The following is a 109,933-nucleotide window of genomic DNA, read 5'->3' on the forward strand; positions in this document are numbered from 1 at the left end:
CTAGTGTCCTTCGTTTGGGAGAAAAATGCAAAGGTACAATACAGCTTTTCCTTGCCGATATCTCTCTTTTGCAAAGAGATAGGCATTGGAAAATTCAGTGCTATAACGTGTAGATGAAGCACTAATAGGAGGCTTTAAAATTTTCATTCTAGTGTCCTTCGTTTGGGAGAAAAATGCAAAGGTACAATAAAGCTTTTCCTTGCCGATATCTCTCTTTTGCAAAGAGATAGGCATTGGAAAATTCAGGGCTATAACGTGTAGATGAAGCACTAACAGGAGGCTTTAAAATTTTCATTCTAGTGTCTTTCGTTTGGGAGAAAAATGCAAAGGTACAATACAGCTTTTCCTTGCCGATATCTCTCTTTTGCAAAGAGCTAGGCATTGGAAAATTCAGGGCTATAACGTGTAGATGAAGCACTAACAGTAGGCTTTAAAATTTTCATTCTAGTGTCTTTAGTTTGGGAGAAAAATGCAAAGGTACAATACAGCTTTTCCTTGCCAATATCTCTCTTTTGCAAAGAGCTAGGCATTGGAAAATTCAGGGCTATAACGTGTAGATGAAGCACTAACAGGAGGCTTTAAAATTTTCATTCTAGTGTCTTTCGTTTGGGAGAAAAATGCAAAGGTACAATACAGTTTTTCCTTGCCGATATCTCTCTTTTGCAAAGAGATAGGCATTGGAAAATTCAGGGCTATAACGTGTAGATGAAGCACTAACAGGAGGCTTTAAAATTTTCATTCTAGTGTCTTTCGTTTGGGAGAAAAATGCAAAGGTACAATACAGTTTTTCCTTGCCGATATCTCTCTTTTGCAAAGAGATAGGCATTGGAAAATTCAGGGCTATAACGTGTAGATGAAGCACTAACAGGAGGCTTTAAAATTTTCATTCTAGTGTCTTTCGTTTGGGAGAAAAATGCAAAGGTACAATACAGCTTTTCCTTGCCAATATCTCTCTTTTGCAAAGAGCTAGGCATTGGAAAATTCAGGGCTATAACGTGTAGATGAAGCACTAACAGGAGGCTTTAAAATTTTCATTCTAGTGTCTTTCGTTTGGGAGAAAAATGCAAAAGTACAATGCAGCTTTTCCTTGCCGATATCTCTCTTTTGCAAAGAGATAGGCATTGGAAAATGCAGGGCTATAACGTGTAGATGAAGCACTAACAGTAGGCTTTAAAATTTTCATTCTAGTGTCTTTCGTTTGGGAGAAAAATGCAAAGGTACAATACAGCATTTCCTTGCCGATATCTCTCTTTTGCAAAGAGATAGGCATTGGAAAATTCAGGGCTATTACGTGTAGATGAAGCACTAAAAGGAGGCTTTAAAATTTTCATTCTAGTGTCTTTCGTTTGGGAGAAAAATGCAAAAGTACAATGCAGCTTTTCCTTGCCGATATCTCTCTTTTGCAAAGAGATAGGCATTGGAAAATGCAGGGCTATAACGTGTAGATGAAGCACTAACAGGAGGCTTTAAAATTTTCATTCTAGTGTCTTTCGTTTGGGAGAAAAATGCAAAGGTACAATACAGCTTTTCCTTGCCGATATCTCTCTTTTGCAAAGAGATAGGCATTGGAAAATTCAGGGCTATTACGTGTAGATGAAGCACTAAAAGGAGGCTTTAAAATTTTCATTCTAGTGTCTTTCGTTTGGGAGAAAAATGCAAAAGTACAATGCAGCATTTCCTTGCCGATATCTCTCTTTTGCAAAGAGATAGGCATTGGAAAATTCAGGGCTATAACGTGTAGATGAAGCACTAACAGTAGGCTTTAAAATTTTCATTCTAGTGTCTTTAGTTTGGGAGAAAAATGCAAAGGTACAATACAGCTTTTCCTTGCCAATATCTCTCTTTTGCAAAGAGCTAGGCATTGGAAAATTCAGGGCTATAACGTGTAGATGAAGCACTAACAGTAGGCTTTAAAATTTTCATTCTAGTGTCTTTCGTTTGGGAGAAAAATGCAAAGGTACATTGCAGTTTTTCCTTGCCGATATCTCTCTTTTGCAAAGAGATAGGCATTGGAAAATGCAGGGCTATAACGTGTAGATGAAGCACTAACAGTAGACTTTAAAATTTTCATTCTAGTGTCTTTCGTTTGGGAGAAAAATGCAAAGGTACAATACAGCTTTTCCTTGCCAATATCTCTCTTTTGCAAAGAGCTAAGCATTGGAAAATTCAGGGCTATAACGTGTAGATGAAGCACTAATAGGAGGCTTTAAAATTTTCATTCTAGTGTCCTTCGTTTGGGAGAAAAATGCAAAGGTACAATACAGCATTTCCTTGCCGATATCTCTCTTTTGCAAAGAGATAGGCATTGGAAAATTCAGGGCTATTACGTGTAGATGAAGCACTAAAAGGAGGCTTTAAAATTTTCATTCTAGTGTCTTTCGTTTGGGAGAAAAATGCAAAAGTACAATGCAGCTTTTCCTTGCCAATATCTCTCTTTTGCAAAGAGCTAAGAATTGGAAAATTCAGGGCTATAACGTGTAGATGAAGCACTAATAGGAGGCTTTAAAATTTTCATTCTAGTGTCTTTCGTTTGGGAGAAAAATGCAAAGGTACAATACAGCTTTTCCTTGACAATATCTCTCTTTTGCAAAGAGCTAGGCATTGGAAAATTCAGGGCTATAACGTGTAGATGAAGCACTAACAGGAGGCTTTAACATTTTCATTTTAGTGTCTTTCGTTTGGGAGAAAAATGCAAAGGTACAATACAGCTTTTCCTTGACAATATCTCTCTTTTGCAAAGAGCTAGGCATTGGAAAATTCAGGGCTATAACGTGTAGATGAAGCACTAACAGGAGGCTTTAAAATTTTCAGTCTAGTGTCTTTCGTTTGGGAGAAAAATGCAAAAGTACAATGCAGCTTTTCCTTGCCGATATCTCTCTTTTGCAAAGAGATAGGCATTAGAAAATGCAGGGCTATAACGTGTAGATGAAGCACTAACAGGAGGCTTTAAAATTTTCTTTCTAGTGTCCTTCGTTTGGGAGAAAAATGCAAAGGTACAAGACAGCTTTTCCTTGCCAATATCTCTCTTTTGCAAAGAGCTACGCATTGGAAAATTCAGGGCTATGTCGTGTAGATGATGGCCTAACAGGAGGCTTTAAAATTTTCTTTCTAGTGACCTTCGTTTGGGAGAAAAATGCAAAGGTACAAGACAGCTTTTCCTTGCCAATATCTCTCTTTTGCAAAGAGCTGCGCATTGGAAAATTCAGGGCTATGTCGTGTAGATGATGGCCTAACAGGAGGCTTTAAAATGTTCTTTCTAGTGTCCTTCGTTTGGGAGAAAAATGCAATGGTACAAGACAGCTTTTCCTTGCCAATATCTCTCTTTTGCAAAGAGCTGCGCATTGGAAAATTCAGGGCTATGTCGTGTAGATGATGGCCTAACAGGAGGCTTTAAAATTTTCTTTCTAGTGACCTTCGTTTGGGAGAAAAATGCAAAGGTACAAGACAGCTTTTCCTTGCCAATATCTCTCTTTTGCAAAGAGCTGCGCATTGGAAAATTCAGGGCTATGTCGTGTAGATGATGGCCTAACAGGAGGCTTTAAAATTTTCTTTCTAGTGTCCTTCGTTTGGGAGAAAAATGCAAAGGTACAAGACAGCTTTTCCTTGCCAATATCTCTCTTTTGCAAAGAGCTGCGCATTGGAAAATTCAGGGCTATGTCGTGTAGATGATGGCCTAACAGGAGGCTTTAAAATTTTCTTTCTAGTGTCCTTCGTTTGGGAGAAAAATGCAATGGTACAAGACAGCTTTTCCTTGCCAATATCTCTCTTTTGCAAAGAGCTGCGCATTGGAAAATTCAGGGCTATGTCGTGTAGATGATGGCCTAACAGGAGGCTTTAAAATTTTCTTTCTAGTGTCCTTCGTTTGGGAGAAAAATGCAATGGTACAAGACAGCTTTTCCTTGCCGATATCTCTCTTTTGCAAAGAGATAGGCATTGGAAAATTCAGGGCTATTACGTGTAGATGAAGCACTAAAAGGAGGCTTTAAAATTTTCATTCTAGTGTCTTTCGTTTGGGAGAAAAATGCAAAAGTACAATGCAGCTTTTCCTTGCCAATATCTCTCTTTTGCAAAGAGCTAAGAATTGGAAAATTCAGGGCTATAACGTGTAGATGAAGCACTAATAGGAGGCTTTAAAATTTTCATTCTAGTGTCCTTCGTTTGGGAGAAAAATGCAAAGGTACAATACAGCATTTCCTTGCCGATATCTCTCTTTTGCAAAGAGCTAGGCATTGGAAAATTCAGGGCTATAACGTGTAGATGAAGCACTAACAGGAGGCTTTAACATTTTCATTTTAGTGTCTTTCGTTTGGGAGAAAAATGCAAAGGTACAATACAGCTTTTCCTTGACAATATCTCTCTTTTGCAAAGAGCTAGGCATTGGAAAATTCAGGGCTATAACGTGTAGATGAAGCACTAACAGGAGGCTTTAAAATTTTCAGTCTAGTGTCTTTCGTTTGGGAGAAAAATGCAAAAGTACAATGCAGCTTTTCCTTGCCGATATCTCTCTTTTGCAAAGAGATAGGCATTAGAAAATGCAGGGCTATAACGTGTAGATGAAGCACTAACAGGAGGCTTTAAAATTTTCTTTCTAGTGTCCTTCGTTTGGGAGAAAAATGCAAAGGTACAAGACAGCTTTTCCTTGCCAATATCTCTCTTTTGCAAAGAGCTACGCATTGGAAAATTCAGGGCTATGTCGTGTAGATGATGGCCTAACAGGAGGCTTTAAAATTTTCTTTCTAGTGACCTTCGTTTGGGAGAAAAATGCAAAGGTACAAGACAGCTTTTCCTTGCCAATATCTCTCTTTTGCAAAGAGCTGCGCATTGGAAAATTCAGGGCTATGTCGTGTAGATGATGGCCTAACAGGAGGCTTTAAAATGTTCTTTCTAGTGTCCTTCGTTTGGGAGAAAAATGCAATGGTACAAGACAGCTTTTCCTTGCCAATATCTCTCTTTTGCAAAGAGCTGCGCATTGGAAAATTCAGGGCTATGTCGTGTAGATGATGGCCTAACAGGAGGCTTTAAAATTTTCTTTCTAGTGACCTTCGTTTGGGAGAAAAATGCAAAGGTACAAGACAGCTTTTCCTTGCCAATATCTCTCTTTTGCAAAGAGCTGCGCATTGGAAAATTCAGGGCTATGTCGTGTAGATGATGGCCTAACAGGAGGCTTTAAAATTTTCTTTCTAGTGTCCTTCGTTTGGGAGAAAAATGCAAAGGTACAAGACAGCTTTTCCTTGCCAATATCTCTCTTTTGCAAAGAGCTGCGCATTGGAAAATTCAGGGCTATGTCGTGTAGATGATGGCCTAACAGGAGGCTTTAAAATTTTCTTTCTAGTGTCCTTCGTTTGGGAGAAAAATGCAATGGTACAAGACAGCTTTTCCTTGCCAATATCTCTCTTTTGCAAAGAGCTGCGCATTGGAAAATTCAGGGCTATGTCGTGTAGATGATGGCCTAACAGGAGGCTTTAAAATTTTCTTTCTAGTGACCTTCGTTTGGGAGAAAAATGCAAAGGTACAAGACAGCTTTTCCTTGCCAATATCTCTCTTTTGCAAAGAGCTGCGCATTGGAAAATTCAGGGCTATGTCGTGTAGATGATGGCCTAACAGGAGGCTTTAAAATTTTCTTTCTAGTGACCTTCGTTTGGGAGAAAAATGCAAAGGTACAAGACAGCTTTTCCTTGCCAATATCTCTCTTTTGCAAAGAGCTGCGCATTGGAAAATTCAGGGCTATGTCGTGTAGATGATGGCCTAACAGGAGGCTTTAAAATTTTCTTTCTAGTGCCCTTCGTTTGGGAGAAAAATGCAATGGTACAAGACAGCTTTTCCTTGCCAATATCTCTCTTTTGCAAAGAGCTGCGCATTGGAAAATTCAGGGCTATGTCGTGTAGATGATGGCCTAACAGGAGGCTTTAAAATTTTCTTTCTAGTGTCCTTCGTTTGGGAGAAAAATGCAAAGGTACAAGACAGCTTTTCCTTTCCAATATCTCTCTTTTGCAAAGAGCTACGCATTGGAAAATTCAGGGCTATGTCGTGTAGATGATGGCCTAACAGGAGGCTTTAAAATTTTCTTTCTAGTGACCTTCGTTTGGTAGAAAAATGCAAAGGTACAAGACAGCTTTTCCTTGCCAATATCTCTCTTTTGCAAAGAGCTGCGCATTGGAAAATTCAGGGCTATGTCGTGTAGATGATGGCCTAACAGGAGGCTTTAAAATTTTCTTTCTAGTGTCCTTCGTTTGGGAGAAAAATGCAATGGAACAAGACAGCTTTTCCTTGCCAATATCTCTCTTTTGCAAAGAGCTGCGCATTGGAAAATTCAGGGTTATGTCGTGTAGATGATGGCCTAACAGGAGGCTTTAAAATTTTCTTTCTAGTGTCCTTCGTTTGGGAGAAAAATGCAATGGTACAAGACAGCTTTTCCTTGCCAATATCTCTCTTTTGCAAAGAGCTGCGCATTGGAAAATTCAGGGCTATGTCGTGTAGATGATGGTCTAACAGGAGGCTTTAAAATTTTCTTTCTAGTGTCCTTCGTTTGGGAGAAAAATGCAAAGGTACAAGACAGCTTTTCCTTGCCAATATCTCTCTTTTGCAAAGAGCTGCGCATTGGAAAATTCAGGGCTATGTCGTGTAGATGATGGCCTAACAGGAGGCTTTAAAATTTTCTTTCTAGTGTCCTTCGTTTGGGAGAAAAATGCAATGGTACAAGACAGCTTTTCCTTGCCAATATCTCTCTTTTGCAAAGAGCTGCGCATTGGAAAATTCAGGGCTATGTCGTGTAGATGATGGCCTAACAGGAGGCTTTAAAATTTTCTTTCTAGTGACCTTCGTTTGGGAGAAAAATGCAAAGGTACAAGACAGCTTTTCCTTGCCAATATCTCTCTTTTGCAAAGAGCTGCGCATTGGAAAATTCAGGGCTATGTCGTGTAGATGATGGCCTAACAGGAGGCTTTAAAATTTTCTTTCTAGTGCCCTTCGTTTGGGAGAAAAATGCAAAGGTACAAGACAGCTTTTCCTTGCCAATATCTCTCTTTTGCAAAGAGCTGCGCATTGGAAAATTCAGGGCTATGTCGTGTAGATGATGGCCTAACAGGAGGCTTTAAAATTTTCTTTCTAGTGCCCTTCGTTTGGGAAAAAAATGCAATGGTACAAGACAGCTTTTCCTTGCCAATATCTCTCTTTTGCAAAGAGCTGCGCATTGGAAAATTCAGGGCTATGTCGTGTAGATGATGGCCTAACAGGAGGCTTTAAAATTTTCTTTCTAGTGTCCTTCGTTTGGGAGAAAAATGCAAAGGTACAAGACAGCTTTTCCTTGCCAATATCTCTCTTTTGCAAAGAGCTACGCATTGGAAAATTCAGGGCTATGTCGTGTAGATGATGGCCTAACAGGAGGCTTTAAAATTTTCTTTCTAGTGACCTTCGTTTGGTAGAAAAATGCAAAGGTACAAGACAGCTTTTCCTTGCCAATATCTCTCTTTTGCAAAGAGCTGCGCATTGGAAAATTCAGGGCTATGTCGTGTAGATGATGGCCTAACAGGAGGCTTTAAAATATTCTTTCTAGTGTCCTTCGTTTGGGAGAAAAATGCAATGGTACAAGACAGCTTTTCCTTGCCAATATCTCTCTTTTGCAAAGAGCTGCGCATTGGAAAATTCAGGGCTATGTCGTGTAGATGATGGCCTAACAGGAGGCTTTAAAATTTTCTTTCTAGTGACCTTCGTTTGGGAGAAAAATGCAAAGGTACAAGACAGCTTTTCCTTGCCAATATCTCTCTTTTGCAAAGAGCTGCGCATTGGAAAATTCAGGGCTATGTCGTGTAGATGATGGCCTAACAGTAGGCTTTAAAATTTTCTTTCTAGTGTCCTTCGTTTGGGAGAAAAATGCAAAGGTACAAGACAGCTTTTCCTTGCCAATATCTCTCTTTTGCAAAGAGCTGCGCATTGGAAAATTCAGGGCTATGTCGTGTAGATGATGGCCTAACAGGAGGCTTTAAAATGTTCTTTCTAGTGTCCTTCGTTTGGGAGAAAAATGCAATGGTACAAGACAGCTTTTCCTTGCCAATATCTCTCTTTTGCAAAGAGCTGCGCATTGGAAAATTCAGGGCTATGTCGTGTAGATGATGGCCTAACAGGAGGCTTTAAAATTTTCTTTCTAGTGTCCTTCGTTTGGGAGAAAAATGCAATGGTACAAGACAGCTTTTCCTTGCCAATATCTCTCTTTTGCAAAGAGCTGCGCATTGGAAAATTCAGGGCTATGTCGTGTAGATGATGGCCTAAAAGGAGGCTTTAAAATTTTCTTTCTAGTGTCCTTCGTTTGGGAGAAAAATGCAATGGTACAAGACAGCTTTTCCTTGCCAATATCTCTCTTTTGCAAAGAGCTGCGCATTGGAAAATTCAGGGCTATGTCGTGTAGATGATGGCCTAACAGGAGGCTTTAAAATTTTCTTTCTAGTGTCCTTCGTTTGGGAGAAAAATGCAAAGGTACAAGACAGCTTTTCCTTGCCAATATCTCTCTTTTGCAAAGAGCTGCGCATTGGAAAATTCAGGGCTATGTCGTGTAGATGATGGCCTAACAGGAGGCTTTAAAATTTTCTTTCTAGTGTCCTTCGTTTGGGAGAAAAACGCAATGGTACAAGACAGCTTTTCCTTGCCAATATCTCTCTTTTGCAAAGAGCTGCGCATTGGAAAATTCAGGGCTATGTCGTGTAGATGATGACCTAACAGGAGGCTTTAAAATTTTCTTTCTAGTGACCTTCGTTTGGGAGAAAAATGCAAAGGTACAAGACAGCTTTTCCTTGCCAATATCTCTCTTTTGCAAAGAGCTGCGCATTGGAAAATTTAGGGCTATGTCGTGTAGATGATGGCCTAACAGGAGGCTTTAAAATTTTCTTTCTAGTGTCCTTCGTTTGGGAGAAAAATGCAATGGTACAAGACAGCTTTTCCTTGCCAATATTTCTCTTTTGCAAAGAGCTGCGCATTGGAAAATTCAGGGCTATGTCGTGTAGATGATGGCCTAACAGGAGGCTTTAAAATTTTCTTTCTAGTGACCTTCGTTTGGGAGAAAAATGCAAAGGTACAAGACAGCTTTTCCTTGCCAATATCTCTCTTTTGCAAAGAGCTGCGCATTGGAAAATTCAGGGCTATGTCGTGTAGATGATGGCCTAACAGGAGGCTTTAAAATTTTCTTTCTAGTGCCCTTCGTTTGGGAGAAAAATGCAATGGTACAAGACAGCTTTTCCTTGCCAATATCTCTCTTTTGCAAAGAGCTGCGCATTGGAAAATTCAGGGCTATGTCGTGTAGATGATGGCCTAACAGGAGGCTTTAAAATTTTCTTTCTAGTGTCCTTCGTTTGGGAGAAAAATGCAAAGGTACAAGACAGCTTTTCCTTGCCAATATCTCTCTTTTGCAAAGAGCTACGCATTGGAAAATTCAGGGCTATGTCGTGTAGATGATGGCCTAACAGGAGGCTTTAAAATTTTCTTTCTAGTGACCTTCGTTTGGTAGAAAAATGCAAAGGTACAAGACAGCTTTTCCTTGCCAATATCTCTCTTTTGCAAAGAGCTGCGCATTGGAAAATTCAGGGCTATGTCGTGTAGATGATGGCCTAACAGGAGGCTTTAAAATATTCTTTCTAGTGTCCTTCGTTTGGGAGAAAAATGCAATGGTACAAGACAGCTTTTCCTTGCCAATATCTCTCTTTTGCAAAGAGCTGCGCATTGGAAAATTCAGGGCTATGTCGTGTAGATGATGGCCTAACAGGAGGCTTTAAAATTTTCTTTCTAGTGACCTTCGTTTGGGAGAAAAATGCAAAGGTACAAGACAGCTTTTCCTTGCCAATATCTCTCTTTTGCAAAGAGCTGCGCATTGGAAAATTCAGGGCTATGTCGTGTAGATGATGGCCTAACAGTAGGCTTTAAAATTTTCTTTCTAGTGTCCTTCGTTTGGGAGAAAAATGCAAAGGTACAAGACAGCTTTTCCTTGCCAATATCTCTCTTTTGCAAAGAGCTGCGCATTGGAAAATTCAGGGCTATGTCGTGTAGATGATGGCCTAACAGGAGGCTTTAAAATGTTCTTTCTAGTGTCCTTCGTTTGGGAGAAAAATGCAATGGTACAAGACAGCTTTTCCTTGCCAATATCTCTCTTTTGCAAAGAGCTGCGCATTGGAAAATTCAGGGCTATGTCGTGTAGATGATGGCCTAACAGGAGGCTTTAAAATTTTCTTTCTAGTGTCCTTCGTTTGGGAGAAAAATGCAAAGGTACAAGACAGCTTTTCCTTGCCAATATCTCTCTTTTGCAAAGAGCTGCGCATTGGAAAATTCAGGGCTATGTCGTGTAGATGATGGCCTAACAGGAGGCTTTAAAATTTTCTTTCTAGTGTCCTTCGTTTGGGAGAAAAACGCAATGGTACAAGACAGCTTTTCCTTGCCAATATCTCTCTTTTGCAAAGAGCTGCGCATTGGAAAATTCAGGGCTATGTCGTGTAGATGATGACCTAACAGGAGGCTTTAAAATTTTCTTTCTAGTGACCTTCGTTTGGGAGAAAAATGCAAAGGTACAAGACAGCTTTTCCTTGCCAATATCTCTCTTTTGCAAAGAGCTGCGCATTGGAAAATTTAGGGCTATGTCGTGTAGATGATGGCCTAACAGGAGGCTTTAAAATTTTCTTTCTAGTGTCCTTCGTTTGGGAGAAAAATGCAATGGTACAAGACAGCTTTTCCTTGCCAATATTTCTCTTTTGCAAAGAGCTGCGCATTGGAAAATTCAGGGCTATGTCGTGTAGATGATGGCCTAACAGGAGGCTTTAAAATTTTCTTTCTAGTGACCTTCGTTTGGGAGAAAAATGCAAAGGTACAAGACAGCTTTTCCTTGCCAATATCTCTCTTTTGCAAAGAGCTGCGCATTGGAAAATTCAGGGCTATGTCGTGTAGATGATGGCCTAACAGGAGGCTTTAAAATTTTCTTTCTAGTGACCTTCGTTTGGGAGAAAAATGCAAAGGTACAAGACAGCTTTTCCTTGCCAATATCTCTCTTTTGCAAAGAGCTGCGCATTGGAAAATTCAGGGCTATGTCGTGTAGATGATGGCCTAACAGGAGGCTTTAAAATTTTCTTTCTAGTGCCCTTCGTTTGGGAGAAAAATGCAATGGTACAAGACAGCTTTTCCTTGCCAATATCTCTCTTTTGCAAAGAGCTGCGCATTGGAAAATTCAGGGCTATGTCGTGTAGATGATGGCCTAACAGGAGGCTTTAAAATTTTCTTTCTAGTGTCCTTCGTTTGGGAGAAAAATGCAATGGTACAAGACAGCTTTTCCTTGCCAATATCTCTCTTTTGCAAAGAGCTGCGCATTGGAAAATTCAGGGCTATGTCGTGTAGATGATGGCCTAACAGGAGGCTTTAAAATTTTCTTTCTAGTGTCCTTCGTTTGGGAGAAAAATGCAAAGGTACAAGACAGCTTTTCCTTGCCAATATCTCTCTTTTGCAAAGAGCTGCGCATTGGAAAATTCAGGGCTATGTCGTGTAGATGATGGCCTAACAGGAGGCTTTAAAATTTTCTTTCTAGTGTCCTTCGTTTGGGAGAAAAACGCAATGGTACAAGACAGCTTTTCCTTGCCAATATCTCTCTTTTGCAAAGAGCTGCGCATTGGAAAATTCAGGGCTATGTCGTGTAGATGATGGCCTAACAGGAGGCTTTAAAATTTTCTTTCTAGTGACCTTCGTTTGGGAGAAAAATGCAAAGGTACAAGACAGCTTTTCCTTGCCAATATCTCTCTTTTGCAAAGAGCTGCGCATTGGAAAATTTAGGGCTATGTCGTGTAGATGATGGCCTAACAGGAGGCTTTAAAATTTTCTTTCTAGTGTCCTTCGTTTGGGAGAAAAATGCAATGGTACAAGACAGCTTTTCCTTGCCAATATCTCTCTTTTGCAAAGAGCTGCGCATTGGAAAATTCAGGGCTATGTCGTGTAGATGATGGCCTAACAGGAGGCTTTAAAATTTTCTTTCTAGTGTCCTTCGTTTGGGAGAAAAATGCAAAGGTACAAGACAGCTTTTCCTTGCCAATATCTCTCTTTTGCAAAGAGCTACGCATTGGAAAATTCAGGGCTATGTCGTGTAGATGATGGCCTAACAGGAGGCTTTAAAATTTTCTTTCTAGTGACCTTCGTTTGGTAGAAAAATGCAAAGGTACAAGACAGCTTTTCCTTGCCAATATCTCTCTTTTGCAAAGAGCTGCGCATTGGAAAATTCAGGGCTATGTCGTGTAGATGATGGCCTAACAGGAGGCTTTAAAATATTCTTTCTAGTGTCCTTCGTTTGGGAGAAAAATGCAATGGTACAAGACAGCTTTTCCTTGCCAATATCTCTCTTTTGCAAAGAGCTGCGCATTGGAAAATTCAGGGCTATGTCGTGTAGATGATGGCCTAACAGGAGGCTTTAAAATTTTCTTTCTAGTGACCTTCGTTTGGGAGAAAAATGCAAAGGTACAAGACAGCTTTTCCTTGCCAATATCTCTCTTTTGCAAAGAGCTGCGCATTGGAAAATTCAGGGCTATGTCGTGTAGATGATGGCCTAACAGTAGGCTTTAAAATTTTCTTTCTAGTGTCCTTCGTTTGGGAGAAAAATGCAAAGGTACAAGACAGCTTTTCCTTGCCAATATCTCTCTTTTGCAAAGAGCTGCGCATTGGAAAATTCAGGGCTATGTCGTGTAGATGATGGCCTAACAGGAGGCTTTAAAATGTTCTTTCTAGTGTCCTTCGTTTGGGAGAAAAATGCAATGGTACAAGACAGCTTTTCCTTGCCAATATCTCTCTTTTGCAAAGAGCTGCGCATTGGAAAATTCAGGGCTATGTCGTGTAGATGATGGCCTAAAAGGAGGCTTTAAAATTTTCTTTCTAGTGTCCTTCGTTTGGGAGAAAAATGCAATGGTACAAGACAGCTTTTCCTTGCCAATATCTCTCTTTTGCAAAGAGCTGCGCATTGGAAAATTCAGGGCTATGTCGTGTAGATGATGGCCTAACAGGAGGCTTTAAAATTTTCTTTCTAGTGTCCTTCGTTTGGGAGAAAAATGCAAAGGTACAAGACAGCTTTTCCTTGCCAATATCTCTCTTTTGCAAAGAGCTGCGCATTGGAAAATTCAGGGCTATGTCGTGTAGATGATGGCCTAACAGGAGGCTTTAAAATTTTCTTTCTAGTGTCCTTCGTTTGGGAGAAAAACGCAATGGTACAAGACAGCTTTTCCTTGCCAATATCTCTCTTTTGCAAAGAGCTGCGCATTGGAAAATTCAGGGCTATGTCGTGTAGATGATGGCCTAACAGGAGGCTTTAAAATTTTCTTTCTAGTGTCCTTCGTTTGGGAGAAAAATGCAAAGGTACAAGACAGCTTTTCCTTTCCAATATCTCTCTTTTGCAAAGAGCTACGCATTGGAAAATTCAGGGCTATGTCGTGTAGATGATGGCCTAACAGGAGGCTTTAAAATTTTCTTTCTAGTGACCTTCGTTTGGTAGAAAAATGCAAAGGTACAAGACAGCTTTTCCTTGCCAATATCTCTCTTTTGCAAAGAGCTGCGCATTGGAAAATTCAGGGCTATGTCGTGTAGATGATGGCCTAACAGGAGGCTTTAAAATTTTCTTTCTAGTGTCCTTCGTTTGGGAGAAAAATGCAATGGAACAAGACAGCTTTTCCTTGCCAATATCTCTCTTTTGCAAAGAGCTGCGCATTGGAAAATTCAAGGTTATGTCGTGTAGATGATGGCCTAACAGGAGGCTTTAAAATTTTCTTTCTAGTGTACTTCGTTTGGGAGAAAAATGCAATGGTACAAGACAGCTTTTCCTTGCCAATATCTCTCTTTTGCAAAGAGCTGCGCATTGGAAAATTCAGGGCTATGTCGTGTAGATGATGGCCTAACAGGAGGCTTTAAAATTTTCTTTCTAGTGTCCTTCGTTTGGGAGAAAAATGCAAAGGTACAAGACAGCTTTTCCTTGCCAATATCTCTCTTTTGCAAAGAGCTGCGCATTGGAAAATTCAGGGCTATGTCGTGTAGATGATGGCCTAACAGGAGGCTTTAAAATTTTCTTTCTAGTGTCCTTCGTTTGGGAGAAAAACGCAATGGTACAAGACAGCTTTTCCTTGCCAATATCTCTCTTTTGCAAAGAGCTGCGCATTGGAAAATTCAGGGCTATGTCGTGTAGATGATGACCTAACAGGAGGCTTTAAAATTTTCTTTCTAGTGACCTTCGTTTGGGAGAAAAATGCAAAGGTACAAGACAGCTTTTCCTTGCCAATATCTCTCTTTTGCAAAGAGCTGCGCATTGGAAAATTTAGGGCTATGTCGTGTAGATGATGGCCTAACAGGAGGCTTTAAAATTTTCTTTCTAGTGTCCTTCGTTTGGGAGAAAAATGCAATGGTACAAGACAGCTTTTCCTTGCCAATATTTCTCTTTTGCAAAGAGCTGCGCATTGGAAAATTCAGGGCTATGTCGTGTAGATGATGGCCTAACAGGAGGCTTTAAAATTTTCTTTCTAGTGACCTTCGTTTGGGAGAAAAATGCAAAGGTACAAGACAGCTTTTCCTTGCCAATATCTCTCTTTTGCAAAGAGCTGCGCATTGGAAAATTCAGGGCTATGTCGTGTAGATGATGGCCTAACAGGAGGCTTTAAAATTTTCTTTCTAGTGACCTTCGTTTGGGAGAAAAATGCAAAGGTACAAGACAGCTTTTCCTTGCCAATATCTCTCTTTTGCAAAGAGCTGCGCATTGGAAAATTCAGGGCTATGTCGTGTAGATGATGGCCTAACAGGAGGCTTTAAAATTTTCTTTCTAGTGCCCTTCGTTTGGGAGAAAAATGCAATGGTACAAGACAGCTTTTCCTTGCCAATATCTCTCTTTTGCAAAGAGCTGCGCATTGGAAAATTCAGGGCTATGTCGTGTAGATGATGGCCTAACAGGAGGCTTTAAAATTTTCTTTCTAGTGTCCTTCGTTTGGGAGAAAAATGCAATGGTACAAGACAGCTTTTCCTTGCCAATATCTCTCTTTTGCAAAGAGCTGCGCATTGGAAAATTCAGGGCTATGTCGTGTAGATGATGGCCTAACAGGAGGCTTTAAAATTTTCTTTCTAGTGTCCTTCGTTTGGGAGAAAAATGCAAAGGTACAAGACAGCTTTTCCTTGCCAATATCTCTCTTTTGCAAAGAGCTGCGCATTGGAAAATTCAGGGCTATGTCGTGTAGATGATGGCCTAACAGGAGGCTTTAAAATTTTCTTTCTAGTGTCCTTCGTTTGGGAGAAAAACGCAATGGTACAAGACAGCTTTTCCTTGCCAATATCTCTCTTTTGCAAAGAGCTGCGCATTGGAAAATTCAGGGCTATGTCGTGTAGATGATGGCCTAACAGGAGGCTTTAAAATTTTCTTTCTAGTGACCTTCGTTTGGGAGAAAAATGCAAAGGTACAAGACAGCTTTTCCTTGCCAATATCTCTCTTTTGCAAAGAGCTGCGCATTGGAAAATTTAGGGCTATGTCGTGTAGATGATGGCCTAACAGGAGGCTTTAAAATTTTCTTTCTAGTGTCCTTCGTTTGGGAGAAAAATGCAATGGTACAAGACAGCTTTTCCTTGCCAATATCTCTCTTTTGCAAAGAGCTGCGCATTGGAAAATTCAGGGCTATGTCGTGTAGATGATGGCCTAACAGGAGGCTTTAAAATTTTCTTTCTAGTGTCCTTCGTTTGGGAGAAAAATGCAAAGGTACAAGACAGCTTTTCCTTGCCAATATCTCTCTTTTGCAAAGAGCTACGCATTGGAAAATTCAGGGCTATGTCGTGTAGATGATGGCCTAACAGGAGGCTTTAAAATTTTCTTTCTAGTGACCTTCGTTTGGTAGAAAAATGCAAAGGTACAAGACAGCTTTTCCTTGCCAATATCTCTCTTTTGCAAAGAGCTGCGCATTGGAAAATTCAGGGCTATGTCGTGTAGATGATGGCCTAACAGGAGGCTTTAAAATATTCTTTCTAGTGTCCTTCGTTTGGGAGAAAAATGCAATGGTACAAGACAGCTTTTCCTTGCCAATATCTCTCTTTTGCAAAGAGCTGCGCATTGGAAAATTCAGGGCTATGTCGTGTAGATGATGGCCTAACAGGAGGCTTTAAAATTTTCTTTCTAGTGACCTTCGTTTGGGAGAAAAATGCAAAGGTACAAGACAGCTTTTCCTTGCCAATATCTCTCTTTTGCAAAGAGCTGCGCATTGGAAAATTCAGGGCTATGTCGTGTAGATGATGGCCTAACAGTAGGCTTTAAAATTTTCTTTCTAGTGTCCTTCGTTTGGGAGAAAAATGCAAAGGTACAAGACAGCTTTTCCTTGCCAATATCTCTCTTTTGCAAAGAGCTGCGCATTGGAAAATTCAGGGCTATGTCGTGTAGATGATGGCCTAACAGGAGGCTTTAAAATGTTCTTTCTAGTGTCCTTCGTTTGGGAGAAAAATGCAATGGTACAAGACAGCTTTTCCTTGCCAATATCTCTCTTTTGCAAAGAGCTGCGCATTGGAAAATTCAGGGCTATGTCGTGTAGATGATGGCCTAAAAGGAGGCTTTAAAATTTTCTTTCTAGTGTCCTTCGTTTGGGAGAAAAATGCAATGGTACAAGACAGCTTTTCCTTGCCAATATCTCTCTTTTGCAAAGAGCTGCGCATTGGAAAATTCAGGGCTATGTCGTGTAGATGATGGCCTAACAGGAGGCTTTAAAATTTTCTTTCTAGTGTCCTTCGTTTGGGAGAAAAATGCAAAGGTACAAGACAGCTTTTCCTTGCCAATATCTCTCTTTTGCAAAGAGCTGCGCATTGGAAAATTCAGGGCTATGTCGTGTAGATGATGGCCTAACAGGAGGCTTTAAAATTTTCTTTCTAGTGTCCTTCGTTTGGGAGAAAAACGCAATGGTACAAGACAGCTTTTCCTTGCCAATATCTCTCTTTTGCAAAGAGCTGCGCATTGGAAAATTCAGGGCTATGTCGTGTAGATGATGGCCTAACAGGAGGCTTTAAAATTTTCTTTCTAGTGTCCTTCGTTTGGGAGAAAAATGCAAAGGTACAAGACAGCTTTTCCTTTCCAATATCTCTCTTTTGCAAAGAGCTACGCATTGGAAAATTCAGGGCTATGTCGTGTAGATGATGGCCTAACAGGAGGCTTTAAAATTTTCTTTCTAGTGACCTTCGTTTGGTAGAAAAATGCAAAGGTACAAGACAGCTTTTCCTTGCCAATATCTCTCTTTTGCAAAGAGCTGCGCATTGGAAAATTCAGGGCTATGTCGTGTAGATGATGGCCTAACAGGAGGCTTTAAAATTTTCTTTCTAGTGTCCTTCGTTTGGGAGAAAAATGCAATGGAACAAGACAGCTTTTCCTTGCCAATATCTCTCTTTTGCAAAGAGCTGCGCATTGGAAAATTCAAGGTTATGTCGTGTAGATGATGGCCTAACAGGAGGCTTTAAAATTTTCTTTCTAGTGTACTTCGTTTGGGAGAAAAATGCAATGGTACAAGACAGCTTTTCCTTGCCAATATCTCTCTTTTGCAAAGAGCTGCGCATTGGAAAATTCAGGGCTATGTCGTGTAGATGATGGCCTAACAGGAGGCTTTAAAATTTTCTTTCTAGTGTCCTTCGTTTGGGAGAAAAATGCAAAGGTACAAGACAGCTTTTCCTTGCCAATATCTCTCTTTTGCAAAGAGCTGCGCATTGGAAAATTCAGGGCTATGTCGTGTAGATGATGGCCTAACAGGAGGCTTTAAAATTTTCTTTCTAGTGTCCTTCGTTTGGGAGAAAAATGCAATGGTACAAGACAGCTTTTCCTTGCCAATATCTCTCTTTTGCAAAGAGCTGCGCATTGGAAAATTCAGGGCTATGTCGTGTAGATGATGGCCTAACAGGAGGCTTTAAAATTTTCTTTCTAGTGACCTTCGTTTGGGAGAAAAATGCAATGGTACAAGACAGCTTTTCCTTGCCAATATCTCTCTTTTGCAAAGAGCTGCGCATTGGAAAATTCAGGGCTATGTCGTGTAGATGATGGCCTAACAGGAGGCTTTAAAATTTTCTTTCTAGTGACCTTCGTTTGGGAGAAAAATGCAAAGGTACAAGACAGCTTTTCCTTGCCAATATCTCTCTTTTGCAAAGAGCTGCGCATTGGAAAATTCAGGGCTATGTCGTGTAGATGATGGCCTAACAGTAGGCTTTAAAATTTTCTTTCTAGTGTCCTTCGTTTGGGAGAAAAATGCAAAGGTACAAGACAGCTTTTCCTTGCCAATATCTCTCTTTTGCAAAGAGCTGCGCATTGGAAAATTCAGGGCTATGTCGTGTAGATGATGGCCTAACAGGAGGCTTTAAAATGTTCTTTCTAGTGTCCTTCGTTTGGGAGAAAAATGCAATGGTACAAGACAGCTTTTCCTTGCCAATATCTCTCTTTTGCAAAGAGCTGCGCATTGGAAAATTCAGGGCTATGTCGTGTAGATGATGGCCTAACAGGAGGCTTTAAAATTTTCTTTCTAGTGTCCTTCGTTTGGGAGAAAAATGCAATGGTACAAGACAGCTTTTCCTTGCCAATATCTCTCTTTTGCAAAGAGCTGCGCATTGGAAAATTCAGGGCTATGTCGTGTAGATGATGGCCTAAAAGGAGGCTTTAAAATTTTCTTTCTAGTGTCCTTCGTTTGGGAGAAAAATGCAATGGTACAAGACAGCTTTTCCTTGCCAATATCTCTCTTTTGCAAAGAGCTGCGCATTGGAAAATTCAGGGCTATGTCGTGTAGATGATGGCCTAACAGGAGGCTTTAAAATTTTCTTTCTAGTGTCCTTCGTTTGGGAGAAAAATGCAAAGGTACAAGACAGCTTTTCCTTGCCAATATCTCTCTTTTGCAAAGAGCTGCGCATTGGAAAATTCAGGGCTATGTCGTGTAGATGATGGCCTAACAGGAGGCTTTAAAATTTTCTTTCTAGTGTCCTTCGTTTGGGAGAAAAACGCAATGGTACAAGACAGCTTTTCCTTGCCAATATCTCTCTTTTGCAAAGAGCTGCGCATTGGAAAATTCAGGGCTATGTCGTGTAGATGATGGCCTAACAGGAGGCTTTAAAATTTTCTTTCTAGTGACCTTCGTTTGGGAGAAAAATGCAAAGGTACAAGACAGCTTTTCCTTGCCAATATCTCTCTTTTGCAAAGAGCTGCGCATTGGAAAATTTAGGGCTATGTCGTGTAGATGATGGCCTAACAGGAGGCTTTAAAATTTTCTTTCTAGTGTCCTTCGTTTGGGAGAAAAATGCAATGGTACAAGACAGCTTTTCCTTGCCAATATTTCTCTTTTGCAAAGAGCTGCGCATTGGAAAATTCAGGGCTATGTCGTGTAGATGATGGCCTAACAGGAGGCTTTAAAATTTTCTTTCTAGTGACCTTCGTTTGGGAGAAAAATGCAAAGGTACAAGACAGCTTTTCCTTGCCAATATCTCTCTTTTGCAAAGAGCTGCGCATTGGAAAATTCAGGGCTATGTCGTGTAGATGATGGCCTAACAGGAGGCTTTAAAATTTTCTTTCTAGTGACCTTCGTTTGGGAGAAAAATGCAAAGGTACAAGACAGCTTTTCCTTGCCAATATCTCTCTTTTGCAAAGAGCTGCGCATTGGAAAATTCAGGGCTATGTCGTGTAGATGATGGCCTAACAGGAGGCTTTAAAATTTTCTTTCTAGTGCCCTTCGTTTGGGAGAAAAATGCAATGGTACAAGACAGCTTTTCCTTGCCAATATCTCTCTTTTGCAAAGAGCTGCGCATTGGAAAATTCAGGGCTATGTCGTGTAGATGATGGCCTAACAGGAGGCTTTAAAATTTTATTTCTAGTGTCCTTCGTTTGGGAGAAAAATGCAAAGGTACAAGACAGCTTTTCCTTGCCAATATCTCTCTTTTGCAAAGAGCTACGCATTGGAAAATTCAGGGCTATGTCGTGTAGATGATGGCCTAACAGGAGGCTTTAAAATTTTCTTTCTAGTGACCTTCGTTTGGTAGAAAAATGCAAAGGTACAAGACAGCTTTTCCTTGCCAATATCTCTCTTTTGCAAAGAGCTGCGCATTGGAAAATTCAGGGCTATGTCGTGTAGATGATGGCCTAACAGGAGGCTTTAAAATATTCTTTCTAGTGTCCTTCGTTTGGGAGAAAAATGCAATGGTACAAGACAGCTTTTCCTTGCCAATATCTCTCTTTTGCAAAGAGCTGCGCATTGGAAAATTCAGGGCTATGTCGTGTAGATGATGGCCTAACAGGAGGCTTTAAAATTTTCTTTCTAGTGACCTTCGTTTGGGAGAAAAATGCAAAGGTACAAGACAGCTTTTCCTTGCCAATATCTCTCTTTTGCAAAGAGCTGCGCATTGGAAAATTCAGGGCTATGTCGTGTAGATGATGGCCTAACAGTAGGCTTTAAAATTTTCTTTCTAGTGTCCTTCGTTTGGGAGAAAAATGCAAAGGTACAAGACAGCTTTTCCTTGCCAATATCTCTCTTTTGCAAAGAGCTGCGCATTGGAAAATTCAGGGCTATGTCGTGTAGATGATGGCCTAACAGGAGGCTTTAAAATGTTCTTTCTAGTGTCCTTCGTTTGGGAGAAAAATGCAATGGTACAAGACAGCTTTTCCTTGCCAATATCTCTCTTTTGCAAAGAGCTGCGCATTGGAAAATTCAGGGCTATGTCGTGTAGATGATGGCCTAAAAGGAGGCTTTAAAATTTTCTTTCTAGTGTCCTTCGTTTGGGAGAAAAATGCAATGGTACAAGACAGCTTTTCCTTGCCAATATCTCTCTTTTGCAAAGAGCTGCGCATTGGAAAATTCAGGGCTATGTCGTGTAGATGATGGCCTAACAGGAGGCTTTAAAATTTTCTTTCTAGTGTCCTTCGTTTGGGAGAAAAATGCAAAGGTACAAGACAGCTTTTCCTTGCCAATATCTCTCTTTTGCAAAGAGCTGCGCATTGGAAAATTCAGGGCTATGTCGTGTAGATGATGGCCTAACAGGAGGCTTTAAAATTTTCTTTCTAGTGTCCTTCGTTTGGGAGAAAAACGCAATGGTACAAGACAGCTTTTCCTTGCCAATATCTCTCTTTTGCAAAGAGCTGCGCATTGGAAAATTCAGGGCTATGTCGTGTAGATGATGGCCTAACAGGAGGCTTTAAAATTTTCTTTCTAGTGACCTTCGTTTGGGAGAAAAATGCAAAGGTACAAGACAGCTTTTCCTTGCCAATATCTCTCTTTTGCAAAGAGCTGCGCATTGGAAAATTTAGGGCTATGTCGTGTAGATGATGGCCTAACAGGAGGCTTTAAAATTTTCTTTCTAGTGTCCTTCGTTTGGGAGAAAAATGCAATGGTACAAGACAGCTTTTCCTTGCCAATATTTCTCTTTTGCAAAGAGCTGCGCATTGGAAAATTCAGGGCTATGTCGTGTAGATGATGGCCTAACAGGAGGCTTTAAAATTTTCTTTCTAGTGACCTTCGTTTGGGAGAAAAATGCAAAGGTACAAGACAGCTTTTCCTTGCCAATATCTCTCTTTTGCAAAGAGCTGCGCATTGGAAAATTCAGGGCTATGTCGTGTAGATGATGGCCTAACAGGAGGCTTTAAAATTTTCTTTCTAGTGACCTTCGTTTGGGAGAAAAATGCAAAGGTACAAGACAGCTTTTCCTTGCCAATATCTCTCTTTTGCAAAGAGCTGCGCATTGGAAAATTCAGGGCTATGTCGTGTAGATGATGGCCTAACAGGAGGCTTTAAAATTTTCTTTCTAGTGTCCTTCGTTTGGGAGAAAAACGCAATGGTACAAGACAGCTTTTCCTTGCCAATATCTCTCTTTTGCAAAGAGCTGCGCATTGGAAAATTCAGGGCTATGTCGTGTAGATGATGGCCTAACAGGAGGCTTTAAAATTTTCTTTCTAGTGACCTTCGTTTGGGAGAAAAATGCAATGGTACAAGACAGCTTTTCCTTGCCAATATCTCTCTTTTGCAAAGAGCTGCGCATTGGAAAATTCAGGGCTATGTCGTGTAGATGATGGCCTAACAGGAGGCTTTAAAATTTTCTTTCTAGTGACCTTCGTTTGGGAGAAAAATGCAAAGGTACAAGACAGCTTTTCCTTGCCAATATCTCTCTTTTGCAAAGAGCTGCGCATTGGAAAATTCAGGGCTATGTCGTGTAGATGATGGCCTAACAGTAGGCTTTAAAATTTTCTTTCTAGTGTCCTTCGTTTGGGAGAAAAATGCAAAGGTACAAGACAGCTTTTCCTTGCCAATATCTCTCTTTTGCAAAGAGCTGCGCATTGGAAAATTCAGGGCTATGTCGTGTAGATGATGGCCTAACAGGAGGCTTTAAAATGTTCTTTCTAGTGTCCTTCGTTTGGGAGAAAAATGCAATGGTACAAGACAGCTTTTCCTTGCCAATATCTCTCTTTTGCAAAGAGCTGCGCATTGGAAAATTCAGGGCTATGTCGTGTAGATGATGGCCTAACAGGAGGCTTTAAAATTTTCTTTCTAGTGTCCTTCGTTTGGGAGAAAAATGCAATGGTACAAGACAGCTTTTCCTTGCCAATATCTCTCTTTTGCAAAGAGCTGCGCATTGGAAAATTCAGGGCTATGTCGTGTAGATGATGGCCTAAAAGGAGGCTTTAAAATTTTCTTTCTAGTGTCCTTCGTTTGGGAGAAAAATGCAATGGTACAAGACAGCTTTTCCTTGCCAATATCTCTCTTTTGCAAAGAGCTGCGCATTGGAAAATTCAGGGCTATGTCGTGTAGATGATGGCCTAACAGGAGGCTTTAAAATTTTCTTTCTAGTGTCCTTCGTTTGGGAGAAAAACGCAATGGTACAAGACAGCTTTTCCTTGCCAATATCTCTCTTTTGCAAAGAGCTGCGCATTGGAAAATTCAGGGCTATGTCGTGTAGATGATGGCCTAACAGGAGGCTTTAAAATTTTCTTTCTAGTGACCTTCGTTTGGGAGAAAAATGCAAAGGTACAAGACAGCTTTTCCTTGCCAATATCTCTCTTTTGCAAAGAGCTGCGCATTGGAAAATTTAGGGCTATGTCGTGTAGATGATGGCCTAACAGGAGGCTTTAAAATTTTCTTTCTAGTGTCCTTCGTTTGGGAGAAAAATGCAATGGTACAAGACAGCTTTTCCTTGCCAATATTTCTCTTTTGCAAAGAGCTGCGCATTGGAAAATTCAGGGCTATGTCGTGTAGATGATGGCCTAACAGGAGGCTTTAAAATTTTCTTTCTAGTGACCTTCGTTTGGGAGAAAAATGCAAAGGTACAAGACAGCTTTTCCTTGCCAATATCTCTCTTTTGCAAAGAGCTGCGCATTGGAAAATTCAGGGCTATGTCGTGTAGATGATGGCCTAACAGGAGGCTTTAAAATTTTCTTTCTAGTGACCTTCGTTTGGGAGAAAAATGCAAAGGTACAAGACAGCTTTTCCTTGCCAATATCTCTCTTTTGCAAAGAGCTGCGCATTGGAAAATTCAGGGCTATGTCGTGTAGATGATGGCCTAACAGGAGGCTTTAAAATTTTCTTTCTAGTGCCCTTCGTTTGGGAGAAAAATGCAATGGTACAAGACAGCTTTTCCTTGCCAATATCTCTCTTTTGCAAAGAGCTGCGCATTGGAAAATTCAGGGCTATGTCGTGTAGATGATGGCCTAAAAGGAGGCTTTAAAATTTTCTTTCTAGTGTCCTTCGTTTGGGAGAAAAATGCAAAGGTACAAGACAGCTTTTCCTTGCCAATATCTCTCTTTTGCAAAGAGCTACGCATTGGAAAATTCAGGGCTATGTCGTGTAGATGATGGCCTAACAGGAGGCTTTAAAATTTTCTTTCTAGTGACCTTCGTTTGGTAGAAAAATGCAAAGGTACAAGACAGCTTTTCCTTGCCAATATCTCTCTTTTGCAAAGAGCTGCGCATTGGAAAATTCAGGGCTATGTCGTGTAGATGATGGCCTAACAGGAGGCTTTAAAATATTCTTTCTAGTGTCCTTCGTTTGGGAGAAAAATGCAATGGTACAAGACAGCTTTTCCTTGCCAATATCTCTCTTTTGCAAAGAGCTGCGCATTGGAAAATTCAGGGCTATGTCGTGTAGATGATGGCCTAACAGGAGGCTTTAAAATTTTCTTTCTAGTGACCTTCGTTTGGGAGAAAAATGCAAAGGTACAAGACAGCTTTTCCTTGCCAATATCTCTCTTTTGCAAAGAGCTGCGCATTGGAAAATTCAGGGCTATGTCGTGTAGATGATGGCCTAACAGTAGGCTTTAAAATTTTCTTTCTAGTGTCCTTCGTTTGGGAGAAAAATGCAAAGGTACAAGACAGCTTTTCCTTGCCAATATCTCTCTTTTGCAAAGAGCTGCGCATTGGAAAATTCAGGGCTATGTCGTGTAGATGATGGCCTAACAGGAGGCTTTAAAATGTTCTTTCTAGTGTCCTTCGTTTGGGAGAAAAATGCAATGGTACAAGACAGCTTTTCCTTGCCAATATCTCTCTTTTGCAAAGAGCTGCGCATTGGAAAATTCAGGGCTATGTCGTGTAGATGATGGCCTAACAGTAGGCTTTAAAATTTTCTTTCTAGTGTCCTTCGTTTGGGAGAAAAATGCAAAGGTACAAGACAGCTTTTCCTTGCCAATATCTCTCTTTTGCAAAGAGCTACGCATTGGAAAATTCAGGGCTATGTCGTGTAGATGATGGCCTAACAGGAGGCTTTAAAATTTTCTTTCTAGTGACCTTCGTTTGGTAGAAAAATGCAAAGGTACAAGACAGCTTTTCCTTGCCAATATCTCTCTTTTGCAAAGAGCTGCGCATTGGAAAATTCAGGGCTATGTCGTGTAGATGATGGCCTAACAGGAGGCTTTAAAATATTCTTTCTAGTGTCCTTCGTTTGGGAGAAAAATGCAATGGTACAAGACAGCTTTTCCTTGCCAATATCTCTCTTTTGCAAAGAGCTGCGCATTGGAAAATTCAGGGCTATGTCGTGTAGATGATGGCCTAACAGGAGGCTTTAAAATTTTCTTTCTAGTGACCTTCGTTTGGGAGAAAAATGCAAAGGTACAAGACAGCTTTTCCTTGCCAATATCTCTCTTTTGCAAAGAGCTGCGCATTGGAAAATTCAGGGCTATGTCGTGTAGATGATGGCCTAACAGTAGGCTTTAAAATTTTCTTTCTAGTGTCCTTCGTTTGGGAGAAAAATGCAAAGGTACAAGACAGCTTTTCCTTGCCAATATCTCTCTTTTGCAAAGAGCTGCGCATTGGAAAATTCAGGGCTATGTCGTGTAGATGATGGCCTAACAGGAGGCTTTAAAATGTTCTTTCTAGTGTCCTTCGTTTGGGAGAAAAATGCAATGGTACAAGACAGCTTTTCCTTGCCAATATCTCTCTTTTGCAAAGAGCTGCGCATTGGAAAATTCAGGGCTATGTCGTGTAGATGATGGCCTAACAGGAGGCTTTAAAATTTTCTTTCTAGTGTCCTTCGTTTGGGAGAAAAATGCAATGGTACAAGACAGCTTTTCCTTGCCAATATCTCTCTTTTGCAAAGAGCTGCGCATTGGAAAATTCAGGGCTATGTCGTGTAGATGATGGCCTAACAGGAGGCTTTAAAATTTTCTTTCTAGTGACCTTCGTTTGGGAGAAAAATGCAAAGGTACAAGACAGCTTTTCCTTGCCAATATCTCTCTTTTGCAAAGAGCTGCGCATTGGAAAATTCAGGGCTATGTCGTGTAGATGATGGCCTAACAGGAGGCTTTAAAATGTTCTTTCTAGTGTCCTTCGTTTGGGAGAAAAATGCAATGGTACAAGACAGCTTTTCCTTGCCAATATCTCTCTTTTGCAAAGAGCTGCGCATTGGAAAATTCAGGGCTGTGTCGTGTAGATGATGGCCTAACAGGAGGCTTTAAAATTTTCTTTCTAGTGTCCTTCGTTTGGGAGAAAAATGCAATGGTACAAGACAGCTTTTCCTTGCCAATATCTCTCTTTTGCAAAGAGCTGCGCATTGGAAAATTCAGGGCTATGTCGTGTAGATGATGGCCTAACAGTAGGCTTTAAAATTTTCTTTCTAGTGTCCTTCGTTTGGGAGAAAAATGCAAAGGTACAAGACAGCTTTTCCTTGCCAATATCTCTCTTTTGCAAAGAGCTGCGCATTGGAAAATTCAGGGCTATGTCGTGTAGATGATGGCCTAACAGGAGGCTTTAAAATGTTCTTTCTAGTGTCCTTCGTTTGGGAGAAAAATGCAATGGTACAAGACAGCTTTTCCTTGCCAATATCTCTCTTTTGCAAAGAGCTGCGCATTGGAAAATTCAGGGCTATGTCGTGTAGATGATGGCCTAACAGTAGGCTTTAAAATTTTCTTTCTAGTGTCCTTCGTTTGGGAGAAAAATGCAAAGGTACAAGACAGCTTTTCCTTGCCAATATCTCTCTTTTGCAAAGAGCTACGCATTGGAAAATTCAGGGCTATGTCGTGTAGATGATGGCCTAACAGGAGGCTTTAAAATTTTCTTTCTAGTGACCTTCGTTTGGTAGAAAAATGCAAAGGTACAAGACAGCTTTTCCTTGCCAATATCTCTCTTTTGCAAAGAGCTGCGCATTGGAAAATTCAGGGCTATGTCGTGTAGATGATGGCCTAACAGGAGGCTTTAAAATATTCTTTCTAGTGTCCTTCGTTTGGGAGAAAAATGCAATGGTACAAGACAGCTTTTCCTTGCCAATATCTCTCTTTTGCAAAGAGCTGCGCATTGGAAAATTCAGGGCTATGTCGTGTAGATGATGGCCTAACAGGAGGCTTTAAAATTTTCTTTCTAGTGACCTTCGTTTGGGAGAAAAATGCAAAGGTACAAGACAGCTTTTCCTTGCCAATATCTCTCTTTTGCAAAGAGCTGCGCATTGGAAAATTCAGGGCTATGTCGTGTAGATGATGGCCTAACAGTAGGCTTTAAAATTTTCTTTCTAGTGTCCTTCGTTTGGGAGAAAAATGCAAAGGTACAAGACAGCTTTTCCTTGCCAATATCTCTCTTTTGCAAAGAGCTGCGCATTGGAAAATTCAGGGCTATGTCGTGTAGATGATGGCCTAACAGGAGGCTTTAAAATGTTCTTTCTAGTGTCCTTCGTTTGGGAGAAAAATGCAATGGTACAAGACAGCTTTTCCTTGCCAATATCTCTCTTTTGCAAAGAGCTGCGCATTGGAAAATTCAGGGCTATGTCGTGTAGATGATGGCCTAACAGGAGGCTTTAAAATTTTCTTTCTAGTGTCCTTCGTTTGGGAGAAAAATGCAATGGTACAAGACAGCTTTTCCTTGCCAATATCTCTCTTTTGCAAAGAGCTGCGCATTGGAAAATTCAGGGCTATGTCGTGTAGATGATGGCCTAACAGGAGGCTTTAAAATTTTCTTTCTAGTGACCTTCGTTTGGGAGAAAAATGCAAAGGTACAAGACAGCTTTTCCTTGCCAATATCTCTCTTTTGCAAAGAGCTGCGCATTGGAAAATTCAGGGCTATGTCGTGTAGATGATGGCCTAACAGGAGGCTTTAAAATGTTCTTTCTAGTGTCCTTCGTTTGGGAGAAAAATGCAATGGTACAAGACAGCTTTTCCTTGCCAATATCTCTCTTTTGCAAAGAGCTGCGCATTGGAAAATTCAGGGCTGTGTCGTGTAGATGATGGCCTAACAGGAGGCTTTAAAATTTTCTTTCTAGTGTCCTTCGTTTGGGAGAAAAATGCAATGGTACAAGACAGCTTTTCCTTGCCAATATCTCTCTTTTGCAAAGAGCTGCGCATTGGAAAATTCAGGGCTATGTCGTGTAGATGATGGCCTAACAGGAGGCTTTAAAATTTTCTTTCTAGTGACCTTCGTTTGGGAGAAAAATGCAAAGGTACAAGACAGCTTTTACTTGCCAATATCTCTCTTTTGCAAAGAGCTGCGCATTGGAAAATTCAGGGCTATGTCGTGTAGATGATGGCCTAACAGTAGGCTTTAAAATTTTCTTTCTAGTGACCTTCGTTTGGGAGAAAAATGCAAAGGTACAAGACAGCTTTTCCTTGCCAATATCTCTCTTTTGCAAAGAGCTGCGCATTGGAAAATTCAGGGCTATGTCGTGTAGATGATGGCCTAACAGGAGGCTTTAAAATGTTCTTTCTAGTGTCCTTCGTTTGGGAGAAAAATGCAATGGTACAAGACAGCTTTTCCTTGCCAATATCTCTCTTTTGCAAAGAGCTGCGCATTGGAAAATTCAGGGCTGTGTCGTGTAGATGATGGCCTAACAGGAGGCTTTAAAATTTTCTTTCTAGTGTCCTTCGTTTGGGAGAAAAATGCAATGGTACAAGACAGCTTTTCCTTGCCAATATCTCTCTTTTGCAAAGAGCTGCGCATTGGAAAATTCAGGGCTATGTCGTGTAGATGATGGCCTAACAGGAGGCTTTAAAATTTTCTTTCTAGTGACCTTCGTTTGGGAGAAAAATGCAAAGGTACAAGACAGCTTTTCCTTGCCAATATCTCTCTTTTGCAAAGAGCTGCGCATTGGAAAATTCAGGGCTATGTCGTGTAGATGATGGCCTAACAGGAGGCTTTAAAATTTTCTTTCTAGTGCCCTTCGTTTGGGAGAAAAATGCAATGGTACAAGACAGCTTTTCCTTGCCAATATCTCTCTTTTGCAAAGAGCTGCGCATTGGAAAATTCAGGGCTATGTCGTGTAGATGATGGCCTAACAGGAGGCTTTAAAATTTTCTTTCTAGTGACCTTCGTTTGGGAGAAAAATGCAAAGGTACAAGACAGCTTTTCCTAGCCAATATCTCTCTTTTGCAAAGAGCTGCGCATTGGAAAATTTAGGGCTATGTCGTGTAGATGATGGCCTAACAGGAGGCTTTAAAATTTTCTTTCTAGTGTCCTTCGTTTGGGAGAAAAATGCAATGGTACAAGACAGCTTTTCCTTGCCAATATCTCTCTTTTGCAAAGAGCTGCGCATTGGAAAATTCAGGGCTATGTCGTGTAGATGATGGCCTAACAGGAGGCTTTAAAATTTTCTTTCTAGTGACCTTCGTTTGGGAGAAAAATGCAAAGGTACAAGACAGCTTTTCCTTGCCAATATCTCTCTTTTGCAAAGAGCTGCGCATTGGAAAATTCAGGGCTATGTCGTGTAGATGATGGCCTAACAGGAGGCTTTAAAATTTTCTTTCTAGTGACCTTCGTTTGGGAGAAAAATGCAAAGGTACAAGACAGCTTTTCCTTGCCAATATCTCTCTTTTGCAAAGAGCTGCGCATTGGAAAATTCAGGGCTATGTCGTGTAGATGATGGCCTAACAGGAGGCTTTAAAATTTTCTTTCTAGTGCCCTTCGTTTGGGAGAAAAATGCAATGGTACAAGACAGCTTTTCCTTGCCAATATCTCTCTTTTGCAAAGAGCTGCGCATTGGAAAATTCAGGGCTATGTCGTGTAGATGATGGCCTAACAGGAGGCTTTAAAATTTTCTTTCTAGTGTCCTTCGTTTGGGAGAAAAATGCAAAGGTACAAGACAGCTTTTCCTTGCCAATATCTCTCTTTTGCAAAGAGCTACGCATTGGAAAATTCAGGGCTATGTCGTGTAGATGATGGCCTAACAGGAGGCTTTAAAATTTTCTTTCTAGTGACCTTCGTTTGGTAGAAAAATGCAAAGGTACAAGACAGCTTTTCCTTGCCAATATCTCTCTTTTGCAAAGAGCTGCGCATTGGAAAATTCAGGGCTATGTCGTGTAGATGATGGCCTAACAGGAGGCTTTAAAATATTCTTTCTAGTGTCCTTCGTTTGGGAGAAAAATGCAATGGTACAAGACAGCTTTTCCTTGCCAATATCTCTCTTTTGCAAAGAGCTGCGCATTGGAAAATTCAGGGCTATGTCGTGTAGATGATGGCCTAACAGGAGGCTTTAAAATTTTCTTTCTAGTGACCTTCGTTTGGGAGAAAAATGCAAAGGTACAAGACAGCTTTTCCTTGCCAATATCTCTCTTTTGCAAAGAGCTGCGCATTGGAAAATTCAGGGCTATGTCGTGTAGATGATGGCCTAACAGTAGGCTTTAAAATTTTCTTTCTAGTGTCCTTCGTTTGGGAGAAAAATGCAAAGGTACAAGACAGCTTTTCCTTGCCAATATCTCTCTTTTGCAAAGAGCTGCGCATTGGAAAATTCAGTGCTATGTCGTGTAGATGATGGCCTAACAGGAGGCTTTAAAATGTTCTTTCTAGTGTCCTTCGTTTGGGAGAAAAATGCAATGGTACAAGACAGCTTTTCCTTGCCAATATCTCTCTTTTGCAAAGAGCTGCGCATTGGAAAATTCAGGGCTATGTCGTGTAGATGATGGCCTAACAGGAGGCTTTAAAATTTTCTCTCTAGTGTCCTTCGTTTGGGAGAAAAATGCAATGGTACAAGACAGCTTTTCCTTGCCAATATCTCTCTTTTGCAAAGAGCTGCGCATTGGAAAATTCAGGGCTATGTCGTGTAGATGATGGCCTAAAAGGAGGCTTTAAAAATTTTTTTCTAGTGTCCTTCGTTTGGGAGAAAAATGCAATGGTACAAGACAGCTTTTCCTTGCCAATATCTCTCTTTTGCAAAGAGCTGCGCATTGGAAAATTCAGGGCTATGTCGTGTAGATGATGGCCTAACAGGAGGCTTTAAAATTTTCTTTCTAGTGTCCTTCGTTTGGGAGAAAAATGCAAAGGTACAAGACAGCTTTTCCTTGCCAATATCTCTCTTTTGCAAAGAGCTGCGCATTGGAAAATTCAGGGCTATGTCGTGTAGATGATGGCCTAACAGGAGGCTTTAAAATTTTCTTTCTAGTGTCCTTCGTTTGGGAGAAAAATGCAATGGTACAAGACAGCTTTTCCTTGCCAATATCTCTCTTTTGCAAAGAGCTGCGCATTGGAAAATTCAGGGCTATGTCGTGTAGATGATGGCCTAACAGGAGGCTTTAAAATTTTCTTTCTAGTGACCTTCGTTTGGGAGAAAAATGCAAAGGTACAAGACAGCTTTTCCTTGCCAATATCTCTCTTTTGCAAAGAGCTGCGCATTGGAAAATTCAGGGCTATGTCGTGTAGATGATGGCCTAACAGGAGGCTTTAAAATTCTCGTTCTAGTGCCCTTCGTTTGGGAGAAAAATGCAATGGTACAAGACAGCTTTTCCTTGCCAATATCTCTCTTTTGCAAAGAGCTGCGCATTGGAAAATTCAGGGCTATGTCGTGTAGATGATGGCCTAACAGGAGGCTTTAAAATTTTCTTTCTAGTGACCTTCGTTTGGGAGAAAAATGCAAAGGTACAAGACAGCTTTTCCTTGCCAATATCTCTCTTTTGCAAAGAGCTGCGCATTGGAAAATTCAGGGCTATGTCGTGTAGATGAGGCTAGAGCTGGGGAGGGTCTCTGCTCGGGCACCCCCCTGTCAAGTGAAGGAGATCCAACTGAGGCAACACAAGGGAACTCTCGAAAGAAGAACAAGGCTAGAGGAAGATCTGAAACAAAGAAATCTGACTTTTACCAGAGCTGACCAGAGGAAAACACAAACACAGTCCCCCACTACCACAAATAAAGCAGTCAAGTTTCCCACATTAAGGGAAATCACAGGGGTCAGCATACCCAGAATGCAATGAATGAACCTCACCCTGGGAGAATAATCTTCATGACCATGGTATCTCCTATGCAAAATAAGTATGATTTGGGATAGAGCTGGGGAGGGCCGCTGCTCAGGCATATCTCTGTCAAGTTAAGGAGATTCAACTGAGGCAGCACAAGGGAACTCTCATCTGGGGACAACAACTGCAGGGAGAACACATATTTTCAGATAAACATGGGAGGGCAGAAGGCTGCCTAATACTGAAGCACCCCCAAACAACAAACCAAATGCAACAACTAGTGCAAGCATTCCTGGGGGAAGGCCTGCCGCAGATGGATTTGCATATGGTGATGTCATCCAAGCAGTGGGTCAAAGTTGGCTTCAACCCTCGTCTGCATATGAAAACAGAAAAGGGGCGTGCAGGGCATGGTGGCCTTTTGCGGCGCTTGTCTGACCCCTAGTTTGCATTAAACACCTCCACCCTCCTTCGGTGTGGGGCTCATGTTGGCTATGCCCCAGCCCCTGAAGCATTCAAGCTGATTTCTTGCAGCAGCTGGGCACTGTAACAGCTCCAGAGCTGCTCTGTAAGGCAAGTAAAAGGGTGTGGGCCCTGCAGCACTACCTGTAGTTTGCATTGTGCATTGGAAGGCACAAAGTAAGCAGACGGGAGGAGAAGTCAGGATAGTGCACAAGGGTATAGAAGGGAGCGGCTGAAGAAAAGAGAAGTGGAAACAGACAGCAAACTAGGCTGGAGAGAGACCTGAGACAAAGAGATCTGAATTATACGAGAGCCGACCAGGGGAAACACAAATTATGCAGTCAAGTTTCCCACATTTGGGGAAATCGCAGGAGCAGCACACCCAGAGTACAATGGGTGAGCCTTGCCCTGGGAGAAGCACCTTCATGATCATAGTATCTCACCTGGCAGGTAAGTAGGAGTTGGGCTAGAGCTGGGGAGGGTCGCTGCTCGTGTACCCCCCTGTAAAGTGAAGGAGATCAAACTGAGGCAGCACAAGGGAACTCTCGAAAGAAGAATAAGGCTAAAGGAAAGTCTGAGACAAAGAAATCTGACTTTTACCAGAGCTGACCAGAGGAAAGCACAAACACAGTCTCCCACTACCACAAATAATGCAGTCAAGTTTCCCACATTTGGGGAAATCACAGCGGTCAGCATACCCAAAATGCAATGAATGAACCTCACCCTGGGAGAAAAATCTTCATGACCATGGTATCTCCTATGCAAAATAAGTATGATTTGGAATAGGGCTGGGGAGGGCCGCTGCTCATGCACATCTCTGTCAAGTAAAGGAGATTCAACTGAGGCAGCACAAGGGAACTCTCATCTTGGGACAACAACTGCAGGGAGAACATATATTTTCAGATGAACATGGGAGGGCAGAAGGCTGCCTAATACTGAAGCACCCCCAAACAACAAACCAAATGCAACAACTAGTGCAAGCATTCCTGGGGGAAGGCCTGCCACAGATGGATTTGCATATGGTGATGTCATCCAAGCAGTGGGTCAAAGTTGGCTTCAACCCTCGTCTGCATATGAAAATAAAAAAGGGGTGTGCAGGGCATGGCGGCCTTTTGCGGTGCTTGGATGACCCCTAGTTCGCATTAAACACCTCCACCCTCCTTCGGTGTGGGGCTCATGTTGGCTATGCCCCAGCCCCTGAAGCATTCAAGCTGATTTCTTGCAGCAGCTGGGCACTGTAACAGCTCCAGAGCTGCTCTGTAAAGCAAGTAAAAGGGTGTGGGCCCTGCAGCACTACCTGTAGTTTGCATTGTGCGTTGGAAGGCACAAAGTAAGCAGACAGGAGAAGTCAGGAGAGTCCACAAGGGTATAGAAGGGAGGGGCTCAAGAAAAAAGAAGTGGAAACAGACAGCAAACTAGGCTGGAGAGAGACCTGAGACAAAGAGATCTGAATTATATGAGAGCCGACCAGTGGAAACACAAATTATGCAGTCAAGTTTCCCACATTTGGGGAAATCGCAGGGGCAGCACACCCATAGTGCAATGGGTGAGCCTTGCCCTGGGAGAAGCACCTACATGATCATAGTATCTCACCTGGCAGGTAAGTAGGAGTTGGGCTAGAGCTGGGGAGGGTCGCTGCTCGGGCACCCCCCTGTCAAGTGAAGGAGATCCAACTGAGGCAGCACAAGGGAACTCTCGAAAGAAGAACAAGGCTAGAGGAAGATCTGAGACAAAGAAATCTGACTTTTACCAGAGCTGACCAGAGGAAAGCACAAACACAGTCCCCCACTACCACAAATAATGCAGTTGAGTTTCCCACATTTGGGGAAATCACAGGGGTCAGCATACCCAGAATGCAATGAATGAACCTAACCCTGGGAGAACAATCTTCATGACCATGGTATCTCCTATGCAAAATAAGTATGATTTGGGATAGGGCTGGGGAGGGCCGCTGCTCAGGCACATCTCTGTCAAGTAAAGGAGATTCAACTGAGGCAGCACAAGGGAACTCTCATCTGGGGACAACAACTGCAGGGAGAACACATATTTTCAGATGAACATGGGAGGGCAGAAGGCTGCCTAATACTGAAGCACCCCCAAACAACAAACCAAATGCAACAACTAGTAAAAGCATTCCTGGGAGAAGGTCTGCAGAAGACGGATTTGCATACGGTGATGTCATCCAAGCAGTGGGCCAAAGTTGGCTGGAACCCTCATCTGCATATGAAAAGAGAAAAGGGTTATGCAGGGCATGGCGGCCTTTTGCGGTGCTTGGATGACCCCTAGTTCGCATTAAACACCTCCATTCTCCTTCGGTGTGGGGCTCATGTTGGCTATGCCCCAGCCCCTGAAGTATTCAAGCTGATTTCTTGCAGCAGCTGGGCACTGTAACAGCTCCAGAGCTGCTCTGTAAGGCAAGTAAAAGGGTGTGGGCCCTGCAGCACTACCTGTAGTTCGCATTGTGCGTTGGAAGGCACAAAGTAAGCAGACAGGAGAAGTCAGGAGAGTGCACAAGGGCATAGAAGGCAGGGGCTCAAGAAAAGAGAAGTGGAAACAGACAGCAAACTAGGCTGGAGAGAGACCTGAGACAAAGAGATCTGAATTATACGAGTAGCCGACTAGAGGAAACACAAATTATGCAGTCAAGTGTCCCACATTTGGGGAAATCGTAGGAGCAGCACACCCAGAGTGCAATGGGTGAGCCTTGCCCTGGGAGAAGCACCTTCCTGATCATAGTATCTCACCTGGCAGGTAAGTAGGAGTTGGGCTAGAGCTGGGGAGGGTCGCTGCTCGGGCACCCCCCTGTCAAGTGAAGGAGATCCAACTGAGGCAGCACAAGGAAACTCTCGAAAAAAGAACAAGGCTAGAGGAAGATCTGAGACAAAGAAATCTGTATTTTACCAGAGCTGACCAGAGGAAAGCACAAACACAGTCCCCCACTACCACAAATAATGCAGTCGAGTTTCCCACATTTGGGGAAATCACAGGGGTCAGCATACCCAGAATGCAATGAATGAACCTCACCCTGAGAGAACAATCTTCATGACCATGGTATCTCCTATGCAAAATAAGTATGATTTGGGATAGGGCTGGGGAGGGCCGCTGCTCAGGCACATCTCTGTCAAGTAAAGGAGATTCAACTGAGGCAGCACAAGGGAACTCTCATCTGGGGACAACAACTGCAGGGAGAACACATATTTTCAGATGAACATGGGAGGGCAGAAGGCTGCCTAATACTGAAGCACCCCCAAACAACAAACCAAATGTAACAACTAGTAAAAGCATTCCTGGGAGAAGGTCTGCAGAAGACGGATTTGCATACGGTGATGTCATCCAAGCAGTGGGCCAAAGTTGGCTGGAACCCTCATCTGCATATGAAAAGAGAAAAGGGTTATGCAGGGCATGGCGGCCTTTTGCGGTGCTTGGATGACCCCTAGTTCGCATTAAATACCTCCACCCTCCTTCGGTGTGGGGCTCATGTTGGCTATGCCCCAGCCCCTGAAGCATTCAAGCTGATATCTTGCAGCAGCTGGGCACTGTAACAGCTCCAGAGCTGCTCTGTACGGCAAGTAAAAGGGTGTGGGCCCTGCAGCACTACCTGTAGTTCGCATTGTGCGTTGGAAGGCACAAAGTAAGCAGACGGGAGAAGTCAGGATAGTGCGCAAGGGCATAGAAGGGAGCGGCTCAAGAAAACAGAAGTGGAAACAGACAGCAAACTAGGCTGGAGAGAGACCTGAGACAAAGAGATCTGAATTATACGAGAGCCGACCAGGGGAAACACAAATTATGCAGTCAAGTTTCCCACATTTGGGGAAATCGCAGGAGCAGCACACCCAGAGTGCAATGGGTGAGCCTTGCCCTGGGAGAAGCACCTACGTGATCATAGTATCTCACCTGGCAGGTAAGTAGGAGTTGGGCTAGAGCTGGGGAGGGTCGCTGCTCGGGTACCCCCCCTGTCAAGTGAAGGAGATCCAACTGAGGCAGCACAAGGGAATTCTCGAAAGAAGAACAAGGCTAGAGGAAGATCTGAGACAAAGAAATCTGACTTTTACCAGAGCTGACCAGAGGAAAACACAAACACAGTCCCCCACTACCACAAATAATGCTGTCGAGTTTCCCACATTTGGGGAAATCACAGGGGTCAGCATACCCAGAATGCAATGAATGAACCTCACACTGGGAGAATAATCTTCATGACCATGGTCTCTCCTATGCAAAATAAGTATGATTTGGGATAGGGCTGGGGAGGGCCGCTGCTCAGGCACATCTCTGTCAAGTAAAGGAGATTCAACTGAGGCAGCATAAGGGAACTCTCATCTGGGGACAACAACTGCAGGGAGAACACATATTTTCAGATGAACATGGGAGGGCAGAAGGCTGCCTAATACTGAAGCACCCCCAAACAACAAACCAAATGCAACAACTAGTGCAAGCATTCCTGGGGGAAGGCCTGCAGCAGATGGATTTGCATATGGTGATGTCATCCAAAGCAGTGGGTCAAAGTTGGCTTCAACCCTCGTCTGCATATGAAAAGAGAAAAGGGGCGTGCAGGGCATGGCGGCCTTTTGCGGCGCTTGGATGACCCCTAGTTCGCATTAAACACCTCCACCCTCCTTCGGTGTGGGGCTCATGTTGGCTATGCCCCAGCCCCTGAAGCATTCAAGCTGATTTCTTGCAGTAGCTGGGCACTGTAACTGCTCCAGAGCTGCTCTGTACGGCAAGTAAAAGGGTGTGGGCCCTGCAGCACTACCTGTAGTTTGCATTGTGCATTGGAAGGCACAAAGTAAGCAGACGGGAGAAGTAAGGATAGTGCGCAAGGCCATAGAATGGAGCGGCTTAAGAAAAGAGAAGTGGAAACAGACAGCAAACTAGGCTGGAGAGAGACCTGAGACAAAGAGATCTGAATTATACGAGAGCCGACCAGGGGAAACACAAATTATGCAGTCAAGTTTCCCACATTAGGGGAAATCGCAGGGGCAGCACATCCAGAGTGCAATGGGTGAGCCTTGCCCTGGGAGAAGCACCTTCATGATTATAGTATCTCACCTGGCAGGTAAGTAGAAGTTGGGCTAGAGCTGGGGAGAGTCGCTGCACGGGCACCCCCCTGTCAAGTGAAGGAGATCCAACTGAGGCAGCACAAGGGAACTCTCGAAAGAAGAACAAGGCTAGAGGAAGATCTGAAACAAAGAAATCTGACTTTTACCAGAGCTGACCAGAGGAAAGCACAAACACAGTCCCCCACTACCACAAATAATGCAGTTGAGTTTCCCACATTTGGGGAAATCACAGGGGTCAGCATACCCAGAATGCAATGAATGAACCTCACCCTGGGAGAACAATCTTCAAGACCATGGTCTCTCCTATGCAAAATAAGTATGATTTGGGATAGGGCTGGGGAGGGCCGCTGCTCAGGCACATCTCTGTCAAGTAAAGGAGATTCAACTGAGGCAGCACAAGGGAACTCTCATCTGGGGACAACAACTGCAGGGAGAACACATATTTTCAGATGAACATGGGAGGGCAGAAGGCTGCCTAATACTGAAGCACCCCCAAACAACAAACCAAATGCAACAACTAGTGCAAGCATTCCTGGGGGAAGGCCTGCAGCAGATGGATTTGCATATGGTGATGCCATCCAAGCAGTGGGTCAAAGTTGGCTTCAACCCTCGTCTGCATATGAAAAGAGAAAAGGGGCGTGCAGGGCATGGCGGCCTTTTGCGGCGCTTGGATGACCCCTAGTTCGCATTACACACCTCCACCCTCCTTCGGTGTGGGGCTCATGTTGGCTATGCCCCAGCCCCTGAAGCATTCAAGCTGATTTCTTGCAGCAGCTGGGCACTGTAACTGCTCCAGAGCTGCTCTGTAAGGCAAGTAAAAGGGTGTGGGCCCTGCAGCACTACCTGTAGTTTGCATTGTGCGTTGGAAGGCACGAAGTAAGCAGACGGGAGAAGTCAGGATAGTGCGCAAGGGCATAGAAGAGAGCGGCTCAAGAAAAGAGAAGTGGAAACAGACAGCAAACTAGGCTGGAGAGAGACCTGAGACAAAGAGATCTGAATTATACGAGAGATGACCAAGGGAAACACAAATTATGCAGTCAAGTTTCCCACATTTGGGGAAATCGCAGGGGCAGCACAACCAGAGTGCAATGGGTGAGCCTTGCCCTGGGAGAAGCACCTTCATGATCATAGTATCTCACCTGGCAGGTAAGTAGGAGTTGGGCTAGAGCTGGGGAGGGTCGCTGCTCGGGCACCCCCCTCTCAAGTGAAAGAGATCCAACTGAGGCAGCACAAGGGAACTCTCGAAAGAAGAACAAGGCTAGAGGAAGATCTGATATAAAGAAATCTGATTTTTACCAGAGCTGACCAGAGGAAAGCACAAACACAGTCCCCCACTACCACAAATAATGCAGTCGAGTTTCCCACATTTGGGGAAATCACAGGGGTCAGCATACCCAAAATGCAATGAATGAACCTCACCCTCGGAGAACAATCTTCATGACCATGGTATCTCCTATGCAAAATAAGTATGATTTGGGATAGGGCTGGGGAGGGCCGCTGCTCAGGCACATCTCTGTCAAGTAAAGGAGATTCAACTGAGGCAGCACAAGGGAACTCCCATCTGGGGACAACAACTGCAGGGAGAACACATATTTTCAGATGAACATGGGAGGGCAGAAGGCTGCCTAATACTGAAGCACCCGCAAACAACAAACCAAATGCAACAACTAGTACAAGCATTCCTGGGGGAAGTTCTGCAGAAGACGGATTTGCATACGGTGATGTCATCCAAGCAGTGGGCCAAAGTTGGCTGGAACCCTCATCTGCATATGAAAAGAGAAAAGGGGTATGCAGGGCATGGCGGCCTTTTGCGGCGCTTGGATGACCCTTAGTTCGCATTAAACACCCCCACCCTCCTTCGGTGTGGGGCTCATGTTTGCTATGCCCCAGCCCCTGAAGCATTCAAGCTGATTTCTTGCAGCAGCTGGGCACTGTAACAGCTCCAGAGCTGCTCTGTACGGCAAGTAAAAGGGTGTGGGCCCTGCAGCACTACCTGTAGTTTGCATTGTGCATTGGAAGGCACTTAAGAAAAGAGAAGTGGAAACAGACAGCAAACTAGGCTGGAGAGAGACTTGAGACAAAGAGATCTGAATTATACGAGAGCCGACCAGGGGAAACACAAATTATGCAGTCAAGTTTCCCACATTTGGGGAAATCGCAGGAGCAGCACACCCAGAGTGCAATGGGTGAGCCTTGCCCTGGGAGAAGCACCTACGTGATCATAGTATCTCACCTGGCAGGTAAGTAGGAGTTGGGCTAGAGCTGGGGAGGGTCGCTGCTCGGGTACCCCCCTGTCAAGTGAAGGAGATCCAACTGAGGCAGCACAAGGGAATTCTCAAAAGAAGAACAAGGCTAGAGGAAGATCTGAGACAAAGAAATCTGACTTTTACCAGAGCTGACCAGAGGAAAACACAAACACAGTCCCCCACTACCACAAATAATGCTGTCGAGTTTCCCACATTTGGGGAAATCACAGGGGTCAGCATACCCAGAATGCAATGAATGAACCTCACACTGGGAGAATAATCTTCATGACCATGGTCTCTCCTATGCAAAATAAGTATGATTTGGGATAGGGCTGGGGAGGGCCGCTGCTCAGGCACATCTCTTTCAAGTAAAGGAGATTCAACTGAGGCAGCATAAGGGAACTCTCATCTGGGGACAACAACTGCAGGGAGAACACATATTTTCAGATGAACATGGGAGGGCAGAAGGCTGCCTAATACTGAAGCACCCCCAAACAACAAACCAAATGCAACAACTAGTGCAAGCATTCCTGGGGGAAGGCCTGCAGCAGATGGATTTGCATATGGTGATGTCATCCAAAGCAGTGGGTCAAAGTTGGCTTCAACCCTCGTCTGCATATGAAAAGAGAAAAGGGGCGTGCAGGGCTTGGCGGCCTTTTGCGGCGCTTGGATGACCCCTAGTTCGCATTAAACACCTCCACCCTCCTTCGGTGTGGGGCTCATGTTGGCTATGCCCCAGCCCCTGAAGCATTCAAGCTGATTTCTTGCAGTAGCTGGGCACTGTAACTGCTCCAGAGCTGCTCTGTACGGCAAGTAAAAGGGTGTGGGCCCTGCAGCACTACCTGTAGTTTGCATTGTGCATTGGAAGGCACAAAGTAAGCAGACGGGAGAAGTAAGGATAGTGCGCAAGGCCATAGAATGGAGCGGCTTAAGAAAAGAGAAGTGGAAACAGACAGCAAACTAGGCTGGAGAGAGACCTGAGACAAAGAGATCTGAATTATACGAGAGCCGACCAGGGGAAACACAAATTATGCAGTCAAGTTTCCCACATTTGGGGAAATCGCAGGGGCAGCACATCCAGAGTGCAATGGGTGAGCCTTGCCCTGGGAGAAGCACCTTCATGATTATAGTATCTCACCTGGCAGGTAAGTAGAAGTTGGGCTAGAGCTGGGGAGATTCGCTGCACGGGCACCCCCCTGTCAAGTGAAGGAGATCCAACTGAGGCAGCACAAGGGAACTCTCGAAAGAAGAACAAGGCTAGAGGAAGATCTGAAACAAAGAAATCTGACTTTTACCAGAGCTGACCAGAGGAAAGCACAAACACAGTCCCCCACTACCACAAATAATGCAGTTGAGTTTCCCACATTTGGGGAAATCACAGGGGTCAGCATACCCAGAATGCAATGAATGAACCTCACCCTGGGAGAACAATCTTCAAGACCATGGTATCTCCTATGCAAAATAAGTATGATTTGGGATAGGGCTGGGGAGGGCCGCTGCTCAGGCACATCTCTTTCAAGTAAAGGAGATTCAACTGAGGCAGCACAAGGGAACTCTCATCTGGGGACAACAACTGCAGGGAGAACACATATTTTCAGATGAACATGGGAGGGCAGAAGGCTGCCTAATACTGAAGCACCCCCAAACAACAAACCAAATGCAACAACTAGTGCAAGCATTCCTGGGGGAAGGCCTGCAGCAGATGGATTTGCATATGGTGATGCCATCCAAGCAGTGGGTCAAAGTTGGCTTCAACCCTCGTCTGCATATGAAAAGAGAAAAGGGGCGTGCAGGGCATGGCGGCCTTTTGCGGCGCTTGGATGACCCCTAGTTCGCATTACACACCTCCACCCTCCTTCGGTGTGGGGCTCATGTTGGCTATGCCCCAGCCCCTGAAGCATTCAAGCTGATTTCTTGCAGCAGCTGGGCACTGTAACTGCTCCAGAGCTGCTCTGTAAGGCAAGTAAAAGGGTGTGGGCCCTGCAGCACTACCTGTAGTTTGCATTGTGCGTTGGAAGGCACGAAGTAAGCAGACGGGAGAAGTCAGGATAGTGCGCAAGGGCATAGAAGGGAGCGGCTCAAGAAAAGAGAAGTGGAAACAGACAGCAAACTAGGCTGGAGAGAGACCTGAGACAAAGAGATCTGAATTATACGAGAGATGACCAAGGGAAACACAAATTATGCAGTCAAGTTTCCCACATTTGGGGAAATCGCAGGGGCAGCACAACCAGAGTGCAATGGGTGAGCCTTGCCCTGGGAGAAGCACCTTCATGATCATAGTTTCTCACCTGGCAGGTAAGTAGGAGTTGGGCTAGAGCTGGGGAGGGTCGCTGCTCGGGCACCCCCCTCTCAAGTGAAAGAGATCCAACTGAGGCAGCACAAGGGAACTCTCGAAAGAAGAACAAGGCTAGAGGAAGATCTGATATAAAGAAATCTGATTTTTACCAGAGCTGACCAGAGGAAAGCACAAACACAGTCCCCCACTACCACAAATAATGCAGTCGAGTTTCCCACATTTGGGGAAATCACAGGGGTCAGCATACCCAGAATGCAATGAATGAACCTCACCCTGGGAGAACAATCTTCATGACCATGGTATCGCCTATGCAAAATAAGTATGATTTGGGATAGGGCTGGGGAGGGCCGCTGCTCAGGCACATCTCTGTCAAGTAAAGGAGATTCAACTGAGGCAGCACAAGGGAACTCTCATCTGGGGACAACAACTGCAGGGAGAACACATATTTTCAGATGAACATGGGAGGGCAGAAGGCTGCCTAATACTGAAGCACCCCCAAATAACAAACCAAATGCAACAACTAGTGCAAGCATTCCTGGGGGAAGGCCTGCAGCAGATGGATTTGCATATGGTGATGTCATCCAAACAGTGGGTCAAAGTTGGCTTCAACCCTCGTCTGCATATGAAAAGAGACAAGGGGCGTGCAGGGCATGGCGGCCTTTTGCGGCGCTTGGATGACCCCTAGTTCGCATTACACACCTCCACCCTCCTTCGGTGTGGGGCTCATGTTGGCTATGCCCCAGCCCCTGAAGCATTCAAGCTGATTTCTTGCAGCAGCTGGGCACTGTAACAGCTCCAGAGCTGCTCTGTAAGGCAAGTAAAAGGGTGTGGGCCCTGCAGTACTACCTGTAGTTTGCATTGTGCATTGGAAGGCACAAAGTAAGCAGACGGGAGGAGAAGTCAGGATAGTGCACAAGGGTATAGAAGGGAGCGGCTGAAGAAAAGAGAAGTGGAAACAGACAGCAAACTAGGCTGTAGAGAGATCTGAGACAAAGAGATCTGAATTATACGAGAACCGACCAGGGGAAACACAAATTATGCAGTCAAGTTTCCCACATTTGGGGAAATCGCAGGGGCAGCACACCCAGAGTGCAATGGGTAAACCTTGCCCTGGGAGAAGCACCTTCATGATCATAGTATCTCACCTGGCAGGTAAGTAGGAGTTGGGCTAGAACTGGGGAGGGTCGCTGCTCGGGCACCCCCCTGTTAAGAGAAGGAGATCCAACTGAGGCAGCACAAGGGAACTCTCAAAAGAAGAACAAGGCTAGAGGAAGATCTGAAAAAAAGAAATCTGACTTTTACCAGAGCTGACCAGAAGAAAACACAAACACAGTCCCCCACTACCACAAATAAAGCAGTCGAGTTTCCCACATTTGGGGAAATCACAGGGGTCAGCATACCCAGAATGCAATGAATGAACCTCACCCTGGGAGAATAATCTTCATGACCATGGTATCTCCTATGCAAAATAAGTATGATTTGGGATAGAGCTGGGGAGGGCCGCTGCTCAGGCACATCTCTGTCAAGTTAAGGAGATTCAACTGAGGCAGCACAAGGGAACTCTCATCTGGGGACAACAACTGCAGGGAGAACACATATTTTCAGATGAACATGGGAGGGCAGAAGGCTGCCTAATACTGAAGCACCCCCAAACAACAAACCAAATGCAAAAACTAGTGCAAGCATTCCTGGGGGAAGGCCTGCCGCAGATGGATTTGCATATGGTGATGTCATCCAAGCAGTGGGTCAAAGTTGGCTTCAACCCTCGTCTGCATATGAAAACAGAAAAGGGGCGTGCAGGGCATGGTGGCCTTTTGCGGCGCTTGACTGACCCCTAGTTTGCATTAAACACCTCCACCCTCCTTCGGTGTGGGGCTCATGTTGGCTATGCCCCAGCCCCTGAAGCATTCAAGCTGATTTCTTGCAGCAGCTGGGCACTGTAACAGCTCCAGAGCTGCTCTGTAAGGCAAGTAAAAGGGTGTGGGCCCTGCAGCACTACCTGTAGTTTGCATTGTGCATTGGAAGGCATAAAGTAAGCAGACGGGAGGAGAAGTCAGGATAGTGCACAAGGGTATAGAAGGGAGCGGCTGAAGAAAAGAGAAGTGGAAACAGACAGCAAACTAGGCTGGAGAGAGACCTGAGACAAAGAGATCTGAATTATACGAGAGCCGACCAGGGGAAACACAAATTATGCAGTCAAGTTTCCCACATTTGGGGAAATCGCAGGAGCAGCACACCCAGAGTACAATGGGTGAGCCTTGCCCTGGGAGAAGCACCTTCATGATCATAGTATCTCACCTGGCAGGTAAGTAGGAGTTGGGCTAGAGCTGGGGAGGGTCGCTGCTCGGGTACCCCCCTGTAAAGTGAAGGAGATCCAACTGAGGCAGCACAAGGGAACTCTCGAAAGAAGAACAAGGCTAAAGGAAAATCTGAGACAAAGAAATCTGACTTTTACCAGAGCTGACCAGAAGAAATCACAAACACAGCCTCCCACTACCACAAATAATGCAGTCAAGTTTCCCACATTTGGGGAAATCACAGGGGTCAGCATACCCAGAATGCAATGAATGAACCTCACCCTGGGAGAACAATCTTCATGACCATGGTATCTCCTATGCAAAATAAGTATGATTTGGAATAGGGCTGGGGAGGGCCGCTGCTCATGCACATCTCTATCAAGTAAAGGAGATTCAACTGAGGCAGCACAAGGGAACTCTCATCTGGGGACAACAACTGCAGGGAGAACATATATTTTCAGATGAACATGGGAGGGCAGAAGGCTGCCTAATACTGAAGCACCCCCAAACAACAAACCAAATGCAACAACTAGTGCAAGCATTCCTGGGGGAAGGCCTGCCGCAGATGGATTTGCATATGGTGATGTCATCCAAGCAGTGGGTCAAAGTTGGCTTCAACCCTCGTCTGCATATGAAAAGAGAAAAGGGGCGTGCAGGGCATGGTGGCCTTTTGCGGCGCTTGGCTGACCCCTAGTTTGCATTAAACACCTCCACCCTCCTTTGGTGTGGGGCTCATGTTGGCTATGCCCCAGCCCCTGAAGCATTCAAGCTGATTTCTTGCAGCAGCTGGGCACTGTAACAGCTCCAGAGCTGCTCTGTAAGGCAAGTAAAAGGGTGTGGGCCCTGCAGCACTACCTGTAGTTCGCATTGTGCGTTGGAAGGCACGAAGTAAGCAGACGGGAGAAGTCAGGATAGTGCGCAAGGGCATAGAAGGGAGCGGCTCAAGAAAAGAGAAGTGGAAACAGACAGCAAACTAGGCTGGAGAGAGACCTGAGACAAAGAGATCTGAATTATACGAGAGATGACCAAGGGAAACACAAATTATGCAGTCAAGTTTCCCACATTTGGGGAAATCGTAGGAGCAGCACACCCAGAGTGCAATGGGTGAGCCTTGCCCTGGGAGAAGCACCTTCCTGATCATAGTATCTCACCTGGCAGGTAAGTAGGAGTTGGGCTTGAGCTGGGGAGGGTCGCTGCTCGGGCACCCCCCTGTCAAGTGAAGGAGATTCAACTGAGGCAGCACAAGGAAACTCTCAAAAAAAGAACAAGGCTAGAGGAAGATCTGAGACAAAGAAATCTGACTTTTACCAGATGTAAATGAAGCACTAACAGGAGGCTTTAAAATTTTCATTCTAGTGTCCTTCGTTTGGGAGAAAACTGCAAAGGTACAATACAGCTTTTCCTTGCCGATATCTCTCTTTTGCAAAGAGATAGGCATTGGAAAATTCAGGGCTATAACGTGTAGATGAAGCACTAATAGGAGGCTTTAAAATTTTCATTCTAGTGTCCTTCGTTTGGGAGAAAAATGCAAAGGTACAATACAGGTTTTCCTTGCCGATATCTCTCTTTTGCAAAGAGATAGGCATTGGAAAATTCAGGGCTATAACGTGTAGATGAAGCACTAACAGGAGGCTTTAAAATTTTCATTCTAGTGTATTTCGTTTGGGAAAAAATGCAAAGGTACAATACCGCTTTTCCTTGCCGATATCTCTCTTTTGCAAAGAGCTAGGCATTGGAAAATTCAGGGCTATAACGTGTAGATGAAGCACTAATAGGAGGCTTTAAAATTTTCAATCTATTGTCCTTCGTTTGGGAGAAAAATGCAAAGGTACAATACAGCTTTTCCTTGCCAATATCTCTCTTTTGCAAAGAGCTAGGCAATGGAAAATTCAGGGCTATAACGTGTAGATGAAGCACTAACAGGAGGCTTTAAAATTTTCATTCTAGTGTCTTTCGTTTGGGAGAAAAATGCAAAAGTACAATGCTGCTTTTCCTTGCCGATATCTCTCTTTTGCAAAGAGATAAGCATTGGAAAATTCAGGGCTATAACGTGTAGATGAAGCACTAACAGGAGGCTTTAAAATTTTCATTCTAGTGTCTTTCGTTTGGGAGAAAAATGCAAAGGTACAATACAGCTTTTCCTTGCCAATATCTCTCTTTTGCAAAGAGCTAGGCATTGGAAAATGCAGGGCTATAACGTGTAGATGAAGCACTAACAGGAGGCTTTACAATTTTCATTCTAGTGTCTTTCGTTTGGGAGAAAAATGCAAAGGTACAATACAGTTTTTCCTTGCCGATATCTCTCTTTTGCAAAGAGATAGGCATTGGAAAATTCAGGGCTATAACGTGTATATGAAGCACTAACAGGAGGCTTTAAAATTTTCATTCTAGTGTCCTTCGTTTGGGAGAAAAATGCAAAGGTACAATACAGCTTTTCCTTGCCAATATCTCTCTTTTGCAAAGAGCTAGGCATTGGAAAATTCAGGGCTATACCGTGTAGATGACGCACTAACAGGAGGCTTTTAAATTTTCATTCTAGTGTCCTTCGTTTGGTAGAAAAATGCAAAGGTACAATACAGCTTTTCCTTGCCGATATCTCTCTTTTGCAAAGAGATAGGCATTGGAAAATTCAGGGCTATAACGTGTAGATGAAGCACTAACAGGAGGCTTTAAAATTTTCATTCTAGTGTCTTTCGTTTGGGAGAAAAATGCAAAGGTACAATACAGCTTTTCCGTGCCGATATCTCTCTTTTGCAAAGAGATAGGCATTGGAAAATTCTGGGCTATAACACGTAGATGAAGCACTAACAGGAGGCTTTAAAATTTTCATTCTAGTGTCCTTCGTTTGGGAGAAAAATGCAAAGGTACAATACAGCTTTTCCTTGCCGATATCTCTCTTTTGCAAAGAGATAGGCATTGGAAAATTCAGTGCTATAACGTGTAGATGAAGCACTAATAGGAGGCTTTAAAATTTTCATTCTAGTGTCCTTCGTTTGGGAGAAAAATGCAAAGGTACAATAAAGCTTTTCCTGCCGATATCTCTCTTTTGCAAAGAGATAGGCATTGGAAAATTCAGGGCTATAACGTGTAGATGAAGCACTAACAGGAGGCTTTAAAATTTTCATTCTAGTGTCTTTCGTTTGGGAGAAAAATGCAAAGGTACAATACAGCTTTTCCTTGCCGATATCTCTCTTTTGCAAAGAGCTAGGCATTGGAAAATTCAGGGCTATAACGTGTAGATGAAGCACTAACAGTAGGCTTTAAAATTTTCATTCTAGTGTCTTTAGTTTGGGAGAAAAATGCAAAGGTACAATACAGCTTTTCCTTGCCAATATCTCTCTTTTGCAAAGAGCTAGGCATTGGAAAATTCAGGGCTATAACGTGTAGATGAAGCACTAACAGGAGGCTTTAAAATTTTCATTCTAGTGTCTTTCGTTTGGGAGAAAAATGCAAAGGTACAATACAGTTTTTCCTTGCCGATATCTCTCTTTTGCAAAGAGATAGGCATTGGAAAATTCAGGGCTATAACGTGTAGATGAAGCACTAACAGGAGGCTTTAAAATTTTCATTCTAGTGTCTTTCGTTTGGGAGAAAAATGCAAAGGTACAATACAGTTTTTCCTTGCCGATATCTCTCTTTTGCAAAGAGATAGGCATTGGAAAATTCAGGGCTATAACGTGTAGATGAAGCACTAACAGGAGGCTTTAAAATTTTCATTCTAGTGTCTTTCGTTTGGGAGAAAAATGCAAAGGTACAATACAGCTTTTCCTTGCCAATATCTCTCTTTTGCAAAGAGCTAGGCATTGGAAAATTCAGGGCTATAACGTGTAGATGAAGCACTAACAGGAGGCTTTAAAATTTTCATTCTAGTGTCTTTCGTTTGGGAGAAAAATGCAAAAGTACAATGCAGCTTTTCCTTGCCGATATCTCTCTTTTGCAAAGAGATAGGCATTGGAAAATGCAGGGCTATAACATGTAGATGAAGCACTAACAGTAGGCTTTAAAATTTTCATTCTAGTGTCTTTCGTTTGGGAGAAAAATGCAAAGGTACAATACAGCATTTCCTTGCCGATATCTCTCTTTTGCAAAGAGATAGGCATTGGAAAATTCAGGGCTATTACGTGTAGATGAAGCACTAAAAGGAGGCTTTAAAATTTTCATTCTAGTGTCTTTCGTTTGGGAGAAAAATGCAAAAGTACAATGCAGCTTTTCCTTGCCGATATCTCTCTTTTGCAAAGAGATAGGCATTGGAAAATGCAGGGCTATAACGTGTAGATGAAGCACTAACAGGAGGCTTTAAAATTTTCATTCTAGTGTCTTTCGTTTGGGAGAAAAATGCAAAGGTACAATACAGCTTTTCCTTGCCGATATCTCTCTTTTGCAAAGAGATAGGCATTGGAAAATTCAGGGCTATTACGTGTAGATGAAGCACTAAAAGAAGGCTTTATAATTTTCATTCTAGTGTCTTTCGTTTGGGAGAAAAATGCAAAAGTACAATGCAGCATTTCCTTACCGATATCTCTCTTTTGCAAAGAGATAGGCATTGGAAAATTCAGGGCTATAACGTGTAGATGAAGCACTAACAGTAGGCTTTAAAATTTTCATTCTAGTGTCTTTAGTTTGGGAGAAAAATGCAAAGGTACAATACAGCTTTTCCTTGCCAATATCTCTCTTTTGCAAAGAGCTAGGCATTGGAAAATTCAGGGCTATAACGTGTAGATGAAGCACTAACAGGAGGCTTTAAAATTTTCATTCTAGTGTCTTTCGTTTGGGAGAAAAATGCAAAGGTACATTGCAGTTTTTCCTTGCCGATATCTCTCTTTTGCAAAGAGATAGGCATTGGAAAATGCAGGGCTATAACGTGTAGATGAAGCACTAACAGTAGACTTTAAAATTTTCATTCTAGTGTCTTTCGTTTGGGAGAAAAATGCAAAGGTACAATACAGCTTTTCCTTGCCAATATCTCTCTTTTGCAAAGAGCTAAGCATTGGAAAATTCAGGGCTATAACGTGTAGATGAAGCACTAATAGGAGGCTTTAAAATTTTCATTCTAGTGTCCTTCGTTTGGGAGAAAAATGCAAAGGTACAATACAGCATTTCCTTGCCGATATCTCTCTTTTGCAAAGAGATAGGCATTGGAAAATTCAGGGCTATTACGTGTAGATGAAGCACTAAAAGGAGGCTTTAAAATTTTCATTCTAGTGTCTTTCGTTTGGGAGAAAAATGCAAAAGTACAATGCAGCTTTTCCTTGCCAATATCTCTCTTTTGCAAAGAGCTAAGCATTGGAAAATTCAGGGCTATAACGTGTAGATGAAGCACTAATAGGAGGCTTTAAAATTTTCATTCTAGTGTCCTTCGTTTGGGAGAAAAATGCAAAGGTACAATACAGCATTTCCTTGCCGATATCTCTCTTTTGCAAAGAGCTAGGCATTGGAAAATTCAGGGCTATAACGTGTAGATGAAGCACTAACAGGAGGCTTTAAAATTTTCATTTTAGTGTCTTTCGTTTGGGAGAAAAATGCAAAGGTACAATACAGCTTTTCCTTGACAATATCTCTCTTTTGCAAAGAGCTAGGCATTGGAAAATTCAGGGCTATAACGTGTAGATGAAGCACTAACAGGAGGCTTTAAAATTTTCATTCTAGTGTCTTTCGTTTGGGAGAAAAATGCAAAAGTACAATGCAGCTTTTCCTTGCCGATATCTCTCTTTTGCAAAGAGATAGGCATTGGAAAATGCAGGGCTATAACGTGTAGATGAAGCACTAACAGGAGGCTTTAAAATTTTCTTTCTAGTGTCCTTCGTTTGGGAGAAAAATGCAAAGGTACAAGACAGCTTTTCCTTGCCAATATCTCTCTTTTGCAAAGAGCTACGCATTGGAAAATTCAGGGCTATGTCGTGTAGATGATGGCCTAACAGGAGGCTTTAAAATTTTCTTTCTAGTGACCTTCGTTTGGGAGAAAAATGCAAAGGTACAAGACAGCTTTTCCTTGCCAATATCTCTCTTTTGCAAAGAGCTGCGCATTGGAAAATTCAGGGCTACGTCGTGTAGATGATGGCCTAACAGGAGGCTTTAAAATGTTCTTTCTAGTGTCCTTCGTTTGGGAGAAAAATGCAATGGTACAAGACAGCTTTTCCTTGCCAATATCTCTCTTTTGCAAAGAGCTGCGCATTGGAAAATTCAGGGCTATGTCGTGTAGATGATGGCCTAACAGGAGGCTTTAAAATTTTCTTTCTAGTGACCTTCGTTTGGGAGAAAAATGCAAAGGTACAAGACAGCTTTTCCTTGCCAATATCTCTCTTTTGCAAAGAGCTGCGCATTGGAAAATTCAGGGCTATGTCGTGTAGATGATGGCCTAACAGGAGGCTTTAAAATTTTCTTTCTAGTGACCTTCGTTTGGGAGAAAAATGCAAAGGTACAAGACAGCTTTTCCTTGCCAATATCTCTCTTTTGCAAAGAGCTGCGCATTGGAAAATTCAGGGCTATGTCGTGTAGATGATGGCCTAACAGGAGGCTTTAAAATTTTCTTTCTAGTGTCCTTCGTTTGGGAGAAAAATGCAAAGGTACAAGACAGCTTTTCCTTGCCAATATCTCTCTTTTGCAAAGAGCTGCGCATTGGAAAATTCAGGGCTATGTCGTGTAGATGATGGCCTAACAGGAGGCTTTAAAATTTTCTTTCTAGTGTCCTTCGTTTGGGAGAAAAATGCAATGGTACAAGACAGCTTTTCCTTGCCAATATCTCTCTTTTGCAAAGAGCTGCGCATTGGAAAATTCAGGGCTATGTCGTGTAGATGATGGCCTAACAGGAGGCTTTAAAATTTTCTTTCTAGTGTCCTTCGTTTGGGAGAAAAATGCAATGGTACAAGACAGCTTTTCCTTGCCGATATCTCTCTTTTGCAAAGAGATAGGCATTGGAAAATTCAGGGCTATTACGTGTAGATGAAGCACTAAAAGGAGGCTTTAAAATTTTCATTCTAGTGTCTTTCGTTTGGGAGAAAAATGCAAAAGTACAATGCAGCTTTTCCTTGCCAATATCTCTCTTTTGCAAAGAGCTAAGAATTGGAAAATTCAGGGCTATAACGTGTAGATGAAGCACTAATAGGAGGCTTTAAAATTTTCATTCTAGTGTCCTTCGTTTGGGAGAAAAATGCAAAGGTACAATACAGCATTTCCTTGCCGATATCTCTCTTTTGCAAAGAGCTAGGCATTGGAAAATTCAGGGCTATAACGTGTAGATGAAGCACTAACAGGAGGCTTTAACATTTTCATTTTAGTGTCTTTCGTTTGGGAGAAAAATGCAAAGGTACAATACAGCTTTTCCTTGACAATATCTCTCTTTTGCAAAGAGCTAGGCATTGGAAAATTCAGGGCTATAACGTGTAGATGAAGCACTAACAGGAGGCTTTAAAATTTTCAGTCTAGTGTCTTTCGTTTGGGAGAAAAATGCAAAAGTACAATGCAGCTTTTCCTTGCCGATATCTCTCTTTTGCAAAGAGATAGGCATTAGAAAATGCAGGGCTATAACGTGTAGATGAAGCACTAACAGGAGGCTTTAAAATTTTCTTTCTAGTGTCCTTCGTTTGGGAGAAAAATGCAAAGGTACAAGACAGCTTTTCCTTGCCAATATCTCTCTTTTGCAAAGAGCTACGCATTGGAAAATTCAGGGCTATGTCGTGTAGATGATGGCCTAACAGGAGGCTTTAAAATTTTCTTTCTAGTGACCTTCGTTTGGGAGAAAAATGCAAAGGTACAAGACAGCTTTTCCTTGCCAATATCTCTCTTTTGCAAAGAGCTGCGCATTGGAAAATTCAGGGCTATGTCGTGTAGATGATGGCCTAACAGGAGGCTTTAAAATGTTCTTTCTAGTGTCCTTCGTTTGGGAGAAAAATGCAATGGTACAAGACAGCTTTTCCTTGCCAATATCTCTCTTTTGCAAAGAGCTGCGCATTGGAAAATTCAGGGCTATGTCGTGTAGATGATGGCCTAACAGGAGGCTTTAAAATTTTCTTTCTAGTGACCTTCGTTTGGGAGAAAAATGCAAAGGTACAAGACAGCTTTTCCTTGCCAATATCTCTCTTTTGCAAAGAGCTGCGCATTGGAAAATTCAGGGCTATGTCGTGTAGATGATGGCCTAACAGGAGGCTTTAAAATTTTCTTTCTAGTGTCCTTCGTTTGGGAGAAAAATGCAAAGGTACAAGACAGCTTTTCCTTGCCAATATCTCTCTTTTGCAAAGAGCTGCGCATTGGAAAATTCAGGGCTATGTCGTGTAGATGATGGCCTAACAGGAGGCTTTAAAATTTTCTTTCTAGTGTCCTTCGTTTGGGAGAAAAATGCAATGGTACAAGACAGCTTTTCCTTGCCAATATCTCTCTTTTGCAAAGAGCTGCGCATTGGAAAATTCAGGGCTATGTCGTGTAGATGATGGCCTAACAGGAGGCTTTAAAATTTTCTTTCTAGTGACCTTCGTTTGGGAGAAAAATGCAAAGGTACAAGACAGCTTTTCCTTGCCAATATCTCTCTTTTGCAAAGAGCTGCGCATTGGAAAATTCAGGGCTATGTCGTGTAGATGATGGCCTAACAGGAGGCTTTAAAATTTTCTTTCTAGTGACCTTCGTTTGGGAGAAAAATGCAAAGGTACAAGACAGCTTTTTCCTTGCCAATATCTCTCTTTTGCAAAGAGCTGCGCATTGGAAAATTCAGGGCTATGTCGTGTAGATGATGGCCTAACAGGAGGCTTTAAAATTTTCTTTCTAGTGCCCTTCGTTTGGGAGAAAAATGCAATGGTACAAGACAGCTTTTCCTTGCCAATATCTCTCTTTTGCAAAGAGCTGCGCATTGGAAAATTCAGGGCTATGTCGTGTAGATGATGGCCTAACAGGAGGCTTTAAAATTTTCTTTCTAGTGTCCTTCGTTTGGGAGAAAAATGCAAAGGTACAAGACAGCTTTTCCTTTCCAATATCTCTCTTTTGCAAAGAGCTACGCATTGGAAAATTCAGGGCTATGTCGTGTAGATGATGGCCTAACAGGAGGCTTTAAAATTTTCTTTCTAGTGACCTTCGTTTGGTAGAAAAATGCAAAGGTACAAGACAGCTTTTCCTTGCCAATATCTCTCTTTTGCAAAGAGCTGCGCATTGGAAAATTCAGGGCTATGTCGTGTAGATGATGGCCTAACAGGAGGCTTTAAAATTTTCTTTCTAGTGTCCTTCGTTTGGGAGAAAAATGCAATGGAACAAGACAGCTTTTCCTTGCCAATATCTCTCTTTTGCAAAGAGCTGCGCATTGGAAAATTCAGGGTTATGTCGTGTAGATGATGGCCTAACAGGAGGCTTTAAAATTTTCTTTCTAGTGTCCTTCGTTTGGGAGAAAAATGCAATGGTACAAGACAGCTTTTCCTTGCCAATATCTCTCTTTTGCAAAGAGCTGCGCATTGGAAAATTCAGGGCTATGTCGTGTAGATGATGGCCTAACAGGAGGCTTTAAAATTTTCTTTCTAGTGTCCTTCGTTTGGGAGAAAAATGCAAAGGTACAAGACAGCTTTTCCTTGCCAATATCTCTCTTTTGCAAAGAGCTGCGCATTGGAAAATTCAGGGCTATGTCGTGTAGATGATGGCCTAACAGTAGGCTTTAAAATTTTCTTTCTAGTGTCCTTCGTTTGGGAGAAAAATGCAAAGGTACAAGACAGCTTTTCCTTGCCAATATCTCTCTTTTGCAAAGAGCTAGGCATTGGAAAATTCAGGGCTATAACGTGTAGATGAAGCACTAACAGTAGGCTTTAAAATTTTCATTCTAGTGTCTTTAGTTTGGGAGAAAAATGCAAAGGTACAATACAGCTTTTCCTTGCCAATATCTCTCTTTTGCAAAGAGCTAGGCATTGGAAAATTCAGGGCTATAACGTGTAGATGAAGCACTAACAGGAGGCTTTAAAATTTTCATTCTAGTGTCTTTCGTTTGGGAGAAAAATGCTAAGGTACATTGCAGTTTTTCCTTGCCGATATCTCTCTTTTGCAAAGAGATAGGCATTGGAAAATGCAGGGCTATAACGTGTAGATGAAGCACTAACAGTAGACTTTAAAATTTTCATTCTAGTGTCTTTCGTTTGGGAGAAAAATGCAAAGGTACAATACAGCTTTTCCTTGCCAATATCTCTCTTTTGCAAAGAGCTAAGCATTGGAAAATTCAGGGCTATAACGTGTAGATGAAGCACTAATAGGAGGCTTTAAAATTTTCATTCTAGTGTCCTTCGTTTGGGAGAAAAATGCAAAGGTACAATACAGCATTTCCTTGCCGATATCTCTCTTTTGCAAAGAGATAGGCATTGGAAAATTCAGGGCTATTACGTGTAGATGAAGCACTAAAAGGAGGCTTTAAAATTTTCATTCTAGTGTCTTTCGTTTGGGAGAAAAATGCAAAAGTACAATGCAGCTTTTCCTTGCCAATATCTCTCTTTTGCAAAGAGCTAAGCATTGGAAAATTCAGGGCTATAACGTGTAGATGAAGCACTAAAAGGAGGCTTTAAAATTTTCATTCTAGTGTCCTTCGTTTGGGAGAAAAATGCAAAGGTACAATACAGCATTTCCTTGCCGATATCTCTCTTTTGCAAAGAGCTAGGCATTGGAAAATTCAGGGCTATAACGTGTAGATGAAGCACTAACAGGAGGCTTTAAAATTTTCATTTTAGTGTCTTTCGTTTGGGAGAAAAATGCAAAGGTACAATACAGCTTTTCCTTGACAATATCTCTCTTTTGCAAAGAGCTAGGCATTGGAAAATTCAGGGCTATAACGTGTAGATGAAGCACTAACAGGAGGCTTTAAAATTTTCATTCTAGTGTCTTTCGTTTGGGAGAAAAATGCAAAAGTACAATGCAGCTTTTCCTTGCCGATATCTCTCTTTTGCAAAGAGATAGGCATTGGAAAATGCAGGGCTATAACGTGTAGATGAAGCACTAACAGGAGGCTTTAAAATTTTCTTTCTAGTGTCCTTCGTTTGGGAGAAAAATGCAAAGGTACAAGACAGCTTTTCCTTTCCAATATCTCTCTTTTGCAAAGAGCTACGCATTGGAAAATTCAGGGCTATGTCGTGTAGATGATGGCCTAACAGGAGGCTTTAAAATTTTCTTTCTAGTGACCTTCGTTTGGGAGAAAAATGCAAAGGTACAAGACAGCTTTTCCTTGCCAATATCTCTCTTTTGCAAAGAGCTGCGCATTGGAAAATTCAGGGCTATGTCGTGTAGATGATGGCCTAACAGGAGGCTTTAAAATGTTCTTTCTAGTGTCCTTCGTTTGGGAGAAAAATGCAATGGTACAAGACAGCTTTTCCTTGCCAATATCTCTCTTTTGCAAAGAGCTGCGCATTGGAAAATTCAGGGCTATGTCGTGTAGATGATGGCCTAACAGGAGGCTTTAAAATTTTCTTTCTAGTGACCTTCGTTTGGGAGAAAAATGCAAAGGTACAAGACAGCTTTTCCTTGCCAATATCTCTCTTTTGCAAAGAGCTGCGCATTGGAAAATTCAGGGCTATGTCGTGTAGATGATGGCCTAACAGGAGGCTTTAAAATTTTCTTTCTAGTGCCCTTCGTTTGGGAGAAAAATGCAATGGTACAAGACAGCTTTTCCTTGCCAATATCTCTCTTTTGCAAAGAGCTGCGCATTGGAAAATTCAGGGCTATGTCGTGTAGATGATGGCCTAACAGGAGGCTTTAAAATTTTCTTTCTAGTGTCCTTCGTTTGGGAGAAAAATGCAAAGGTACAAGACAGCTTTTCCTTTCCAATATCTCTCTTTTGCAAAGAGCTACGCATTGGAAAATTCAGGGCTATGTCGTGTAGATGATGGCCTAACAGGAGGCTTTAAAATTTTCTTTCTAGTGACCTTCGTTTGGTAGAAAAATGCAAAGGTACAAGACAGCTTTTCCTTGCCAATATCTCTCTTTTGCAAAGAGCTGCGCATTGGAAAATTCAGGGCTATGTCGTGTAGATGATGGCCTAACAGGAGGCTTTAAAATTTTCTTTCTAGTGTCCTTCGTTTGGGAGAAAAATGCAATGGAACAAGACAGCTTTTCCTTGCCAATATCTCTCTTTTGCAAAGAGCTGCGCATTGGAAAATTCAGGGTTATGTCGTGTAGATGATGGCCTAACAGGAGGCTTTAAAATTTTCTTTCTAGTGTCCTTCGTTTGGGAGAAAAATGCAATGGTACAAGACAGCTTTTCCTTGCCAATATCTCTCTTTTGCAAAGAGCTGCGCATTGGAAAATTCAGGGCTATGTCGTGTAGATGATGGCCTAACAGGAGGCTTTAAAATTTTCTTTCTAGTGACCTTCGTATGGGAGAAAAATGCAAAGGTACAAGACAGCTTTTCCTTGCCAATATCTCTCTTTTGCAAAGAGCTGCGCATTGGAAAATTCAGGGCTATGTCGTGTAGATGATGGCCTAACAGGAGGCTTTAAAATTTTCTTTCTAGTGCCCTTCGTTTGGGAGAAAAATGCAAAGGTACAAGACAGCTTTTCCTTGCCAATATCTCTCTTTTGCAAAGAGCTGCGCATTGGAAAATTCAGGGCTATGTCGTGTAGATGATGGCCTAACAGGAGGCTTTAAAATTTTCTTTCTAGTGCCCTTCGTTTGGGAGAAAAATGCAATGGTACAAGACAGCTTTTCCTTGCCAATATCTCTCTTTTGCAAAGAGCTGCGCATTGGAAAATTCAGGGCTATGTCGTGTAGATGATGGCCTAACAGGAGGCTTTAAAATTTTCTTTCTAGTGTCCTTCGTTTGGGAGAAAAATGCAAAGGTACAAGACAGCTTTTCCTTGCCAATATCTCTCTTTTGCAAAGAGCTACGCATTGGAAAATTCAGGGCTATGTCGTGTAGATGATGGCCTAACAGGAGGCTTTAAAATTTTCTTTCTAGTGACCTTCGTTTGGTAGAAAAATGCAAAGGTACAAGACAGCTTTTCCTTGCCAATATCTCTCTTTTGCAAAGAGCTGCGCATTGGAAAATTCAGGGCTATGTCGTGTAGATGATGGCCTAACAGGAGGCTTTAAAATATTCTTTCTAGTGTCCTTCGTTTGGGAGAAAAATGCAATGGTACAAGACAGCTTTTCCTTGCCAATATCTCTCTTTTGCAAAGAGCTGCGCATTGGAAAATTCAGGGCTATGTCGTGTAGATGATGGCCTAACAGGAGGCTTTAAAATTTTCTTTCTAGTGACCTTCGTTTGGGAGAAAAATGCAAAGGTACAAGACAGCTTTTCCTTGCCAATATCTCTCTTTTGCAAAGAGCTGCGCATTGGAAAATTCAGGGCTATGTCGTGTAGATGATGGCCTAACAGTAGGCTTTAAAATTTTCTTTCTAGTGTCCTTCGTTTGGGAGAAAAATGCAAAGGTACAAGACAGCTTTTCCTTGCCAATATCTCTCTTTTGCAAAGAGCTGCGCATTGGAAAATTCAGGGCTATGTCGTGTAGATGATGGCCTAACAGTAGGCTTTAAAATTTTCATTCTAGTGTCTTTAGTTTGGGAGAAAAATGCAAAGGTACAATACAGCTTTTCCTTGCCAATATCTCTCTTTTGCAAAGAGCTAGGCATTGGAAAATTCAGGGCTATAACGTGTAGATGAAGCACTAACAGGAGGCTTTAAAATTTTCATTCTAGTGTCTTTCGTTTGGGAGAAAAATGCTAAGGTACATTGCAGTTTTTCCTTGCCGATATCTCTCTTTTGCAAAGAGATAGGCATTGGAAAATGCAGGGCTATAACGTGTAGATGAAGCACTAACAGTAGACTTTAAAATTTTCATTCTAGTGTCTTTCGTTTGGGAGAAAAATGCAAAGGTACAATACAGCTTTTCCTTGCCAATATCTCTCTTTTGCAAAGAGCTAAGCATTGGAAAATTCAGGGCTATGTCGTGTAGATGATGGCCTAACAGGAGGCTTTAAAATTTTCTTTCTAGTGACCTTCGTTTGGGAGAAAAATGCAAAGGTACAAGACAGCTTTTCCTTGCCAATATCTCTCTTTTGCAAAGAGCTGCGCATTGGAAAATTCAGGGCTATGTCGTGTAGATGATGGCCTAACAGGAGGCTTTAAAATTTTCTTTCTAGTGCCCTTCGTTTGGGAGAAAAATGCAATGGTACAAGACAGCTTTTCCTTGCCAATATCTCTCTTTTGCAAAGAGCTGCGCATTGGAAAATTCAGGGCTATGTCGTGTAGATGATGGCCTAACAGGAGGCTTTAAAATTTTCTTTCTAGTGTCCTTCGTTTGGGAGAAAAATGCAAAGGTACAAGACAGCTTTTCCTTTCCAATATCTCTCTTTTGCAAAGAGCTACGCATTGGAAAATTCAGGGCTATGTCGTGTAGATGATGGCCTAACAGGAGGCTTTAAAATTTTCTTTCTAGTGACCTTCGTTTGGTAGAAAAATGCAAAGGTACAAGACAGCTTTTCCTTGCCAATATCTCTCTTTTGCAAAGAGCTGCGCATTGGAAAATTCAGGGCTATGTCGTGTAGATGATGGCCTAACAGGAGGCTTTAAAATTTTCTTTCTAGTGTCCTTCGTTTGGGAGAAAAATGCAATGGAACAAGACAGCTTTTCCTTGCCAATATCTCTCTTTTGCAAAGAGCTGCGCATTGGAAAATTCAGGGTTATGTCGTGTAGATGATGGCCTAACAGGAGGCTTTAAAATTTTCTTTCTAGTGTCCTTCGTTTGGGAGAAAAATGCAATGGTACAAGACAGCTTTTCCTTGCCAATATCTCTCTTTTGCAAAGAGCTGCGCATTGGAAAATTCAGGGCTATGTCGTGTAGATGATGGCCTAACAGGAGGCTTTAAAATTTTCTTTCTAGTGACCTTCGTATGGGAGAAAAATGCAAAGGTACAAGACAGCTTTTCCTTGCCAATATCTCTCTTTTGCAAAGAGCTGCGCATTGGAAAATTCAGGGCTATGTCGTGTAGATGATGGCCTAACAGGAGGCTTTAAAATTTTCTTTCTAGTGCCCTTCGTTTGGGAGAAAAATGCAAAGGTACAAGACAGCTTTTCCTTGCCAATATCTCTCTTTTGCAAAGAGCTGCGCATTGGAAAATTCAGGGCTATGTCGTGTAGATGATGGCCTAACAGGAGGCTTTAAAATTTTCTTTCTAGTGCCCTTCGTTTGGGAGAAAAATGCAATGGTACAAGACAGCTTTTCCTTGCCAATATCTCTCTTTTGCAAAGAGCTGCGCATTGGAAAATTCAGGGCTATGTCGTGTAGATGATGGCCTAACAGGAGGCTTTAAAATTTTCTTTCTAGTGCCCTTCGTTTGGGAGAAAAATGCAATGGTACAAGACAGCTTTTCCTTGCCAATATCTCTCTTTTGCAAAGAGCTGCGCATTGGAAAATTCAGGGCTATGTCGTGTAGATGATGGCCTAACAGGAGGCTTTAAAATTTTCTTTCTAGTGTCCTTCGTTTGGGAGAAAAATGCAATGGAACAAGACAGCTTTTCCTTGCCAATATCTCTCTTTTGCAAAGAGCTGCGCATTGGAAAATTCAGGGTTATGTCGTGTAGATGATGGCCTAACAGGAGGCTTTAAAATTTTCTTTCTAGTGTCCTTCGTTTGGGAGAAAAATGCAATGGTACAAGACAGCTTTTCCTTGCCAATATCTCTCTTTTGCAAAGAGCTGCGCATTGGAAAATTCAGGGCTATGTCGTGTAGATGATGGCCTAACAGGAGGCTTTAAAATTTTCTTTCTAGTGTCCTTCGTTTGGGAGAAAAATGCAAAGGTACAAGACAGCTTTTCCTTGCCAATATCTCTCTTTTGCAAAGAGCTGCGCATTGGAAAATTCAGGGCTATGTCGTGTAGATGATGGCCTAACAGTAGGCTTTAAAATTTTCTTTCTAGTGTCCTTCGTTTGGGAGAAAAATGCAAAGGTACAAGACAGCTTTTCCTTGCCAATATCTCTCTTTTGCAAAGAGCTAGGCATTGGAAAATTCAGGGCTATAACGTGTAGATGAAGCACTAACAGTAGGCTTTAAAATTTTCATTCTAGTGTCTTTAGTTTGGGAGAAAAATGCAAAGGTACAATACAGCTTTTCCTTGCCAATATCTCTCTTTTGCAAAGAGCTAGGCATTGGAAAATTCAGGGCTATAACGTGTAGATGAAGCACTAACAGGAGGCTTTAAAATTTTCATTCTAGTGTCTTTCGTTTGGGAGAAAAATGCTAAGGTACATTGCAGTTTTTCCTTGCCGATATCTCTCTTTTGCAAAGAGATAGGCATTGGAAAATGCAGGGCTATAACGTGTAGATGAAGCACTAACAGTAGACTTTAAAATTTTCATTCTAGTGTCTTTCGTTTGGGAGAAAAATGCAAAGGTACAATACAGCTTTTCCTTGCCAATATCTCTCTTTTGCAAAGAGCTAAGCATTGGAAAATTCAGGGCTATAACGTGTAGATGAAGCACTAATAGGAGGCTTTAAAATTTTCATTCTAGTGTCCTTCGTTTGGGAGAAAAATGCAAAGGTACAATACAGCATTTCCTTGCCGATATCTCTCTTTTGCAAAGAGATAGGCATTGGAAAATTCAGGGCTATTACGTGTAGATGAAGCACTAAAAGGAGGCTTTAAAATTTTCATTCTAGTGTCTTTCGTTTGGGAGAAAAATGCAAAAGTACAATGCAGCTTTTCCTTGCCAATATCTCTCTTTTGCAAAGAGCTAAGCATTGGAAAATTCAGGGCTATAACGTGTAGATGAAGCACTAAAAGGAGGCTTTAAAATTTTCATTCTAGTGTCCTTCGTTTGGGAGAAAAATGCAAAGGTACAATACAGCATTTCCTTGCCGATATCTCTCTTTTGCAAAGAGCTAGGCATTGGAAAATTCAGGGCTATAACGTGTAGATGAAGCACTAACAGGAGGCTTTAAAATTTTCATTTTAGTGTCTTTCGTTTGGGAGAAAAATGCAAAGGTACAATACAGCTTTTCCTTGACAATATCTCTCTTTTGCAAAGAGCTAGGCATTGGAAAATTCAGGGCTATAACGTGTAGATGAAGCACTAACAGGAGGCTTTAAAATTTTCATTCTAGTGTCTTTCGTTTGGGAGAAAAATGCAAAAGTACAATGCAGCTTTTCCTTGCCGATATCTCTCTTTTGCAAAGAGATAGGCATTGGAAAATGCAGGGCTATAACGTGTAGATGAAGCACTAACAGGAGGCTTTAAAATTTTCTTTCTAGTGTCCTTCGTTTGGGAGAAAAATGCAAAGGTACAAGACAGCTTTTCCTTTCCAATATCTCTCTTTTGCAAAGAGCTACGCATTGGAAAATTCAGGGCTATGTCGTGTAGATGATGGCCTAACAGGAGGCTTTAAAATTTTCTTTCTAGTGACCTTCGTTTGGGAGAAAAATGCAAAGGTACAAGACAGCTTTTCCTTGCCAATATCTCTCTTTTGCAAAGAGCTGCGCATTGGAAAATTCAGGGCTATGTCGTGTAGATGATGGCCTAACAGGAGGCTTTAAAATGTTCTTTCTAGTGTCCTTCGTTTGGGAGAAAAATGCAATGGTACAAGACAGCTTTTCCTTGCCAATATCTCTCTTTTGCAAAGAGCTGCGCATTGGAAAATTCAGGGCTATGTCGTGTAGATGATGGCCTAACAGGAGGCTTTAAAATTTTCTTTCTAGTGACCTTCGTTTGGGAGAAAAATGCAAAGGTACAAGACAGCTTTTCCTTGCCAATATCTCTCTTTTGCAAAGAGCTGCGCATTGGAAAATTCAGGGCTATGTCGTGTAGATGATGGCCTAACAGGAGGCTTTAAAATTTTCTTTCTAGTGCCCTTCGTTTGGGAGAAAAATGCAATGGTACAAGACAGCTTTTCCTTGCCAATATCTCTCTTTTGCAAAGAGCTGCGCATTGGAAAATTCAGGGCTATGTCGTGTAGATGATGGCCTAACAGGAGGCTTTAAAATTTTCTTTCTAGTGTCCTTCGTTTGGGAGAAAAATGCAAAGGTACAAGACAGCTTTTCCTTTCCAATATCTCTCTTTTGCAAAGAGCTACGCATTGGAAAATTCAGGGCTATGTCGTGTAGATGATGGCCTAACAGGAGGCTTTAAAATTTTCTTTCTAGTGACCTTCGTTTGGTAGAAAAATGCAAAGGTACAAGACAGCTTTTCCTTGCCAATATCTCTCTTTTGCAAAGAGCTGCGCATTGGAAAATTCAGGGCTATGTCGTGTAGATGATGGCCTAACAGGAGGCTTTAAAATTTTCTTTCTAGTGTCCTTCGTTTGGGAGAAAAATGCAATGGAACAAGACAGCTTTTCCTTGCCAATATCTCTCTTTTGCAAAGAGCTGCGCATTGGAAAATTCAGGGTTATGTCGTGTAGATGATGGCCTAACAGGAGGCTTTAAAATTTTCTTTCTAGTGTCCTTCGTTTGGGAGAAAAATGCAATGGTACAAGACAGCTTTTCCTTGCCAATATCTCTCTTTTGCAAAGAGCTGCGCATTGGAAAATTCAGGGCTATGTCGTGTAGATGATGGCCTAACAGGAGGCTTTAAAATTTTCTTTCTAGTGACCTTCGTATGGGAGAAAAATGCAAAGGTACAAGACAGCTTTTCCTTGCCAATATCTCTCTTTTGCAAAGAGCTGCGCATTGGAAAATTCAGGGCTATGTCGTGTAGATGATGGCCTAACAGGAGGCTTTAAAATTTTCTTTCTAGTGCCCTTCGTTTGGGAGAAAAATGCAAAGGTACAAGACAGCTTTTCCTTGCCAATATCTCTCTTTTGCAAAGAGCTGCGCATTGGAAAATTCAGGGCTATGTCGTGTAGATGATGGCCTAACAGGAGGCTTTAAAATTTTCTTTCTAGTGCCCTTCGTTTGGGAGAAAAATGCAATGGTACAAGACAGCTTTTCCTTGCCAATATCTCTCTTTTGCAAAGAGCTGCGCATTGGAAAATTCAGGGCTATGTCGTGTAGATGATGGCCTAACAGGAGGCTTTAAAATTTTCTTTCTAGTGTCCTTCGTTTGGGAGAAAAATGCAAAGGTACAAGACAGCTTTTCCTTGCCAATATCTCTCTTTTGCAAAGAGCTACGCATTGGAAAATTCAGGGCTATGTCGTGTAGATGATGGCCTAACAGGAGGCTTTAAAATTTTCTTTCTAGTGACCTTCGTTTGGTAGAAAAATGCAAAGGTACAAGACAGCTTTTCCTTGCCAATATCTCTCTTTTGCAAAGAGCTGCGCATTGGAAAATTCAGGGCTATGTCGTGTAGATGATGGCCTAACAGGAGGCTTTAAAATATTCTTTCTAGTGTCCTTCGTTTGGGAGAAAAATGCAATGGTACAAGACAGCTTTTCCTTGCCAATATCTCTCTTTTGCAAAGAGCTGCGCATTGGAAAATTCAGGGCTATGTCGTGTAGATGATGGCCTAACAGGAGGCTTTAAAATTTTCTTTCTAGTGACCTTCGTTTGGGAGAAAAATGCAAAGGTACAAGACAGCTTTTCCTTGCCAATATCTCTCTTTTGCAAAGAGCTGCGCATTGGAAAATTCAGGGCTATGTCGTGTAGATGATGGCCTAACAGTAGGCTTTAAAATTTTCTTTCTAGTGTCCTTCGTTTGGGAGAAAAATGCAAAGGTACAAGACAGCTTTTCCTTGCCAATATCTCTCTTTTGCAAAGAGCTGCGCATTGGAAAATTCAGGGCTATGTCGTGTAGATGATGGCCTAACAGGAGGCTTTAAAATGTTCTTTCTAGTGTCCTTCGTTTGGGAGAAAAATGCAATGGTACAAGACAGCTTTTCCTTGCCAATATCTCTCTTTTGCAAAGAGCTGCGCATTGGAAAATTCAGGGCTATGTCGTGTAGATGATGGCCTAACAGGAGGCTTTAAAATTTTCTTTCTAGTGTCCTTCGTTTGGGAGAAAAATGCAATAGTACAAGACAGCTTTTCCTTGCCAATATCTCTCTTTTGCAAAGAGCTGCGCATTGGAAAATTCAGGACTATGTCGTGTAGATGATGGCCTAACAGGAGGCTTTAAAATTTTCTTTCTAGTGACCTTCGTTTGGGAGAAAAATGCAAAGGTACAAGACAGCTTTTCCTTGCCAATATCTCTCTTTTGCAAAGAGCTGCGCATTGGAAAATTCAGGGCTATGTCGTGTAGATGATGGCCTAACAGGAGGCTTTAAAATGTTCTTTCTAGTGTCCTTCGTTTGGGAGAAAAATGCAATGGTACAAGACAGCTTTTCCTTGCCAATATCTCTCTTTTGCAAAGAGCTGCGCATTGGAAAATTCAGGGCTATGTCGTGTAGATGATGGCCTAACAGGAGGCTTTAAAATTTTCTTTCTAGTGTCCTTCGTTTGGGAGAAAAATGCAATGGTACAAGACAGCTTTTCCTTGCCAATATCTCTCTTTTGCAAAGAGCTGCGCATTGGAAAATTCAGGGCTATGTCGTGTAGATGATGGCCTAACAGGAGGCTTTAAAATTTTCTTTCTAGTGACCTTCGTTTGGGAGAAAAATGCAAAGGTACAAGACAGCTTTTCCTTGCCAATATCTCTCTTTTGCAAAGAGCTGCGCATTGGAAAATTCAGGGCTATGTCGTGTAGATGATGGCCTAACAGGAGGCTTTAAAATTTTCTTTCTAGTGCCCTTCGTTTGGGAGAAAAATGCAATGGTACAAGACAGCTTTTCCTTGCCAATATCTCTCTTTTGCAAAGAGCTGCGCATTGGAAAATTCAGGGCTATGTCGTGTAGATGATGGCCTAACAGGAGGCTTTAAAATTTTCTTTCTAGTGACCTTCGTTTGGGAGAAAAATGCAAAGGTACAAGACAGCTTTTCCTTGCCAATATCTCTCTTTTGCAAAGAGCTGCGCATTGGAAAATTTAGGGCTATGTCGTGTAGATGATGGCCTAACAGGAGGCTTTAAAATTTTCTTTCTAGTGTCCTTCGTTTGGGAGAAAAATGCAATGGTACAAGACAGCTTTTCCTTGCCAATATCTCTCTTTTGCAAAGAGCTGCGCATTGGAAAATTCAGGGCTATGTCGTGTAGATGATGGCCTAACAGGAGGCTTTAAAATTTTCTTTCTAGTGACCTTCGTTTGGGAGAAAAATGCAAAGGTACAAGACAGCTTTTCCTTGCCAATATCTCTCTTTTGCAAAGAGCTGCGCATTGGAAAATTCAGGGCTTATGTCGTGTAGATGATGGCCTAACAGGAGGCTTTAAAATTTTCTTTCTAGTGCCCTTCGTTTGGCAGAAAAATGCAAAGGTACAAGACAGCTTTTCCTTGCCAATATCTCTCTTTTGCAAAGAGCTGCGCATTGGAAAATTCAGGGCTATGTCGTGTAGATGATGGCCTAACAGGAGGCTTTAAAATTTTCTTTCTAGTGCCCTTCGTTTGGGAGAAAAATGCAATGGTACAAGACAGCTTTTCCTTGCCAATATCTCTCTTTTGCAAAGAGCTGCGCATTGGAAAATTCAGGGCTATGTCGTGTAGATGATGGCCTAACAGGAGGCTTTAAAATTTTCTTTCTAGTGTCCTTCGTTTGGGAGAAAAATGCAAAGGTACAAGACAGCTTTTCCATGCCAATATCTCTCTTTTGCAAAGAGCTACGCATTGGAAAATTCAGGGCTATGTCGTGTAGATGATGGCCTAACAGGAGGCTTTAAAATTTTCTTTCTAGTGACCTTCGTTTGGTAGAAAAATGCAAAGGTACAAGACAGCTTTTCCTTGCCAATATCTCTCTTTTGCAAAGAGCTGCGCATTGGAAAATTCAGGGCTATGTCGTGTAGATGATGGCCTAACAGGAGGCTTTAAAATATTATTTCTAGTGTCCTTCGTTTGGGAGAAAAATGCAATGGTACAAGACAGCTTTTCCTTGCCAATATCTCTCTTTTGCAAAGAGCTGCGCATTGGAAAATTCAGGGCTATGTCGTGTAGATGATGGCCTAACAGGAGGCTTTAAAATTTTCTTTCTAGTGACCTTCGTTTGGGAGAAAAATGCAAAGGTACAAGACAGCTTTTCCTTGCCAATATCTCTCTTTTGCAAAGAGCTGCGCATTGGAAAATTCAGGGCTATGTCGTGTAGATGATGGCCTAACAGGAGGCTTTAAAATGTTCTTTCTAGTGTCCTTCGTTTGGGAGAAAAATGCAATGGTACAAGACAGCTTTTCCTTGCCAATATCTCTCTTTTGCAAAGAGCTGCGCATTGGAAAATTCAGGGCTATGTCGTGTAGATGATGGCCTAACAGGAGGCTTTAAAATTTTCTTTCTAGTGTCCTTCGTTTGGGAGAAAAATGCAATGGTACAAGACAGCTTTTCCTTGCCAATATCTCTCTTTTGCAAAGAGCTGCGCATTGGAAAATTCAGGACTATGTCGTGTAGATGATGGCCTAACAGGAGGCTTTAAAATTTTCTTTCTAGTGACCTTCGTTTGGGAGAAAAATGCAAAGGTACAAGACAGCTTTTCCTTGCCAATATCTCTCTTTTGCAAAGAGCTGCGCATTGGAAAATTCAGGGCTATGTCGTGTAGATGATGGCCTAACAGGAGGCTTTAAAATGTTCTTTCTAGTGTCCTTCGTTTGGGAGAAAAATGCAATGGTACAAGACAGCTTTTCCTTGCCAATATCTCTCTTTTGCAAAGAGCTGCGCATTGGAAAATTCAGGGCTATGTCGTGTAGATGATGGCCTAACAGGAGGCTTTAAAATTTTCTTTCTAGTGTCCTTCGTTTGGGAGAAAAATGCAATGGTACAAGACAGCTTTTCCTTGCCAATATCTCTCTTTTGCAAAGAGCTGCGCATTGGAAAATTCAGGGCTATGTCGTGTAGATGATGGCCTAACAGGAGGCTTTAAAATTTTCTTTCTAGTGACCTTCGTTTGGGAGAAAAATGCAAAGGTACAAGACAGCTTTTCCTTGCCAATATCTCTCTTTTGCAAAGAGCTGCGCATTGGAAAATTCAGGGCTATGTCGTGTAGATGATGGCCTAACAGGAGGCTTTAAAATTTTCTTTCTAGTGCCCTTCGTTTGGGAGAAAAATGCAATGGTACAAGACAGCTTTTCCTTGCCAATATCTCTCTTTTGCAAAGAGCTGCGCATTGGAAAATTCAGGGCTATGTCGTGTAGATGATGGCCTAACAGGAGGCTTTAAAATTTTCTTTCTAGTGACCTTCGTTTGGGAGAAAAATGCAAAGGTACAAGACAGCTTTTCCTTGCCAATATCTCTCTTTTGCAAAGAGCTGCGCATTGGAAAATTCAGGGCTATGTCGTGTAGATGATGGCCTAACAGGAGGCTTTAAAATTTTCTTTCTAGTGACCTTCGTTTGGGAGAAAAATGCAAAGGTACAAGACAGCTTTTCCTTGCCAATATCTCTCTTTTGCAAAGAGCTGCGCATTGGAAAATTCAGGGCTATGTCGTGTAGATGATGGCCTAACAGGAGGCTTTAAAATTTTCTTTCTAGTGCCCTTCGTTTGGGAGAAAAATGCAATGGTACAAGACAGCTTTTCCTTGCCAATATCTCTCTTTTGCAAAGAGCTGCGCATTGGAAAATTCAGGGCTATGTCGTGTAGATGATGGCCTAACAGGAGGCTTTAAAATTTTCTTTCTAGTGTCCTTCGTTTGGGAGAAAAATGCAAAGGTACAAGACAGCTTTTCCTTGCCAATATCTCTCTTTTGCAAAGAGCTACGCATTGGAAAATTCAGGGCTATGTCGTGTAGATGATGGCCTAACAGGAGGCTTTAAAATTTTCTTTCTAGTGACCTTCGTTTGGTAGAAAAATGCAAAGGTACAAGACAGCTTTTCCTTGCCAATATCTCTCTTTTGCAAAGAGCTGCGCATTGGAAAATTCAGGGCTATGTCGTGTAGATGATGGCCTAACAGGAGGCTTTAAAATATTCTTTCTAGTGTCCTTCGTTTGGGAGAAAAATGCAATGGTACAAGACAGCTTTTCCTTGCCAATATCTCTCTTTTGCAAAGAGCTGCGCATTGGAAAATTCAGGGCTATGTCGTGTAGATGATGGCCTAACAGGAGGCTTTAAAATTTTCTTTCTAGTGACCTTCGTTTGGGAGAAAAATGCAAAGGTACAAGACAGCTTTTCCTTGCCAATATCTCTCTTTTGCAAAGAGCTGCGCATTGGAAAATTCAGGGCTATGTCGTGTAGATGATGGCCTAACAGTAGGCTTTAAAATTTTCTTTCTAGTGTCCTTCGTTTGGGAGAAAAATGCAAAGGTACAAGACAGCTTTTCCTTGCCAATATCTCTCTTTTGCAAAGAGCTGCGCATTGGAAAATTCAGTGCTATGTCGTGTAGATGATGGCCTAACAGGAGGCTTTAAAATGTTCTTTCTAGTGTCCTTCGTTTGGGAGAAAAATGCAATGGTACAAGACAGCTTTTCCTTGCCAATATCTCTCTTTTGCAAAGAGCTGCGCATTGGAAAATTCAGGGCTATGTCGTGTAGATGATGGCCTAACAGGAGGCTTTAAAATTTTCTTTCTAGTGTCCTTCGTTTGGGAGAAAAATGCAATGGTACAAGACAGCTTTTCCTTGCCAATATCTCTCTTTTGCAAAGAGCCGCGCATTGGAAAATTCAGGGCTATGTCGTGTAGATGATGGCCTAAAAGGAGGCTTTAAAATTTTCTTTCTAGTGTCCTTCGTTTGGGAGAAAAATGCAATGGTACAAGACAGCTTTTCCTTGCCAATATCTCTCTTTTGCAAAGAGCTGCGCATTGGAAAATTCAGGGCTATGTCGTGTAGATGATGGCCTAACAGGAGGCTTTAAAATTTTCTTTCTAGTGTCCTTCGTTTGGGAGAAAAATGCAAAGGTACAAGACAGCTTTTCCTTGCCAATATCTCTCTTTTGCAAAGAGCTGCGCATTGGAAAATTCAGGGCTATGTCGTGTAGATGATGGCCTAACAGGAGGCTTTAAAATTTTCTTTCTAGTGTCCTTCGTTTGGGAGAAGAATGCAATGGTACAAGACAGCTTTTCCTTGCCAATATCTCTCTTTTGCAAAGAGCTGCGCATTGGAAAATTCAGGGCTATGTCGTGTAGATGATGGCCTAACAGGAGGCTTTAAAATTTTCTTTCTAGTGACCTTCGTTTGGGAGAAAAATGCAAAGGTACAAGACAGCTTTTCCTTGCCAATATCTCTCTTTTGCAAAGAGCTGCGCATTGGAAAATTCAGGGCTATGTCGTGTAGATGATGGCCTAACAGGAGGCTTTAAAATTTTCGTTCTAGTGCCCTTCGTTTGGGAGAAAAATGCAATGGTACAAGACAGCTTTTCCTTGCCAATATCTCTCTTTTGCAAAGAGCTGCGCATTGGAAAATTCAGGGCTATGTCGTGTAGATGATGGCCTAACAGGAGGCTTTAAAATTTTCTTTCTAGTGACCTTCGTTTGGGAGAAAAATGCAAAGGTACAAGACAGCTTTTCCTTGCCAATATCTCTCTTTTGCAAAGAGCTGCGCATTGGAAAATTCAGGGCTATGTCGTGTAGATGATGGCCTAACAGGAGGCTTTAAAATTTTCTTTCTAGTGCCCTTCGTTTGGGAGAAAAATGCAATGGTACAAGACAGCTTTTCCTTGCCAATATCTCTCTTTTGCAAAGAGCTGCGCATTGGAAAATTCAGGGCTATGTCGTGTAGATGAGGCTAGAGCTGGGGAGGGTCTCTGCTCGGGCACCCCCTGTCAAGTGAAGGAGATCCAACTGAGGCAACACAAGGGAACTCTCGAAAGAAGAACAAGGCTAGAGGAAGATCTGAAACAAAGAAATCTGACTTTTACCAGAGCTGACCAGAGGAAAACACAAACACAGTCCCCCACTACCACAAATAAAGCAGTCAAGTTTCCCACATTAAGGGAAATCACAGGGGTCAGCATACCCAGAATGCAATTAATGAACCTCACCCTGGGAGAATAATCTTCATGACCATGGTATCTCCTATGCAAAATAAGTATGATTTGGGATAGAGCTGGGGAGGGCCGCTGCTCAGGCATATCTCTGTCAAGTTAAGGAGATTCAACTGAGGCAGCACAAGGGAACTCTCATCTGGGGACAACAACTGCAGGGAGAACACATATTTTCAGATAAACATGGGAGGGCAGAAGGCTGCCTAATACTGAAGCACCCCCAAACAACAAACCAAATGCAACAACTAGTGCAAGCATTCCTGGGGGAAGGCCTGCCGCAGATGGATTTGCATATGGTGATGTAATCCAAGCAGTGGGTCAAAGTTGGCTTCAACCCTCGTCTGCATATGAAAACAGAAAAGGGGCGTGCAGGGCATGGTGGCCTTTTGCGGCGCTTGTCTGACCCCTAGTTTGCATTAAACACCTCCACCCTCCTTCGGTGTGGGGCTCATGTTGGCTATGCCCCAGCCCCTGAAGCATTCAAGCTGATTTCTTGCAGCAGCTGGGCACTGTAACAGCTCCAGAGCTGCTCTGTAAGGCAAGTAAAAGGGTGTGGGCCCTGCAGCACTACCTGTAGTTTGCATTGTGCATTGGAAGGCACAAAGTAAGCAGACGGGAGGAGAAGTCAGGATAGTGCACAAGGGTATAGAAGGGAGCGGCTGAAGAAAAGAGAAGTGGAAACAGACAGCAAACTAGGCTGGAGAGAGACCTGAGACAAAGAGATCTGAATTATACGAGAGCCGACCAGGGGAAACACAAATTATGCAGTCAAGTTTCCCACATTTGGGGAAATCGCAGGAGCAGCACACCCAGAGTACAATGGGTGAGCCTTGCCCTGGGAGAAGCACCTTCATGATCATAGTATCTCACCTGGCAGGTAAGTAGGAGTTGGGCTAGAGCTGGGGAGGGTCGCTGCTCGTGTACCCCCCTGTAAAGTGAAGGAGATCAAACTGAGGCAGCACAAGGGAACTCTCGAAAGAAGAATAAGGCTAAAGGAAAATCTGAGACAAAGAAATCTGACTTTTACCAGAGCTGACCAGAGGAAAGCACAAACACAGTCTCCCACTACCACAAATAATGCAGTCAAGTTTCCCACATTTGGGGAAATCACAGCGGTCAGCATACCCAAAATGCAATGAATGAACCTCACCCTGGGAGAAAAATCTTCATGACCATGGTATCTCCTATGCAAAATAAGTATGATTTGGAATAGGGCTGGGGAGGGCCGCTGCTCATGCACATCTCTGTCAAGTAAAGGAGATTCAACTGAGGCAGCACAAGGGAACTCTCATCTTGGGACAACAACTGCAGGGAGAACATATATTTTCAGATGAACATGGGAGGGCAGAAGGCTGCCTAATACTGAAGCACCCCCAAACAACAAACCAAATGCAACAACTAGTGCAAGCATTCCTGGGGGAAGGCCTGCCACAGATGGATTTGCATATGGTGATGTCATCCAAGCAGTGGGTCAAAGTTGGCTTCAACCCTCGTCTGCATATGAAAATAAAAAAGGGGTGTGCAGGGCATGGCGGCCTTTTGCGGTGCTTGGATGACCCCTAGTTCGCATTAAACACCTCCACCCTCCTTCGGTGTGGGGCTCATGTTGGCTATGCCCCAGCCCCTGAAGCATTCAAGCTGATTTCTTGCAGCAGCTGGGCACTGTAACAGCTCCAGAGCTGCTCTGTAAAGCAAGTAAAAGGGTGTGGGCCCTGCAGCACTACCTGTAGTTTGCATTGTGCGTTGGAAGGCACAAAGTAAGCAGACAGGAGGAGAAGTCAGGAGAGTCCACAAGGGTATAGAAGGGAGGGGCTCAAGAAAAAAGAAGTGGAAACAGACAGCAAACTAGGCTGGAGAGAGACCTGAGACAAAGAGATCTGAATTATATGAGAGCCGACCAGTGGAAACACAAATTATGCAGTCAAGTTTCCCACATTTGGGGAAATCGCAGGGGCAGCACACCCATAGTGCAATGGGTGAGCCTTGCCCTGGGAGTAGCACCTACATGATCATAGTATCTCACCTGGCAGGTAAGTAGGAGTTGGGCTAGAGCTGGGGAGGGTCGCTGCTCGGGCACCCCCCTGTCAAGTGAAGGAGATCCAACTGAGGCAGCACAAGGGAACTCTCGAAAGAAGAACAAGGCTAGAGGAAGATCTGAGACAAAGAAATCTGACTTTTACCAGAGCTGACCAGAGGAAAGCACAAACACAGTCCCCCACTACCACAAATAATGCAGTTGAGTTTCCCACATTTGGGGAAATCACAGGGGTCAGCATACCCAGAATGCAATGAATGAACCTAACCCTGGGAGAACAATCTTCATGACCATGGTATCTCCTATGCAAAATAAGTATGATTTGGGATAGGGCTGGGGAGGGCCGCTGCTCAGGCACATCTCTGTCAAGTAAAGGAGATTCAACTGAGGCAGCACAAGGGAACTCTCATCTGGGGACAACAACTGCAGGGATAACACATATTTTCAGATGAACATGGGAGGGCAGAAGGCTGCCTAATACTGAAGCACCCCCAAACAACAAACCAAATGCAACAACTAGTAAAAGCATTCCTGGGAGAAGGTCTGCAGAAGACGGATTTGCATACGGTGATGTCATCCAAGCAGTGGGCCAAAGTTGGCTGGAACCCTCATCTGCATATGAAAAGAGAAAAGGGTTATGCAGGGCATGGCGGCCTTTTGCGGTGCTTGGATGACCCCTAGTTCGCATTAAACACCTCCATTCTCCTTCGGTGTGGGGCTCATGTTGGCTATGCCCCAGCCCCTGAAGTATTCAAGCTGATTTCTTGCAGCAGCTGGGCACTGTAACAGCTCCAGAGCTGCTCTGTAAGGCAAGTAAAAGGGTGTGGGCCCTGCAGCACTACCTGTAGTTCGCATTGTGCGTTGGAAGGCACAAAGTAAGCAGACAGGAGAAGTCAGGAGAGTGCACAAGGGCATAGAAGGCAGGGGCTCAAGAAAAGAGAAGTGGAAACAGACAGCAAACTAGGCTGGAGAGAGACCTGAGACAAAGAGATCTGAATTATACGAGTAGCCGACTAGAGGAAACACAAATTATGCAGTCAAGTGTCCCACATTTGGGGAAATCGTAGGAGCAGCACACCCAGAGTGCAATGGGTGAGCCTTGCCCTGGGAGAAGCACCTTCCTGATCATAGTATCTCACCTGGCAGGTAAGTAGGAGTTGGGCTAGAGCTGGGGAGGGTCGCTGCTCGGGCACCCCCCTGTCAAGTGAAGGAGATCCAACTGAGGCAGCACAAGGAAACTCTCGAAAAAAGAACAAGGCTAGAGGAAGATCTGAGACAAAGAAATCTGTATTTTACCAGAGCTGACCAGAGGAAAGCACAAACACAGTCCCCCACTACCACAAATAATGCAGTCGAGTTTCCCACATTTGGGGAAATCACAGGGGTCAGCATACCCAGAATGCAATGAATGAACCTCACCCTGAGAGAACAATCTTCATGACCATGGTATCTCCTATGCAAAATAAGTATGATTTGGGATAGGGCTGGGGAGGGCCGCTGCTCAGGCACATCTCTGTCAAGTAAAGGAGATTCAACTGAGGCAGCACAAGGGAACTCTCATCTGGGGACAACAACTGCAGGGAGAACACATATTTTCAGATGAACATGGGAGGGCAGAAGGCTGCCTAATACTGAAGCACCCCCAAACAACAAACCAAATGTAACAACTAGTAAAAGCATTCCTGGGAGAAGGTCTGCAGAAGACGGATTTGCATACGGTGATGTCATCCAAGCAGTGGGCCAAAGTTGGCTGGAACCCTCATCTGCATATGAAAAGAGAAAAGGGTTATGCAGGGCATGGCGGCCTTTTGCGGTGCTTGGATGACCCCTAGTTCGCATTAAATACCTCCACCCTCCTTCGGTGTGGGGCTCATGTTGGCTATGCCCCAGCCCCTGAAGCATTCAAGCTGATTTCTTGCAGCAGCTGGGCACTGTAACAGCTCCAGAGCTGCTCTGTACGGCAAGTAAAAGGGTGTGGGCCCTGCAGCACTACCTGTAGTTCGCATTGTGCGTTGGAAGGCACAAAGTAAGCAGACGGGAGAAGTCAGGATAGTGCGCAAGGGCATAGAAGGGAGCGGCTCAAGAAAACAGAAGTGGAAACAGACAGCAAACTAGGCTGGAGAGAGACCTGAGACAAAGAGATCTGAATTATACGAGAGCCGACCAGGGGAAACACAAATTATGCAGTCAAGTTTCCCACATTTGGGGAAATCGCAGGAGCAGCACACCCAGAGTGCAATGGGTGAGCCTTGCCCTGGGAGAAGCACCTACGTGATCATAGTATCTCACCTGGCAGGTAAGTAGGAGTTGGGCTAGAGCTGGGGAGGGTCGCTGCTCGGGTACCCCCCCTGTCAAGTGAAGGAGATCCAACTGAGGCAGCACAAGGGAATTCTCGAAAGAAGAACAAGGCTAGAGGAAGATCTGAGACAAAGAAATCTGACTTTTACCAGAGCTGACCAGAGGAAAACACAAACACAGTCCCCCACTACCACAAATAATGCTGTCGAGTTTCCCACATTTGGGGAAATCACAGGGGTCAGCATACCCAGAATGCAATGAATGAACCTCACACTGGGAGAATAATCTTCATGACCATGGTCTCTCCTATGCAAAATAAGTATGATTTGGGATAGGGCTGGGGAGGGCCGCTGCTCAGGCACATCTCTGTCAAGTAAAGGAGATTCAACTGAGGCAGCATAAGGGAACTCTCATCTGGGGACAACAACTGCAGGGAGAACACATATTTTCAGATGAACATGGGAGGGCAGAAGGCTGCCTAATACTGAAGCACCCCCAAACAACAAACCAAATGCAACAACTAGTGCAAGCATTCCTGGGGGAAGGCCTGCAGCAGATGGATTTGCATATGGTGATGTCATCCAAAGCAGTGGGTCAAAGTTGGCTTCAACCCTCGTCTGCATATGAAAAGAGAAAAGGGGCGTGCAGGGCATGGCGGCCTTTTGCGGCGCTTGGATGACCCCTAGTTCGCATTAAACACCTCCACCCTCCTTCGGTGTGGGGCTCATGTTGGCTATGCCCCAGCCCCTGAAGCATTCAAGCTGATTTCTTGCAGTAGCTGGGCACTGTAACTGCTCCAGAGCTGCTCTGTACGGCAAGTAAAAGGGTGTGGGCCCTGCAGCACTACCTGTAGTTTGCATTGTGCATTGGAAGGCACAAAGTAAGCAGACGGGAGAAGTAAGGATAGTGCGCAAGGCCATAGAATGGAGCGGCTTAAGAAAAGAGAAGTGGAAACAGACAGCAAACTAGGCTGGAGAGAGACCTGAGACAAAGAGATCTGAATTATACGAGAGCCGACCAGGGGAAACACAAATTATGCAGTCAAGTTTCCCACATTAGGGGAAATCGCAGGGGCAGCACATCCAGAGTGCAATGGGTGAGCCTTGCCCTGGGAGAAGCACCTTCATGATTATAGTATCTCACCTGGCAGGTAAGTAGAAGTTGGGCTAGAGCTGGGGAGAGTCGCTGCACGGGCACCCCCCTGTCAAGTGAAGGAGATCCAACTGAGGCAGCACAAGGGAACTCTCGAAAGAAGAACAAGGCTAGAGGAAGATCTGAAACAAAGAAATCTGACTTTTACCAGAGCTGACCAGAGGAAAGCACAAACACAGTCCCCCACTACCACAAATAATGCAGTTGAGTTTCCCACATTTGGGGAAATCACAGGGGTCAGCATACCCAGAATGCAATGAATGAACCTCACCCTGGGAGAACAATCTTCAAGACCATGGTCTCTCCTATGCAAAATAAGTATGATTTGGGATAGGGCTGGGGAGGGCCGCTGCTCAGGCACATCTCTGTCAAGTAAAGGAGATTCAACTGAGGCAGCACAAGGGAACTCTCATCTGGGGACAACAACTGCAGGGAGAACACATATTTTCAGATGAACATGGGAGGGCAGAAGGCTGCCTAATACTGAAGCACCCCCAAACAACAAACCAAATGCAACAACTAGTGCAAGCATTCCTGGGGGAAGGCCTGCAGCAGATGGATTTGCATATGGTGATGCCATCCAAGCAGTGGGTCAAAGTTGGCTTCAACCCTCGTCTGCATATGAAAAGAGAAAAGGGGCGTGCAGGGCATGGCGGCCTTTTGCGGCGCTTGGATGACCCCTAGTTCGCATTACACACCTCCACCCTCCTTCGGTGTGGGGCTCATGTTGGCTATGCCCCAGCCCCTGAAGCATTCAAGCTGATTTCTTGCAGCAGCTGGGCACTGTAACTGCTCCAGAGCTGCTCTGTAAGGCAAGTAAAAGGGTGTGGGCCCTGCAGCACTACCTGTAGTTTGCATTGTGCGTTGGAAGGCACGAAGTAAGCAGACGGGAGAAGTCAGGATAGTGCGCAAGGGCATAGAAGGGAGCGGCTCAAGAAAAGAGAAGTGGAAACAGACAGCAAACTAGGCTGGAGAGAGACCTGAGACAAAGAGATCTGAATTATACGAGAGATGACCAAGGGAAACACAAATTATGCAGTCAAGTTTCCCACATTTGGGGAAATCGCAGGGGCAGCACAACCAGAGTGCAATGGGTGAGCCTTGCCCTGGGAGAAGCACCTTCATGATCATAGTATCTCACCTGGCAGGTAAGTAGGAGTTGGGCTAGAGCTGGGGAGGGTCGCTGCTCGGGCACCCCCCTCTCAAGTGAAAGAGATCCAACTGAGGCAGCACAAGGGAACTCTCGAAAGAAGAACAAGGCTAGAGGAAGATCTGATATAAAGAAATCTGATTTTTACCAGAGCTGACCAGAGGAAAGCACAAACACAGTCCCCCACTACCACAAATAATGCAGTCGAGTTTCCCACATTTGGGGAAATCACAGGGGTCAGCATACCCAAAATGCAATGAATGAACCTCACCCTCGGAGAACAATCTTCATGACCATGGTATCTCCTATGCAAAATAAGTATGATTTGGGATAGGGCTGGGGAGGGCCGCTGCTCAGGCACATCTCTGTCAAGTAAAGGAGATTCAACTGAGGCAGCACAAGGGAACTCCCATCTGGGGACAACAACTGCAGGGAGAACACATATTTTCAGATGAACATGGGAGGGCAGAAGGCTGCCTAATACTGAAGCACCCGCAAACAACAAACCAAATGCAACAACTAGTACAAGCATTCCTGGGGGAAGTTCTGCAGAAGACGGATTTGCATACGGTGATGTCATCCAAGCAGTGGGCCAAAGTTGGCTGGAACCCTCATCTGCATATGAAAAGAGAAAAGGGGTATGCAGGGCATGGCGGCCTTTTGCGGCGCTTGGATGACCCTTAGTTCGCATTAAACACCCCCACCCTCCTTCGGTGTGGGGCTCATGTTTGCTATGCCCCAGCCCCTGAAGCATTCAAGCTGATTTCTTGCAGCAGCTGGGCACTGTAACAGCTCCAGAGCTGCTCTGTACGGCAAGTAAAAGGGTGTGGGCCCTGCAGCACTACCTGTAGTTTGCATTGTGCATTGGAAGGCACTTAAGAAAAGAGAAGTGGAAACAGACAGCAAACTAGGCTGGAGAGAGACCTGAGACAAAGAGATCTGAATTATACGAGAGCCGACCAGGGGAAACACAAATTATGCAGTCAAGTTTCCCACATTTGGGGAAATCGCAGGAGCAGCACACCCAGAGTGCAATGGGTGAGCCTTGCCCTGGGAGAAGCACCTACGTGATCATAGTATCTCACCTGGCAGGTAAGTAGGAGTTGGGCTAGAGCTGGGGAGGGTCGCTGCTCGGGTACCCCCCTGTCAAGTGAAGGAGATCCAACTGAGGCAGCACAAGGGAATTCTCAAAAGAAGAACAAGGCTAGAGGAAGATCTGAGACAAAGAAATCTGACTTTTACCAGAGCTGACCAGAGGAAAACACAAACACAGTCCCCCACTACCACAAATAATGCTGTCGAGTTTCCCACATTTGGGGAAATCACAGGGGTCAGCATACCCAGAATGCAATGAATGAACCTCACACTGGGAGAATAATCTTCATGACCATGGTCTCTCCTATGCAAAATAAGTATGATTTGGGATAGGGCTGGGGAGGGCCGCTGCTCAGGCACATCTCTTTCAAGTAAAGGAGATTCAACTGAGGCAGCATAAGGGAACTCTCATCTGGGGACAACAACTGCAGGGAGAACACATATTTTCAGATGAACATGGGAGGGCAGAAGGCTGCCTAATACTGAAGCACCCCCAAACAACAAACCAAATGCAACAACTAGTGCAAGCATTCCTGGGGGAAGGCCTGCAGCAGATGGATTTGCATATGGTGATGTCATCCAAAGCAGTGGGTCAAAGTTGGCTTCAACCCTCGTCTGCATATGAAAAGAGAAAAGGGGCGTGCAGGGCTTGGCGGCCTTTTGCGGCGCTTGGATGACCCCTAGTTCGCATTAAACACCTCCACCCTCCTTCGGTGTGGGGCTCATGTTGGCTATGCCCCAGCCCCTGAAGCATTCAAGCTGATTTCTTGCAGTAGCTGGGCACTGTAACTGCTCCAGAGCTGCTCTGTACGGCAAGTAAAAGGGTGTGGGCCCTGCAGCACTACCTGTAGTTTGCATTGTGCATTGGAAGGCACAAAGTAAGCAGACGGGAGAAGTAAGGATAGTGCGCAAGGCCATAGAATGGAGCGGCTTAAGAAAAGAGAAGTGGAAACAGACAGCAAACTAGGCTGGAGAGAGACCTGAGACAAAGAGATCTGAATTATACGAGAGCCGACCAGGGGAAACACAAATTATGCAGTCAAGTTTCCCACATTTGGGGAAATCGCAGGGGCAGCACATCCAGAGTGCAATGGGTGAGCCTTGCCCTGGGAGAAGCACCTTCATGATTATAGTATCTCACCTGGCAGGTAAGTAGAAGTTGGGCTAGAGCTGGGGAGAGTCGCTGCACGGGCACCCCCCTGTCAAGTGAAGGAGATCCAACTGAGGCAGCACAAGGGAACTCTCGAAAGAAGAACAAGGCTAGAGGAAGATCTGAAACAAAGAAATCTGACTTTTACCAGAGCTGACCAGAGGAAAGCACAAACACAGTCCCCCACTACCACAAATAATGCAGTTGAGTTTCCCACATTTGGGGAAATCACAGGGGTCAGCATACCCAGAATGCAATGAATGAACCTCACCCTGGGAGAACAATCTTCAAGACCATGGTCTCTCCTATGCAAAATAAGTATGATTTGGGATAGGGCTGGGGAGGGCCACTGCTCAGGCACATCTCTTTCAAGTAAAGGAGATTCAACTGAGGCAGCACAAGGGAACTCTCATCTGGGGACAACAACTGCAGGGAGAACACATATTTTCAGATGAACATGGGAGGGCAGAAGGCTGCCTAATACTGAAGCACCCCCAAACAACAAACCAAATGCAACAACTAGTGCAAGCATTCCTGGGGGAAGGCCTGCAGCAGATGGATTTGCATATGGTGATGCCATCCAAGCAGTGGGTCAAAGTTGGCTTCAACCCTCGTCTGCATATGAAAAGAGAAAAGGGGCGTGCAGGGCATGGCGGCCTTTTGCGGCGCTTGGATGACCCCTAGTTCGCATTACACACCTCCACCCTCCTTCGGTGTGGGGCTCATGTTGGCTATGCCCCAGCCCCTGAAGCATTCAAGCTGATTTCTTGCAGCAGCTGGGCACTGTAACTGCTCCAGAGCTGCTCTGTAAGGCAAGTAAAAGGGTGTGGGCCCTGCAGCACTACCTGTAGTTTGCATTGTGCGTTGGAAGGCACGAAGTAAGCAGACGGGAGAAGTCAGGATAGTGCGCAAGGGCATAGAAGGGAGCGGCTCAAGAAAAGAGAAGTGGAAACAGACAGCAAACTAGGCTGGAGAGAGACCTGAGACAAAGAGATCTGAATTATACGAGAGATGACCAAGGGAAACACAAATTATGCAGTCAAGTTTCCCACATTTGGGGAAATCGCAGGGGCAGCACAACCAGAGTGCAATGGGTGAGCCTTGCCCTGGGAGAAGCACCTTCATGATCATAGTATCTCACCTGGCAGGTAAGTAGGAGTTGGGCTAGAGCTGGGGAGGGTCGCTGCTCGGGCACCCCCCTCTCAAGTGAAAGAGATCCAACTGAGGCAGCACAAGGGAACTCTCGAAAGAAGAACAAGGCTAGAGGAAGATCTGATATAAAGAAATCTGATTTTTACCAGAGCTGACCAGAGGAAAGCACAAACACAGTCCCCCACTACCACAAATAATGCAGTCGAGTTTCCCACATTTGGGGAAATCACAGGGGTCAGCATACCCAGAATGCAATGAATGAACCTCACCCTGGGAGAACAATCTTCATGACCATGGTATCGCCTATGCAAAATAAGTATGATTTGGGATAGGGCTGGGGAGGGCCGCTGCTCAGGCACATCTCTGTCAAGTAAAGGAGATTCAACTGAGGCAGCACAAGGGAACTCTCATCTGGGGACAACAACTGCAGGGAGAACACATATTTTCAGATGAACATGGGAGGGCAGAAGGCTGCCTAATACTGAAGCACCCCCAAACAACAAACCAAATGCAACAACTAGTGCAAGCATTCCTGGGGGAAGGCCTGCAGCAGATGGATTTGCATATGGTGATGTCATCCAAACAGTGGGTCAAAGTTGGCTTCAACCCTCGTCTGCATATGAAAAGAGACAAGGGGCGTGCAGGGCATGGCGGCCTTTTGCGGCGCTTGGATGACCCCTAGTTCGCATTACACACCTCCACCCTCCTTCGGTGTGGGGCTCATGTTGGCTATGCCCCAGCCCCTGAAGCATTCAAGCTGATTTCTTGCAGCAGCTGGGCACTGTAACAGCTCCAGAGCTGCTCTGTAAGGCAAGTAAAAGGGTGTGGGCCCTGCAGCACTACCTGTAGTTTGCATTGTGCATTGGAAGGCATAAAGTAAGCAGACGGGAGGAGAAGTCAGGATAGTGCACAAGGGTATAGAAGGGAGCGGCTGAAGAAAAGAGAAGTGGAAACAGACAGCAAACTAGGCTGGAGAGAGACCTGAGACAAAGAGATCTGAATTATACGAGAGCCGACCAGGGGAAACACAAATTATGCAGTCAAGTTTCCCACATTTGGGGAAATCGCAGGAGCAGCACACCCAGAGTACAATGGGTGAGCCTTGCCCTGGGAGAAGCACCTTCATGATCATAGTATCTCACCTGGCAGGTAAGTAGGAGTTGGTCTAGAGCTGGGGAGGGTCGCTGCTCGGGTACCCCCCTGTAAAGTGAAGGAGATCCAACTGAGGCAGCACAAGGGAACTCTCGAAAGAAGAACAAGGCTAAAGGAAAATCTGAGACAAAGAAATCTGACTTTTACCAGAGCTGACCAGAAGAAATCACAAACACAGCCTCCCACTACCACAAATAATGCAGTCAAGTTTCCCACATTTGGGGAAATCACAGGGGTCAGCATACCCAAAATGCAATGAATGAACCTCACCCTGGGAGAAAAATCTTCATGACCATGGTATCTCCTATGCAAAATAAGTATAATTTGGAATAGGGCTGGGGAGGGCCGCTGCTCATGCACATCTCTATCAAGTAAAGGAGATTCAACTGAGGCAGCACAAGGGAACTCTCATCTGGGGACAACAACTGCAGGGAGAACATATATTTTCAGATGAACATGGGAGGGCAGAAGGCTGCCTAATACTGAAGCACCCCCAAACAACAAACCAAATGCAACAACTAGTGCAAGCATTCCTGGGGGAAGGCCTGCCGCAGATGGATTTGCATATGGTGATGTCATCCAAGCAGTGGGTCAAAGTTGGCTTCAACCCTCGTCTGCATATGAAAAGAGAAAAGGGGCGTGCAGGGCATGGTGGCCTTTTGCGGCGCTTGGCTGACCCCTAGTTTGCATTAAACACCTCCACCCTCCTTTGGTGTGGGGCTCATGTTGGCTATGCCCCAGCCCCTGAAGCATTCAAGCTGATTTCTTGCAGCAGCTGGGCACTGTAACAGCTCCAGAGCTGCTCTGTAAGGCAAGTAAAAGGGTGTGGGCCCTGCAGCACTACCTGTAGTTCGCATTGTGCGTTGGAAGGCACAAAGTAAGCAGACAGGAGGAGAAGTCAGGATAGTGCGCAAGGGCATAGAAGGGAGCGGCTCAAGAAAAGAGAAGTGGAAACAGACAGCAAACTAGGCTGGAGAGAGACCTGAGACAAAGAGATCTGAATTATACGAGAGCCGACCAGGGGAAACACAAATTATGCAGTCAAGTTTCCCACATTTGGGGAAATCGCAGGGGCAGCACACCCAGAGTGCAATGGGTGAGCCTTGCCCTGGGAGAAGCACCTTCATGATCATAGTATCTCACCTGGCAGGTAAGTAGGAGTTGGGCTAGAGCTGGGGAGGGTCTCTGCTCGTGCACCCCCCTGTCAAGTGAAGGAGATCCAACTGAGGCAGCACAAGGGAACTCTCGAAAGAAGAACAAGGCTAGAGGAAGATCTGAAACAAAGAAATCTGACTTTTACCAGAGCTGACCAGAGGAAAACACAAACACAGTCCCCCACTACCACAAATAAAGCAGTCAAGTTTCCCACATTAAGGGAAATCACAGGGGTCAGCATACCCAGAATGCAATGAATGAACCTCACCCTGGGAGAATAATCTTCATGACCATGGTATCTCCTATGCAAAATAAGTATGATTTGGGATAGAGCTGGGGAGGGCCGCTGCTCAGGCACATCTCTGTCAAGTTAAGGAGATTCAACTGAGGCAGCACAAGGGAACTCTCATCTGGGGACAACAACTGCAGGGAGAACACATATTTTCAGATAAACATGGGAGGGCAGAAGGCTGCCTAATACTGAAACACCCCCAAACAACAAACCAAATGCAACAACTAGTGCAAGCATTCCTGGGGGAAGGCCTGCCGCAGATGGATTTGCATATGGTGATGTCATCCAAGCAGTGGGTCAAAGTTGGCTTCAACCCTCGTCTGCATATGAAAACAGAAAAGGGGCGTGCAGGGCATGGTGGCCTTTTGCGGCGCTTGTCTGACCCCTAGTTTGCATTAAACACCTCCACCCTCCTTCGGTGTGGGGCTCATGTTGGCTATGCCCCAGCCCCTGAAGCATTCAAGCTGATTTCTTGCAGCAGCTGGGCACTGTAACAGCTCCAGAGCTGCTCTGTAAGGCAAGTAAAAGGGTGTGGGCCCTGCAGCACTACCTGTAGTTTGCATTGTGCATTGGAAGGCACAAAGTAAGCAGACGGGAGGAGAAGTCAGGATAGTGCACAAGGGTATAGAAGGGAGCGGCTGAAGAAAAGAGAAGTGGAAACAGACAGCAAACTAGGCTGGAGAGAGACCTGAGACAAAGAGATCTGAATTATACGAGAGCCGACCAGGGGAAACACAAATTATGCAGTCAAGTTTCCCACATTTGGGGAAATCGCAGGAGCAGCACACCCAGAGTACAATGGGTGAGCCTTGCCCTGGGAGAAGCACCTTCATGATCATAGTATCTCACCTGGCAGGTAAGTAGGAGTTGGGCTAGAGCTGGGGAGGGTCGCTGCTCGTGTACCCCCCTGTAAAGTGAAGGAGATCAAACTGAGGCAGCACAAGGGAACTCTCGAAAGAAGAATAAGGCTAAAGGAAAATCTGAGACAAAGAAATCTGACTTTTACCAGAGCTGACCAGAGGAAAGCACAAACACAGTCTCCCACTACCACAAATAATGCAGTCAAGTTTCCCACATTTGGGGAAATCACAGCGGTCAGCATACCCAAAATGCAATGAATGAACCTCACCCTGGGAGAAAAATCTTCATGACCATGGTATCTCCTATGCAAAATAAGTATGATTTGGAATAGGGCTGGGGAGGGCCGCTGCTCATGCACATCTCTGTCAAGTAAAGGAGATTCAACTGAGGCAGCACAAGGGAACTCTCATCTTGGGACAACAACTGCAGGGAGAACATATATTTTCAGATGAACATGGGAGGGCAGAAGGCTGCCTAATACTGAAGCACCCCCAAACAACAAACCAAATGCAACAACTAGTGCAAGCATTCCTGGGGGAAGGCCTGCCACAGATGGATTTGCATATGGTGATGTCATCCAAGCAGTGGGTCAAAGTTGGCTTCAACCCTCGTCTGCATATGAAAATAAAAAAGGGGTGTGCAGGGCATGGCGGCCTTTTGCGGTGCTTGGATGACCCCTAGTTCGCATTAAACACCTCCACCCTCCTTCGGTGTGGGGCTCATGTTGGCTATGCCCCAGCCCCTGAAGCATTCAAGCTGATTTCTTGCAGCAGCTGGGCACTGTAACAGCTCCAGAGCTGCTCTGTAAGGCAAGTAAAAGGGTGTGGGCCCTGCAGCACTACCTGTAGTTTGCATTGTGCGTTGGAAGGCACGAAGTAAGCAGACGGGAGAAGTCAGGATAGTGCGCAAGGGCATAGAAGGGAGCGGCTCAAGAAAAGAGAAGTGGAAACAGACAGCAAACTAGGCTGGAGAGAGACCTGAGACAAAGAGATCTGAATTATACGAGAGATGACCAAGGGAAACACAAATTATGCAGTCAAGTTTCCCACATTTGGGGAAATCGTAGGAGCAGCACACCCAGAGTGCAATGGGTGAGCCTTGCCCTGGGAGAAGCACCTTCCTGATCATAGTATCTCACCTGGCAGGTAAGTAGGAGTTGGGCTAGAGCTGGGGAGGGTCACTGTTCGGGCACCCCCCTGCCAAGTGAAGGAGATCCAACTGAGGCAGCACAAGGAAACTCTCGAAAAAAGAACAAGGCTAGAGGAAGATCTGAGACAAAGAAATCTGACTTTTACCAGAGCTGACCAGAGGAAAGCACAAACACAGTCCCCCACTACCACAAATAATGCAGTCGAGTTTCCCACATTTGGGGAAATCACAGGGGTCAGCATACCCAGAATGCAATGAATGAACCTCACCCTGGGAGAACAATCTTCATGATAATGGTATCTCCTATGCAAAATAAGTATGATTTGTGATAGGGCTGGGGAGGGCCGCTGCTCAGGCACATCTCTGTCAAGTAAAGGAGATTCAACTGAGGCAGCACAAGGGAACTCTCATCTGGGGACAACAACTGCAGGGAGAACACATATTTTCAGATAAACATGGGAGAGCAGAAGGCTGCCTAATACTGAAGCACCCCAAACAACAAACCAAATGCAACAACTAGTACAAGCATTCCTGGGGGAAGGTCTGCAGAAGACGGATTTGCATACGGTGATGTCATCCAAGCAGTGGGCCAAAGTTGGCTGGAACCCTCATCTGCATATGAAAAGAGAAAAGGGGTATGCAGGGCATGGCGGCCTTTTGCGGCGCTTGGATGACCCTTAGTTCGCATTAAACACCTCCACCCTCCGTCGGTGTGGGGCTCATGTTGGCTATGCCCCAGCCCCTGAAGCATTCAAGCTGATTTCTTGCAGCAGCTGGGCACTGTAACAGCTCCAGAGCTGCTCTGAAAGGCAAGTAAAAGGGTGTGGGCCCTGCAGCACTACCTGTAGTTTGCATTGTGCGTTGGAAGGCACAAAGTAAGCAGACAGGAGGAGAAGTCAGGAGAGTCCACAAGGGTATAGAAGGGAGGGGCTCAAGAAAAAAGAAGTGGAAACAGACAGCAAACTAGGCTGGAGAGAGACCTGAGACAAAGAGATCTGAATTATATGAGAGCCGACCAGGGGAAACACAAATTATGCAGTCAAGTTTCCCACATTTGGGGAAATCGCAGGGGCAGCACACCCAGAGTGCAATGGGTGAGCCTTGCCCTGGGAGAAGCACCTACATGATCATAGTATCTCACCTGGCAGGTAAGTAGGAGTTGGGCTAGAGCTGGGGAGGGTCGCTGCTCGGGCACCCCCCTGTCAAGTGAAGGAGATCCAACTGAGGCAGCACAAGGGAACTCTCGAAAGAAGAACAAGGCTAGAGGAAGATCTGAGACAAAGAAATCTGACTTTTACCAGAGCTGACCAGAGGAAAGCACAAACACAGTCCCCCACTACCACAAATAATGCAGTTGAGTTTCCCACATTTGGGGAAATCACAGGGGTCAGCATACCCAGAATGCAATGAATGAACCTAACCCTGGGAGAACAATCTTCATGACCATGGTATCTCCTATGCAAAATAAGTATGATTTGGGATAGGGCTGGGGAGGGCCGCTGCTCAGGCACATCTCTGTCAAGTAAAGGAGATTCAACTGAGGCAGCACAAGGGAACTCTCATCTGGGGACAACAACTGCAGGGAGAACACATATTTTCAGATGAACATGGGAGGGCAGAAGGCTGCCTAATACTGAAGCACCCCCAAACAACAAACCAAATGCAACAACTAGTAAAAGCATTCCTGGGAGAAGGTCTGCAGAAGACGGATTTGCATACGGTGATGTCATCCAAGCAGTGGGCCAAAGTTGGCTGGAACCCTCATCTGCATATGAAAAGAGAAAAGGGTTATGCAGGGCATGGCGGCCTTTTGCGGTGCTTGGATGACCCCTAGTTCGCATTAAACACCTCCATTCTCCTTCGGTGTGGGGCTCATGTTGGCTATGCCCCAGCCCCTGAAGTATTCAAGCTGATTTCTTGCAGCAGCTGGGCACTGTAACAGCTCCAGAGCTGCTCTGTAAGGCAAGTAAAAGGGTGTGGGCCCTGCAGCACTACCTGTAGTTCGCATTGTGCGTTGGAAGGCACAAAGTAAGCAGACAGGAGAAGTCAGGAGAGTGCACAAGGGCATAGAAGGCAGGGGCTCAAGAAAAGAGAAGTGGAAACAGACAGCAAACTAGGCTGGAGAGAGACCTGAGACAAAGAGATCTGAATTATACGAGTAGCCAACTAGAGGAAACACAAATTATGCAGTCAAGTGTCCCACATTTGGGGAAATCGTAGGAGCAGCACACCCAGAGTGCAATGGGTGAGCCTTGCCCTGGGAGAAGCACCTACGTGATCATAGTATCTCACCTGGCAGGTAAGTAGGAGTTGGGCTAGAGCTGGGGAGGGTCGCTGCTCGGGTACCCCCCCTGTCAAGTGAAGGAGATCCAACTGAGGCAGCACAAGGGAATTCTCGAAAGAAGAACAAGGCTAGAGGAAGATCTGAGACAAAGAAATCTGACTTTTACCAGAGCTGACCAGAGGAAAACACAAACACAGTCCCCCACTACCACAAATAATGCTGTCGAGTTTCCCACATTTGGGGAAATCACAGGGGTCAGCATACCCAGAATGCAATGAATGAACCTCACACTGGGAGAATAATCTTCATGACCATGGTCTCTCCTATGCAAAATAAGTATGATTTGGGATAGGGCTGGGGAGGGCCGCTGCTCAGGCACATCTCTGTCAAGTAAAGGAGATTCAACTGAGGCAGCATAAGGGAACTCTCATCTGGGGACAACAACTGCAGGGAGAACACATATTTTCAGATGAACATGGGAGGGCAGAAGGCTGCCTAATACTGAAGCACCCCCAAACAACAAACCAAATGCAACAACTAGTGCAAGCATTCCTGGGGGAAGGCCTGCAGCAGATGGATTTGCATATGGTGATGTCATCCAAAGCAGTGGGTCAAAGTTGGCTTCAACCCTCGTCTGCATATGAAAAGAGAAAAGGGGCGTGCAGGGCATGGCGGCCTTTTGCGGCGCTTGGATGACCCCTAGTTCGCATTAAACACCTCCACCCTCCTTCGGTGTGGGGCTCATGTTGGCTATGCCCCAGCCCCTGAAGCATTCAAGCTGATTTCTTGCAGTAGCTGGGCACTGTAACTGCTCCAGAGCTGCTCTGTACGGCAAGTAAAAGGGTGTGGGCCCTGCAGCACTACCTGTAGTTTGCATTGTGCATTGGAAGGCACAAAGTAAGCAGACGGGAGAAGTAAGGATAGTGCGCAAGGCCATAGAATGGAGCGGCTTAAGAAAAGAGAAGTGGAAACAGACAGCAAACTAGGCTGGAGAGAGACCTGAGACAAAGAGATCTGAATTATACGAGAGCCGACCAGGGGAAACACAAATTATGCAGTCAAGTTTCCCACATTTGGGGAAATCGCAGCGGCAGCACATCCAGAGTGCAATGGGTGAGCCTTGCCCTGGGAGAAGCACCTTCATGATTATAGTATCTCACCTGGCAGGTAAGTAGAAGTTGGGCTAGAGCTGGGGAGAGTCGCTGCACGGGCACCCCCCTGTCAAGTGAAGGAGATCCAACTGAGGCAGCACAAGGGAACTCTCGAAAGAAGAACAAGGCTAGAGGAAGATCTGAAACAAAGAAATCTGACTTTTACCAGAGCTGACCAGAGGAAAGCACAAACACAGCCCCCACTACCACAAATAATGCAGTTGAGTTTCCCACATTTGGGGAAATCACAGGGGTCAGCATACCCAGAATGCAATGAATGAACCTCACCCTGGGAGAACAATCTTCAAGACCATGGTCTCTCCTATGCAAAATAAGTATGTTTTGGGATAGGGCTGGGGAGGGCCGCTGCTCAGGCACATCTCTGTCAAGTAAAGGAGATTCAGCTGAGGCAGCACAAGGGAACTCTCATCTGGGGACAACAACTGCAGGGAGAACACATATTTTCAGATGAACATGGGAGGGCAGAAGGCTGCCTAATACTGAAGCACCCCCAAACAACAAACCAAATGCAACAACTAGTGCAAGCATTCCTGGGGGAAGGCCTGCAGCAGATGGATTTGCATATGGTGATGCCATCCAAGCAGTGGGTCAAAGTTGGCTTCAACCCTCGTCTGCATATGAAAAGAGAAAAGGGGCGTGCAGGGCATGGCGGCCTTTTGCGGCGCTTGGATGACCCCTAGTTCGCATTACACACCTCCACCCTCCTTCGGTGTGGGGCTCATGTTGGCTATGCCCCAGCCCCTGAAGCATTCAAGCTGATTTCTTGCAGCAGCTCGGCACTGTAACTGCTCCAGAGCTGCTCTGTAAGGCAAGTAAAAGGGTGTGGGCCCTGCAGCACTACCTGTAGTTTGCATTGTGCGTTGGAAGGCACGAAGTAAGCAGACGGGAGAAGTCAGGATAGTGCGCAAGGGCATAGAAGGGAGCGGCTCAAGAAAAGAGAAGTGGAAACAGACAGCAAACTAGGCTGGAGAGAGACCTGAGACAAAGAGTTCTGAATTATACGAGAGATGACCAAGGGAAACACAAATTATGCAGTCAAGTTTCCCACATTTGGGGAAATCGCAGGGGCAGCACAACCAGAGTGCAATGGGTGAGCCTTGCCCTGGGAGAAGCACCTTCATGATCATAGTATCTCACCTGGCAGGTAAGTAGGAGTTGGGCTAGAGCTGGGGAGGGTCGCTGCTCGGGCACCCCCCTCTCAAGTGAAAGAGATCCAACTGAGGCAGCACAAGGGAACTCTCGAAAGAAGAACAAGGCTAGAGGAAGATCTGATATAAAGAAATCTGATTTTTACCAGAGCTGACCAGAGGAAAGCACAAACACAGTCCCCCACTACCACAAATAATGCAGTCGAGTTTCCCACATTTGGGGAAATCACAGGGGTCAGCATACCCAAAATGCAATGAATGAACCTCACCCTCGGAGAACAATCTTCATGTCCATGGTATCTCCTATGCAAAATAAGTATGATTTGGGATAGGGCTGGGGAGGGCCGCTGCTCAGGCACATCTCTGTCAAGTAAAGGAGATTCAACTGAGGCAGCACAAGGGAACTCCCATCTGGGGACAACAACTGCAGGGAGAACACATATTTTCAGATGAACATGGGAGGGCAGAAGGCTGCCTAATACTGAAGCACCCCCAAACAACAAACCAAATGCAACAACTAGTACAAGCATTCCTGGGGGAAGTTCTGCAGAAGACGGATTTGCATACGGTGATGTCATCCAAGCAGTGGGCCAAAGTTGGCTGGAACCCTCATCTGCATATGAAAAAAGAAAAGGGGTATGCAGGGCATGGCGGCCTTTTGCGGCGCTTGGATGACCCTTAGTTCGCATTAAACACCCCCACCCTCCTTCGGTGTGGGGCTCATGTTTGCTATGCCCCAGCCCCTGAAGCATTCAAGCTGATTTCTTGCAGCAGCTGGGCACTGTAACAGCTCCAGAGCTGCTCTGTACGGCAAGTAAAAGGGTGTGGGCCCTGCAGCACTACCTGTAGTTTGCATTGTGCATTGGAAGGCACTTAAGAAAAGAGAAGTGGAAACAGACAGCAAACTAGGCTGGAGAGAGACCTGAGACAAAGAGATCTGAATTATACGAGAGCCGACCAGGGGAAACACAAATTATGCAGTCAAGTTTCCCACATTTGGGGAAATCGCAGGGGCAGCACATCCAGAGTGCAATGGGTGAGCCTTGCCCTGGGAGAAGCACCTTCATGATTATAGTATCTCACCTGGCAGGTAAGTAGAAGTTGGGCTAGAGCTGGGGAGAGTCGCTGCACGGGCACCCCCCTGTCAAGTGAAGGAGATCCAACTGAGGCAGCACAAGGGAACTCTCGAAAGAAGAACAAGGCTAGAGGAAGATCTGAAACAAAGAAATCTGACTTTTACCAGAGCTGACCAGAGGAAAGCACAAACACAGTCCCCCACTACCACAAATAATGCAGTTGAGTTTCCCACATTTGGGGAAATCACAGGGGTCAGCATACCCAGAATGCAATGAATGAACCTCACCCTGGGAGAACAATCTTCAAGACCATGGTCTCTCCTATGCAAAATAAGTATGATTTGGGATAGGGCTTGGGAGGGCCGCTGCTCAGGCACATCTCTTTCAAGTAAAGGAGATTCAACTGAGGCAGCACAAGGGAACTCTCCTCTGGGGACAACAACTGCAGGGAGAACACATATTTTCAGATGAACATGGGAGGGCCTAATACTGAAGCACCCCCAAACAACAAACCAAATGCAACAACTAGTGCAAGCATTCCTGGGGGAAGGCCTGCAGCAGATGGATTTGCATATGGTGATGCCATCCAAGCAGTGGGTCAAAGTTGGCTTCAACCCTCGTCTGCATATGAAAAGAGAAAAGGGGCGTGCAGGGCATGGCGGCCTTTTGCGGCGCTTGGATGACCCCTAGTTCGCATTACACACCTCCACCCTCCTTCGGTGTGGGGCTCATGTTGGCTATGCCCCAGCCCCTGAAGCATTCAAGCTGATTTCTTGCAGCAGCTGGGCACTGTAACTGCTCCAGAGCTGCTCTGTAAGGCAAGTAAAAGGGTGTGGGCCCTGCAGCACTACCTGTAGTTTGCATTGTGCATTGGAAGGCACGAAGTAAGCAGACGGGAGAAGTCAGGATAGTGCGCAAGGGCATAGAAGGGAGCGGCTCAAGAAAAGAGAAGTGGAAACAGACAGCAAACTAGGCTGGAGAGAGACCTGAGACAAAGAGATCTGAATTATACGAGAGATGACCAAGGGAAACACAAATTATGCAGTCAAGTTTCCCACATTTGGGGAAATCGCAGGGGCAGCACAACCAGAGTGCAATGGGTGAGCCTTGCCCTGGGAGAAGCACCTTCATGATCATAGTATCTCACCTGGCAGGTAAGTAGGAGTTGGGCTAGAGCTGGGGAGGGTCGCTGCTCGGGCACCCCCCTCTCAAGTGAAAGAGATCCAACTGAGGCAGCACAAGGGAACTCTCGAAAGAAGAACAAGGCTAGAGGAAGATCTGATATAAAGAAATCTGATTTTTACCAGAGCTGACCAGAGGAAAGCACAAACACAGTCCCCCACTACCACAAATAATGCAGTCGAGTTTCCCACATTTGGGGAAATCACAGGGGTCAGCATACCCAGAATGCAATGAATGAACCTCACCCTGGGAGAACAATCTTCATGACCATGGTATCGCCTATGCAAAATAAGTATGATTTGGGATAGGGCTGGGGAGGGCCGCTGCTCAGGCACATCTCTGTCAAGTAAAGGAGATTCAACTGAGGCAGCACAAGGGAACTCTCATCTGGGGACAACAACTGCAGGGAGAACACATATTTTCAGATGAACATGGGAGGGCAGAAGGCTGCCTAATACTGAAGCACCCCCAAACAACAAACCAAATGCAACAACTAGTGCAAGCATTCCTGGGGGAAGGCCTGCAGCAGATGGATTTGCATATGGTGATGTCATCCAAACAGTGGGTCAAAGTTGGCTTCAACCCTCGTCTGCATATGAAAAGAGACAAGGGGCGTGCAGGGCATGGCGGCCTTTTGCGGCGCTTGGATGACCCCTAGTTCGCATTACACACCTCCACCCTCCTTCGGTGTGGGGCTCATGTTGGCTATGCCCCAGCCCCTGAAGCATTCAAGCTGATTTCTTGCAGCAGCTGGGCACTGTAACTGCTCCAGAGACGCTCTGTAAGGCAAGTAAAAGGGTGTGGGCCCTGCAGCACTACCTGTAGTTTGCATTGTGCGTTGGAAGGCACGAAGTAAGCAGACGGGAGAAGTCAGGATAGTGCGCAAGGGCATAGAAGGGAGCGGCTCAAGAAAAGAGAAGTGGAAACAGACAGCAAACTAGGCTGGAGAGAGACCTGAGACAAAGAGATCTGAATTATACGAGAGCCGACCAGGGGAAACACAAATTATGCAGTCAAGTTTCCCACATTTGGGGAAAACGCAGAAGCAGCACACCCAGAGTGCAATGGGTGAGCCTTGCCCTGGGAGAAGCACCTTCATGATCATAGTATCTCACCTGGCAGGTAAGTAGGAGTTGGGCTAGAGCTGGGGAGGGTCGCTGCTCGAGCATCCCCCTGTCAAGTAAAGGAGATTCAACTGAGGCAGCACAAGGGAACTCTCATCTGGGGACAACAACTGCAGGGAGAACACATATTTTCAGATAAAAATCTTGGTCATGCTCTGGTTTCTCTTCAGAACGAACAAATCTTTCGCCTTTTACTAAAGATTTCCGTGGAGAGGAGCAAAACCGAGTTTTATCTCAATTTTTGCATGCCCCATCTTTTTGGGGTTTCTTTTATCGGTTTAAAGATAGAATGAGTGTGCTTTAATGTAAGCTCATTTGCATAGAAATGACAGTAAATGTTTGTTTCTTTTCAAACAGAACTTTCTTGACCATGCTACTTGCTTGAAAGATCTGGGAGCACATGGAATACAGTACAAACCATGCTTATAGCAAGGAGAAGACAGGTGAGAAATCTGCTTTCTTTCAAATTGGGCGCTCACTTTGATCTGAATGAGGACTGCTGGCACGGCACTCAGGCGACAGGTGGAATCTTGGTCATGCTCTGGTTTCTCTTCAGAACGAACAAATCTTTCGCCTTTTACTAAAGATTTCCGTGGAGAGGAGCAAAACTGAGTTTTATCTCAATTTTTGCATGCCCCATATTATTGGGGTTTCTTTTATCGGATTAAAGACAGAACGAGTGTGCTTTCTTGTTAGCTTTAATGTAAGTTTATTTGCATAACAATGACAATAAATGCCTGTTTCTTTTCAAGCAGAACTTTCTTGACCATACTAATTGCTTGAAAGATCTGGGAGCACATGGAAAAGAGTACAAACCATGCTTATAGCAAGGGGAAGCCTGGTGAGAAATCTGCTTTCTTTCTTTCAAATTGGGTGCTCACTTTGAGCTGAATGAGGACTGCTGGCATGGCACTCAGGCGACAGGTGGAATCTTGGTCATGCTCTGGTTTCTCTTCAGAACGAACAAATCTTTCGCCTTTTACTAAAGATTTCCGTGGAGAGGAGCAAAACTGAGTTTTATCTCAATTTTTGCATGCCCCGTCTTATTGGGGTTTCTTTTATCAGTTTAAAGATAGAACGAGTGTGCTTTAATGTAAGCTCATTTGCATAGAAATGACAGTAAATGTTTGTTTCTTTTCAAACAGAACTTTCTTGACTATACTAATTGCTTGAAAGATCTGGGAGCACATGGAAAAGAGTACAAACCATGTTTATAGCAAGGGGAAGCCTGGTGAGAAATCTGCTTTCTTTCTTTCAAAGTTGGTGCTCACTTTGAGCTGAATGAGGACTGCTGGCATGGCACTCAGGCGACAGGTAGAATCTTGGTCATGCTGTGGTTTCTCTTCAGAATGAACAAATCTTTCGCCTTTTACTAAAGATTTCCGTGGAGAGGAGCAAAACTGAGTTTTATCTCAATTTTTGCATGCCCCATCTTATTAAGGTTTTATTTTATCGGTTTAAAGATAGAACGAGTGTGCTTTAATGTAAGCTCATTTGCATAGAAATGACAGTAAATGTTTGTTTCTTTTCAAACAGAACTTTCTTGACCACACTAATCGTTTGAAAGATCTGGGAGCACATGCAAAAGAGTACAAACCATGTTTATAGCAAGGGGAAGCTGTCACAACTGAGGGCCTGAGCTGACGGGAGGCAGCCTCAGTTGTAGGGGCTGAGATGTACCGGAACCTGGGAGGTTGTATCAGACCCCTGGACATGTAAGTAACATAAATAATAAATGCCCGAAGGCGTGACCACGACAACTTGGATAAAAGTCAATGATGTTTATTATGACAACTCCGCAACACAGCAGCAGTAAAAGAAAACGTAAAAGTCAGCAAAGAATAAATACAGTTCCTGGGTACTACAGGATGGCAGGAGCCACAGGGCACTGGTAGTGTGAGATAGTTCTTATGATCTTCTAGATGGAAAGTCCTTACCAGGCCCGACTGTAGCAATGGAGATAACCCAGGATTGTGCCAGCTGGTGTTCCAGGAAAAGCTGGGTTGCTGAAGATAAAACAGCTGCTGTGGATACTGGCTGGAACCTGACTGTTGTTAGCACGTAGTGGATACTGGCTGGAACCAGTTAAATAATAAATGAACTTGGGAGCGATGAAATATGAACTGAAATGTAGAACTTGAGAGCGGAGAAATAATAATACCGGTGGAGAGTGGTAAAGTGTAGAAAGGACTAGAGATGAGCGGGTTCGGTTTCTCTGAATCCGAACCCGCACGAACTTCATGTTTTTTTCACGGGTCCGAGCAGACTCGGATCCTCCCGCCTTGCTCGGTTAACCCGAGCGCGCCCGAACGTCATCATGACGCTGTCGGATTCTCGCGAGACTCGGATTCTATATAAGGAGCCGCGCGTCGCCGCCATTTTCACACGTGCATTGAGATTGATAGGGAGAGGACGTGGCTGGCGTCCTCTCCATTTAGATTAGGGTTGAGAGAGAGAGAGAGAGATTGACCCGAGGCTGTGATACTGTAGAAGAGAGTGCAGAGTTTAGTGACTGACGACCACAGTGACCACCAGACAGTGCAGTTGTTTGTTTTATTTAATATATCCGTTCTCTGCCTGAAAAAAACGATACACACAGTGACTCAGTCACATACCATATCTGTGTGCACTGCTCAGCCCAGTGTGCTGCATCAATGTATATATATATATATATCTGACTGTGCTCAGCTCACACAGCTTATAATTGTGGGGGAGACTGGGGAGCACTGCAGTGCCAGTTATAGGTTATAGCAGGAGCCAGGAGTACATAATATTATATTAAAATTAAACAGTGCACACTTTTGCTGCAGGAGTGCCACTGCCAGTGTGACTAGTGACCAGTGACCTGACCACCAGTATATATAATATTAGTAGTATACTATCTCTTTATCAACCAGTCTATATTAGCAGCAGACACAGTACAGTGCGGTAGTTCACGGCTGTGGCTACCTCTGTGTCGGCACTCGGCAGCCCGTCCATAATTGTATATACCACCTAACCGTGGTTTTTTTTTCTTTCTTTATAGTCATACTAGTTACGAGTATACTATCTCTTTATCAACCAGTCTATATTAGCAGCAGACACAGTACAGTGCGGCAGTTCACGGCTGTGGCTACCTCTGTGTCGGCACTCGGCAGCCCGTCCATAATTGTATATACCACCTAACCGTGGTTTTTTTTTCTTTCTTTATACATACATACTAGTTACGAGTATACTATCTCTTTATCAACCAGTCTATATTAGCAGCAGACACAGTACAGTGCGGTAGTTCACGGCTGTGGCTACCTCTGTGTCGGCACTCGGCAGCCCGTCCATAATTGTATTTACCACCTAACCGTGGTTTTTTTTTCTTTCTTTATACATACATACTAGTTACGAGTATACTATCTCTTTATCAACCAGTCTATATATTAGCAGCAGACACAGTACAGTGCAGTAGTTCACGGCTGTGGCTACCTCTGTGTCGGCACTCGGCAGCCCGTCCATAATTGTATATACCACCTAACCGTGGTTTTTTTTTCTTTCTTTATACATACATACTAGTTACGAGTATACTATCTCTTTATCAACCAGTCTATATATTAGCAGCAGACACAGTACAGTGCGGTAGTTCACGGCTGTGGCTACCTCTGTGTCGGCACTCGGCAGCCCGTCCATAATTGTATATACCACCTAACCGTGGTTTTTTTTTCTTTCTTTATACATACATACTAGTTACGAGTATACTATCTCTTTATCAACCAGTCTATATTAGCAGCAGACACAGTACAGTGCGGTAGTTCACGGCTGTGGCTACCTCTGTGTCGGCACTCGGCAGCCCGTCCATAATTGTATATACCACCTAACCGTGGTTTTTTTTTCTTTCTTTATACATACATACTAGTTACGAGTATACTATCTCTTTATCAACCAGTCTATATATTAGCAGCAGACACAGTACAGTGCGGTAGTTCACGGCTGTGGCTACCTCTGTGTCGGCACTCGGCAGCCCGTCCATAATTGTATATACCACCTAACCGTGGTTTTTTTTTCTTTCTTTATACATACATACTAGTTACGAGTATACTATCTCTTTATCAACCAGTCTATATATTAGCAGCAGACACAGTACAGTGCGGTAGTTCACGGCTGTGGCTACCTCTGTGTCGGCACTCGGCAGCCCATCCATAATTGTATATACCACCTAACCGTGGTTTTTTTTTCTTTCTTTATACATACATACTAGTTACGAGTATACTATCTCTTTATCAACCAGTCTATATATTAGCAGCAGACACAGTACAGTGCGGTAGTTCACGGCTGTGGCTACCTCTGTGTCGGCACTCGGCAGCCCGTCCATAATTGTATATACCACCTAACCGTGGTTTTTTTTTCTTTCTTTATAGTCATACTAGTTACGAGTATACTATCTCTTTATCAACCAGTCTATATTAGCAGCAGACACAGTACAGTGCGGTAGTTCACGGCTGTGGCTACCTCTGTGTCGGCACTCGGCAGCCCGTCCATAATTGTATATACCACCTAACCGTGTTTTTTTTTTCTTTCTTTATACATACATACTAGTTACGAGTATACTATCTCTTTATCAACCAGTCTATATATTAGCAGCAGACACAGTACAGTGCGGTAGTTCACGGCTGTGGCTACCTCTGTGTCGGCACTCAGCAGCCCGTCCATAATTGTATATACCACCTAACCGTGGTTTTTTTTTCTTTCTTTATACATACATACTAGTTACGAGTATACTATCTCTTTATCAACCAGTCTATATATTAGCAGCAGACACAGTACAGTGCGGTAGTTCACGGCTGTGGCTACCTCTGTGTCGGCACTCGGCAGCCCGTCCATAATTGTATATACCACCTAACCGTGGTTTTTTTTTCTTTCTTTATACATACATACTAGTTACGAGTATACTATCTCTTTATCAACCAGTCTATATATTAGCAGCAGACACAGTACAGTGCGGTAGTTCACGGCTGTGGCTACCTCTGTGTCGGCACTCGGCAGCCCGTCCATAATTGTATACTAGTATCCAATCCATCCATCTCCATTGTTTACCTGAGGTGCCTTTTAGTTGTGCCTATTAAAATATGGAGAACAAAAATGTTGAGGTTCCAAAATTAGGGAAAGATCAAGATCCACTTCCACCTCGTGCTGAAGCTGCTGCCACTAGTCATGGCCGAGACGATGAAATGCCAGCAACGTCGTCTGCCAAGGCCGATGCCCAATGTCATAGTACAGAGCATGTCAAATCCAAAACACCAAATATCAGTAAAAAAAGGACTCCAAAACCTAAAATAAAATTGTCGGAGGAGAAGCGTAAACTTGCCAATATGCCATTTACCACACGGAGTGGCAAGGAACGGCTGAGGCCCTGGCCTATGTTCATGGCTAGTGGTTCAGCTTCACATGAGGATGGAAGCACTCAGCCTCTCGCTAGAAAAATGAAAAGACTAAAGCTGGCAAAAGCAGTAGCACCGCAAAGAACTGTGCGTTCTTCGAAATCCCAAATCCACAAGGAGAGTCCGACTCCAATTGTGTCGGTTGCGATGCCTGACCTTCCCAACACTGGACGTGAAGAGCATGCGCCTTCCACCATTTGCACGCCCCCTGCAAGTGATGGAAGGAGCACCCGCAGTCCAGTTCCTGATAGTCAGATTGAAGATGTCAGTGTTGAAGTACACCAGGATGAGGAGGATATGGGTGTTGCTGGCGCTGGGGAGGAAATTGACCAGGAGGATTCTGATGGTGAGGTGGTTTGTTTAAGTCAGGCACCCGGGGAGACACCTGTTGTCCGTGGTAGGAATATGGCCGTTGACATGCCTGGTGAAAATACCAAAAAAATCAGCTCTTCGGTGTGGAAGTATTTCACCAGAAATGCGGACAACAGGTGTCAAGCCGTGTGTTCCCTTTGTCAAGCTGTAATAAGTAGGGGTAAGGACGTTAACCACCTCGGAACATCCTCCCTTATACGTCACCTGCAGCGCATTCATAATAAGTCAGTGACAAGTTCAAAAACTTTGGGTGACAGCGGAAGCAGTCCACTGACCAGTAAATCCCTTCCTCTTGTAACCAAGCTCACGCAAACCACCCCACCAACTCCCTCAGTGTCAATTTCCTCCTTCCCCAGGAATGCCAATAGTCCTGCAGGCAATGTCACTGGCAATTCTGACGAGTCCTCTCCTGCCTGGGATTCCTCCGATGCATCCTTGCGTGTAACGCCTACTGCTGCTGGCGCTGCTGTTGTTGCTGCTGGGAGTCGATGGTCATCCCAGAAGGGAAGTCGTAAGCACACTTTTACTACTTCCACCAAGCAATTGACTGTCCAACAGTCCTTTGCGAGGAAGATGAAATATCACAGCAGTCATCCTGTTGCAAAGCGGATAACTGAGGCCTTGACAACTATGTTGGTGTTAGACGTGCGTCCGGTATCCGCCGTTAGTTCACAGGGAACTAGACAATTTCTTGAGGTAGTGTGCCCCCATTACCAAATACCATCTAGGTTCCACTTCTCTAGGCAGGCGATACCGAGAATGTACACGGACGTCAGAAAAAGACTCACCAGTGTCCTAAAAAATGCAGTTGTACCCAATGTCCACTTAACCACGGACATGTGGACAAGTGGAGCAGGGCAGGGTCAGGACTATATGACTGTGACAGCCCACTGGGTAGATGTATGGACTCCCGCCGCAAGAACAGCAGCGGCGGCACCAGTAGCAGCATCTCGCAAACGCCAACTCTTTCCTAGGCAGGCTACGCTTTGTATCACCGGTTTCCAGAATACGCACACAGCTGAAAACCTCTTACGGCAACTGAGGAAGATCATCGCGGAATGGCTTACCCCAATTGGACTCTCCTGTGGATTTGTGGCATCGGACAACGCCAGCAATATTGTGTGTGCATTAAATCTGGGCCAATTCCAGCACGTCCCATGTTTTGCACATACCTTGAATTTGGTGGTGCAGAATTTTTTAAAAAACGACAGGGGCGTGCAAGAGATGCTGTCGGTGGCCAGAAGAATTGCGGGACACTTTCGGCGTACAGGCACCACGTACAGAAAACTGGAGCACCACCAAAAACTACTGAACCTGCCCTGCCATCATCTGAAGCAAGAAGTGGTAACGAGGTGGAATTCAACCCTGTATATGCTTCAGAGGTTGGAGGAGCAGCAAAAGGCCATTCAAGCCTATACAATTGAGCACGATATAGGAGGTGGGATGCACCTGTCTCAAGCGCAGTGGAGAATGATTTCAACGTTGTGCAAGGTTCTGATGCCCTTTGAACTTGCCACACGTGAAGTCAGTTCAGACACTGCCAGCCTGAGTCAGGTCATTCCCCTCATCAGGCTTTTGCAGAAGAAGCTGGAGACATTGAAGGAGGAGCTAACACGGAGCGATTCCGCTAGGCATGTGGGACTTGTGGATGGAGCCCTTAATTCGCTTAGCAAGGATTCACGGGTGGTCAATCTGTTGAAATCAGAGCACTACATTTTGGCCACCGTGCTCGATCCTAGATTTAAAGCCTACCTTGGATCTCTCTTTCCGGCAGACACAAGTCTGCTGGGGTTCAAACACCTGCTGGTGAGTAAATTGTCAAGTCAAGCGGAACGCGACCTGTCAACAACATCTCCTCCTTCACATTCTCCCGCAACTGGGGGTGCGAGGAAAAGGCTCAGAATTCCGAGCCCACCCGCTGGCGGTGATGCAGGGCAGTCTGGAGCGACTGCTGATGCTGACATCTGGTCCGGACTGAAGGACCTGACAACGATTACGGACATGTCGTCTACTGTCACTGCATATGATTCTCTCCCCATTGAAAGAATGGTGGAGGATTATATGAGTGACCGCATCCAAGTAGGCACGTCACACAGTCCGTACTTATACTGGCAGGAAAAAGAGGCAATTTGGAGGCCCTTGCACAAACTGGCTTTATTCTACCTAAGTTGCCCTCCCACAAGTGTGTACTCCGAAAGAGTGTTTAGTGCCGCCGCTCACCTTGTCAGCAATCGGCGTACGAGGTTACATCCAGAAAATGTGGAGAAGATGATGTTCATTAAAATGAATTATAATCAATTCCTCCGTGGAGACATTGACCAGCAGCAATTGCCTCCACAAAGTACACAGGGAGCTGAGATGGTGGATTCCAGTGGGGACGAATTGATAATCTGTGAGGAGGGGGATGTACACGGTGATATATCGGAGGATGATGATGAGGTGGACATCTTGCCTCTGTAGAGCCAGTTTGTGCAAGGAGAGATTAATTGCTTCTTTTTTGGTGGGGGTCCAAACCAACCCGTCATATCAGTCACAGTCGTGTGGCAGACCCTGTCACTGAAATGATGGGTTGGTTAAAGTGTGCATGTCCTGTTTATACAACATAAGGGTGGGTGGGAGGGCCCAAGGACAATTCCATCTTGCACCTCTTTTTTCTTTTCTTTTTCTTTGCGTCATGTGCTGTTTGGGGAGGGTTTTTTGGAAGGGACATCCTGCGTGACACTGCAGTGCCACTCCTAGATGGGCCCGGTGTTTGTGTCGGCCACTAGGGTCGCTTATCTTACTCACACAGCTACCTCATTGCGCCTCTTTTTTTCTTTGCGTCATGTGCTGTTTGGGGAGGGTTTTTTGGAAGGGACATCCTGCGTGACACTGCAGTGACACTCCTAGATGGGCCCGGTGTTTGTGTCGGCCACTAGGGTCGCTTATCTTACTCACACAGCTACCTCATTGCGCCTCTTTTTTTCTTTGCGTCATGTGCTGTTTGGGGAGGGTTTTTTGGAAGGGACATCCTGCGTGACACTGCAGTGCCACTCCTAGATGGGCCCGGTGTTTGTGTCGGCCACTAGGGTCGCTAATCTTACTCACACAGCTACCTCATTGCGCCTCTTTTTTTCTTTGCGTCATGTGCTGTTTGGGGAGGGTTTTTTGGAAGGGCCATCCTGCGTGACACTGCAGTGCCACTCCTAGATGGGCCCGGTGTTTGTGTCGGCCACTAGGGTCGCTTATCTTACTCACACAGCGACCTCGGTGCAAATTTTAGGACTAAAAATAATATTGTGAGGTGTGAGGTATTCAGAATAGACTGAAAATGAGTGGAAATTATGGTTTTTGAGGTTAATAATACTTTGGGATCAAAATGACCGCCAAATTCTATGATTTAAGCTGTTTTTTAGGTTTTTTGGAAAAAAACACCCGAATCCAAAACACACCCGAATCCGACAAAAAAAATTCGGTGAGGTTTTGCCAAAACGCGGTCGAACCCAAAACACGGCCGCGGAACCGAACCCAAAACCAAAACACAAAACCCGAAAAATTTCCGGCGCTCATCTCTAGAAAGGACACCGGCCCTTTAAGGGAAGCTGTACTCTGCTGGAAGCTGAGCTGGAAGCAGGTAATGTTGTAGCTGGAAACAGATGAATCCACAATGGATTGGAGAGTCAGGCTACACCGCAGGTGGAATGCTGGTGCGGGTCTCTATGGTGGAAGTCTTGAGACAGGAGCTGGAACCTGGAAGACAATCACAGGAGAGAGACAAACAGGAACTAGGTTTGACAACCAAAGCACTGACGCCTTCCTTACTCAGGCACAGTGTATTTATACCTGCAGCAAGGAAGGGATTGGCTAGGCAATTGTGCAGATTATCAATACTGAGAACAGATTGGTGGAAATGATCAGCTGACAGAATCCAAGATGGCTGCGCCCATGCAGACACTTGGAGGGAAGTTTTGGTTTGTAATCCATGTGGTAATGAAAACAGTAATGGCGGCGCCGGCCACTGGAGACAGGAGGCGCCAGGCTGACAGATGCACATCCAACCACGCGGACACGGCGGAGGCCGCGGGAGACGCCATGCCAGGTGTAATATGGCGTTTACTGTGACAGCGTCCCAGAGTGACAGGAGAGAATACAGGAATGTACACATCAGGATAACAGATGGGATCCGGTCCTGGAGCGCTGAGCCAGCCTTAGGAGGCATCTGATGGGTAAGAAATGGCGTCCAGATACCCGGATCGTGACAGCACCCCCCCTTTAGGAGTGGCCCCAGGACACTTCTTTGGCTTTTGAGGAAACTTGGAATGGAATCTCCGGACCAAGGCAGGAGCATGGACATCAGAAGCATTGGTCCATGAACGTTCCTCAGGACCATAACCCTTCCAGTCAATAAGATATTGTAGTTGACCGTAACGGTGACGTGAGTCCAGGATCTTGGCCACTTCATACTCAACGCCTCGTTGAGTTTGGACTTTCGGAGTTGGAGGAAGTGAGGAATGAAACCGATTCAAGATCAGCGGTTTCAACAGGGAAACATGGAATGTCCTGGGTATTTTTAAGAAGGGAGGCAACTGGAGTCTGTAAGCAACAGGATTGATGACTTGTTCAATCTTGAAAGGACCGATATAGCGAGGTGCAAACTTCATACTGGGAACTCTTAACCTCAAATTCTTCGTGGATAACCATACCCGATCACCCACCTTGAGAGCAGGAACTGCTCGACGCTTCTTATCCGCAAACTTCTTGTACCTGAACGATGCCTTGAGCAGAGCTGATCGTACGCTCTTCCAGATATTGGCAAACTGATGCAAGGTGATATCCACTGCGGGAACAGAAGTTGCTGGAAGCGGTTGGAACTCAGGGACTTTAGGGTGGAATCCAAAGTTAGTGAAGAATGGTGTTGAAGCAGATGAAGAATGATACTGGTTGTTATGACAGAACTCGGCCCAGGGAAGTAATTGAACCCAGTCATCTTGAGAGGAGGACACATAGATGCGGAGGAAGGCCTCCAAGTCCTGATTCACCCTCTCGGTTTGACCATTGGTCTGAGGATGGTAAGCCGTGGAAAACTTTAGCTTGACTTGGAGGACTTGACATAAACTTCGCCAGAATTTGGCTGTGAATTGAACTCCTCGATCTGAGATAATTTCTTCAGGAAGACCGTGGAGTCGGAAGATCTCTTGTATGAATACTTGAGCCAACTTGGAAGCTGACGGAAGACCGGTGAGAGGAATGAAGTGTGCCATCTTGGTGAACCGGTCAACTACCACCCAGATGGTATTGAACTTGTTGCACATGGGTAAGTCTGTAATGAAATCCATCGACAAGTGGGTCCATGGTCGACGGGGAACGAATAGTGGAACCAGTTGCCCCGCAGGCGACTGGCGGGATACTTTATGTTGGGCACACTTTGGGCAAGATGCAATAAACTCCAAGACGTCCTTTTTCAGAGTTGGCCACCAATAGGACCTAGAGATAAACTCCAGGGTTTTTTGGATACCTGTATGTCCGGCAAAACGGGAAGCATGGGCCCAATGCATGAGCTTCTTCCTTAGCATCGGCTTCACAAAACTTTTCCCTGATGGGGGCGTAGAGTCCATCCCTACCGTGGAGAATGCCAACGGACTTATAATAGGATGCTTGTCTGAAGACTCTGACTCATTTTCTTGCTCCCATGAGAGGGAAAGGGCATCGGCCTTGCGATTCTGAGAGCCCGGACAGAACTGGAGTTTAAAGTCGAACCTGGAAAAGAAAAGTGCCCATCTGGCCTGACGAGGGTTGAGACATTGTGCGCCTTTCAAATATAGAACGTTCTTGTGGTCTGTAAGGATGGTGATTGAATGAGAAGCTCCCTCCAACAGATATCTCCACTCCTCTAGAGCGAGCTTGATGGCTAGCAACTCCTGGTCGCCAATGGCATAGTTGCGCTCCGCTGGGGAGAACTTCCGTGAAAAGAAACTGCAAGGATGTAAATGGCCATCTTTAGCCCTCTGAGATAACACCGCTCCTACTCCAACGGAGGAGGCATCCACCTCTAGGATGAAAGGAGAGTCGATGTCAGGCTGTTTCAGGACAGGCGCAGAGATGAACCTCTGTTTTAAAAGATGAAAAGCTTGCATGGCTTCTTCAGACCACTTGGACGGGTTAGCACCCTTCTTGGTGAAAGCAGTAATAGGCGCCACAATGGTGGGAAAGTCATGTATAAACTTTCGGTAATAATTGGCGAACCCTAAGAACCTCTGGACCCCTTTGAGGGTTAAGGGTACTGGCCAATTCTGAATTGCTTGTAGTTTCTCAGGATCCATCTCTAGTCCGAAACCGGACACAATGTACCCTAGAAACGGAATGGACTTGACTTCAAAGACGCATTTCTCTAATTTGCAATAGAGATGATTGACACGGAGACGGGACAGAACCTCCTTTACCCAAAAACGATGTTCCTCTAAATTGTTGGCAAAAATGAGGATATCATCTAGATAGACCACGACATGACGGTATAGAATGTCTCTGAAGATCTCATTGACGAAATGCTGGAAGACAGCTGGAGCATTGCTCAATCCGAAGGGCATGACGAGGTACTCATAATGTCCGTCACGGGTGTTAAATGCGGTCTTCCACTCGTCACCCTCACGGATCCGGATGAGATTGTATGCACCTCGCAAGTCCAGCTTTGTAAAGATGGTAGCTCCGCTAACTCTGTCAAAGAGCTCAGTAATCAGGGGTAAAGGATAACGGTTCTTGATGGTAATGTCGTTCAAACCTCTGTAGTCGATGCACGGCCGCAGACCACCATCTTTCTTTTTTACAAAAAAGAAGCCTGCGCCGGCTGGAGAAGAAGAAGGTCGAATGAACCCCTTTGCTAGGTTCTCTTTAATATATTCCTCCATAGAATGCGTCTCAGGCAGAGACAACGGATAAGTTCGGCCTCGAGGTGGAACCTTCCCTGGAACGAGATCAATCGGACAGTCCCATTCTCTATGAGGAGGAAGGATATCAGCAGAAGCTTTACTGAACACATCCGTGAAATCTTGATATGGAGGAGGTGGAACATCAGACGACCTGGGGGAGGAAGAACAGACAGGCAATACTTTAAACAAACATGTCTCAGCACAGGAGGAACCCCATGCCAGGATTTGCGTAGTCGTCCAATCAATTGTAGGATTGTGAAGACGGAGCCATGGAAGGCCCAGGACCACAGGATGTGTGGCTCTTGGAATCACTAAAAAAGAAATAAGTTCGGAATGAAGAACTCCCACTCTCAGACGAACTGGTAGAGTCCTTAAAGAAATAACTGCATCAAAAATTTTGCTGCCATCCACGGCAGTTAAAGAAATGGACGAAGGAAGTCTCTCGGTGGGTAGGGACCACCGTTTAACATAGGCTTCGGTAATAAAGTTCCCAGCTGCTCCGGAATCAAGGAGGGCAATGACGTTCCGATAACGTTGAGCAACTTGAAGCGAGACTGGGAGATTACAATCTTGAGAAGATGGAGAGGAGATCATTACTCCTAGCCGGCCCTCTCCTTGGCGAGCTAGGATTTGAAGTTTCCCAGACGTTTGGGACAGGCATTAATGGTGTGAGACGGAGCTGCACAATAGAGACAGAGAAACTCGGAGAGACGTCTTCGGCGCTCAGCAGGGGTTAAACGGGAACGGCCAAGTTGCATGGGCTCATCTTTAGATGGTGACAGTTGACGAGGAGGAGGAGCAGAAGATTTTGGAGCAGATGATCTTCCACGCTCAGTTGCTCTCTCTCTGAAACGTAAATCAACTTTCGTGCAGAGTGAGATTAGCTCATCTAACTTAGAAGGTAAGTCTCTGGTAGCTAACTCATCTTTAATACGCTCAGATAAGCCATGCCAGAATGCAGCATACAGGGCCTCGTCGTTCCATGCCAGTTCGGATGCCAGGATCTGGAACTGTATCAGATATTGTCCTACAGTACGTGACCCCTGGCGTAAACGGAGAATCTCGGATGAAGCTGAGGTTACCCGGCCTGGCTCGTCGAAGATGCGCCTGAATGTTGACACGAAGGCAGTGTAGGAAGATAGCAGGGTGTCGGACCTCTCCCATAACGGTGATGCCCAATCAAGGGCTGAGCCACTGAGAAGAGAAATAATGTAGGCAATTTTTGTACGGTCACTGGGAAAATTGCCAGGTTGTAGCTCAAACTGAATCTCACACTAGTTGAGAAATCCCCTGCAGAATCTTGGAGATCCGTCAAATTTTGCTGGCGTTGGAAGATGAAGACGTGGAGCAGAAATGGGTAAGGTGGGTGGGGTTATAGCTGGAGTCACTGTGGTTGACGCACCAGACGCGCCTGATCCACGGAGAGTTGTCTGAATCCCATCCAGCCGAGTAGAGAGATCCTGGAGACAGCGGATGATGTGGCCCTGTGCAGCCTCCTGATGTTCTAGTCGGGCTGCCAGTTCTTGCATCGGCCTGGCCGCTTGATCCTGGTCTCCGGCTGGATTCATTTGGTCAGTGCTTACTGTCACAACTGAGGGCCTGAGCTGACGGGAGGCAGCCTCAGTTGTAGGGGCTGAGATGTACCGGAACCTGGGAGGTTGTATCAGACCCCTGGACATGTAAGTAACATAAATAATAAATGCCCGAAGGCGTGACCACGACAACTTGGATAAAAGTCAATGATGTTTATTATGACAACTCCGCAACACAGCAGCAGTAAAAGAAAACGTAAAAGTCAGCAAAGAATAAATACAGTTCCTGGGTACTACAGGATGGCAGGAGCCACAGGGCACTGGTAGTGTGAGATAGCTCTTATGATCTTCTAGATGGAAAGTCCTTACCAGGCCCGACTGTAGCAATGGAGATAACCCAGGATTGTGCCAGCTGGTGTTCCAGGAAAAGCTGGGTTGCTGAAGATAAAACAGCTGCTGTGGATACTGGCTGGAACCAGACTGTTGTTAGCACGGAGTGGATACTGGCTGGAACCAGTTAAATAATAAATGAACTTGGGAGCGATGAAATATGAACTGAAATGTAGAACTTGAGAGCGGAGAAATAATAATACCGGTGGAGAGTGGTAAAGTGTAGAAAGGACACCGGCCCTTTAAGGGAAGCTGTACTCTGCTGGAAGCTGAGCTGGAAGCAGGTAATGTTGTAGCTGGAAACAGATGAATCCACAATGGATTGGAGAGTCAGGCTACACCGCAGGTGGAATGCTGGTGCGGGTCTCTATGGTGGAAGTCTTGAGACAGGAGCTGGAACCTGGAAGACAATCACAGGAGAGAGACAAACAGGAACTAGGTTTGACAACCAAAGCACTGACGCCTTCCTTACTCAGGCACAGTGTATTTATACCTGCAGCAAGGAAGGGATTGGCTAGGCAATTATGCAGATTATCAATACTGAGAACAGATTGGTGGAAATGATCAGCTGACAGAATCCAAGATGGCTGCGCCCATGCAGACACTTGGAGGGAAGTTTTGGTTTGTAATCCATGTGGTAATGAAAACAGTAATGGCGGCGCCGGCCACCGGAGACAGGAGGCGCCAGGCTGACAGATGCACATCCAACCACGCGGACACGGCGGAGGCCGCGGGAGACGCCATGCCAGGTGTAATATGGCGTTTACTGTGACAGCGTCCCAGAGTGACAGGAGAGAATACAGGAATGTACACATCAGGATAACAGATGGGATCCGGTCCTGGAGCGCTGAGCCAGCCTTAGGAGGCATCTGATGGGTAAGAAATGGTGTCCAGATACCCGGATCGTGACAGAAGCCTGGTGAGAAATCTGCTTTCTTTCATTCAAATTTGGTGCTCACTTTGAGCTGAATGAGAACTGCTGGCATGGCACTCAGGCGACAGGTGGAATCTTGGTCATGCTCTGGTTTCTCTTCAGAACTAACAAATATTTCGCCTTTTATTAAAGATTTCCGTGGAGAGGAGCAAAACTGAGTTTTATCTCAATTTTTGCATGCCCCATATTATTGGGGTTTCTTTTATCAGTTTAAAGACAGAACGAGTGTGCTTTCTTGTTAGCTTTAATGTAAGTTTATTTGCATAACAATGACAGTAAATGTTTGTTTCTTTTCAAACAGAACTTTCTTGACCATGCTACTTGCTTGAAAGATCTGGGAGCACATGGAAAACAGTACAAACCATGCAGTATCACAAGAGCCTTTATTTGATCTTTCATGAAGATAGAGCAGAATTGAGGACACGTCAACAATTTCTGCCAAAGGTGGTTCATCTTTCCACATGGTGCCTTTGGCCACTGACACCTTCGTTGAGTCAAAGTCTCTGGCTGTGGTCAGAACTTTGAAAATTTATGTCACCAGAACGGTTCAGATTAGGAAAACAGAGGCTCTGTTTGTCCTGTATGCTCCCAACAGGATTGGGTGTCCTGCTTCCATGCAGACCATTATGCGCTGAATCTGTGGTAAGATTCAGCATGCTCATTCCACGGCAGGATTGCCGTTACTGAATTAGGTGAAGACCCATTCTACTAGAAAGGTGGGTTCATCCTGGGCAGCTGGTCGGGGAGTCTCAGCATTGCAACTTTGCCGAGCAGCTATTTAGTAAACACTTTTGCTAAGTTTTACAAGTTTGATACCTTGGCTGATGATAACCTCAAGTTGGGTCATTCGGTGCTGCAGAGTCGTATGCACTCTCCCACCCGTTCAAGAGCTTTGGTATAACCCCATGGTTCTTAATGTGACCCCAGCATCCTCTAGGTCGTATGAGAAAATAGGATTTTAATACCTACCGGTAAATCCTTTTCTCTTAGTACGTAGAGGATGCTGGGCACCCGTCCCAGTCCATACTGTGTCTGCAGTTATTACTTGTGGTTATACACATGTTGTGTTACGGTTCTGGTCAGCTTTTTGCTGCAATTGTTCATGCCGTTGGCTTGTGTTCTGTTGAATGCCACGTTCTGCGGCATGCTTAAGGTGTGAGCTGGTAAGATGCTCACCTTAGTTTAACAATAAATCCTTTCCTCGAAATGTCAGTCTCCCTGGGCACAGTTCCTATAACTGGAGTCTGGAGGAGGGGCATAGAGGGAGGAGCCAGTCCACACCCTTTGAAAGTCTTAAAGTGCCCATGTCTCTTGCGGATCCCGTCTATACCCCATGGTTCTTAATGTGACCCCAGCATCCTTTACGGACTAAGAGAAAAGGATGCCCTTGTGTACTATCCTGACTTCTCCTCCCGTCTGCTTACTTTGTGCCTTCCAACGCACAATGCGAACTACAGGTGGTGCTGCAGGGCCCACACCCTTTTACTTGCCTTACAGAGCAGCTCTGGAGCTGTTACAGTGCCCAGCTGCTGCAAGAAATCAGCATGAATGCTTCAGGGGATGGGGCATGGCCAACATGAGCCCCACACCAAAGGAGGGTGGGGGTGTTTAATGCGAACTAGGGGTCATCCAAGCACTGCAAAAGGCCGCCATGCCCTGCATGCCCCTTTTCTCTTTTTATATGCAGATGAGGGTTCCAGCCAACTTTGGCCCACTGCTTGGATGACATCACCGTATGCAAATCCGTCTGCTGCAGACCTTCCCCCAGGAATGCTTGTACTAGTTGTTGGATATGGTTTGATATTTGATGGTGCTTCAGTATTAGGCAGCCTTCCGCCCTCCCATGTTCATCTGAAAAGATGTGGTCTCCCTGCAGTTGTTGTCCCCAGACGAGAGTTCCCTTGTGCTTCCTCAGTTGAATCTCCTTAACTTGACGGGGGAGGGGCTGCCCGAGCTGCCACCCTCCCCAGCCCTATCCCAACTCATA

General features: G+C 44.7%; 64 non-coding genes and 5 pseudogenes across 64 annotated transcripts; 5 read left to right on the plus strand and 64 right to left on the minus strand.

Annotated features, from left to right (window-relative positions):
* Positions 1 to 31,491: 31,491 nt before the first annotated feature.
* Positions 31,492 to 31,655, minus strand: LOC134992304 (U1 spliceosomal RNA). Its single transcript, XR_010196485.1, has one exon. It is a non-coding gene; the product is annotated as a U1 spliceosomal RNA (small nuclear RNA).
* A 674-nt stretch (positions 31,656 to 32,329) lies between these two features.
* LOC134992464 (U1 spliceosomal RNA) lies at positions 32,330 to 32,492 on the minus strand. Its single transcript, XR_010196626.1, has one exon. It is a non-coding gene; the product is annotated as a U1 spliceosomal RNA (small nuclear RNA).
* A 152-nt stretch (positions 32,493 to 32,644) lies between these two features.
* LOC134992330 (U1 spliceosomal RNA) lies at positions 32,645 to 32,808 on the minus strand. The gene has a single exon (XR_010196509.1). It is a non-coding gene; the product is annotated as a U1 spliceosomal RNA (small nuclear RNA).
* A 698-nt stretch (positions 32,809 to 33,506) lies between these two features.
* On the minus strand, positions 33,507 to 33,642 carry LOC134992562 (U1 spliceosomal RNA; annotated as a pseudogene).
* A 152-nt stretch (positions 33,643 to 33,794) lies between these two features.
* On the minus strand, positions 33,795 to 33,958 carry LOC134992567 (U1 spliceosomal RNA). Its single transcript, XR_010196712.1, has one exon. It is a non-coding gene; the product is annotated as a U1 spliceosomal RNA (small nuclear RNA).
* A 671-nt stretch (positions 33,959 to 34,629) lies between these two features.
* On the minus strand, positions 34,630 to 34,793 carry LOC134992564 (U1 spliceosomal RNA). The gene has a single exon (XR_010196709.1). It is a non-coding gene; the product is annotated as a U1 spliceosomal RNA (small nuclear RNA).
* Positions 34,794 to 34,945: 152 nt separating this feature from the next.
* LOC134992140 (U1 spliceosomal RNA) lies at positions 34,946 to 35,109 on the minus strand. The gene has a single exon (XR_010196329.1). It is a non-coding gene; the product is annotated as a U1 spliceosomal RNA (small nuclear RNA).
* Positions 35,110 to 35,780: 671 nt separating this feature from the next.
* On the minus strand, positions 35,781 to 35,943 carry LOC134992505 (U1 spliceosomal RNA). Its single transcript, XR_010196664.1, has one exon. It is a non-coding gene; the product is annotated as a U1 spliceosomal RNA (small nuclear RNA).
* A 153-nt stretch (positions 35,944 to 36,096) lies between these two features.
* LOC134992322 (U1 spliceosomal RNA) lies at positions 36,097 to 36,260 on the minus strand. Its single transcript, XR_010196502.1, has one exon. It is a non-coding gene; the product is annotated as a U1 spliceosomal RNA (small nuclear RNA).
* Positions 36,261 to 36,932: 672 nt separating this feature from the next.
* Positions 36,933 to 37,095, minus strand: LOC134992593 (U1 spliceosomal RNA). Its single transcript, XR_010196735.1, has one exon. It is a non-coding gene; the product is annotated as a U1 spliceosomal RNA (small nuclear RNA).
* Positions 37,096 to 37,247: 152 nt separating this feature from the next.
* Positions 37,248 to 37,411, minus strand: LOC134992093 (U1 spliceosomal RNA). The gene has a single exon (XR_010196286.1). It is a non-coding gene; the product is annotated as a U1 spliceosomal RNA (small nuclear RNA).
* Positions 37,412 to 38,082: 671 nt separating this feature from the next.
* On the minus strand, positions 38,083 to 38,245 carry LOC134992545 (U1 spliceosomal RNA). Its single transcript, XR_010196696.1, has one exon. It is a non-coding gene; the product is annotated as a U1 spliceosomal RNA (small nuclear RNA).
* A 152-nt stretch (positions 38,246 to 38,397) lies between these two features.
* LOC134992090 (U1 spliceosomal RNA) lies at positions 38,398 to 38,561 on the minus strand. Its single transcript, XR_010196283.1, has one exon. It is a non-coding gene; the product is annotated as a U1 spliceosomal RNA (small nuclear RNA).
* A 615-nt stretch (positions 38,562 to 39,176) lies between these two features.
* LOC134992506 (U1 spliceosomal RNA) lies at positions 39,177 to 39,339 on the minus strand. The gene has a single exon (XR_010196665.1). It is a non-coding gene; the product is annotated as a U1 spliceosomal RNA (small nuclear RNA).
* A 152-nt stretch (positions 39,340 to 39,491) lies between these two features.
* On the minus strand, positions 39,492 to 39,655 carry LOC134992324 (U1 spliceosomal RNA). Its single transcript, XR_010196503.1, has one exon. It is a non-coding gene; the product is annotated as a U1 spliceosomal RNA (small nuclear RNA).
* Positions 39,656 to 40,327: 672 nt separating this feature from the next.
* Positions 40,328 to 40,490, minus strand: LOC134992577 (U1 spliceosomal RNA). The gene has a single exon (XR_010196721.1). It is a non-coding gene; the product is annotated as a U1 spliceosomal RNA (small nuclear RNA).
* A 152-nt stretch (positions 40,491 to 40,642) lies between these two features.
* Positions 40,643 to 40,806, minus strand: LOC134992001 (U1 spliceosomal RNA). Its single transcript, XR_010196199.1, has one exon. It is a non-coding gene; the product is annotated as a U1 spliceosomal RNA (small nuclear RNA).
* Positions 40,807 to 41,477: 671 nt separating this feature from the next.
* LOC134992539 (U1 spliceosomal RNA) lies at positions 41,478 to 41,640 on the minus strand. The gene has a single exon (XR_010196692.1). It is a non-coding gene; the product is annotated as a U1 spliceosomal RNA (small nuclear RNA).
* Positions 41,641 to 41,792: 152 nt separating this feature from the next.
* Positions 41,793 to 41,956, minus strand: LOC134992171 (U1 spliceosomal RNA). The gene has a single exon (XR_010196359.1). It is a non-coding gene; the product is annotated as a U1 spliceosomal RNA (small nuclear RNA).
* Positions 41,957 to 42,630: 674 nt separating this feature from the next.
* LOC134992371 (U1 spliceosomal RNA) lies at positions 42,631 to 42,793 on the minus strand. Its single transcript, XR_010196543.1, has one exon. It is a non-coding gene; the product is annotated as a U1 spliceosomal RNA (small nuclear RNA).
* A 152-nt stretch (positions 42,794 to 42,945) lies between these two features.
* Positions 42,946 to 43,109, minus strand: LOC134992271 (U1 spliceosomal RNA). The gene has a single exon (XR_010196454.1). It is a non-coding gene; the product is annotated as a U1 spliceosomal RNA (small nuclear RNA).
* A 674-nt stretch (positions 43,110 to 43,783) lies between these two features.
* Positions 43,784 to 43,946, minus strand: LOC134992465 (U1 spliceosomal RNA). The gene has a single exon (XR_010196627.1). It is a non-coding gene; the product is annotated as a U1 spliceosomal RNA (small nuclear RNA).
* A 152-nt stretch (positions 43,947 to 44,098) lies between these two features.
* LOC134992288 (U1 spliceosomal RNA) lies at positions 44,099 to 44,262 on the minus strand. Its single transcript, XR_010196470.1, has one exon. It is a non-coding gene; the product is annotated as a U1 spliceosomal RNA (small nuclear RNA).
* A 671-nt stretch (positions 44,263 to 44,933) lies between these two features.
* On the minus strand, positions 44,934 to 45,096 carry LOC134992494 (U1 spliceosomal RNA). Its single transcript, XR_010196653.1, has one exon. It is a non-coding gene; the product is annotated as a U1 spliceosomal RNA (small nuclear RNA).
* Positions 45,097 to 69,668: 24,572 nt separating this feature from the next.
* Positions 69,669 to 69,832, minus strand: LOC134992359 (U1 spliceosomal RNA). Its single transcript, XR_010196531.1, has one exon. It is a non-coding gene; the product is annotated as a U1 spliceosomal RNA (small nuclear RNA).
* A 674-nt stretch (positions 69,833 to 70,506) lies between these two features.
* LOC134992466 (U1 spliceosomal RNA) lies at positions 70,507 to 70,669 on the minus strand. Its single transcript, XR_010196628.1, has one exon. It is a non-coding gene; the product is annotated as a U1 spliceosomal RNA (small nuclear RNA).
* A 152-nt stretch (positions 70,670 to 70,821) lies between these two features.
* LOC134992331 (U1 spliceosomal RNA) lies at positions 70,822 to 70,985 on the minus strand. The gene has a single exon (XR_010196510.1). It is a non-coding gene; the product is annotated as a U1 spliceosomal RNA (small nuclear RNA).
* Positions 70,986 to 71,686: 701 nt separating this feature from the next.
* On the minus strand, positions 71,687 to 71,822 carry LOC134991893 (U1 spliceosomal RNA; annotated as a pseudogene).
* Positions 71,823 to 71,974: 152 nt separating this feature from the next.
* On the minus strand, positions 71,975 to 72,138 carry LOC134992578 (U1 spliceosomal RNA). Its single transcript, XR_010196722.1, has one exon. It is a non-coding gene; the product is annotated as a U1 spliceosomal RNA (small nuclear RNA).
* A 671-nt stretch (positions 72,139 to 72,809) lies between these two features.
* LOC134992565 (U1 spliceosomal RNA) lies at positions 72,810 to 72,973 on the minus strand. Its single transcript, XR_010196710.1, has one exon. It is a non-coding gene; the product is annotated as a U1 spliceosomal RNA (small nuclear RNA).
* A 152-nt stretch (positions 72,974 to 73,125) lies between these two features.
* Positions 73,126 to 73,289, minus strand: LOC134992141 (U1 spliceosomal RNA). Its single transcript, XR_010196330.1, has one exon. It is a non-coding gene; the product is annotated as a U1 spliceosomal RNA (small nuclear RNA).
* A 671-nt stretch (positions 73,290 to 73,960) lies between these two features.
* LOC134992507 (U1 spliceosomal RNA) lies at positions 73,961 to 74,123 on the minus strand. The gene has a single exon (XR_010196666.1). It is a non-coding gene; the product is annotated as a U1 spliceosomal RNA (small nuclear RNA).
* A 153-nt stretch (positions 74,124 to 74,276) lies between these two features.
* On the minus strand, positions 74,277 to 74,440 carry LOC134992325 (U1 spliceosomal RNA). Its single transcript, XR_010196504.1, has one exon. It is a non-coding gene; the product is annotated as a U1 spliceosomal RNA (small nuclear RNA).
* A 672-nt stretch (positions 74,441 to 75,112) lies between these two features.
* Positions 75,113 to 75,275, minus strand: LOC134992594 (U1 spliceosomal RNA). Its single transcript, XR_010196736.1, has one exon. It is a non-coding gene; the product is annotated as a U1 spliceosomal RNA (small nuclear RNA).
* Positions 75,276 to 75,427: 152 nt separating this feature from the next.
* LOC134992094 (U1 spliceosomal RNA) lies at positions 75,428 to 75,591 on the minus strand. The gene has a single exon (XR_010196287.1). It is a non-coding gene; the product is annotated as a U1 spliceosomal RNA (small nuclear RNA).
* Positions 75,592 to 76,262: 671 nt separating this feature from the next.
* Positions 76,263 to 76,425, minus strand: LOC134992546 (U1 spliceosomal RNA). Its single transcript, XR_010196697.1, has one exon. It is a non-coding gene; the product is annotated as a U1 spliceosomal RNA (small nuclear RNA).
* Positions 76,426 to 76,577: 152 nt separating this feature from the next.
* Positions 76,578 to 76,741, minus strand: LOC134992091 (U1 spliceosomal RNA). The gene has a single exon (XR_010196284.1). It is a non-coding gene; the product is annotated as a U1 spliceosomal RNA (small nuclear RNA).
* Positions 76,742 to 77,356: 615 nt separating this feature from the next.
* Positions 77,357 to 77,519, minus strand: LOC134992509 (U1 spliceosomal RNA). Its single transcript, XR_010196668.1, has one exon. It is a non-coding gene; the product is annotated as a U1 spliceosomal RNA (small nuclear RNA).
* Positions 77,520 to 77,671: 152 nt separating this feature from the next.
* Positions 77,672 to 77,835, minus strand: LOC134992326 (U1 spliceosomal RNA). Its single transcript, XR_010196505.1, has one exon. It is a non-coding gene; the product is annotated as a U1 spliceosomal RNA (small nuclear RNA).
* Positions 77,836 to 78,507: 672 nt separating this feature from the next.
* LOC134992579 (U1 spliceosomal RNA) lies at positions 78,508 to 78,670 on the minus strand. The gene has a single exon (XR_010196723.1). It is a non-coding gene; the product is annotated as a U1 spliceosomal RNA (small nuclear RNA).
* A 152-nt stretch (positions 78,671 to 78,822) lies between these two features.
* Positions 78,823 to 78,986, minus strand: LOC134992095 (U1 spliceosomal RNA). The gene has a single exon (XR_010196288.1). It is a non-coding gene; the product is annotated as a U1 spliceosomal RNA (small nuclear RNA).
* A 671-nt stretch (positions 78,987 to 79,657) lies between these two features.
* Positions 79,658 to 79,820, minus strand: LOC134992547 (U1 spliceosomal RNA). Its single transcript, XR_010196698.1, has one exon. It is a non-coding gene; the product is annotated as a U1 spliceosomal RNA (small nuclear RNA).
* Positions 79,821 to 79,972: 152 nt separating this feature from the next.
* LOC134992172 (U1 spliceosomal RNA) lies at positions 79,973 to 80,136 on the minus strand. The gene has a single exon (XR_010196360.1). It is a non-coding gene; the product is annotated as a U1 spliceosomal RNA (small nuclear RNA).
* Positions 80,137 to 80,810: 674 nt separating this feature from the next.
* On the minus strand, positions 80,811 to 80,973 carry LOC134992467 (U1 spliceosomal RNA). The gene has a single exon (XR_010196629.1). It is a non-coding gene; the product is annotated as a U1 spliceosomal RNA (small nuclear RNA).
* A 152-nt stretch (positions 80,974 to 81,125) lies between these two features.
* Positions 81,126 to 81,289, minus strand: LOC134992312 (U1 spliceosomal RNA). The gene has a single exon (XR_010196492.1). It is a non-coding gene; the product is annotated as a U1 spliceosomal RNA (small nuclear RNA).
* Positions 81,290 to 81,963: 674 nt separating this feature from the next.
* On the minus strand, positions 81,964 to 82,126 carry LOC134992391 (U1 spliceosomal RNA). The gene has a single exon (XR_010196564.1). It is a non-coding gene; the product is annotated as a U1 spliceosomal RNA (small nuclear RNA).
* A 152-nt stretch (positions 82,127 to 82,278) lies between these two features.
* Positions 82,279 to 82,442, minus strand: LOC134992305 (U1 spliceosomal RNA). Its single transcript, XR_010196486.1, has one exon. It is a non-coding gene; the product is annotated as a U1 spliceosomal RNA (small nuclear RNA).
* A 674-nt stretch (positions 82,443 to 83,116) lies between these two features.
* On the minus strand, positions 83,117 to 83,279 carry LOC134992468 (U1 spliceosomal RNA). Its single transcript, XR_010196630.1, has one exon. It is a non-coding gene; the product is annotated as a U1 spliceosomal RNA (small nuclear RNA).
* Positions 83,280 to 83,431: 152 nt separating this feature from the next.
* On the minus strand, positions 83,432 to 83,595 carry LOC134992333 (U1 spliceosomal RNA). Its single transcript, XR_010196512.1, has one exon. It is a non-coding gene; the product is annotated as a U1 spliceosomal RNA (small nuclear RNA).
* Positions 83,596 to 84,266: 671 nt separating this feature from the next.
* On the minus strand, positions 84,267 to 84,429 carry LOC134992495 (U1 spliceosomal RNA). The gene has a single exon (XR_010196654.1). It is a non-coding gene; the product is annotated as a U1 spliceosomal RNA (small nuclear RNA).
* A 152-nt stretch (positions 84,430 to 84,581) lies between these two features.
* On the minus strand, positions 84,582 to 84,745 carry LOC134991978 (U1 spliceosomal RNA). Its single transcript, XR_010196177.1, has one exon. It is a non-coding gene; the product is annotated as a U1 spliceosomal RNA (small nuclear RNA).
* Positions 84,746 to 85,439: 694 nt separating this feature from the next.
* Positions 85,440 to 85,581, minus strand: LOC134992559 (U1 spliceosomal RNA; annotated as a pseudogene).
* A 152-nt stretch (positions 85,582 to 85,733) lies between these two features.
* On the minus strand, positions 85,734 to 85,897 carry LOC134992589 (U1 spliceosomal RNA). The gene has a single exon (XR_010196731.1). It is a non-coding gene; the product is annotated as a U1 spliceosomal RNA (small nuclear RNA).
* Positions 85,898 to 86,580: 683 nt separating this feature from the next.
* On the minus strand, positions 86,581 to 86,732 carry LOC134992568 (U1 spliceosomal RNA; annotated as a pseudogene).
* A 153-nt stretch (positions 86,733 to 86,885) lies between these two features.
* On the minus strand, positions 86,886 to 87,049 carry LOC134992327 (U1 spliceosomal RNA). The gene has a single exon (XR_010196506.1). It is a non-coding gene; the product is annotated as a U1 spliceosomal RNA (small nuclear RNA).
* Positions 87,050 to 87,721: 672 nt separating this feature from the next.
* On the minus strand, positions 87,722 to 87,884 carry LOC134991924 (U1 spliceosomal RNA). Its single transcript, XR_010196139.1, has one exon. It is a non-coding gene; the product is annotated as a U1 spliceosomal RNA (small nuclear RNA).
* Positions 87,885 to 88,037: 153 nt separating this feature from the next.
* Positions 88,038 to 88,199, minus strand: LOC134992214 (U1 spliceosomal RNA). Its single transcript, XR_010196399.1, has one exon. It is a non-coding gene; the product is annotated as a U1 spliceosomal RNA (small nuclear RNA).
* A 698-nt stretch (positions 88,200 to 88,897) lies between these two features.
* Positions 88,898 to 89,033, minus strand: LOC134992561 (U1 spliceosomal RNA; annotated as a pseudogene).
* Positions 89,034 to 89,185: 152 nt separating this feature from the next.
* On the minus strand, positions 89,186 to 89,349 carry LOC134992188 (U1 spliceosomal RNA). Its single transcript, XR_010196375.1, has one exon. It is a non-coding gene; the product is annotated as a U1 spliceosomal RNA (small nuclear RNA).
* Positions 89,350 to 89,964: 615 nt separating this feature from the next.
* LOC134992580 (U1 spliceosomal RNA) lies at positions 89,965 to 90,127 on the minus strand. Its single transcript, XR_010196724.1, has one exon. It is a non-coding gene; the product is annotated as a U1 spliceosomal RNA (small nuclear RNA).
* A 152-nt stretch (positions 90,128 to 90,279) lies between these two features.
* LOC134992097 (U1 spliceosomal RNA) lies at positions 90,280 to 90,443 on the minus strand. Its single transcript, XR_010196290.1, has one exon. It is a non-coding gene; the product is annotated as a U1 spliceosomal RNA (small nuclear RNA).
* A 661-nt stretch (positions 90,444 to 91,104) lies between these two features.
* Positions 91,105 to 91,267, minus strand: LOC134992548 (U1 spliceosomal RNA). Its single transcript, XR_010196699.1, has one exon. It is a non-coding gene; the product is annotated as a U1 spliceosomal RNA (small nuclear RNA).
* A 152-nt stretch (positions 91,268 to 91,419) lies between these two features.
* LOC134992173 (U1 spliceosomal RNA) lies at positions 91,420 to 91,583 on the minus strand. The gene has a single exon (XR_010196361.1). It is a non-coding gene; the product is annotated as a U1 spliceosomal RNA (small nuclear RNA).
* A 671-nt stretch (positions 91,584 to 92,254) lies between these two features.
* LOC134991891 (U1 spliceosomal RNA) lies at positions 92,255 to 92,417 on the minus strand. Its single transcript, XR_010196112.1, has one exon. It is a non-coding gene; the product is annotated as a U1 spliceosomal RNA (small nuclear RNA).
* A 144-nt stretch (positions 92,418 to 92,561) lies between these two features.
* On the plus strand, positions 92,562 to 92,677 carry LOC134991987 (U5 spliceosomal RNA). Its single transcript, XR_010196186.1, has one exon. It is a non-coding gene; the product is annotated as a U5 spliceosomal RNA (small nuclear RNA).
* Positions 92,678 to 92,947: 270 nt separating this feature from the next.
* On the plus strand, positions 92,948 to 93,063 carry LOC134991979 (U5 spliceosomal RNA). Its single transcript, XR_010196178.1, has one exon. It is a non-coding gene; the product is annotated as a U5 spliceosomal RNA (small nuclear RNA).
* Positions 93,064 to 93,349: 286 nt separating this feature from the next.
* Positions 93,350 to 93,465, plus strand: LOC134991994 (U5 spliceosomal RNA). The gene has a single exon (XR_010196192.1). It is a non-coding gene; the product is annotated as a U5 spliceosomal RNA (small nuclear RNA).
* Positions 93,466 to 93,739: 274 nt separating this feature from the next.
* LOC134992066 (U5 spliceosomal RNA) lies at positions 93,740 to 93,855 on the plus strand. Its single transcript, XR_010196260.1, has one exon. It is a non-coding gene; the product is annotated as a U5 spliceosomal RNA (small nuclear RNA).
* A 14,173-nt stretch (positions 93,856 to 108,028) lies between these two features.
* On the plus strand, positions 108,029 to 108,144 carry LOC134992056 (U5 spliceosomal RNA). Its single transcript, XR_010196250.1, has one exon. It is a non-coding gene; the product is annotated as a U5 spliceosomal RNA (small nuclear RNA).
* Positions 108,145 to 109,933: the final 1,789 nt, after the last annotated feature.

This window comes from Pseudophryne corroboree, unplaced genomic scaffold (genome assembly GCF_028390025.1).
Source record: "Pseudophryne corroboree isolate aPseCor3 unplaced genomic scaffold, aPseCor3.hap2 scaffold_121, whole genome shotgun sequence".
Lineage (NCBI taxonomy): Eukaryota > Metazoa > Chordata > Amphibia > Anura > Myobatrachidae > Pseudophryne > Pseudophryne corroboree.